This window comes from Phasianus colchicus, chromosome 1, assembly GCF_987193195.1.
Source record: "Phasianus colchicus chromosome 1, bPhaCol1.hap1.1, whole genome shotgun sequence".
NCBI classification, from domain to species: domain Eukaryota; kingdom Metazoa; phylum Chordata; class Aves; order Galliformes; family Phasianidae; genus Phasianus; species Phasianus colchicus.
This window is the reverse complement of record NC_143436.1, coordinates 78257089-78378984: the sequence shown is the minus strand read 5'-3', so window position 1 is coordinate 78378984 and position 121896 is coordinate 78257089. Positions and strand designations below refer to the sequence as shown.

At 42.6% G+C, this 121896-nt stretch overlaps 3 protein-coding genes and 1 long non-coding RNA gene across 5 annotated transcripts; 1 reads left to right on the top strand and 3 right to left on the bottom strand.

Moving 5' to 3' along the window:
* Nucleotides 1–3390: 3390 nt before the first annotated feature.
* On the bottom strand, nt 3391–32959 carry LOC116240945 (alpha-2-macroglobulin-like protein 1). Its single transcript, XM_031611520.2, has 37 exons — nt 32805–32959; nt 31986–32169; nt 30777–30821; nt 30320–30464; nt 29565–29617; nt 29254–29274; nt 28582–28741; nt 27919–28003; nt 27406–27520; nt 26023–26128; nt 25120–25229; nt 24194–24358; nt 22215–22445; nt 20336–20399; nt 19662–19807; nt 18956–19102; nt 17490–17663; nt 16288–16393; nt 15630–15738; nt 15315–15540; nt 14996–15122; nt 14736–14857; nt 14533–14584; nt 14144–14227; nt 13380–13556; nt 12461–12542; nt 12221–12377; nt 10823–10897; nt 10452–10605; nt 9157–9338; nt 8532–8747; nt 7991–8112; nt 7236–7326; nt 6484–6552; nt 6092–6194; nt 3864–3905; nt 3391–3593 (listed from the first exon to the last, which is right to left on the bottom strand). The coding sequence occupies exons 1-37, from the start codon at nt 32870–32872 to the stop codon at nt 3586–3588; spliced, it is 4323 nt and encodes a 1440-aa protein (XP_031467380.2). The 5' UTR covers nt 32873–32959; the 3' UTR covers nt 3391–3585.
* A 4830-nt stretch (nt 32960–37789) lies between these two features.
* On the top strand, nt 37790–41225 carry LOC149919760 (uncharacterized). Of its 2 annotated transcripts, XR_016470235.1 has the most exons (4): nt 37790–38002; nt 38475–38647; nt 38771–38821; nt 39974–41225. It is a non-coding gene; the product is annotated as an uncharacterized LOC149919760 (long non-coding RNA). The 2 variants fall into 2 exon arrangements; XR_016470234.1 differs by lacking the exon at nt 38475–38647 and having other exon boundaries at nt 38696–38821.
* Nucleotides 39921–66913, bottom strand: LOC116240956 (alpha-2-macroglobulin-like protein 1). The gene is made up of 36 exons (XM_090148578.1): nt 66840–66913; nt 65703–65886; nt 64837–64999; nt 64030–64082; nt 62342–62362; nt 61719–61878; nt 61179–61263; nt 58874–58985; nt 57752–57866; nt 57266–57375; nt 56626–56793; nt 56159–56389; nt 55473–55536; nt 55021–55166; nt 54763–54912; nt 54356–54508; nt 53307–53391; nt 50413–50527; nt 49527–49752; nt 49272–49398; nt 48592–48713; nt 48045–48099; nt 47351–47434; nt 46178–46354; nt 45966–46047; nt 45113–45269; nt 44637–44711; nt 44084–44246; nt 43521–43735; nt 43167–43382; nt 42946–43070; nt 42581–42671; nt 41783–41851; nt 41416–41518; nt 41234–41275; nt 39921–40035 (listed from the first exon to the last, which is right to left on the bottom strand). The coding sequence occupies exons 1-35, from the start codon at nt 66896–66898 to the stop codon at nt 41235–41237; spliced, it is 4302 nt and encodes a 1433-aa protein (XP_090004704.1). The 5' UTR covers nt 66899–66913; the 3' UTR covers nt 39921–40035; nt 41234.
* A 3245-nt stretch (nt 66914–70158) lies between these two features.
* On the bottom strand, nt 70159–108725 carry LOC116240955 (alpha-2-macroglobulin-like protein 1). The gene is made up of 36 exons (XM_090139616.1): nt 108484–108725; nt 96541–96724; nt 95272–95434; nt 94871–94923; nt 94016–94033; nt 93358–93517; nt 92428–92512; nt 91899–92013; nt 90892–91003; nt 90373–90482; nt 89786–89953; nt 89205–89435; nt 88744–88807; nt 87833–87978; nt 85770–85919; nt 85225–85341; nt 84488–84635; nt 83921–84035; nt 81190–81415; nt 80929–81055; nt 80527–80648; nt 80000–80054; nt 78262–78345; nt 77679–77855; nt 77408–77489; nt 76884–77040; nt 76621–76695; nt 74192–74354; nt 73396–73610; nt 72984–73199; nt 72405–72529; nt 71927–72017; nt 71424–71492; nt 71113–71215; nt 70979–71020; nt 70159–70292 (listed from the first exon to the last, which is right to left on the bottom strand). The coding sequence occupies exons 1-35, from the start codon at nt 108723–108725 to the stop codon at nt 70980–70982; spliced, it is 4509 nt and encodes a 1502-aa protein (XP_089995742.1). The 3' UTR covers nt 70159–70292; nt 70979.
* Between the last annotated feature and the right edge of the window lie 13171 nt (nt 108726–121896).

Sequence of the window (121896 nt, the reverse complement as noted above, 5' to 3'; positions counted from 1 at the left end):
GTGAGCATCAGGTCCAGCAAAGCTTCACCTCCGGTCAGTCTGTCCAACACCTGGACCAGAAAGTTATCAACACATTCTAGGAGCCTCCTGGACCTCTTGCAACTCGCCATGTGGTCTATCGAGGAGATATCCGGATGGTTGAAGTCCCCCATCAGGACAAGAGCCTGTGAGCACAAAGCCTCCTGCATCTGAAGCAAGAAAGCCTCGTCAACAGTCTCAGAGGTAGCATGGTTTCCCTGTGTAAGCAGGAAACTGTTAGCCTGCCAGACCTGATGCTGGAGGTACAGTCACAGTATCACCTCCACATCACTGCAGAGTACCAGCAAAGTTTCCTCCATTGCAGACTATCCTTCTTTGCCAGCCTTTTCCCGGATGGGCTTTCTAGAACAGTTGCTTATTGGTATCCCTTTTTGGATACCAATAGCTTCAGGTTGCTTCACCTGAAGGTTGAGACTGTGCACCATGACACTGCCAAGAGACCTGCTTTTTGTCCCCAGGAAAGGACATAGGTTGGATGTTCTGGGTAGGCAACTGCTGGACATCTTCTAAGGTCTTTTTCATTTTTGTGCTCTCTCAAGTGACACTGCAGTCTCTCTGAAACTGCCAAGCAGAGTAGAAATTTACCAATGTTGCTTTGAAAGTAATGCCTTCTATTTACTTCCATGGAAACTAAGCATTGTCACAGTTCCAGCCTGGTTTGGCCTAGTTTCATTATTAATGGGGTGGAGGGATCCACAGACCCATGCCCTGGGAAAGAGGAAAGGCGGGGAAGGGAAAAGGTAGTGAAATGGGTCTAAAAAAAAAAAAACAGCAGCAACAAGATAAAGGAGAAAACTAATTTACTAAATATGATAGCATAATGAGAAATAACACAGTATAATGCAATATAATTGGAATTGAAGCTAATAAATCAAATAAATGAGTGTCCAAAACTGAAGGCCTTACTCTAATGCTTTAGACAAGATGGCTAGGGAGTACACATTGCAGAGACAAGCAGAAAAAGAGAAGGCAGTCTTGCAACTCCCAGTTTTATCTCTCCCTGTTAATGGAAATATGGAATAATGGAGACTTCTGGGAGCTGTAGTTCTTCTTTTGTGAGGCAGGTACCCAAAACTATCAACAGTCCACGGAACTGCAGCAGTAACTCTTTAGCTCCCAGTGCTTTACATGATGTTATGATGTAGAATACTGGTAACAAAAAATCATAAAACCACAACAAACACATACAGAGAGCATAATAATACTATTTCATAAACTCAACTACAAAACACTATTTTTCAACAGTCACCACCATTAGCCAGTGACAAACAAGAGCCTGCATGCCTATGCAGTACATTGGCTTTCATATTCATTCTTTTTCAAGGTCTCATAGATAAATGCTCATGTCTCTTTGGGCATGCTCAGTGGTCAGTACCCACCTATTTCTTCCCCTTTTTTCACCATCAGCTTCATCACTGAAATCTTTGTCTCAGTTCCACCCGCTTTTCCCCTGTTTGGAAGATTTCCATTGCTTATCAGGCCACAGTGAGCCACTTTTTAAAAACAATGTATGTGGAACCCAAGGAAAATGTCCTGATATATTTTGAGACAAAATACAGAAGTATTCTGTTGTGACTCCAGCACTTCTCGTGAGGCAAAATCATTGAGGCAAAAGATAAAATATTCTATTATGTTCCCAGTGCAAAGTTACTGAGGAAAAACAAGGCTGTTCACTACTAAAGCTGAAATGGAAATTTTTAGAACTATCACTTATGGATTCCTTTTGCTAAGCTAAAACATTCGTTCTTAAACTAATGTACTAATCCCTATTGCTAAGCAAACCTACCTATATCAAAACCACAGGATGTCTATAGCCCAACCTCCTGCTCAAATTAGAATCAGGTGTGTGATCAGACCAGGTTGCTCAGGGTTTTATCCAGTCAGGTCACGAAAACCTACAAGGACAGAGACTGTACAAGCTCTCTGAACAATCGGTTCCATTTGTTTGCCTGTTCTCACTATATCCAGGCTGAATCTCTCATTTCATGTCTGCTGTCTCTCCTCCCATCACACACTACCATGAAGAACCAGTTTCTACCTACTTGGAAACCTCCTTGTAGGTACTGGAAGGCTGCTACTAGGTCCCCTACAAAGCCTTCTCTTTTCCAGACAACCTGTGCTTTAGCCCCTGACAACCTTTCTCAATAGTTCATCAATATCTTGTACTAGGAGAGTATCAGTACTGAACACAGTAGTCTAGATAAGGCCTAACAAACTGCACAAAGGAGGATAATAGCTTTCCCCAGCATTTGCCATAGAGCCTTAATTGTGACCCCTACTTCTATCCTGCAATACCACAGTCCTGGTACTACAGGCTGGTGACAGACAACAGTCTTTTACACAGTTGTTAGTGTACCCTCTAGCCATAGTATGATCTGATAGCTTTCTGAGGTTCTCTAAGCTAATATTAATATATTGCTGCAACACAGGTATATAGGGGAAGCTGTAAGGATACTCAGTACTCATTTTTCCATGTCATCAGGAAAGTGAAACAGCCATATCCTTGGGAAGATCACGGACAGTTCACTGCATAGTAACATCTATTAACGTAATCTGTTTGCATGAAATTTCTACAGCAGATCATCCTATGTTTATCACCACATCTTGCTCTACACTTTTTATGAAAGGAAACTACATCTCAAAAAGAACATTACTAATATTTACTTCCATAAAAAAGGATAAACCAGACATTAAAAGGAACTCCACAAACCTATCTATATTTAGCCCTTCTTTTGTATGGCTCAGCAGACTGTTTTTTAAGGCAGTTGGCTCTGAAAGAAAATCCTGGAGACTTTGGAATGGAACTGGCATCTGAAAGTGTGCTCTGAATGATCATGCCCTCAAAGAATTTCTAAAATACTCCTGCTTGACATAAGAAATAGTAACATGAGGCTACACAACATACAGAGAATTTGGAGAGGATTATTTTGACCTAATGGCCTCCCTTCATACATCACCATCATAAAGTTATTGGGAGAACTGGTAATGTAATTCTCCCTTGGCCTCCCTTTGCCTGCTCTTACTCTTCAGCTGTGACAGAAAGATGATTCAGAGCGCCATGATGAAGGTTAAAAATATTTGGGTTTTCGTTCTGTTTGTGTGTATGTGTGTATTTTTTCTTGGAGTTTGATTGCCAACAGTCTGTTGTGTTATCTCAACTGAGAAGGTAGTCCAGAGATGGTCGGAGGGAGGAGATGAATACTTAAGCCAATATAGGGACCAAATGAAAAATATGTATATCTGATCTAAGAAATGTTTCTCCTTTTTTTACTTTTTTTTCAGACGCTAAATTCTGTGCAGATTTAATAAACTATCAAGTCACTGCCTTCTTTTCAGGTTTTACATAGTTTATTTCACTTGAACTCAAACTACTGCATATCAAGTCAGGTTTCACATAGAAAATAAGGGTATCAAATAAAACAGGGTGCACCCAACAGAGCAAAAGTATGTACAGCAGGAAAGCCAGAGTAATGGTGTTTTCCTTATGAAAAAGGAAACTCAGATTACTGGTTCCAGAACCATGGTGTTCTTTTCAGAATCTTTGATCTAGACATCTGTAGAAAGAAAAAACATAAGGCATGATGAATATTTAGTAACAAATCCAAGGGTCAAGAAGTTGTAGAGAATGAGTTGTAACAGTCTTTTTTCATTGACAATAGGTACTTTCAGTTGCATTCAGATTTGGGATGCTGTGAGAACTGCAGTCCAATTGGTACATGATGGAATTAAAGACAGAGCAGAAGTGGCTGCTTTGCTTGCTTACGGCCAGTTCTCAGTTCCAGCTGTTTCAGCTGTTCCCATCTTGAAAGCCTATTAACACTAACCTGAACTGCAAGGGGAACTGTATTCTCTTGCTGTGCGGTCATCTGTAGGAGCAAAAAGAGAATGCATGGTGAGTCTCAGAACTACATAGTAAAATAATGCCAAGCTTCTTTCTCTTTAACGCAACCATCCCACTCTCCTTATTTTCCCCTCTTTAGGGTGTGAATATAGGAACAAAAAAATGTCTAGAATTTTCCTTTATTTGTCTCCACTCCAGCTATAAAAGATCCTATTATCCAGTGTGATAATCCAAAAGTAATGCCACTTATTTTATTATGTTGGCTCACAATGTCAGAGGCAGATGGTGGTGATACAGCAGTTGAGGTTGAACCTTGCTGCCAATATTCTGTTACATTTTGTTGCCACGTGACAGAGGGGCAATAGAGGGGCAGTCTGACAAATGGCATCTGACACTGAAGTGCGTATGGAGAAAAGGTGTGGAATTGATTTCTCCATTAAGAAAAAATTGCACTCATTGATATTTATTGACACTTGCTGAATGGTTATGGAGACCAAACAGCAGATGTTAGCGTGGTGAGGTAGTGGGAGATGCATTTTAACACTGGGGACAACGACAGTAGATCACCTCTGATGGTGCAGGTTTTTATGAGTGTAGCATGCAGACTCTTGTTCACCACTGGAAAAAATGCCCAGCCAATGGTGGAGACTGAAAAACGGTGCTTTGTAGCTAAGGATTTGCTCTTTCAAATAGTATTATTGTGCTCTTTGTATCTGTTTTAGTTTCCATGGATATAAATAGGAGGCATTACTTTCAGAGTGACTTACATAATAAAACATGTTTTTTAAAGAGAAAGCCTTTTGGTAGGTTTTCCCAATAGCCTTGTTTTTTATTGATAATCAGTATATTCCTGTCTTGTAACAAGCACAAAAATTTTGATGAAAGATGAGATAGCAAAGAGAGAGCATACTAGGTCACAGTACTTATTTCTGCGAAGACTGAATTAAGAATCCTCCTCTTCTTCTTGAAATGGTATGGGAAGGGAGAGCAAGAATGGAATTCAGTATTCAACATGTAGACATATGGTTCAGCTTTCTAAATCTCCAGTAGTACTTTTGCATATTTCTCTCAAATTCTTTTCAAATAATTCTTGTTATTGTGTGTGCTGTCTCATACTGAGTGTGGAGAGGTAGAGGCCAAGAATGAATTCAAGATCTCTGGGCTTAGTTCATTTAGAGCTTCAAGGAACTTATACAAGTTGTAGTGATATTGTTGAACTTGCTAATGCTCTTTGATGGATAGCCCAGTAGTTTGTTTAGATAGGGGGGAGAGTCTGTTCTTTGTACCAAGTAGATAAGGGAAGTTCTGCTTTGAATCAGATGATAGTTTTGTAAAACCATTGTGAAAGTATTGTGCAATCAAGGTAAGAAGCTAGCTGAGCAGCCATGAAGACCAGGTTCAACCAGAAGACGACTACTGATGATGACCAGAGACCCCAAAAGACTACCACCAGAGAAGTCTCATCATGTGCAAGGAGGCAGAATCCTATGTTAATGATTTTGGGAGAAGTATTGAATACGTATGTACTGCTTGGGAAAACATTTGCATATGTAACACAAGTAATGTATATAGGCTGAAGATACTTTGTACAAAACATGCATAGTAGGCAGAGATGATCCACCATGCATCCAGAGCCAAAAATAAATAATGCCTGCTTTTGAAAACTCCAACTTGAGTCTTAAGGTAACAGGCTAAGAAATTATTTTCCTATTATCCTCTAGAATATGACAGAACCTACTTGTGGGCTGGACTGTTATACTATACCTGAAAAGCATAGAACTTAATTCTGCCTTCTGATCAATTAAGGTGTAAGTCATGTGCATTCCAACTTCATTGATTTTAAATAAATGTCTAAATATTTTCAAGAGAGCTAAGGAGTGAAAGAAGACATGGTAAACTGACAGAGAAGCTTTCTTTCCACAGAGACATATCTTGAAGTTAGAACAATTTTTTTAAAAAGCAGTCATTTTGAATATCCACCCCAAAACATAACCTCAGTGTCCAGCAGTCTCACTTCAAGGAACAGGAACATAAAAGAAAGTGATTCTCAAACTTAAATGTAGAAGTTCTGTACAGAGGAAAACCAAGCTTGAAATTGAAGGAGGAAGTACACTGGACTAAGGGATGCAAGTGGAACAAATGACATAGACTGCACTGTGTTTGAGTGGGAGGTAAGATAGTGACTCTTCTCCAATACCTGTGAAATCTCACCTGGTTTATAGTAGTCATAGACATGCACTGTGGCTGGTTTCAGGTTCTGTATTTCATTATCTTGTTCCACTGATATGTTAAGATTCAGAGAAGTCTTGTCCAGCTAGAAAGAAGGACAGATACTGGCTATCTCAAAGTCATGTGCATTCCAACTTCATTCCCTCTGCATCAAAGATTTCCTTCTCCACTTCTCCAGATTCTTTCATCCTCTTTCTCTTTTGCCAATTTTGAGTTGTATGACTATCCTAGAGATTTGTATTTTCTGATCTCTAAAGTCCCAACACAAAATACTGCTGTTGTTATTATGAGATTCTCAAAACAAAGTATTTCTGCTGCACAGCAACTACTTTAGTACTACTTGACTGAGCAGATCTATGTGGTCTTCCTCTTACCTCTTCCAAGTAGATTGTGACTTTGTCTGGTTTTATCTCTGCCTTTTTCACCAAGAGTACATTCTCCAACTATGCAGGAAGACAAGAGAATTTGTTTTGTTAGCATCAGCTCATTAGCCTTGCCTGATGTCTCACATATAGCTTTGTCAGCACACCACTGCTGATTATGGCACTTAGCCTAGACACGGGAGAGCCCGCCTTCTCTAACTGTAAGGGCCTGTATTTGCTAGGAGCACACAAAAGACTTTCTTAGATTTGGAACAAATGTCCTTTACCTATGATCCTAATTGAAGCACTTGTAGCAAAGGTAAAGCCATTAAGTAGGAAAATATGATGGATCTTCTAGTAATCTCCTAGAACAATGAAACATGTCACTGAAAGATTCTATGGGATTCAACAGTGCTTTATGGAGTATTCCTCCAAATGACAATAGTGAGAAATTTCAGTGCACCCCAGTAGCTCTAATGAGGTGGTTTTCAGCTCCTTTCTAGCTTCTTACCTCATACGTGCTTCGTACTACTAAATATGACAAACTACACAATCAGTTTAGCAAGTAGAAAATTGTCTTGTGGAATAGCCTACTGTATCTGCACTTGCTTAGTTTATTTAACTAACTAACTAACCAAAGTAAGATAACTTCATAGTAACTATTATACTCCAGCAGTTCTTAGAGGTTTGGGTATTTCTGGCTGAGATACATCTGGAAAGTACATCTTCATATCTTCAGGGAAGGCCAGAAGAAAAAGTCTTACCTCTTTCACAGACTTTTTCATAGGAATGAATCCTGACAGCATATCCACCTCCACCAGGGCCATATTACTAGTTTCACGGTCCCCAGTGTAGCTGAAAAAAGGCAGGAGAGAAACGCATTAGATGGGAAACTCGTCACAACATTTACAGAATATCATGATAAACTTTAGTCCAAATTCTGTTCTGCTCTACAGTGATGTGAAAGCACAGCTGCTTACATAAAGGGGAAAAAAATCTCATTGCCCCAACTAGCTCAATATGGAGAAAGACTGTGCAGCAAATGTACACACTGCTCTGCAGTGAGATGGAACTTATCTTTGATATTATAGATTAAGAGTGAACGGGTCTCCCATTCTCTTGTCTTCTCACTCAATAAAAGGAAGATGTTGGCATTGTTCTCTTTCAGGACAGTAGGGCATGAAGAATACGAATCAAAACACACTGGTTCAGACCATGCCCCCAAATTCTCCCTGTACTGGGAACTCTGGTTCTTGAGAACACTGTTGTCTCATCTGCCAGTGCTCTAGGAACTGCTGTGCTGCACAGTGCTGAGATAGTTAGGCTATGGAAACCACTGCCAGTGTGTTCCTTTGCTTTCCCAGGCCTTAGCTCTCTCTTCATTATCTTCTTTGAATCTACAGAGAAGGCAGTCTGTCCCGGTGTTTGCCAAAAATAGGAGATATCTGGGGGGTTCTTGTCATACTGTGGAAGCTCTCACTGTTTTCTGGTTAAGGAAAAGCACCAGAGAATCCCATACCTAACAGATAAGTGGATGTCAAACTGTTTCCTGACACCATCACATTCTCGTGTTACTGTTTCCACATCCAGGAGGAAGACAACTTCAGCTTTTGGTGGCGGCGTGTTATAGTAGAGAGTGCTCTGGTGGAAAAGGAACAATGTCTGTCAAGTATTCCAGAACTTTTCTGCATGAACCAAAGGTCTATTTGTGCCTCCAGCTTTTAACAAACTGATAACCAGTAAGTAACACAGCTTGCTCCAGCTGTTCTTTCTGTCCAGACATGCTGTGTTGAGCCCATAGGTCTCATACAGCCTCCAAATGTAGCCCTAAGTTTGAAGGCTCAGATATCTGTAATCCAAGGTCTCATTCAGTCCAACATTGTCCTTATTGAAGAAAAAAAAAAAAGGCTTGAGAAAGCACGTTAGCTAAAACACTGCCCATGAAGAGAAAGAAGCAAAATCCTTTATAGAACGTGAGGCTATAGCATTTGCTTAGATCAAAAACTCACTTATAGAGTTAGCAGCAAAACTTAACAGCTCTGTTTCTTATATATACTCACCTGTATGTAGACACAGCCACTGCCAGTTGCCTGTACTGTGTACATCCCTGGGACTTCAAGGAGAGATGCTTGATGCAAGACTAGTTTATTATTTTGGTGAACATGAAACTCTAGTGGAGTAGTCTCTTTGCCTTTCACTGTCACCTTTACATCTCTGACCTCATGAGGAATCAGGGCTGCATACTGAGCCAGGGCCTGCAGGCTAATGACTGTATCCTGAAGGGAAAGAGAAACTCACTTTCCTATGCAGTAAAGCAGTACAAGATCCAGCAATCTAAATCAGGCACAACAGGTAAAAATACATATCTAATGGCCCTGAATCATGCTCTGATACAACTGGGGTATATACCAGTGAGTTCACAGGCTTCTGGATAACTTCTGTATGTTGGTGAGCGTGGCTTCTGAGCCCTGGGACTAGCAGTTCTAGTCCTTGGTGATTCCAATTACACCATGAAAAAACAAACAAACAAAAACCTTCCCCACAGAATTCTCCTTCCAAAGCAGGGCTCATGTATGCCTCTCTGCAAAGGATGGATCTGGAGAGACATGCACACACACAACACACACACATCACTCTATGTACAGTATCTCTCTTCTTCCCCCATAACTTTCTCCAGATTGTTACCTGTGTGGAAGCAAATCCCCCAAGAGCATTTCTTTGTTTACTGAGCCAGTGCACAAGCTTGCTGACTGCACTTTCATTGACAGCAAAATCTGGTTTGGAAACATGAGCCAGAAGAATGTAGGCTACTATCTCAATCATAGAGGAAGATTCTTCACCACTGGAATCTGATGTCAGACGCCCTGCTGATGCATAGAGAAAAAAAGTGTAGAAGAGAAGAACTTTAGACCCTTATGAACATCAGTTCATCCTGCCCTTCTGTATCTGGAGGAGTGGCAGTTTCCTTTACAACACCAGAAGTGGCTGCAATTTTCTGGAGAAACAGAAGCCAATCTTTCCAGTGGTTTTTGTTCTCTGAAAATATGTTAGACTCCAGTTCTTCCTCTGGAAGCACAGAGAGATCCAGGCTGCAGATGTGACCCCAAATTCTCATTCTTCTAAGAAACAGTTCTGCTAGAAACTGATTGATTCTGAACACAAGCTTTTTGTTAAAAGTGCAGTCCTGGTTTTATTTGGCTATGTGTATACTCAAAGCTATGTCCTGTGGCAGAGATGAACTAGTTTTCATACACCATATTCCAAGCTATGATGAGGAAGCCACTCTCATTATTACTATGTATCCAGGCACTGCTTCCTCAGTGATAAGCTGTGAGTATATCAGCTCTTGGATTGTAACTGTAGCTCACATTACGGTCATTAAGTGGAGAACGCGTAGGTTGACTTTAAGAGACCAGGGACCAATGTGTACAGCATGGGGAATAAATAGGAGGAACTAGACATCTGTGTGTTGTCACAGAGCCATATTCTCACTACGATCATGAAGACATGGTGTGACAGCTTGTATGACTAGAATGTTGTCATGGATGCCTATGTACCTTTTAGGAAAGATAAGTCAGCAAGGCAAGGTGATAGAGTTGTTCTTTATGTGAGAGAGCAACAGGAATGTACCTAGGGATGAATTGTGAATGAGTTGAGAACTTATGGATAGGAATTTAGGGGTAGACTATCATGGGAGACACTGGAAAACAGGAAATTCCATATTAACATGAGAAAAAAATTATTTACTTTGAGGCTGACAGAGCACTGAAACAAGGTAACCAGACAGGTTGCAGAGTCTCTTTCCCTGAAGATTTTCAAAACCCATTTAGACTCTTTGCTCTGCAGACTACTCAAGGAAATCTGCTTTAGTAGGGGGATTAGATTAGATGACCTCCAAAGGTCCCTTCCAACTCCTACAATTCCATGATTCTGTGAATCCAAAGAGAAGAAATCCAAATTTTTGAAAGGCAACAACTTACCAGTTTCTTTCTCTAATTTATCCAGAAGCTCCTGTCTCATCTCCACATCCTCAGTCAGTGTGAACACATAAGCCATCAAGGCCTTGACATAAAGGTTAGTCTCATCAAATTTAACATTTTTAAGACAACGTAAGGCATTATTCAGCATTGTATCCTGAGAAAGGGATTGAAAGAAAATTTCCAAATATATCAACAATCCTTAAGTATTACAACTATGTCTTCCCTGCAAGCCCTGCATCATTTTCAGTGACAACTGTTCCCCTACGATTAGTTGGGAATCACAGATACTCTGCTTGCTGCAAATCAGGTCAATGACAGTAAGAACACATTATCCATGTTAAAAGACCCAAAAGAGTTCAAATGTGGCTTACATTCTTCTCCACTTGGAGCTCCAGAAGGGCAGCAGCAATATAGGCTGTTAATGAGAGTGTATCATCCACACCACCCTGTAAATCACACAGACAGACAAAAATGAACATTGCTTGCCTCCAAACATTATGCGAACTGTGATTGTTTAACTACTGAAACTGCCTATGGATAACATAACTACCAGAGTATAGTAGCATGCCTGTGGGTATTCCTGATATGGTGGTAAGTAATTGATTTATTTTTTTAATATGTTACAAGTAAATACTAGAACAAAGGTTTTACGATACAGGATTTGTATACAAGATGTGAGTTTGTATACAAATCAGTTGATTGCAAGAAGCTATAGGTTAACAAGGGAAAACAGGAATCCAAGAGTCTCTTTTCCCATCAGAGGACAAGCATTCCCAGCAAAGTTCTGCCATCAGAGAGGAGACAAGACTGCATCATAAATGATGCTGTGAGGCATTATTCATACTGATAGCAAAAACTTCGAAGTGCAAAGAGAGGGAACTTTGTTGTGCCCCAAAAGATCTATTCAAACAGAAAGCTCATGTTGAGAAATGCATGGAAATCAGACAAGGATAAAGTCTATAAGGAAGGGAGGAAGGGAGGAAGGGGGGGAGGGACGGATGGAGGGAGGGAGGGAGGGAAGAAGAAAGGAAGGGAGGGAGGAAGGGAGGAAGAAAGGGAGGGAGGGAGGGAGGGAGGGAGGGAGGGAGGAAGGAAGGAAGGACGGACCTTTACTTTGCTAAAATGTCAGCCTGTTTTATTTCAAACTGTGCCTTGTGTTTATTAGGGTGACTTTGCAATCAGACTAGTCTTGATTATTTTTCCCTTTACAGAACATATGAACCCACGTACTGCTGCACTACGTCCAGTTGTTTGGTACTTGAGCATCAGGGCATGTTGTGCATTTTCAGCTACAGTGCAGGGATCAATCTGGGAGTGCCAGGCTCCAGGAAACTTGGTGGGCATACTTGGTGGGCAGTGAAGGGACAATTGTGTCTTCAGATCATTCCATGTTAATGCACAAAGTTAGGCTTATCTGAAGTCTTTATTGTGGATCATAATGAATGAGAAGAGGGACAATCCAGCCAGAGTTTTTTGTACAAGCACTATAGAATACAAATATTTCTCCCTGTACCCTAATGTGCCTTGGCACAATCAGTCATGGTGCCATTTATCTAGAGGAAAAAAAAAATGAGAATGCCCAGTAGAGATAAAAAACTCACGTAGAGGAAATGCATGTTGTTCTAGGCTATGCTTCTGCTCAGGGAAGATGTTCGACTGAGTTAAACCGCATGGTTTGTGCTACTGTGCACAGCAGAAGAGCCTGGGGAAGTGACCCTGTCTCCATATTGTGTTTCTCCCACTCCTACTTCCATCACCATTAGTCATACCTTCAAGTCATTATTGAAGAGCTTCCCCACACTCTGGAAGCAACCATTGGATAACTGATGCTTCTGCAGCCAGAGCACAGCATCCTGCACATGATCTTTGCTGATGTAAATGTAAGAGCTGGCCTGCCCAAAGGACCTGGCCACAAAAGCTGTCAGCCTGTGGGCAGATCACAGATGTCACAGCCAGGAAATAGAATGGATGCTAAGTTTGGGATGACAGCACCAACTCTGGCCACTCACCATGTGTTGCCCTGGGTGTCAGACTTCCCAAAGGCACTGTAGGAGCCATCATCATGTTTGTAGAGCAGCTGACGCTGATAACCTATGAAGACAGGGGCAGAAGCAACTCTTAGTGTGAAAACATGTACCATCTCAAACTGTGCTTTTAGTGTAGGAAGAAGGCTTTTACAGCAAGAGACTTCACCAGCTCCTACAGAGACATTGAGCCAAACCTACTACATCACAATGCCTTGAGCATCCCACAGTATCAGAGTGACAAGAAAAAGTTGCACAGCATCACTGAAGTGTGCCATGCAGCTGCTCTACATTACTAGCTGATTTTGCAGAGTAGGGACATGCTCAGCCATTTCATCTCCCCACACTCTCCAAGCAACACTAACTGACACCTATTGTGAATAGATCCATCCATACGAATGGCTAAGGAGGCTTTTCTCAGAAGGGACAAAGAGAAATCCTAATATGATGTGCTTCACAAAATAAGACACTAGCACTGTATTAAATTTGAATTATATTGGAAATAAGCAAACACTAAATTATTTCTCTGTTATGGCTAACATTTATTCCATTTAGTAGCAACTGTTGCCCTGTTTCCACAAGGAACTGTATCTGCATCAGACTGATAACAGAATGAAATACAGGCATCACAGTAAAATGGAAATAATTACCTACACCCTCCTGAGAAAAGTAGGCTTAGTTCTTCAATAATATCCGGAGACAGAAATAATGATTCTTCAAAAAGATGCTTTACCTTTCTTGAACTCACTTCCTTATACTCAGTGATATCTTTCTTTGGCACAGCTCTGGCATTGCTTCCACTCTTGTCTTGCACTCACACATTAAACAAATGCTCCACACTAGATTTACATTTACAGCACTTTTTTTTTTTTTCCCCCAGAATAGAAGGAAGGACAATGTTTACCAGTTCTCAGGTAATAGAGTGCTGCAACTTCAATATCTGGGTCCAATTGTTTAGTCTTCTTCAAGTACTGGAGTATGAAGATGTTTGGTGCAAACTGAACCATGTTCTGTTCACCACAGCCAAAAGGCATCTTAAGCAGCTGATCTAGATTTTGAAGTGCTGGGCCCATGATATCCCCTAAAATTTGAGTTGGAGGGTAAGGAGAAAGAAAGTATTCAGCGATATACAATTAAAGGACTCCTGCCTTCTCTAAGCTCTACTGGAATCTTGAAAAAGAGGTCCTCATGAAACTGATGTGTGTAATATCACAATTAGATTTCTTCCTGCCTCTCCTGAATAAGTCCAGAATAGCAAAGGAAGAACGTATCATTCTGGGAAGAGGCAAGGAATGCAAAACTTGAGGGGATCTGAGGAAGTGTTAAGAGAACTGTCATTCCTGAGGTATCAAGGAGGGAAAAGAATTATAGAGGCAAGCCAGATGATAAGCTGGAGGGATGTTTTTGGTTGCTTTAGGTGGATGATTGAGAGACATCAAGAGGAGATATCCTGTTTTGCTCCTTCTTCTCCAGACACCTGGGGATCACCTAAGATCCTTCCATATGAGAGGAATAACTGCTGAAAAAGATTACTTGATATACATTTCTAAGGCTGTCATCACACTCTTCAGTTTATCTTACGAGGAACTGGGTTGGTGCTACATTAAGGCCAAAGCATTGTGCAAGCTTTTTCCACTAGGACCCAAGAGTAAGGAAAGCTTTTATCACCAATCACAGAGAAAGTGGCTCGGCCAGATCCCTCCAGTGTTTCTGCAGGCAGGGTGAGGGAGAATTCTTCAGAGACTGTGTTATCTAAGGAAGGGAAAAGCCAGAAATTTACTCAATGGAAAAATTACCACACTCAATCAAGGCAACCCAAAGGGGACCCAATGAGACTGAGTGTGAAATTGAGTCACATAAGCTGAGATCTGAAAATATGTGCCTCATACAGGAAATGTTGCCAGGCAGAGGATAGATATGAAGAAACTACATATCTACAATCTCAGGCATGGATAGTGCCAGGTGATTGTTCTCGGGGAAATTCTCCCCACCTCTGGGTACCTGCAGTAGCTCCATCCCTTCCATCCTAATAGCAGTCAATGAATTATGTTCCATACCTGTAGCACAGAGAAAGGCGTTTTGGGTCTTCTCTTGTAGTATGCCTCCTGGCTGCAGGTGGAGAAAGAGTAGTTCAGAAGGTAGGAAAGGAAGTCTCCATGCCTCTGTAGGCCTGTCTGCTTCCAAGAAAGATCTAAACTTCCTCTTGCTAATAGCTTCATGGGACTGTCCCCAGGTATTCTCCATCATTGATCTGACTAACCTTCACAATCAAAGGTTTTATCACTGTGTCTGTCTTTCCTTGCAACGGTGTCACAGCAACCCTGTTATCACACAGATTATGTGAATCTTCTGCCACACTGCTCACAGTGACATTCACTTTGCCTGCAAGAAGCACAAGAATGCATCACTGAGCACTTGCAGCAGAGTTCTGTACGTACAGGTGATGGGATCAGACAAAGGGGCAGGCAAATTTCACACCTCCTCCCACTAGCTACCACACATCCCTCTGCTTAACCTCACCCAGTCTAGTGGCAGTCACATTCCACACAAAGATTTTTGCTTCGTTGGCACAGAGGCAGCTGGTGAATTGGCAGCCTGGACAGGCATCCACCTTTAGTTCTGGAGTCTCAATGAGGGTGGTGTGCACCTGAGTGTGTTGAGGTGTACAAACATACATTGGCACAGAATTAGTACCAGGCACTGATCAAAAGAACAAACATCACGAGTCACAAAAGATGAGACTGTGCTTTGTGTCCCAGATACCAGTATATAGCTAATAGCTTGCCTTTAGGCTCGTGCTCTTGCTCTAACAAAGGCTATGGGACTGGGAAATACTCACTTGGATACAGTCCTTGAGGTAGTTGAAGACGGTGGCTTTCAGGCTGAAAATCTCTCCTTGGATCACAGAGTATGGCAGAGACAGGTCTACAAAGAAAGGCTGGAAGACCCTAAGTGTAGCTAAATGAGAAAGCCCAAAGCCACTATCAGCAACACAGAAGATATTGGCATTCCATTCTGTAATAGTGTCAGGTACAGTAACTTGGAAAGATGCTTGACCTTCACCACTACAACAGGAAGAGAGAGAGAACTTGATTAGAAGTAGTCAGAAGTTTCCAAAGATCTCTGAAAAAGGCAGGCAGAGGCTATTACCAACCTGACTGGGACCAAATCCCATATCCAAGTTTCTGGGAAATATGTCCGTGGTTTGGGCTTCTTTGTGTCATCTGACTGAGGTACAAGATTGGCATGAACAACAGGACTGTCTGCAGAAAAGCAAGTAATACATCAGAAAATAGTGTAAGTCACAACAGGTGAAATTACTTCTTCATTCATAGGCAATCTAGCACAAACCATAAATAATCTGTGTATACAGGGTTAGCTTTTCAGTGAGAGTATGTCACAGGATCTGTATCTATAAGGAATACAGTTTTAGGGAGAGAGAGGTGAATGGACTTTGGTCTGAGGCTCAGACTGACAAATCCAGCAAGTTATGGTGTGGAATACGACGGAGACAGAATACTTAATTGGAGTCACACCATTTTAAGCAGTCTGTGAAAATACTTGTGGAGAGCAAGCTACATATTCTGTGAAGACTACAGAATCCAAGGACAGCTAATAAGGGACACAGATTTGAGCTTTTAACTATTACTGATTAACTGGGTTACCTAGACAGGACACAAGCATAATTTCTTTCATACACACAAAAAAGAGAAACACAGCAGCGTGGAATTCAGACGTCTCAGCAGCAGCCTGGCCAGGATTAGGACAGGAGAGTCCCCTCACTCAATGAGTTTGAAATTTTCATTCCTTACCCACAATACTGTCTTTATTAGACAACATCTTTCTCTCAAAGTTTTGTTGCATACAGGAAACTGGTTTCTTGATTTTAGTATTGGTTAATATTTTCATGCGCAATAGCTGGGAAAACAGTAAAGAGAGTAAATCAGTGGTAAATAACAGGCAATAAGGAATGTTGAAAATATCTTGAGATATTTTCATATTATAGCAAGTTTCATAACACGGTTGTTGGTAACTGAACAACTTGTAGCTGAAACACTTTAAAATTCTGCTTGTTTGTATACATATACATAGACATTGAGAGCAGCCTTGCAGACAAGGACTTGAGGGTTCTGGTTGATAAGAAATTGGACACGAGCCGGCAGTGTGTGCTTCCAGCCTGGAAGGCCAGCTGTATCTATCCTGGGCTGCACCAAAAGACGTATGGACAGCAGGGCAAGGGAGCTAATCATCCCCCTCTACTCTGCCCTTGTGAGGCCCTGTCTGGAGTACTGCATTCAGGTCTGGGGCCCTCAGCACAAGAAAGACAGGGAGGTGTTAGAGCAGGTCAAGAGTAAAGTCATAAAGATGATCAAAGGAAGAAACACTTCTCCCTTGAAGAAAGGCAGAGGGAGTTGGGATTATTCAGCCTGGAGAAGAGAAGGACCTGTGGAGACCACATTGTGGCCTCCCAGTAAGTGAGAGGAGCCTATAAGCAGGAAGCTGACCGATTTTTTATATGGTCTGATAGTAATAGGACAAACGGGAATGGCTTTAAACTAAAAGAGGGGATATGTAGTCTAGATGTTAGGAAGAAATTCTTTCCTCAGAGTGTGATGAGGCTCTAAAACAGATTGTCTAGAGTTGTGGATGCCCCATCTCTGAAGGTGTTCAAAGCCAAGTTGGATGGGGCCCTGGGCAGCCTGATGTAGTGGTTGGTAACCACGGCAGAGAGGAAAGAACTAGGTGATCTTTAAAGTTCCTTCCGTGCCATTCTATTATTCTAAGACTCTGGGCAGTGCATGAGGAATGCTCTGTGCTTACTCCTAAATTTTAACTTCCCCCATAATCCCCAAGTGAGTGTGGGTACACTGGATTAAAACATGACACAGATAACCTGCAGCAATGAATGACAGGGAAGCTGAAGTTTACTAAGACTAAATAGTTGTAGGCATTCAGGATGGCTTAGTGGCAATCACTAGTTCAGGAAAAGTTTGATACAAGTGCAGAGTCTCACCTTAAACAAATTAAAAACATCAGCAACACTTTGGTACCATGGTGCTCCCATCTGAGTCTTTTTAATGAGATTGGATTGCTGGGGCAGACAAGGGTATGCATCAAAGTCTTCCAGGTGATAAGGGAACCCTCGTCCTCCAATTGTAAAACTGTCATCAAAGACCTTCTTATATAACTGCAAAGAAAAAACAGAGGTCTTTATGAGGAACTGGCCAACAAGATTCTGTGAATGAGCCAAATATTTAAACTATAGCCCTATATTTTACATCATAAAGCTCCATAGTTGACTATGGAAGTTGGCACTGACTCATCTTATCTTAAGGACATAAGGCCCAAGGAGTGAATGTAGGCAAGAAGTCCTTAGTCTCAAGATCTTCACCTCTGGCAGTTCAAGCCTTTTAACTCCAAGGTGCAAAATCTGGATAGGATACATCTCAGTTTGAGTGCAAGGCATTGGCATATCTGACTTATAAATTTCATGGGTATTATTTAATATATCTGTTACAAGTAAGTGCTGTGCCTTAGAACAGTATTCCTGTAAAAGAGAACACCAGATCACACTGAGGTGCCTACCTACAGCTGCAGTAAGTCCTTCTGGATTTGGATGTGGCTTCTTTGTAACAGGCTGGCCTACTCTAACTTATCTTACAACTTTGTATGAGGCGTACCCATGTGTATCATCTCTGGTACACTTCTGAATTTTCAGTTCTTGCAATGTTTTTGTTCTAATAAGTCTTAAATTCATTCAACTGAACCACAGGATTGCTTTAAGGATAAGTTTCTTCAAATCTTCTCAGAATTATTCTCAAAATGCACATGGGTGCCAACAAAATCCTGACCACTTTTCACCAGTCACCTCATGGCCACTATGGGTTTTGTCCCCTGGCTACTGTTTTCTCAAGAACTGCTTGAGTGCTCAGCCTGAGCAGTCATAGTTATAATTCGGCAATATCTGGGACAGAAGCACAGGAAGGCCCCACCAGCACAAAATATACTTTTTAATCATAGACTATCGTGAGTTGGGAAGGGCCCACAAGGATCATCAAATCTAGCTCCTGACTTCACACAGGACTATCCAAAATTCAGAACATACTTAAGGTTAGTTTAGCCTCTCTGCCTGGTAGAAGAACAAAAAGGAAGGTTTATGTGAGGAAAGCGCTTTTCCTCTAAGCAGTAAGCACCTGCATCTCTTTGAAGCTGCTCTCCTGACCTACCCTGGCAGTGGTGTGCAGCTTCCATCACTCTCCAGGTAGAGATTCAAAGCACAAGGCAGATGCACTAGGAACATGAAGAACAAGTAACTACTCAGAAAAGGCCTAGGAGGGAGAATGCCAGAGCGGCCACATAAAAATGCATCTGGGTCCAGGAATGGCCTATGGGCTTTCTCCTTCCAGGAGCCTCCTGTGAAAGCATGGAGACAGAAGGCAGGCAGACATAAGGGTGCTAGTCATGGGAGGCTGTACTCACTGTGTCTGCTGTTAGGGTATTGTTCTCCATCAAGAGAACACTTTTGTCAACAGATTGGACAGAGCATAGGGATCCTGGAGCAGCTTTGAGATTCAGACTGACTTTTGACCCTGGGACTTCCTGCTTGCTTGAGAAGTCCAATTCCACCTGCAAAAGGAGATAGGATCAGACACTTATCATTAGAGAATGGTACACTGTGAATCTTAGGTGTATGGACAGCGGAGTGAAAGAGAATAAGGAAGGGATGAGATGCGGAGAGAGTTCATCCTGGAAAACCATTGGAAAGGTTGCTGGGGCTGCAGTGTACACATCCCAGTCATAATTCCCCTACCACTTTGTCCTGCTGATTCAAGACTGCCTAGGCATTCTTCAGTAGCTAGGCAGGCAGACTTCTCTTTGCATTAGGGAGAGCATAGAGGACACTGTATTTTCAGATCACTGGGGAATATAGGGAGAAAACAGTCAAGGGGGCATGATTTACTCCTTGGGAGGGGCTTGCCACTCAGTGTAGGGGAGGGCAAAACTAGGAATTTAGAGAAAAAGGAGGTTACTTATTTTGTTTCTCAGACAAAAAATACTGGACATCTGTTTTGGCAGGTATCCAATTTACACCTTTTGACTAAAGATAAAACAGAACCAGAAACAACAGGCCCGAGAATATCAATGATGTGATTGTCCTCTTCTTCCATTTTGCATTTCTGCTCACCTTGTGTCTAAAGCACTTGGCTACTGGAAACTCTTCCACATCAGCCACCACTTGTCCATCCAAGAAGAGTGTGTACACTAGAAGCTTGATGTCAGGCAGGAAGTCATTGCCAATAGTTAGAGTTAATGAAAAGGAGCCATGCAAATCTGTACAATGCAGGAAAGAAGAGAAAAGAAGAGGAAAAGCACTCACTTGAATCCATGCCATTCAGAATCAGCTGACTGGAGACAGGAATCAGAAGAGGGAATTCATTATTTTCTACCTGTAAACAGGAACACTTCATACAGTGCCACAGATTGCAAATTAAAAATAATTCTAGAATAGTAGCCAATCCTTTGACTCAAGATTGGCAAAAATATCTCTCTTCCCTCCTCCTGCACTTTGTGTGAGCAGATGAACTACACAAATTTTGTGTCTTCTCAAAGATATAAGCTAGCAGCAAAGTCACAAGGTCAGGAATTAGATCAATTAGGCAAGACTGGAGAAGGACACTCACCTGGAAGGCCACTGCACCAATGATAATGGTAACTATGTTGATCTAATAAGGTGGACCACAGTCTAACAGCTCTTCCAATAGCCCCTGCCTGTGGTTGATAGTAACATGTATAGTGTTTGGTACTGTCTGGCAGTCACACTTCCCTGAAATGTGCGCTTAACTTTCATGAGGTACTTACTCTCATGCTGCGGGATTGGCACCTGCTTCTTTCCACTGAAAAGGATCTTGCCTTTGGCTATCACCTGAAGAGCAAAGAGAAGAGCCATTGAAGGGCCTGAATTCTGCAAGCATGAGAATGTAAACAGAATGAAAGGAGAGAGAAGGAAATGTCTGACAGATACTGTCACAGAAGTTCTTCTGGTAGGACATGCCCTAAAAAGCTCTTCAGCAGAGATGTTGATAGCATCTCTAGGAAGGGAATTTAGAGGTGTTTGTTAGGCCATGAGAAGTGGCTACTCATGTAGCCAGAGGTACATCTCAGTCTAGCATGAGCAGCTGTTACTAAGAACCAGTGTCTGACCTTCATGTTACTAATATACAATTATTTTTTTTTAACCTTAAAAATGAGCCCAGTTCAGTAACTGATATTCATCAGTTCAGTAATGGATAATCATAACATCACAGCTAAGTTGTAGGCAGACTCTTGCTTTGGATTCACTTTTCTGTAAGTGGTTTTCATCAGCACATGTTTACGTACCTCTGCAGTACATCAGTATACTGTGTAATTTCAATTTCTGTCCTGTACAGATACAGACAAGGAGAGGTCAGCTACCTCACACAGTTGGAAGTCTAGGGCACTCTATTGGATAGAAACCAGTCCAATCTTTTAGTGCTACCCATGTGAAGATAATAAATACTAGACTAAATGGCAGTCATCTGCCAATAAAGTTTAGACCAAGACAGTCCTAACAAAGAAACTGGAGGCTAGAAGAAGGCACAGGATCTAGGAAACAGGAAAATCACAGAATCAAGGAATCGTAGATGGCCTGGGTTGAAAAGGACCTCAAAGATCACCTAGTTTCAGCCCCCTGGACATGGGCAGGTTTGCCAACCACCAGACCAGGCTGCCCAGAGCCACATCCAGCCTGGCCTTGAATGCCTCCAGGGATGGCACATCCACAACCTCTCTGCGCAACCTGTTCCAGTGTGTCACCGTCCTCTGAATAAAAAACTTCCTCTGAATATCTAACCTAAATCTCCCCTCTCTTAGCTTAAAACCATTCCCCCTTGTCCTGTCACTATCCTCCATATAAATTGTTGTTCTCCCTCCTGTTTATATGCTCCCTTCAAGAACTGGAAGACCACAGTGAGGTATCCCTCACTGGAGCCTTCTCTTCTCTAAGCTAAACAAGCTCAGTTCCCTCAACTTTTCTTCATAGGAGAGGTGCTCCAGCCCTCTGGTCACCTCAGTGGACCTCCTCTGGACCTGTTCCAGGAATTCCACTTTTTTCTTGTGCTGGGGGCCCCAGGCCTAGACACAGTACTGCAGATGGGGCCTCACAAGAGCCGAGTAGAGGGGGACAATCAGCTCCCTCTCCCTGCTGGCCACCCCTTTTTTAATGTAGCCCAGGATACAGTTGGCCTTCCAGGCTGCAAGCGCACACTGCTGGCTCATGTCCAGTTTTTTTTTTCATTCACCAGGACTCTCAAGTCCTTCTCCACAGGGCTGCCCTCAAGGGGCTCTTCCCCCATTCTGTATAAATACCTGGGACTATCCTGGCCCAAGTGCAGCACCTTGCACTTGGCCTTGTTGAATCTCATTAGGTTCACATCAGCCCACTTCTCCAGCCTGTCCAGGTACCTCTGGATGGCTTCCCTTCCCTCCAATGTATTGACTGCACTGCTTAGCTTGGTGTCATCTGCAAACTTGCTGAGGGTGCACTCAATTTCATTGTCTAAGTCATTGATAAAGATGTTGAAGAGCACTGGGCAAAACAAAACAGTTTTACTGGCCTCAAATAAGTTTACCATTTCCTAATAATATCTACATGTTATTGTGAAAAGGACGAAATAGCAGTATGGTCTTGCCATGAGATTCAGATGTCTTCTTTGCTTACTATATAGTAGAAATCAATGTGGTCTGTTCCAGAGCTGAGTTTATTCTGGTTAAGAATGTAGTCTACTTGCACTTTCTGCTCTTGATCACAGGGCATCACATCATTCCTGGCCTTGATCTCAAGGAAGCTGTTGCTCTCAGAGTAGAAAGGTTTCAGCCAGTGGAAGCTCTCCTGAATCCCTGAGTTCTGCCCAAAATTGTCCATGGTGTAATTTTCAAGGTAGTAGGTGCCCTTCAGAGTACAAAAACATGAATAAGCAATCAGTATGACATGACAAGAGCTTGAGACAGCTGAAAACACTAAGATTGTATTTGAGCTACATGGCAGATTACATATCTGGTATATTTTAAAAGTTCTTTTGTGTAAGGTTAATATTGAAGTCAATAACATTGTCTCTTATGAAGTTTTAGCAAAAATATAAGTTTAATATTTTGTCCCAATCTTTCTTTTCCTTCTATATCTTTGTAAGGACACACAACATCAACTTTTAACTATCTACCATGAATATAACACCCAAATTTTCTCTTACTATTGTTCATTAGATGCCTTGAAGTATAACAGGCAGCAAAAGAGCATGATGAAGCTCTATTCCCTGCAGAGAATCTAGGACTTTGTGAATAAAAGCTGTGAACATATGAACAAAACCTAAAGCCTGCTTGAAAAGATTACAGAGCCCGAACAAAATTAGGGAACTTCGCCATGGATAGACTGTTGCCTCAGGGGAAAACATAAAATCATAGAGTCATAGAATCATAGAATCCTTAGAGTTGGAATAGACCTCTGAAGGTCATCTAGTCCAATGCCCCTGCAATGAACAGGGACATGCACTGCAAATTTAGGCTGCCCAGGGCATGATCCAGCCTTGCCTTGAAATTCTCCAAGGATAGGACATCAACCACACCTCTGGACAACCTGTTTCAGTGCCTCACCACCCTCATTGTAAAAGACTTTTTCCATATATCCAACCTAAATCTACCCTCTCAGAGCTTGAAGACATTTCCCCTTGTTCTATCACCACAGACCCTGCTAAAGAGTCTCTCCCCTTCTTTCCTGTATCTCCCCTTAACTTTCCTGTAATTTCCCCTGGCCACTACCAGGTCACCTCAGAGCCTTCTCTTCTCCAGGCTGAACAGCCCCAGCTCTCTCAGCCTGTCGCAGGGGGAGGTGTTCCATTCCTTGGATCATTTTTGTGGCCCCCCTCTGGATGCACTCCAACAGATTCATGTCTCTCCTGTACTGAGGACTCCACATTTGGATGCAATACTCCAGGTGAGTTCTCACCAGTGCAGAGTAGAGGGGCAGAATCACCTCCCTTGACCTTCTGGCCATGCTTCTTTTGATACAGCCCAGGATATGGGTGGCTTTCTGGGCTGTTAGGGCACATTGCTGGCTCATGAATCCCATACCATCTGCAAGAATGCAGATAGTAGGAATACACATGTACTGCCAGGCTGGAAACAATGAATTCAGAAGTTGTGACAAGTGCTTCAAAATGTGGTTTTGAAAGGGAGGTCAAGAATAGCTACCTGCCAGGGTGAGCCTGAATAAGATATGTGCTGCTGCAGGGAGAGGGCAGCCACTTGAATTGGACTTCAGCAAAGACAGATGTCAACTGCCAGTTCTGCTGAGTCACCTCCAGCACATCCCAGAGAAAAAGGAGAGATTTCATGTGGTCAGACTAAAGAATGATTTTAGTGAAGTCACTCATTTTTAGAAAAGTGAAAGGGATACAAAAGATAGATTAGGATCATGCTCCAGCTCAGGGCAGCAGAGCACCTTCAATGAGTGTTTAGCTGAACTGTTTCAACAAAACCTCCTGTCTCTTGGGGAAGATAGAATCAGAGAGTAATTAAAGATGCTTCTACAGATATAGTCAGATGACATCAGGAGCCAGAAGCCTATGCCTCACACCTCAGATGTCTTCCACTTTCCATTCCTCCTTACTTCACTGATCCTTTTTTCCTGTGGCTGATGCTCACCTTCAGTGAAACCAGTGAGCTATTCCAGTTGGTGGTATTCAATGAGAAGTGGACTTTCCCTTCCTCATCTGTGAGGAATGACAGGTGTGTCTTCTCATCGTTTACATCAATTATTAGGTAGACTATTTCATTTTGGAGGGGAGAGTCATTACTGTGGCAGAACATCTGCAGACAAAGGTAGGAAGTTAGTATCCCCATTGTACTCCACTCCAAGGCTCTGTTAGTGCTTAATATTTTCTTTTTTTTCCTATCATTAGTCCTTCCAAAATTTTCTATCTTTCAGACAGATTGGAAGGATCCAAATAAAATCTGAATTTGTGTACAGCAACTCAGAACCAGAAATAAAGGGTAGTGTAGCCAAATAATACACATATATTGGGGGTGGAAAAGGAAATTTACTTGGATCCTAAGCTTTTTCCTGGACAATGCTCCAAAACCTTAGAAGACTAGAAACTGTCTTGTCTCCAGCAACTTAACTGTGCTGTTTCTTTTCTTCGTTCATGCTGGAGCTAGTACTGGCTCAGATAGAACTGTTTTTAGCCCCAGTGGAACAGCTGTCCTAGCATCACCCTGGGAACTTGAATCAGAAATGACTGTTAGTGAATAGATATGAATAGATATACAAAGCTTTAGTGATTTGCCAAGTTGCCATTACCACTTGGATGGCTACAGGGAGTAGTGTCTCCCTGCTTCCACCACACTCATTCCATATCCTTATACCACATAGACTAGTTTCAAGAGCCGCTCCTGAAGAGCCTTGCAGAGACTGCAGCTGGTCTTAAAATTCCTGTCCAGGGAAATTGCTAGGTTAAGGCGATGAGAAGAAATTGCTTTTATAGAGGGCTTCACTCATAGATTAAAGATTGCTTCCTTCTGCCAACAGAAAACAATGATGTATCCTCAGAGAAGGGACCCATGGATGTTACCTGCCCTGTGTATGGTAGTCCACGTTTGTAGAATGGTTGGAGATTGATAAACTCTACAGATTTCATTCTTGTCACAATGGAAAATCCAGAAAAATCCTTAGTCTGTGCTCCTGTTTAGAGAGAGAAGAAATCTATTCAACTCTAGCAGTGCTCTTAGAGAAGCAGAAGACAAGAGGATACTTCTAAGCCATATACGGCAATCAAATTTAGACGAGAAAATACGTTGTGCTAGTGCGTAATTCCTTCAGTCTTTTGGGGGACATCTGCATTATGAGAGGGTGCATATAAGCACCTATTTCTCTTTATTGCTGATTAAGGGAAATCAATTCATTGTTTAGCTACAGACAACTACTACCTATATTGCCTAAAAGTGGCCTGAAGAACCCCACTCACAGTGTGGCACTCCAAAAAATGGACACATCCAGTTGTCAGATCAATGGGACATTAACATTCATGCTGAGAACCTACCACTTTATAGTCAATATTGTGGCAGACCAAAAAGGAGCAGAATGAGATTCCCGACAGCAGAAGTGTACATAAGCAGACTTGCCTGAGGTTTAGGAAAAGAGAGGACAAGAGATTTTTTGTACAAACTGCTTGTCAGGATGGTGCACTACAATTAAAAAGAACTGTGAAGGTTTATTCCGTGACTTTTCCAGGGTTTTGCAACTAGCTGAGAAACACCTTGATGTTCAGGCAATCACTAAAATGACATCTACCTACTAGTGGAGATGAAAGGTAGAGAGGATTGGGAAATCTGGTAATAATAGATAGAAGTACTAGAATAAAGACCATCATCATGATGGAAGACAGCACTACTGCAGGGAGGTCAAAGCCAAAAAATTTTGAACAAAGAAAGAAGCCTGCTGCAAGTAATGAAACTCTTCACATATTCTCCAGTACCTGTTCCAATTTCCTCCATTTCTCCTACAATTACGTAGCTGTCAGATTCATTTAATTCCAGAGCCTTTGTCTTTACTGTAAATTTAGCACAGCCATTTTTGTCTGTCTGGAGAAACAGAAACAAACAGAGAAAGATGATCTGGAGGTAGAGGAGCTGTTTCATATATAGTGGGTAATCCTAAAGAAATATTTCTAAATACTTACAGAACAGATGGAAGCTCAAAACCTATAACTACACAAATCCATCATGGATAACAGCAAGGGAAGAAACTTGTACACTTGGATTAAAGTCACAAAAAAAGTAGCATTAAAAAAGTTCTTCAGGTAAATCATACAATAGTTAATTATGTCTAAAACTCAGAAGGAGACTGCACTAAGCCCAGATCCTGCACCTGAGTGACCATGTGTCCATCTGAATTAGAGGTAGCCTCCTCCCTAAAACCTTATAGCCCTTGTGAATAAAGGCTGACATGATGGCATTCCAATCACAACTGTCTCTCTAATGAGACAATTTTAAAAATGGGCATCCAGCCAGTTACAGATTTCAAGAGCTGTGCCAAGCATTAAACAGAGACTCGGTACAGACAGTCTGCCATGAGAGTTGGGGTGGACAAAGTGGTTTTAATTGTGCCCGTTGAGTTCTTTTGAGAACCTTGCAGGGCTTATTGCATGATGTGTGAGAGGAAGCTGGCACTAGTTTGGCGTTTTGCACAGCTAAGACTACAGCTTAGTTTCAGATGAAGATAATTTGCTACTGGATGAATTTATAAAAATGCAGCGATCCATCTGGATTTTTCTAGTCAGAATTGTTGCTGGCTGGCATGATATTTAAAAATGTTTTATTGTGACTTTCAGCCTCAAAAAGGTGCATCTAAAAGCTGTAGGAAAAACTAGGCTTGCAGCTTAACCACAAGCATATAATGAGCATAAATGTGCAAAAAAAGTGTAACTAACACTGGACATAATCTTTGACAGGACACTGGTAAGCTTAAGACGATCTATAAACTGTATGAACAGAGCAACACATAGTGCACTGAGTCTGTGACTTAATGCTCTGATACCACATGTATTGGTGGGAGCAGACACAGGGCTAAATAGACTAGTGATTTGATTCTACATAATATCATACAAACTCTTTGAAAGACCAAAGACACTATTACTTTTAAAGAATTTACACCTTCTCCTGAAACAGTGAGTCAGATATGGACAGCCAAAACAGTATTTAAAGAATAGAGTCACAGGATTATATCTAACAAGTAGGAAGAAACTACTTTAAACAGGTTTCTGTACTTTAGGGGTGCAATCAGGCAGACTAAGGGGACAGACAGACAAATAGACATTTTCATCAGGTGATGATTTCCTCTGTCTTATTTGTTCACCTACCCAGCTCTGTTGCTTCCTCATTTCAGAAGAATTTGAGAAATTCTGCATTTCATACTGTGACAATGTGATAAAAGTAATATCTATTTTCCCTTGAGCAGGCTTTCCATAGGTATACCTGTGTCAAAGGAGAAGAAAACACACCTGAAGATGAACTGCTTCAGCAGAAATTTTGAACCAGGTCCCCTGCCCTATCTAGGGGTAAGTGGAGCCCAGGAGAGTATTGTATCTTGCTTGCTCAGAAACATCATCCCTTAAAATCAGTTTGCATCCTACTGCTATACACTGGGAATGTGTTTCAAGCCACCATCTCAAGTGTGCCCTCTAACCAGCAACCTTAGTATCCTTCAGAGTCATAGTAAATGACTTATGTAAAAAAGAACTAGCTTGACAGAGTGATTTGTCTCCCTCAACAAAAAGTTAATGTAAAACCACTGAACTGATAGGCCACTTCTCTCCTTCTAACAATCTAGGGGGTGATTATGGAGCCAAAAGACAGATCACAATGGTATTTACTTGCCACATAACTTCAGCTGAAATTCCTCATCCTCTGTACTGATGAAGGGAGGGTGCTCAAACTTTAATTCAAACTTTGTCAGTTCTGCAAACAGATGCATGGAAGATGGAAAGATACAGATCAAGGAAAAAAAAGTGATACCAATTAGAAATTCTGCTGTAGCTACAGTCCAAACGAGGGGAAAGAATATAATATTCCTGCTTACTCATTCCTGTGCTGTGACAGAACTTACTCCTTTGTCTGTGCCTCCCTCTGCTGCTGCAGTTCCACAAAGAACTGCTTTCTACTCCAACCTAGTGAACCATAAGCACTGTAAACAGCATAGGGTTTTCTTCTTACACGTCACTGCAACTGAATGGGGTTAAGATGTGATGCTGCTCCTCTTATGGCAGCTGACTGAATTTTGCTTAGAAGAAGAAAACAATGAGCAGCAGCAAGAGCTCATTACAGGGCCCAGCTACAGCTAGAACAATATGATAGGCTACAACCTTTCCCTTGTACCCTACCTGGCTGCAGAACCTCTAGAGTTCCAAAGGTTCTGATCACGTCCCCTGTCTGCTCTTCTCCCAGAACAAAAAGTCTGATGAACACGGCCGTGTCACCCTCATCTTTCTCTAGATATTCACAATGCTTTTCCCTCACTTCTGATGTCTAAGTCTTACCATATTCATTAACACTGAATTTTTTTTGAGCCATGTCTTGTTGCACTGAGATGGTATATTCCCCAAGGGCTGCTTCAGAGGCCAGGGGGAAGGATAGATCCACAATCCCATGCCTTGACTTCACATTCAGCCATTCAGCAATGCGATTATTTTCAGGATCCTATTTGGGAAAGAGAATTCAGAGCCACCAAATCAAACTGACAGCATGGGTAGTCCAACTATACTCAGGCACAAGAAGGCACTACCAAGACTTACCCTTGCCTCAGGAAATAGTACCTCTTGCCACAGGTGAGATTTCTTCTCCCTCCAGTATCCTTTTACTAAACTCTTGAATTGCAAAAGCTGTCAGTAAATTTACTGGGAAGTGGTAACACCATAATACCTTAGGAAAGACAAGCAGCTGTGCTGCATCTATTAAACATTTTGCTTTGTGCTTTTTGCTCTATACAGACTAGTTTTTGAGCTTGGGGTTTTTGGGATTCACTACTGCTTCTAGCTCAGCTATGTGCATCATAGAGAGCTGGTTTGAAGGAAGAACCCAAGCTGACTAAGCAGAAAGGTCTCCAACTGACTTATTTATGGGGTTATATCTGTGGTGCAGACCAGTCTAGAAGTGAAAGGGCACAGTGGAAGAGACAGACATCTTCCTGTGGTCAGACATTCATCGCTTACCTGCAACCATATCTGGAGATACTGTAAAAAGAAGAGAGAAACAAGCTCAGTTTTGTATAGACCTAAACAGTACACCAGAAAAGTTCTGCTCCATCCAGATCCTATATTATATGTCTGAGGAGGACATAACTAGAACCTCCTGTTCCAGTCTGCACTGCAATCTTTCTCCAAGAGGCCAACAGATGAGTGGTTTCCTTTCAAAGATCATTTATCCTCATGATTTAACGAGCATGCAAGGAGCCTTACATGAGCATCTCAGTGTATATCATGCTTAGGCTCCTCCTTCTAGAAATGCACAGGGTTATACTCACCTCATTTTTAATGACCATAAGGTCATCATCAAGGTTCATGATTCGAAATTTCACTGAAAATATACAGAAAAGGAGAGTAAAGCATTCTGAGTGCAATATATCCTTGCACAAATACTCTTTCCTTTCCTCTGCTCCATTATTTGTGTCTCTCTTAGTTTACCTCAGCAGTATTCTGGTCTTCCCCCAAACAGCTCGTCTTATCACCTATCCTATAACATCTCCCCATCCCATCCCACCTAGAACTTTGTCTAGGAGATATACATACAGATGCATGCTGTAGAAAATAAATGTACCTGGAAAGATTGTAAATAAGTATAAAACAGTGGCATTTGTCTTTCTGCAGTCTGTTCATACTGTGAAAGCTCTGGAGCAAGTCTCCATATTTATAGAACTTGGAGGTGCACTAAGCACACAGCATCTATGCAGTGAATCTAAAGTCTACTTAAAGGTAAACAAGTATTCAAAAAATGACAGTATATTTTCCAGTGTTTTGGAGACTTCTGGCTTTCCTTTTAGGCATCACAAGACATATTTCCCCTGAATGACACACAGGAGCAGCAGGCTGACCATCTGATGCAGTATGGCTTGAAAGAGTGCATTCTGATTCACATTGTTCCTGGAAATCCTGAAAATAGAGATCTGCTTTCTTCTAGTTCCAACAAACTTAGCTTGATGTACTTGATGACGATATCCCACCAAATATGGCTGCTACTTTGAACATTCCTCCCCATTTCCACTTCACCTTCATTCCTCACCTGTTTCTCCAGGTTTGTAGAAGGCCTTGTCTGTCTCTATCAGAATTATGCTTTTCTGGGGCTTGACCAGAACCTTCTTGTAACCCTCAAAGAGCACATTGTCACTGCTGTGTATCAGGACATGAAGAAAAGTCACCTCTTCTGACTGTCAAATTGAAAAAAACAACTGTCTAAGACTTCAAGTAGCTTGAAGACAAAACAGAGGTCCCCTTCCTACTAAAATCTTCAACTTCCTTCTTTCCCTCCACTCTCCTTTTCTTAGTCATAGTCTATTCCATATTCCTCAGTTTCCTCATTTTTTCTCTGCCTTTTCCCTTATCATACTTGTGTCTTTCTATGTCTTTCCTCCCCTTATAATCTTTCCCACCCTGCATCTTCCCCCTTGAGTATGGCTCAAATGCAAGACAGATGGAATTCCTGTCTGTAAAAGGAGAGGCAGCCAAGAGAGGTGTCTTACTTGTGTAGCTGAAGCAACTGTTTCCAAGGAATTTAACTCTGGCACCTAGATTGATTGAAATAAGAAAACAGAAAAAAATCATCAGAGACTTTTCATCTTAACCCAGAAGTGAGACATTACCTCACTTAAAAAACTCCCAAATTCCAGAGTCCAAATTCCACTACACAAATCTGTCTTTAATGAACTTGATATTATGGGAGAAGGAGTCACCATCCTATTCATGAATGTTAGAGTGAACAATCTAACATGTCATTCTCACCATCCAGAGAAATGCAAGATTTTTGACAAATGAGGAAAAACCACAGGGAGGTCAGATGTGGAGCTGATCAAGGAAGTTATGGGAAACAAGACAGTGGTCAGGCAAAAACTTTGGATATCTCACTATCAGAAAGACTGAGCTTACCAGGATAAAGGCATTTGTTTTGTTTTGTTTTTTGTTTTGTTTCTAACTGTAAATGTCCCTGGCTTTCCATTACCAGGACTTGTTCTCTCCTATAGCCTGGCACCAAACACTTTGTTAGTAACAGTCTTATTGATGTAAGAACTAAAAGTGACTACAGCCCCTTCTAGACTTCTGCTGAATCCACGGGATAATCAGGGCATAGACACACTGATTTAGTATGGTGCTGAGGAAGACAGAAAGTTTGTAGTCTCAGCACCAGACAGACCTCCATGGCTCTCCTAAGATGTAACTGAAGTTCTGCAGTTATGGCACAGCCTTAGTGTGGCTAGTTTAGCTAACTACAGCAGCAAGGTTTCAGTGACAGGAAGTCAAGTCACCCACAAAATATCTGGACTACCAAGGTGAAATCCAGTTCATTGTGGGTTCAGTGCCACCAATTACAGGGAACAAAAAGCAAGCTCAATGTCTATGTAGACTGCAACTACAACACATCGTACAGATACAGTCTTGGACTAAAATCATTCTCTTGGAGCTGGAAGGACAGACTTCTGAGGAAGTGAGGTTGAAAAGAACGTATTTTCTGTGTTAACTTGCACTGTGATTTTTCAAGCATTAGTCTAAACAGTTAGTTTTCCAACAATCTGTTTTGCTGAGTTGTTGCATTTTGCATGGAATTGGTAGGGAAATACATCTCACCTGTGCAGCCCATGGCAAGGCAGAGAAGGACAGCATGACAAGAGAGCACTATTGTCTGAAGTGAGAATAAGAGCATCCACTGATAAGTCAGCAACCACAGCTACACTCACCTTGAAACTGATGCACTCAAAAGTGCCTGGCTTCTCCACATCCTTTTCCACCAGTGTTTGATTCTGGGTTTCCACCTCCAAGGTGACAGCCAGGTGGACATCCTCAGTGACAGAGCTGAGGTGAATACAGAGCTTCTCCTCTTGGAAACGGTGAATGACAGCAGGGAACACCACCATGTACTGACTAGAAGAGAGAAAAAAAGATGTTCAGAAACATCCAGAGGCAGAGACAGTCAGACTAGAATCCATCTCTGCTGCTTTCATGAACAGGTAGAAACCAGAGGTCAGAAATGTCTAAAGGCTGCAGAATTGTAATGCAGCTCCTTTTCCATACCCAAAAATGGCAACATGCCCAGTATGGAAACAGATCACTCCTCTTATATGTCTGTCATCATCTTTCCATTAGCCAGGACACAACTGCTCAATAGCAAGTATAGAGAAACAAAATGGTGGTGTGAGGAATTATACTGAAAATTCAGTGACCAAAGCTTCAGTTTCACTCAAAATTTCACCTCTGCCAGCACAGGATGAACAAAGGGAAGAACTGTGGCTTCCATAGGTTTTTGGTATGTGCAGTGCAGTGCAGTGCTACAATGCTAGTGCATCTTCTTCAGTAGCAAATAACAGGGTTTTCACCTACAGCGGTGTTTGAGACTCCAGTAGGAGTTGCTTCTGCTCAGTCTCCCTAATAACAAGATTCCCCCAATGGAGGAACTAAACAGTGATACTAAACAATGCAATATCTCAGCACTATATCTTTCAGTGCAGACCCATACACAAAGCCTCCCCCGCCCCAAAATCAAAACAAGATGATCTCACAGTTCCAGGCTTGCTTCATCTGCGACTAGGAACAGAGTCAAGGCTAAGAGGAGTGCTGATGCTCCCATTGCTTGGGCTGGGACAGACAGCTGCCAAGATCTTCACAGGACAGAGAACTGCCTGTACTGATGGGTAGGAGCAATCCTAAGTATACCCCTCAGGAGAAATCCTAAATATACCCCTCAAATGTTCCTAAGTCCACAGAAGGGAGGGAAGTTGTTATATCTACCAGGCTAATGACACTAGCTAATATTTACTTATTTCCACCAAGGGCAAAGTAAAGGCCACACAGTACATTCTCCACCCACATTTAAATTCAGATGGCATCCCACGTGGTGGGGTGCTAGAGTACTATGGGGGAGATGTGGTGTGGGTGAAATCTAACTCAGGCTGATGGGGACTTAGGAGAAAAGCTTATCTCGGTTGTGGCTGGCCTGGATTCTGTCTATACCACTGGGTGAGAGCCAAAGCAACTATTATCCATAGTTTGTGAAAAATCATAGAATCATACAATCACCAAGGTTGGAAAAAACCTTGAAGATCATTCAGTCCAACCATCCACCTACCAATATTTTCCACTAAACCATGTCCCCCAGTACAACATCTAAAAGCTTCCTGAACATCTCCAGGGACAGCGACTTCATCACCTCCCTGGGCAGCCTGTTCCAGCACCTGATCACTTTCTCAGAAAAGAAGCATTTCCTAACGTCTAACCTGAATCTGCCCTGCCACGACTTCAGGACATTCCCTCTAGTCCAGTTGCTAGTTATATGTGAGAAGAGGCCAACTCCCACCCCACCACAATCTCCCTTCAGGTAAAGAGCTATAAGGTCACCCCTGAATCTCCTCTTCTCTAGGCTGAAGAATCCCAGCTCCCTCAGCCACTCCTCATAAGGTTTGTCACACATCAGCTTGTCATAGCCCCTCATCAGCTTCATTGCCCTTTTCTGAACACATTCCAGAGCCTCAATGTCTTTCTCATAGTGAGAGGCCCAGAACAGAACACAGTACTCCAGGTGCAGCCTCACCAGTGTTGAGCACAGAGGTACAATTACTTCCCTGCTTCTGCTAGCAACACTGTTTCTGATACAAGCCAGCCTGACCAGATTGATCCCAATGGCCTTGTTACCCCCAGGCAGATCAACACTTCTGAACAACTTGGTGTCATCTGCAAACTTACTGACGGTACACTCAATAACCTCATCCAGGTCATCAATAAAGATATCAAACAGGACAAGTCTCAATACCGACCGCCAGGGAACACTACGCATAGTGGGTTGCCATCTGGATGTGACTCCATTTATTACCACTCCGGGCCTGGTCATCCAGACAGTTCTTTACCCAGCAAAATGATTCTCAGTACTCTTACTGTGCTTTGTTAGTGATCTTCCCCTTATCCAGTTTTTCATCTGTGCTTCGATTCAAAATCTTTCAATTCACCTACTTTCCCATTGTTACCACCTCTGTTCACTCATCCATCCAAGTCAAGTCTGATCTTCCTGGGCAGAAGACAGAAACCTTCTCTAGGGCTGCTCCTTTCTACCCACTGGAAGCTCCTGTTATAGCTTCACTGTAAGAACTTTCCAAAGAAAGCAATATATTTTAAGGCTCCACATATTTTACCAAATTTCCCCAAACCAGTTGTCCAGTCTGCTAGCTTCATCCAGCCATAAGGTATTTCTTATTTCCACCTATCTCCTCCAAAGTCCTACCAGGCACTGCAACATTTTTTTTCACTTTTCTTAGATGGGAGCAATGGCAGCTGAACTGAGCAGGACTTGAATCTATTTGCCTTCTAGATACAACCTTATTTGAAGGTGATTGTCTTTATCCTGCCCTGGCCCTAGCTGTATTTTTGCAGAACACAACCAAAGGTGCACAATATAGAATGAATTTTTTGCCTGCCCACTCTTTGATCCCAGTTTCCTGAATTTACTTTGGCATGGTCTCTACATGCGTGTTTGATATCCACTCTCTTAGATAACAAAGTAATGTAGCAAGAATGTATGCTTTTAACCTAGCACTGACATTCAGATAGTCAGTGCTGCAGGTTTAAAGCACTCTCTGTCACTGATCTGGGAACATATTTGATTCTCTGAAATCAACAGGGTTTTGAGTTCAAGCCAAAACTAGCAGGACAGAAAACAGGTCTAATTTCAGATGCATCCCCCATGGCTCTGTGTCTCCAAGATGGCTGCTGATGAAATTACATGGGAACAGAAAGAAAACTACAAGATAATAAAGTGCTAAAATTCTTCCCTTATTTCATAGAGAAGTGAGGGGCACTGGCAGGACTATGCATGGAGCCATGAGTTGATCTGGCCAGAAGCTTAAAGGCAGGAGTAAAGTTGCAGTAAAAGAGGAAGTTCTACAGAAGAAATTCAACCCCAAAGCAAAATCCACTGACATCACAAAGAATGAATTTGCCCATTAAGATGCTTTCAGTAAAAACCCAGTCAATATCTTTATAAAAATTGAGCCCCTGTATCAAAATAAGTAACTGAGAACTCTTGCTGCCATAAGCTATGCTGCATAAGATAGGGCAGTGGAAGATACCTCCCAGAAGAAATATCAATAAGTTTTACAAGACTTGGTGCCTGGGCAATAAACACTGTCTCCACTCCTCCTACCCACCCACATCCCAGCCCCAGCCATGCAGCGTGATTTACACCTTGGTTTCAAACCAAGAGAGATAGACACTCATTCTGTCAGGGCAAGAGTTGCAAGAGTTCAGCTCGGGACAAGGGGAAGAGGGAAGAAAGAAAGTAGCAGAAGCAGACGTGAAGGAGGAAGAGAGAAAAGGCTCACATGTCCATGGAGGGATTTGACCAGCAATCAGCTATGTGGAGAATCGCTCTTCTGTGGGGCAGCATATGCCCACTGGTCTTGGGTACATCCTTGGGAGTCGCAGGGCAACAGAAACAGGACAGAAGGAGTGTTTTACCAGAGGAACTTCATTTTTCATATGCCTGAGATTTCACTTGCTTTTCATGTGTCTTCCTCACCATGCTCTCCCTACTACCTAGCTCTCTTTAATGCCTTTTAGTATAGGCCGTATATTTGTGCAAGTACTCAGGTCAGATAACCCTGCCAGCTTTCTGCATGTGTTTATTTCTGACCTGCCAACATTTCATATGTTCTACTGTGCTCCAGAACATATTTCTTCAGGCCTTTGATTTTTTCTCCAGTAAGAAGCTGACATTAAAATCTTTAGTAGGTAAAGTTAGATGCCTTTACAAACCAGGCAAAAATGAGTCCAAGGTATCTACTGTAGGTGCTTTTTGTAAAGCGGTGTGTTATTTCTGGCTTAGCTGGCTATGTGCTCCCTACAGTAGAAGTTACAGTGGGAAACACATCAGTGGTTCTTATATGATTTTCCTCAAACCATATGTAGTATGGAATGCAAAAGCTTAGTTTAAAAAGCCTTTCCTAGTGGGAGTAAAGCCTTTTCTCCTTGGCTGACAGAGCTTTCATTCAAATAAGTCTTTTGGTGTTTATTTCCTACTGCTGCCTTTTGCATGAATCTCTGCTTGGTGGTGTAACTGCTTCAGTAGGCTGTCTGCTGTCCCACCACTTTGTCAGTGCTTTTGGTAGCTTCATCAGAAGGTAATCCAGCCTAGCTCTAGGAATCCTTGAACAACAGCCTCAGAGAGACTGTCTCATACTTTTGTAGCTCAGAAGGCAAGAACAGGAGATATATTAGCAAAGGGATGTAAAGAAATGTCCCAGAGTAGAGAGTGTGCCCAAGTAACGTTAGGAGCAAGTTTGGGAAGTTCAAGCAGCACGTCTTTATTGCACATCCTTGTCCTGTGTTGTTGGCACTTGCTATCAGCTCCTGATATTAGCAGCAGATGGACTACTCTAGGTAGCTTGACAGCACTCAAGTGTGAAAGCATTCAAGGCTCATGGCCAACAAGACTTCGGGGCTGCTTCTCTGATTTTTGGTTTAGAGTTTGGCCAAGCTAATCATCGGTTGACAGCTAGTCTCAGTCTTGGTTTTTGTGCTTACAAACAGTATCGAGCAATGTAGATTTTGCTCCTGATGTTGGGACACGGGCAGTCCTGGGGAACTGCTTAAGGAAGAGTCATCGATAGCTGGGACACAGATGGGCTGAGGGTGAAGAGGATCTGTAGCTTAACGGAAAGCATTCGACCAATAACTGTTATTTCCTTCCCACAGCACCACCTAGTGGAGCTAAGGGTAAAAAGCACCTACTTTACTGAAAGTCCTGGCTGTCCCTTGAGGAAGACAAATGTTTGGAGAAGATTGAAGGAAAAAAAATGGATGCAGAAAGCCAATTAGCTCAGAATGAATGGGAATTACCCTTGGTTTCTTCTTGTTGCTTTAGTGTCCGTACAAACTTAGCAGTGCAGTGTTGTGATAACAACCTCAGAGTGGCCTCTGCGGTAAATGATCAGTGCCAGTGAGAACAAGTCAGCCGCTCAGCCAACTTTTCTAGAGTGGTCAGAGTACTTTCAGTCCCTCTAGCCTGTGAATTAAAGTTATGAAAATCCTAATTTCTCCAAGGAGATTTCTAATATTTAACATACAGAAAATAAAAGTTTGATCAGTTAGTGCTGTAGTTACATGGCTACTTGAGAGAGCTGCTCTTCCTAAAACAGCTCTCAGGATATTGACCTTCAAATCTATTAGTTTTAATATGAAGGATAAAATATGGACCACAACCACCTGAGCTGAGGAAAGACACTGGAAAGAAGTATGTTTGTAACAACCCATACAGAGAGGTCTCACTGAGAGAACTGTCTGTCATGAACTGACTACGGCTGTCAATAAAGCCTCAAAAAGCCCTTATAACTCCATAGCCTCTGCTCACCTCTGAAGTTCTTAACATCCTCATTTCTATAAGATGCATCATGATCTCTTGCACAAAGTTCTGACCTAATTTCCCAAGACTTTTCCAGGGATTCAAGACATCATAATCCACAGTAACCACTCTCAAATAGATTGTGACTCAGGCAGCATGTGCTGTCAGCATTGCCCCGCTCCACAGTGACCTGAGGGCTGTGCCAGATCAGGTCACCACAGGGAGCTAGCAGTAGTACTGGTAGTGCCAACAGAGAGCAATAACAGGATAGACTGATTCTGTCAATGAGACAGGGAGAAAAGTCCTTCCCTCTTCAAGCTGGGACACACCTGAGCATTATAGCCGTGTCACAGATCTAGGTTCTCAGGATGAGTACGTGTGTTCAAACAATGCTGTGGCAAAGCAGATAATCCTGCAGAAGTATCTCTTTTTGTGCTTGGATATAACCACTTTCTATTACTATGTGCCAGGTGAACTCAGATGCTGTACTACAGAAATCACATAAAAATACACCAGAAAAAATTTTATGAAGTTATATTTCTGAATGTACACTTTCAAGTCTAAGATAATGGTAACCCTACAATGTTTATCTTACTGCCCCTTAGAAACTATCAGGTGATGGACTTACCCTCTCAGGCTTCAAAATGATGAATTTTTCTTTGTTGTAAAATTGGAGTTGTCACCTGGCTTCACTTAGAGTCTAACTCTTCTAACAAGAGGCAAGCAAGAATTTTGGAGTACTTCTTTTGTTCACTCATTTTTTGAGAAGCAACTAAGAAATAGGGACCATAGCAAGGGGGTGGCTTAAAGTAATGACAGTAATTATTTGTCCTCCATTCTCTAGGGTCTTTTTGAGGAGAAAATCTGGAAATATGTCTAGAATAATTATTACTTCACAAATTGAAAAATTCATAACCATACCAGAGCTATTTGGAACTTAATGGCTTCACCACATCACAAGTCCCATAACATGGGTGAATCCAGCTAGCTGCAGCACAGAATCTTTTTTACATAGAAGTAAGTCACTTCTATGTGTGAAGTAAGCTAAGATATCATTTCTCCTAGAAAAAGAGGAACAACTGTGGGCTGTATTTGTCATTTTTTGGAACCTTTATCTTGCTGGTACATATTCTCTTCCAGAAGAAACAAATCTGATCAGATACAGTGAACATGAATGACCTCTGCATGTAGGTGAGGGTCCAAAACCTGTTTTCTCTTCATAGGCAAAGTTCTGAATAGCATGAAGAAGGAGTGAAATGTGGGCAAGGAACATTTTAAAGAAACTTTCCACCCTTAGCCTTGCTAATTTTTTCCTACCCTCAACCTGCAGTGTGAATTTCTGCATTCCAATTGGTAAATGAGGAAAAGGAGAACTGAATGTGAAGTGGAAAGTTTGAGGCATCCCATTCATGACAGAGTTGAAGTGCATAGCAAAAAAATAGGCTGACTGTCCTGAGTCCTACCACCAGTACTGGCATTTTGTATTGAATATATTTTCCCTCAAGTCTACACAGTTCTTATTCCTATCATTTTTCTTCCAATTATGTAGACTTCCAGCCCTGTACATTCAACATGCTGTCTCCAGCTTCACTGCAGGGCTGGCCTTTTCAATGGCAAACTTTTTGCAGCCTTGAACTGGTTTCCAAGCCATGACAGGAAACAGTCACCTGTTGTAAAGGCAACAGGACCATCCTCAGATACGCACAATGAGAAGGTATTAAAAAAAAAAAAAAAAAGTTTCTCACCCATATTTGAAGATCTGGGCTCACAGGAAAACTCAAAGGGGGAACTCTAGCAAGAGAGCCTTCTCTAGTGGCAGTCAGCCCTTAAAATGAGGTCAAAAAGGGATGAAGACAGGCTCCACCCTATTGCCTTCACCTGTGCTTCCAGGGTTGACCAAATCTTCTCTCCAGGTGTTCAATCAGTGATTCAGACCATGACTCAGCAGTTCCTATATACCTGTCCTGTTTCCAGTCTGGGTAAAGGCAATGCTTAAACTGAGTGTTTAATTCTTTTCTAAGTCTTGCCACATCCCCCCATCTCTTTGCCTGCAGTCCAGTCCAGAAAATGGAGAAAAACACCTGCTTCATAAGTCACCTTGTGGGAGACAAACAGCCCTGCTTTGGGATGCCTGTCACAAGCCCCACACATCTTGGTGAAGATTCTGCTGTAGGCTTTGTGCAGGTAGCTGAAACATTCTCAGAGGACAGTCAGAGAGATCCCTGTCTTTGATGACTTGGCAGTCCTATTTGGTCACAAGGCACACAAAAAAACACACGGTTCCTATTGGTCAGTTTTAATATTTCAGGAAAATAGACTTTTTGTCCTTTGTTGTCTCCACAGGAACAGACAATCTCTGCAGCCACTGCGACCATCAGTCCTCTTGTCACTCCTGTTAATAGCTACTACATGGAGATGAGAAGCAAAGAGAAAATATTTGAAAATAACCTCCTGAACTATTAGCTTCTTAAATGCTAGAACTATGCATAGTCTCTTATTAAATGTCAGGAGACTAGAATGACCTGGTTGAGTGATTGTTCAATGTTTTTCAGCATTTTTCTCCCAAACCAGGAAAATCACATCTAGAAGTACCTGGGCAAAATAATTCTTTCAGCTCTGTTCTGTATTTGCATGAAGTGCAAAACTCTACCCTGCCAGTAGCAGACGTGCACAGGAAACACCCCTCAAGGCAGAGTTTGTACTTTGCAGCTGTGATCATCACACAAGCTTCAGCCAAAGGCAAGGAAGGACTGGGATAAGTTCAACACTTTGTCTGCTGTACAACACAATAGTTGCTTTCATAGAGCTTTACTAAAAACAATGGGAAGGGATGTACTGCTGAGAAGGGGTGAGGGGCTACAGTCTTAATTACACTGCATTACTATCTGGAGATTGGAGACTACTTCAAAGCAAGGCTGATGGCACGGGAGCTCACATAAAGGACACAAGCCATTAAAAAATGTACAGTTGCAACTTACAACCCAAAACTGCCTGGGCCATCCCCAGTGGAAAACTGGAAACTCCCACAGTGCTCTATGGGATGGTGTCAGGATGCAGCATGTTCTATGCCAAAATTCTGCTTTGTCCTTCCGGGAGGGATAGTTCCAGACCTGTCCTCACTTCAGGCTGCAACTGACAAGCCATTCCCTTTCCAACTGCCAGTTATGTCATCCCACAATGGAAAATATTACATTGTCCCAGCTTCAGCTTGTTCCTTTGGTTTCCTAAATCCCTGTTTCCTTCCCTGCAATGAGTGTAGCAGGGACTCAGGAGGGAATGGGGTCTCTTTGTTAGCTCTGCCTTCTCACTCCATGTGATGCAGTCACTATGCTTAGTCTTTCCTTCCTCATTCCCATTTTGAGGCTACCAGAGTCTTTCAGCTGTCTCTCTGGCTACAGAATTGTCCTTAGTCTAGTCCTAGATGCTCTGCTACAGACAACTGTTTAATCCTCATTTTTTCTGGATATATACTCTCCACTGATTACCATCCTTCCCTGTTCAGATTGCTTACATTCTTCCCAGACATTCTCTTCTCTCTCTCTCACTCAAAACCCATCATTTCATGATGACACTTTCTGAATCACACAGGGACTTGCTGCCTACCTCAGCTACAGACAGCACTGTACATAGCCAACGCTTGCTCCTCTGCAAAAGGAAATGAGGAAGACAATTACACAAATGTACATGTGCACAAGGAGTAGTGCTCAATGAATTTGCTTGGACACATCCAGAGAACTAGGAATTCAGCTTCCAACCACAGAGTAGGAAGGAAATCGGCAACCCACCTGGCTGGTAGTAATCATAGATTTTGATGACGGTTGGTTTCAGATTCTTCATCTTAATTATTTGTTCCAGTTGCAGAATTAAAGTCTGAGATTCATCACTAAGCTAGTGGAAGGAGGAAGGAAGAAGTCAGTGAATCTTCATCTTCCTAAGCTTGAATTCTTTCCTTTACAAAATCTCTCTCATCCATTCAAGATTCAGGATTTTGGAAATGGAATATGTGAGGAAAACCAAACAAAATAGGCAAGCTTCCTCTCACCACAGTTCTACCAATGTTCTCTACCACAGCCTTGGACTTCTCATACAGTTCCTTGTCCTCCAGCCTCCTGCTCTCATTATGCCAAAACTAATGCTGTCATTTTCGTTTACCTTGTCCAGATAAATGTAGATGACATCAGCTTTCACTTCTATTTTCTTAATGATGGTTTTGCGCTCCAGCTGGGACAGGAAACAACAAAGAAATTTGTGAGCATTTCCCTTATGGAGTCTTGATCTGAGAGACTGTTGTACTGATGGCATAATGTGGAACTGGACTCTGTGTGGGACTATGTCTTTTGCACACACAAGGGTTTTTTGGCTCTATCTTCAGTAGATCCTCCTGGGGAATCCCCTGCAAGCTTCATCTCAGGGATGAACTATGTTGTCCCCACTCAGAGGAACCTCTCACTCTGGGGACAAAAGGCAGTGCATTGTATATAGGGCTGATCATTAAACATGCACCAGTAAAGACTGTTGTTATCACTAACAAGTAGAATGCTCTTAAATACTGTCTGGGGGTTTGTGCAAATAATTCAGCATTCAATTTCATAGACCAATTGGAAAAAAAAACCCACCTTGTTGGCTAGAACTAAAGCCTCTCTAAGACACCTTTCCTCAAAGCTTCTCACAAACAAATGCTGGCATTTAGTACATCCAACAGCATATTCTTTTGGTCCAGAATAGTGTCAGTGGAAGAAGGTGAACCACCTCTTGTAGGAGAAGGTGAACATCTTGTAATAGACCCTTGCAGGACATGTATTGAAATTAAAGTCTTTGGTTCAATATCAGTAGCAAAGGGCCCCTGCTAATGTAGTTACCTCATAGCCTGAAATAAATAGTTCCCAATAGCAGCAAACATGTGGGACATGTTTACCAGAGGCACTCTTTTTCTTATTCCATACCCCTTACCAACATCCTGGATCCTGGAGCCAGGACAAATCCAGACAACAAGGAGACTTCCATGATCACCATGTTGGATGTGCCTCTGCTGCCAGTGTAGCTGAAGAACATCAAACAGTCAGAGGGTCTGATTAGGGAGAGCAGAGCCCTCCCAACTCCCTCTCTACCACCACATCTTGTATATAGGATCCTGAGCCAGAAAGCCTATCTGGAACTGAGACAAAGGCATTTATTTCTCTTCCCATCCCTTCCACCTGCCAGCTTCACCCTCTCTCCTGCCTGTGTCCAGTCCCTCCATTGCAGCTCTGAGGCTTCTCCAGCTGCAGACTGCAAGCATGTGTCTAGTTGGAGGAAGAAATAATTATTAGGGTTACCTGGCAAGAATGCGGACGGTGAGGACATGCATATTGGCCTGGCTACAGTTGGCCAGCACTGTGTTGACATGCAGATTAAAGGCTATGGAGGTCTGTGGAGTTGGCTCATGGTACCTTAGCACTGTCTGCGAGGTGGGGAAAAGACAGACCAGGCACAATCTCATGCAATGAGAAGAGACAGAATTCTCCACCTCTCTCCCACATTCACCTCACCTCCTTACCTGAGCAAACACACAACTTCTGCCTTGGACCTGCACCAAGAACTGCCCTGGGATCTCTGTCAGTTCTGCACGCTGCACAAGGAGACGTTTCTGGCGAGTGACTTGGAATGTCTTTCCAAAATCCCTCTGTGACTTCACCTTCACAAGGGCTTGGCCTGATGTGCTGAACATCCTTGCTGCATATTTTGCTAAAGCTTGCAGAGCAACAACTGTGTCCTAGAGAGGGAGAAACAGTCACCTCCCTGGAAGTATTTTCTCTAGTGAGGCCAGCTTGGAACAGGAAGACCTCAAGAAGACTTGCCCTGTCAACTTCAAGTGGACAAGTAGATGAATCCACATGGAGCTACTTGTTACCTGAGTGGAGGCAAAGCCTCCATAGGCATTCTGCTGCTGGGTCAGCCACACCACAATACCAGCTGCAGTTTTCATATCCCTTGCATGCAGTCGTGGCTTGGAGAGGTATGCCAGGAGTACGTAGGCTGTCAATTCTATGTCCACTGACTGAGTAGTATGCCAGAAGTCTGTGGAAGCTGGGGAGCTTGTTTTGGGACTCCAGTGTATTTGTCCTCCTACAGAAGGAAAAGGAGAGGCTGTCTGAAATGAAAGAAACAGAAGGTTCTAGAAACAGGAAATAAAACTCTAACCCATCTCCTCCCACAAGAGGATGTTTTAATTCTCCAGGCTGAGGAAAAAAATTCTGATATGTTACCCTTTATAGCTTCCTAAATAATATATTACATTTAATGTGATTCAGTTACAACACAAATGCAAGTGTAGCAGGTGTATTTTTTTTCCCTCATCAAGCCTTTTCCATAGGTTAGCATATTTGATCATAAACTCTAGGCAGGCAAAATGCACAGACACATTGCTCCAAATCCCAGCAACTGAACAAAAGGTACTGCCCCAACAGTCAGCACCTGACTTGATGGCCTGTTCCTCCAACTTGTACAGCAGCTCCTGGGTTATCTCATAGTCTCCAGCCAGGGCAAAAGCATAGGCCAGCACAGCTTCTGTGTATGTGTTGGTGATGTTGTGAACTGCATGCTGTAGGCAGCGGAAGATAGTCTGCATCAACTTGCCCTGCATTCATAGAAGAGAAAAATGCCAAACTCTGAGGTACAAAGAAGGTATCAGGCTCTTTCTGGTGGTTGTTCCAAGGAGCCAGACTTTATCTTTATAGTGTGGCTCCAGAGAAACCCATTAAACTACCACCCTCTCTTGAGAAAAAAAAGGCAGTTCAATCCCATTGTGCACTGGAAACCATAGCCACCAAATGTTATTGCTTTATGCTAGTGTTACAATGCTGTCTCTTAGAAGGAGTTAACAATTTCCCCAAACACTGGGACCCTCTTAGCAGCACCTGATCTGTTTATGGCCTGCAGAAGCCCAGGGTTTTGAGTTTTTTTTACCATTGCAGGGTGCAGGCATGGGAGAGTAAAGGACAACAGCGGGTAGCAGGGCTCTGCTCACCTTCAGCGGCTGACCCAGCTCCAGCAATGCTGCAGCAACATATGCTCCCAAGGAGATTTCATCATCCAGGCTGCCCTGTGGAGGGAATCCATCACCAGATATCAAGCACAGGGGACAAAGTGTGAGGAGTCATCAATTGCCAGAGATACTTTGCAGGTGAGAGATTCCATCTAGGCAGAGACACACCACTACACCTGGAGCTTCTCATTAAGCATGGATTCCACAGCTCTCATGTGTCCTCCCAGACTGTGCAAAGACCTGAAGCACCTTTCACTCTCTAAGTAGTGTTTGAAGAGCTCAGAAAGTGACTTCCAAAAAGAAGCATTTCTTATGCTTTCCCTGCCTCATACCCTGTTCTCTTTCAGGCTGGTTGCATGAGTTGTGGAAGTGACTTTCCAGGATCCCACAACCCTTTGCCACCACAATATTTGTTCCACCATTCCCCAGCTGTGCTTCCTGACTTGGCTCTCATTTACCTTCAGAGAGGAATGAAAGAGATTTCCTTTGGTAGCAAAGCAGCCACTGGGGAGCTGGTTTTGCTCCAGCCAGCGTAGGGCATCCTGGATATTCTTGTCATCTATATAGATATATTTCTTGGCTTGGCCAAAACTCTTGGCTACAAAAGCTGTCAGCCTAGGAAGAGGATGAGTTGTGAGAGAAATAGAAACACAAAAACACAAAAAGAAAGACTAATGCTTCTGGAGGCATTTGACTTTTCTGATACACTGTGGGTGCTTTAAAAATGTCTCTTTCCCAGGAAAAGCAAGCTGAAAGTGAAAAGTAACTCCTCTCCCTCACCCTTGGTCCACGCAGTCATGCATGTACTACTGCATAACTCAGTATTTCACAAATGAAAAATCTCTGGCCTACTTTTACCTCTTGCACCTCATCTCCCTTGAATACATAGAGACAATACTGAATTTCCATTCCTTTCACTTCTCTGAGCCCAGCCATCACAATGCCAATGGAATTCTTTGAAACTCTCATAAGCAATTCCCTCACTGGGAAAGCAATTTCTCATTGCCTTTCCCTGATGTTTCTCCAGTCAGAATGTACCCCTCTTGGCTGCTTGGGCATCACAGGAAGAACCTGGTGCTTTGTTTGGGTCCACAAAGAGAAAAAGGGATCTCCTGCCCCCTGGGATGATACCTTTGTGTTCCACTTTCCCAGCAGCTCTGCTGCCCTGCCTGACTCCTTTTTAAAGTGTCTCAAATCCCTCAATCTGTTTCCAAAACAGAGAACACACATCCTACCAGCCATTCACTGGCACATTAGCTGCCCTGGCCCAGACAGTACAAATTAAGAACAAGAATTACTCCCAGTGCTTACCAAGTGTTTCCTTCCCCATCCTGCTGCCCAAAGACACTGTAAGACCCATCTCTATGCCTATAAAGAAGCTGTGTCTGGTAGCCTGGGGAGATGGGAACAGGCATTAATAAAGCATAGTAATTCAGAAGGGCCAGCACTGACAGAATGACTGGGAGGGAGAAAGCTGTTAGTACATTGGACATGGGGGACATTGGTGAATCTGTTGTACTTGCCATTGCGCAAGAATCCGGTTGCTCTCTCCTTGATCACAGGGGTCAGTTGTCTTGTCTTCTCCAGGTACTGTAGCACATAGACAATGGGAGTAAACAGCACCATATTCTGCTCCCCACAGCCATGGGGCATCTGCACCAGGCGGTCCAGGTTCTGTAGTGGCAGCCCCATGAGGTCACCTGTGCAACAGTATAAGAAAGAAGGCAAATTTAAGTAAAATTTGAGATAATCCTCAACTAGGCATTTGATAATAGTGTGTAATCCCAGCAAAGAAGGAAAATACTAGAGAAGGGAAAGAAACAGTTGAATGCAGAATGAAGCAAGATGACTATTTTGCATCTGCTCTTTCTTGGGGGGATGTGATACAGGATGATTCCTCTATGGACTTCTCTCAGAACTTTTCAGTATGAAGGGCTCCAACCATAGCAAGTGCTGTTGTAAAATGCTATGAGCAGGGCTAAAATTGCTCAGGCAGTGTCATGCAGACATACAGGTATAAAAGCTCTTACACAACGTTTGAGATGCCTCAGGTTTTTAGGTAGGCCTATTCTACTTGGCCATATTTTGAACATCAAAATATCACTAAGCCAGTAGTGGTGCTAATCAGATGTCATGAAAGTGTCTGTGTGTTCCTCAACCAGTGAGAAAATTCCTTTATTTGAGAAATTATGCCAGGCCTAGCTTCATACCAGTTCTGTCATTGGTGGTGAAGGAGTCAAGTGCAAAGAAGCATAATGAATGGTAAGTATGTCTGGTCCCAGTAGTCTCCCCCAAAAATTCTTTTGCAGCTTAGCAATGCTTAGAAAGATTTCTCCTCTCTAGTAGCTTTTACTGTAGCAATGAAACTTAATGGAGAATAAGACAGTTCTTAATTTTAAGGACAGTATCTACAAAAACTAGCCAGGCTCCCAAAGTCCCAGAAAATTTGGCTTTCAGGCTCTGCTCCAAAGTCCTAGCCAGAAAAATGAGGATTATTCTTCTCTGCAAATTGGTTTTCCCATGAAAATCTAAGAGCTAATAAACATACAGAAAACCTGGTGTTGTCCGATCTTACAAAGCAGTGAAACTTAGTGTCCTCTCTTTTGAGCAGTGTCATTTCAAATGGATACCCTGACATCGTTACCAAGTTAGACCTTTCTCTTCTGTAGTAGCAGTCAGTAAGCTACTTGACTTACTTGAGATGGAAACTGATGCACTGGCAGATCCCTTTATTACATTATTAGGGAGGACAATCAGCCTAGGTTCTTCAGCCATGTTTCCTGATAACAATAGGGAAAAGGTTCAGTATGAAAAATCAAATCTAAAGTACCTAATCTGACAGGCAACACTGGAACAGATAAATGGAACACTGTCTATATCCTGTTCATGCAGAGTGCTCTCTATAGGCTGTCCCAGTCATCACTCCATTGCTTGGAAACATCTGATTAGAAATAACTTGAGAGGTGCTGGACAGGATGAGAGACAACCGAGCTTCACAACTCCATTTGCCATCCTTCACAAGTTCCACAAAGATCACAGCTGGTTATTATTAGTCAGGGACATCCTAGAGGGACTTGCAGCGCTGCAGGGACAGAGTGGTATGGCAGGAGCTCCTCATTTACTGATTATCATGCTCCAGGAACATCCAGGAGTTGCAGTGGAAAAGGAGGCAACACAGCACAAATTTGCCACCTAAACTCAGGGGCAAATTCAACAGGGAAGCAAGTGTGGAAGTAATATTTCCTGTCCTTTTCTGTCCTAATAAGAAATTAAATTTCCTATGTGAAAAATCATTTGAAAATATTCTTTCATCAGTTCTCCCACAGTTCAGTCCTACTCTCAAGTCAATTTCTTTTCAGTCTGCAGGACCCATTCAACCCGTCTACATACCTCCTCTTGGGCACAAAAGGGAGCCGTAAGACTTCTCCACTAGCACACCTTCTGGCTGCCAGGGCAGAAATAAAGGCATGAGATGTAAGGAACAAGATAATGCACAAAATTCCCAAGCAGCAGCAAAATTGGAGAGCAGTTTTAGGTCTGAAGTGAGGGGTTAGTCCACAAGCTGTCAAGGACTCCATCCTCCTCACCTTTGGCAGGGCTGCACTGAAACTGTCTGATTAAGAAATCAAAAGTACGCTTGTGAGACAGGACTCTCTTTTCAGTGAGCATATGCAAAAATTCATGAACAGCCGGTGATTGAGCAGGAAGGAAAGGGAAGGGAAGCAACACAGTTATGGCATACAAATGCAGCTCAAGAAAGAGTAATGCAAGGAGGGAATAGGCTTGACTAGGTCCTGGGGAAAACAAAGCAAACTAAGACCAGGCTGGGGAAGAAAAAAAAAAAAAAAAGCAGAGAGAAGCTGCTTAGCACAGCTCAATCTCCCTTCACTCATGCAAAGATAGTCTGGGAGAGAAATGAACCCACTCTCATACTGACCCGAACCAGCAAGTGTTTGATCAGAGCATGCCTCCGCCTCATGGTAGCTGGCAAGGGCTTCCTGCCCCCACAGTGTGGTGCTGTGTCCAGTAGTTCAGTCCTGATTGTGATATTCAGAGTCCCTAGCAAATAAATGGAACAGAGCTTGTTTCTTATGTCTGTAGGCAAACCTTAACTAAAACTGGTCTCACGTCCTGAAGGAAGCTTGTCCTCATAGATTTAGCAGCTTAACAGGCAAAGATGAGCCAGTCAGTGCTGACAGCTTGTTCAGACAGCTTAAGTATAAAGGTAATGCCTCACCAACAGTGACTATAATCCACTACATGTGACTGTAATGTAAGAAAGTTCAATTCCTTGGTCTCCAGTGATACCTTCCCATTTTCATATGAAGTATAGCACCATAGTGGGTTCCCCCACTCCAATCTGTGAAGCCTCTTTTTCCCCAGCTGCTCCTACATCTTTCTCCCCAGGAATTCTCCATGTCACCCTTTCAGTTCCTTCTAAGAGCCTGTCTAAGACGGGAAAAAGAAAGCAAGTACAGTGGTTTGCATTCTTGTACTACTAAAAACAAACTTTGGGTTGGACTGAAGACAAGGTTCTGCAAGCTTTTCTGGATCTCCCACTCCCTTTCACTTCAGTTTTAGGGTTCCCCACAACTGCTCCCATTTTTCCTTTCACACCCAGCTGGGTTGCTGTCACATTCCATGTGAAGGTCTTGGACTCTTCCGCACACAAGCACTCTCTATCCCTGCAGGTCTGGCAGTCCTCCACCTGGAAGCCCAGCAATTTATCTAGGGCCACATGTATCTGAAAGAGTGATGATACAGGAGAATGACTGAGCAGCTCTGGAAAGATGAGGTAGTACATGTTCTGTAAAAATGGAGGGCTTGATAGGCCTGTCCCATACAGTATTTCCTGTGGCTCAGGCACATTACCTGTAGGCACTGCTGTAGGTAGTTGAAGACAGTAGCCTTCAGCATGAAAGTCTCTCCTCGGATCACAGAATATGGCAATGTCACATCCACAAAGACAGGCTGCACTGTTCTGAGACTCGTGGTTGGAGCAAGGCCAAATGTCTTCCCAGACAAGCAGAACATCTTGACCTTCCACTTTGTGACAGCATCAGGTGTTGTGACTGGAACACTCCTGCTGCCATTGGAGCTGAGAAGAAGAGAGCACTTGCATAAATAAATTTGTCCCATCTCACTGTAATGGGGAGAACTCAAAAGTCTCAGATGAGGGATGCAGTACAGATACTCAGTCTCAGATCAACCTCTGCTCTGTCATAAATTACTTCCCCTCCAGTGTCTCAGAGCAATGCAGCTCCCTGAATCTATTCCCTAAAGTCATATTTCCTGCTTAAATGCTGTCAGCAATGATGTTATACTCTTTTCCCAAACAAGACACTGACCCAGCATTCCAGCTCTGTACACTCAAGCCAACAGAATGGTGCCTTGGAAAGCAGCAGCACCACGTTCCCCTGAATGCTGATTAGTCCTAATGCAAGCACTGTGGCAACAAAGGCTACACATTTAACTGGTGCACCCACCAAATTGTGAAGTCTAAGTAGAGTGTACACTAGTGTGTGAGAGGATACTCAGTATTTTGATCAAAAGAAGCACTGATCTTTTCTAAGAATGTATGGAGCTCTGCTCCTCAAAGACCACTAGTCCTTCATTCAGACGCACTATAAGTTTAGGAAAGAGCCATAAAATTCATACACAGACCTCTCTTCACACCTATGAGTGGTTTTTTGAATGGACACAAGTTAATAACAAGGGTTCATTCTTCTATCTGATTGTGAAGTCTGGCATCACTTACCCAACAAAGAAGAGATTCCAGATCCAAGTTTCAGGCAAAGAGTTGTGAAATCTTCCTTGGGTTGTAAACTGGGGTTGTTCCTTAGTAATTCTTTGATCTTCCATAGAAGGTACCCCTGAAAGAAAGACTAAAGTTTCGCGCTACAGCAGGAATCTAGGAATGAACGCTGTTAATGACAGACAGTCAAGCACTGGGGCAAGAGGCAAAGCAAGTGAAAAGAGTCAGGCAGAGACTGACACAAGAGACTGAGATGACCTGGTAGGAGAGGGAAAATAGGAAGAGGGGAAAAAATGGTAACGGAAGAATCAGTGGCAGTATCATAGCCAATGACGCATGAGTATTGCTCATTGAAACCAGCTGGCAGGTCTAGAAGTTTACAGAGATTTGGCTGGACAAAGCCCTTGCTGACATGATCAAAAGTTGCTGCTAAAAAATTAATGAATCTCTAGAGGGCTCTTTTAACCAATATTACCATAGAATCATAAAATCATAGAATAGCTGAGGTTGGAGGAGACCTTAAAGATCATCTAGTTCCAACCTCCCTGCCACGGACAAGTTGCCAGCCACTAGATCAGGCTACCCAGGATCCCACACAACCTGGCCTTGAATGCCTCTAGAGATGGGGCATTCACAACCTCTCTGGGAAACCTGTTCCAGTGCCTCATCACCCTCTGAGTATAAAAATTCTTCCTAAAATCTAACCTAAATCTTCCCTCTTTTAGTTTAAACCCATTCTCCCTTGTTCTACCACTATCAGACTATGCAAAATAGGTTCTTCTCTTGCTTATAAGCTCCTTTCAAGTACTGGAAGTCCACAATTAGGTCCTCCTGGAGCCTTCTCTTCTCCAAAACAAACAAGCTGAACTCCCTCAACCTTCCTTCATAAGTGATGCGTTCCATTTCTCTGATCATTTTCATTGTTCTCTTCTGGACTTTCAACAGCTCTGCATCCTTTGAAAACTGGGGTCCTTGGGCTTGGACGCAGTACTCCAGTTTCTAACTGGAGCCTCATGAGGGCAAAGTAGAAGGGAAGAATCACCTCCCTCTCCTAACTGGTCACTCCTCTTTTGATGCATCCCAGGATATAGTTAGCTTTCAGGGCTGCAGCTGCATGCTGCCAGCTCACGTCCAGCTTTTTGTTGACCAGGACCCCCAACCCCTTCTCCACAGAGCTGCTCTCAAAGAGTTCTCCCAATCTGTACTTTTATCTGGGATTACTTCAAGTCAAGTGCAACACCTTGCACTTGGCTTTATTAAACCTCATTAAATTCTCATGTGCCTTCTTCTTGAGCTTGTCCAAGTCCCTCTGGATAACATCCCTCCCGTCTTTTGTGTCAGCTACACCACTTACCCTAGTGTCATCTGCAAACTTGCTGAGGGTGCACTCAATCCTACTGACCATCATAAGGATGCTGAAGAGCACTGGACACAAGTCAAACACCTATGGAACATTACTTATCACTGGTTTCAACCTGGACATGGAGCCATTGACTATAACCCTCTGACTATGACCATCCAACCAATTATTTTTACACCTAATAGCCTTCAAATACTTATACCTCCTTAGAGATAAGGATGTGGTAGGTGACCTAATCAAAGGCTGCAAACCAGTCAAGGTAGATTACATCAGTTGCAACCTTCCTTTGTCCACTGGTGCCATCACTCCATCATAGAAGGCCACTGGATTGTTCTTGCCTGTTCTGATCTGCCCTTGGTGAAGTCATCCTGTCAGTCTTGGATCACTTCCTCATCTCACACATGCCTTAACATGTCTTCCAGGAGGATCTGCTCCATGATATTCTCAGGCACAGAGGTGAGGCTCACTGGCCTGCAGTTCCGAGTCTTCTTTTTTTCCCTTTCTTCAATATGGGAGAAATGTTCCCTTTTTCCAGCCAGTGGGGACTTCGCCTGACAGCCACGAATTTTAAAATATGATGGACAGTGGCTTGACAACCACACCAGCCAGTTCCTTTAGAACTCTGGGATGCATGTCATCTGGCCCCATAGACTTATACACATTCAGCCTCATGAGGTAGTCTCAGATTTGCTCCAGTCTTACAGTGGGAGGAATTTTGCTCCCTCCTCTCCTGTCTAGAAGTTCAGGCACACAAGAGGCATGGGAAGCCTGCCATGCAATGAAGACTGAGACAAGGAACTCATTAAGAACTTCAGTCCACTGCATCCTGATCACATCCCTGCATATCTGGACAACATCCCTATATCCTTCCCAGGCCACCCCTCCTTGCTTCCACTGCTTATACTTTTCCTTTTTTTGCTCTCAGCATGACCAGCAGGTCCTTGTGCAGTAATGCTGGTTTCCTGTCTCATCTGCTTTATTTCTTATTTTGGGGGACAGAGAACTCTTGTGCTCTCAGAAAGGTGAGTGTAAGTGTTTAATTCTGTGCACAACAATATTCCTGTTTGCTTGCTTGCAGAAAACTCACAGCCCTTTGCAAACAACTGTAGTTTAAATATCAACAGGCAGATGAGTTAGTTTGGGAATATTATTTTGTGCAAATTGAGAAACAGAAGAAGGAAACAACAGCCCTCATAGTCATGTTTGGAAACAAGCCAGGCCACAACACAGCCTGTAGTATAATCACTAGGAAACACTTCCAGATCTTGGTCTGTGCTCAGGTTTGTCTGTATCAGTAAATGGAACACCATCCTTCAACATCAGAGAACACACAAATAGCGACATACTTCAAAGTTTGTTTCTTTTTTTCTTTTTACAGTGACTTAGACATTCCTACTGAGGGTTGATAGACCTGGCAGTGAGGCTGTGACAGCATCATTCATACTCCTCACCACTGGCAAACTCCAGTGATGAGAAGGCTTATCTACCTATGTGACCTCAGACCTCAGCACAAAGGTAGGCAGAAAGTACAGCTCACCCATGGTCGGCTTCCTCTCTGCCTGCTGAGTGCACTGAGTTGGCTTCTTGATTATAAGGTTTGAGAAGACTTTCAGACCCATGTTCTGTTGGAAAAAGGAGGGCAAGGGAAATAGAAAAGCAGATGTGAGTGGGGAAGAGCAGCATTGCTCCTCAAAATGACCCTGAAAATCATCCCAGCTAGGAAAGCCAGTTGCCCAGGCAGCTAAAAGTCGCACTTTCCCAAACAGACACCATGCTGAGGAGGTAAGGTTCAGCCTCCCCAGTCCCTTCTTTTACTAAACAAGTACCTCTGTTCTGTGGGACAGACAGATATCTTGCTCCTCTCAACACATTTCCATTGCCAGTGCCCCGTTCCTTCCCCTCATGTGCACCAGAGGGAATAGGTGGAATTAAATATGCCATCTGAAACACAGACTGTGATGAAGAGCTTACTCCCTCATTCTTCCTCTAAAGCTGTGACATGTGCCTATCCACAAACACAGGAACCACTCCTGTGCTGTAAAAGAGCCTGCTAGGATGTGGCTAAATAAAAGAGAACAGGATCTGATCCCCATGCCCAAGGCCAAATGGCCTTGCTAGTCTTGTATTCACACAGCTTAAGTCCAATCATTTCTATTTGTAAAAAGGACGCCTACCTTGAAGAAGGCAGAAGATCTACCTTGGAAGAGTCCAAAACACTATTAGAGAGAAGGCTAATGATTTGGTCACATAAACAATTTGTAGTCTGTTGGTTGGGACCATTCCTTGTCTGTCTCTTCCCTATTAATGTAAACAAACATTACACATGCCCATGACTTCTTTCCTAAATCCATAAATCTGGTTTCTGCTGGATCAGGACCTTATCAACTTTCATTTTGCATCTGTGCAGGGGAATAAAGTTACGCAAACTAATAATGGTATCTCACATCTTGTGAGAAAGCACAGCTATGTCAGGACAGAATGCAGCAGTTTTCTGGAGAAGGCAAGGTTTTATCAGATTTCTTGGGAAGAAAAATATCTCAGATGTACATAATTTTGGTAGCCCTGGGAAAATACATAGTTGATTACCCAGAAGAGGTTGAAAATATCAGGCTGAAAAGGATGCTGTGATTTTCCTTGGAGCCAAGAGGACACGACCGGGGACTGAAAACAGTGGTCTGAATACTCTTCTACTTGGACAGGATATCCATGTCTGTAGATAGCAGGGAACAAGCCATATACCTAGGGAAACTCACAGGCAGGGAAGAATCAGGCAATGAGCTAATAGCTCCATCCTCCATCCTCCTGCTTCACTCCATCCTCCTCCCCAGCATACATCTTTCCATCTGTCAAGGCAGACCCTGCTTCCTACTCTAACTTCTCCACACAAAGACCCCCTCATTCATTAGCCTCCAGTTCCCTTTGCCACAGTTTCTGCCTATCTCTCCTAGCTCATACATCACTCCTGCTTTTATATTTTGGCTAGTTGCACTCACCTTTTGGCTTGTCAGCTCATTCTCCGGTCTCACGAGGAACACATTTTCATCCACTGCCTGTACTGCACACATGGAGCCAGGGGCTGCCTCAAGTTGGAGCTGCACTATTGACCCTGTGTGGTGTTCTTTAGCTGGGAAATCTACCTTGACCTTGAGCAACACACCAAGAAAAGAAGCATGAAAAAGAGAGAAAGAAAGGTGAGGAGGCTGACGGATACATAAGCACGGCTCTTCCTCAGCTTTAGGTGTGAGTCTCACCTGGTTTTGAAAGCACAAGGCAACATCAAAACGGATGCTATCAGCTGTCACTCCTCCATTGGGGAAGATCGTATACACCACTAAGCAAGGTGAAGGGGTGAAGTCAGCAGTGAAGGTCAGTGGGATAAAGAAAGAGCCTTTCAGCACTGAGGAAATAAAATGAAAATGTTGCTCTGTTTGCCCTCTCTCTCCACTATCTAACCCCATCTACTCCATCTCTTCACAGTTTTTCCCAGTCCCTCCTCCCTTCATTAATTCTTTTTTTTCTGCTGTTTCTCCTCTCCCAGATGGTACACTTTCTTCCTCCATCTCCCTCTGTCCTGTTTGCTGACAGCCCAGGAGCTGTAGTTTCAGGCAGTTCAGGAGAAACTCCAGCACCTTTCACCATCTGACCTAGAAACCCAATAGGCCAAACCGTTTCCTGTAGGTCAGCCAGGCCACTGCAGACTTACTGTTCAGCTTTCCAACCTGGACACTTCTCCAACCTCTGTTGACAATGCCAGCCTTTCCAGTGACCTGAAGGGTGAGAACACTGAATGAGGAGATTGCTGTTTGAAACCAGGACACACACTCAGTCTGTGTGCATTTTGCACTCTTAAGCAACCACAAGAATGAACTGTTGGTCCAATTCATCTTCATATTTCAGGCTTGGCAGATTTACAGATACCACAGTGGGAGAGAAGCAGCAGCTTCTATAGATGAGATTCTGGTGACCTGGACCTGTGACCTGTGGTCCAGGTAGTGGATTTACTGAATGAAAGAGAGTGAGAGCTAAGGTATTTCCCCTCTAGCAGGTGTGCTTCCAAACCAGAAGCCATTTCCACTGAACAGCTGCTTGATAACCAATGTGAAAAGCGATCCTTCCATCCAGTTCCCAAAGGGAGAAGAGTATGAGAGCAGATTCTGAGTAAAACATTTCCATCTCCCATTGCAAAATGGGCTGAAGATAAGGGTACAGTGAGTTGCAAAGGTGACCTGAGTGGGATGTCTGAGCTCCGCACATGTGTAGAATCCCCCATGAACAAGCCCATATTGTCATTACTTTAGGGATGTTCTAAATTATGCAGTAATACTTCACTACAGTCTGGTCTCATAAGTACTATCTTCCCCCATCTAGGTTCTTGTCTACCTTACTCACATAATATGCAAAATCAATGCGGTTGGTGTCTTCTCCCACATCAGCCCTACTGAGTGTGAAGGTCACCTGGACACTCTGCTTCAGCCCACAGGGCAGTTTCCCTGTGAGTGGGTGTATTTTCAGGAAGCTCTTGGTTGTGACATGGAAGGGCTGCAGGTGATGGTAGGCATTTATATAACTGATACTAGTTTTCCAAGGTTTTTGCGTTACATTCTCCAGTGTGAACCTTCCCTGGGACGGAAACAGAGACATACAGAAACAGAGACATAGGACACATACTTCAATGCTCTGTTAAGATGCCCTTCAATCAGTTTGGAAAAGGCTTGTCATTGTTTTCTTATAGCTCTGTACTGGCAGAGCTGTGTGGGGAACCCAGAATTGAACTGGCAGGGTACTGCAGGGCAGGAGTGGGAACACTAGCACAGCACAAGGTTTATCACTTTCCTGCATGCAGAGGTGGAATTTACCTCCAAAGACACTGAGGAGGTGTTCCAGGCAGTTGTGTCCAGGTTGAATGATGCTCTTCCACTGCTGTCTGTGACATATGTTTTAATAAGCTGACGCTTCATGAACTTTATAATGAGATTCACTTTTCTGTTTTTCATACTATTTCCATAGTGGTCCTGAAGCTTGATCTGGTGAGAATAGGGAAGACAGAAAAGCCAAGTTCAGACGTGTGTTTCAGTGTCATACCCAAAACCTTCCTCCCCATACACGTCTTCTTCCTGTTTTGGTGGCATTGGCTTCAATCTGACTCCAAGATAGAAAATCTGTAAAACCCCCATATCTCTGAAGATAAGCTGAGGGTGATTTAAAACTATCTTCTCCAAAAGGAGTGTGTGACTAGAGCATGAGGAATTCAGGCCCTAGCCAACAGCTGAGAAATACTTGCAAAAATCATTCACTGATCCTAGCAGAAGCCACAGATGTAATCACATGAGAGAATCTGAAATGCAGAAACTGGAGCTATACTGCACCATCAAGTAACATGACACACTGTAAGGGAAGCTACTCTAAGGAACAGAAATTGGTCTGGGTCAAAAAAATTTGCTTGACACTAAATTCATTGGTAAATAATGGGAAGGGAAGAAGCAAGGGAAAAGTCACCTTTCCCTTGAAGGGTACTCCAGGGATATAGTAAGCATTTGGTGTCTCAAACACTACACTTGCAGCTGTCCTGGAAATGACAATTTGGCTGGACGTGTTGATTTGGACTCCTGTTGGAAGGTAGAGAAGTAAGATCAGTATCAAAAATGACCACCTAGTTTAATCTTACTTTGTTATTCCCAGGGCTTCTGATTGGAATGTCTCAGATTCCCAAATTAGCACATTTCAAGGTGTGCAGGCTGTCCCTGTGGCAGTTTTGCGTGGGTATTCCTAAGTTATGAAAGACCACATGCCCACACCTCATCTGCCTGCTGCTGGACAGATCAAGATCTTCAAGCATGAGCACACTTTGAGTCTTCTAGTGGCCCCAGTACATGGCAGTACAGGAGGAGGTATGCCTGCTCTGATGCTAATCTCCAGGAAAGGACTCTCTCATCCTTACACAATCTCTGCTTCAAATGATTGTAAGCTTCTGGGTACAGGTACCTGTGCCTTCCTCCAGGAGAGAAGCTTCTGCATAGATTTTGCTGTCTTCCTCACTGGGAGCCAGATTAAATACTGTTGTGCTTACTGAAGATGTGAAGCACCCCTTCCTTGCTGTCTGCAATGGGAAAAGGTAGATATAATTAGAGGCTGGGGAGAAGGGAAGGAATTTAAAGTACACAACATTAGACATTCTGCCATAATTGTTGATTGCAACAAGTAATAATGTGGACTCATATATTGTTCCCATTTTAAATTTGGTATCTTTAATGCTATATGCATGAATATGTGCAATTCATATCATAGAAATATAAACAAATCACTTATCACAGCTACATTAAAGTTACAATGTTGGTAACTTTCCAGCTTTAGTAGGGAACTCAAGGCTGCACTAACTGGATCACAAAGCAAGTATACAAGTATTTTAAGAGACCTGACTGGGAGAACTGCAGAATTAAAATGAATCTGCAGAATAAAAGTAACTAATTGTTCTCAAACCTGGAAGATTACAAGTACCATACTATATCATAATGACAAATCATAAAGCATGAAAAGTACTAATCATTTATGCAGAAGGGAAGGATCTACGATGTACTTTTTTTAGGGATGGAAAAAATGAAAGAACATTTTAAAAAAAAAAAAAGGTAAAAAGAAGTGTCTGTGTGAATCAGCTGTTGAAATAACCTTGTCTACACCTGTACAGAGGCATTTTTGTGCAGCTCCAGGGAGGGTGCACCATAACACTGTATTTTTGTATCTGAGAAAGTTCTATTAATTGATGTTTCTTACACTGTGTCTACTCCTGGCTAGTTATGCTTCACTACAGAAAAGAACAAGTTTTTCTTCTTCTTTTCTTCAAGTTTTGTCTGTAAAATTCCTCTTTTCTGTTCCCTATCCCTATAACAAAAATAACAAAGAATTTCTAGTAGTAAAGGCATGTCTGTTGGCCTGGGTAACAGTAATTGCATTAATTAAATAAAAATGATTACTTATTAGCCTACAGATACATTACAGAGGTTGGCAAACCTCCCTTAAGTAGGGATTCATTCTGTTCTCACAGCCCTTGAAACGTGGTCCTATGTGGAAGTCCTCCACTACCCATATATCTTCCAGAATCTTACTCACCAGACCACTGTATTCTCTACAGATATCTTTGCTGGCATCTTGAGGACACCCCTTTGCCTTCTGGCACAAAGTAACCCACACAGTTCCTTTCACTGCTTTCCCATAATTATACCTGCAGGGGGAACACCACATGAGCTGCCATGCAGAGAATTGCTGTATGATTTGCTGAGCACATTACTCCACACAGGTGAACATCCTGACATAGATCTTAATGTAGTTTGTAAGCAAGCAAGAACAAGTGAAAATACAGCAGTTTGTATAATTGGGAAGTATAACATGGTCAGAAACAGAGCCTAGGCAGGAAAGCAATCACACTTTCCAATGCTCTCCCACTTCTGGGTGCTTAGCATCCTGGAATTGCAGGCAGAAGCAAAGAGCTGATCTAAGCTGATGTGTCCACACAGCAACCAGTAAATACAGAACAGATATAAAAGAAGCAGAAGCCTGTATCCCCATAAACATCAACCAGGTGGCATGACAGTGTATAGGAACTGTTGATTCACAGCTTGAACCACTGATTGAGCACCTGGGGAAAGGACTGAGTCAGCCCTGAGAGCATAGGTGAAGGCAATTCAGCTGTGTGACTGGAAGGGGTGGAGCCTGGCTGCACCTCTCTTAGACCTTATTTAAGGGCTGACTGTCACTAGAGAAAGATCTCTTTGTGGAAATTTCTCCATGGTGAAGCTTTCTCTTGCAAATGTTGAGTCTTCTGATGTGGGTGAGTGATCTTCTTTTCCTTTGTAGCACTTTTCTGTCATGCTGATTCTTCTGTCATCACATCTTTTTTGTAATATCTTTTCCATTGTATCGGTCCATCTATTGCTACAGACAGTGGTAGAATTTCACAGAATTTTCCTTCCTGGTATTGGCTATTAGCCTTATGAAGGCAGTTCAAGTGTCTCTACCCCCCCCACCCGGTGCACACATCCTATCCCATGCATCCATCAGAAGCATTTTTCATTGTCGTGCTGAATACTACATCACTGTAAATTAAGAGGTGATTAAATGGTTGGTAGAACAAATGTAAAGCTCATGCTCAGTGGCTTGAAAATCTATTGTTTGTTCAGCAAACTGGCTTTCTATGTGTCTGTTAACAGGTCTATTTAATTGCAGATGTGGAAGAATCTCTGCAGCAGTATCTGCCGGAGCCTTGCATGTACCAGTAAGCTTTCCTTACAATCTCTTTCCTTCGTTTCCAGGACTTTGGTTGAAAGCCAGCTCTGATATGCTGAAGCTTATAGTGATCTTATAGTAAAAGCTGTTAGAAGCTTCACTGGCACCCATCTACTTGGGATCTGTATTTAAGCTCCCGACTCTAAGCTACACTGTAGGCATGCCTATACCAGGCCATATGCTTCACTGTTCCTCAGCCTTACTCATTGACTTCACTTGCAGGATGGATTGACTTCAGACCTTTCTCCTCGCTATGGGCTTATTTCATAATCTCAACTCTTGTTTTCATTATCAGACCTGCTGTCGTTTTTGTAGCTCAGCTACAGCAGAACCTAGACCTCACCAGTGTAGACATTTGTGCTGCCTGCCCTGTTTCCCTTCCTTTCCTTGTCCCTATTCTGGTCTTTCTACAGCAGTGTTTCCTGACTGTAGCAGTGACAGGAAAATATTCAAGAACCACCCTGAGGATGCAGAACACTATACTGTTTTCTACTAGTTCTTCATATACTCTTATGTTAAATGGCCCAATTAATAAGAAATTATGCTAGTCCATTAACAAAGAGGCAGCAATAATTTCAAGACAACCCAGCTCCAATATGGTTCAGATCACCTCTTTTGTCTGTCCATGGAGTGTTTTCTAGAATATTCTTTCTTCCTTCATGCTCATATCTTCTGGGGTGTAAGCCTTCTGCTTTACATTCCTGTATGTTCAGTTTTTGCTAATGATTGCAGAATGAGAAAAATCTACCTGCTGCTCTGAAGGAGGAGATATTTCATGCTGCTGAACTTAACGTTATATTCTAAAGAAACATCAGCTCCTGATCCTGTACCTCAACAGATTGGTTCCATATCAAATACGTGTGTTTCCCCAGATCATATCTTTGATGGTCAGACACACGCAGCTTCCAGTACTGGTTATCTCTTGACTATAACAAGTCCCTCTATAGCTGGATGGTCTCTCCTGGGTGTGGATCACGAACATCTTTCCCAAATAAGAACTCTACAGTTTGACTCTAGCATTACTTATGATTTAAAAAAAAAAAAGTTTGTTTTGCTCTTCTTGAGCCACCTCTTTCTCGGATTCAAGAGAGGAAACAGTCATGATTTCCTTTCTCCAGAATTGTCTCCTCACCTGCCACACACACTCAGAAGGAAAGTTTTATCTGAAGCATAAATCCGAGCTGGTCCTTTGAAGAAAACATCAAACTTTTGCAACACTGGAACAAAATAACAGTTACTTCGTCAAAGGCAGCAGTCTACCTAGACGTGAGATTATTAATAGGAAGAGTCTATTATCGTAAGACTGCAGTCCTGTGAAGGAACATGCTTAGGAGATGAAAGCAAGGACTAACTCAAAACAGGAAAACTAAAGGAAGAATTCCCCCCCCCCCCCTTTGTTTTTTCTTCATAATATATTAAGAGTCACAGAGGTTTTAGACATACTTTCACTCTGTGCTATCCTACTTGTTACTAAATACCCTTTTCAGGAATCTGCAGTACAACATCCCTTGTACAACATTTCTGATACTGTCCACTGGAGAATTACTCTATAGATTTCTGTTGAATCTTAGTACTCAGATAGTAAAAGTTAGTTTACAATGTTTGTCTGTAATATTGTTATACAGACAGAAATAAGCATTTTTTCCATACAGTTCTTTGTACTCCATCTTACCATGTTCTTCTACCTTAAAAGTACTGGACGCTTTTGGGTTCGCTACGTTGATTGTGTAAGTCCCCAAAGAGACTTCAGAAGCTAACTGAAAAGAGAGATCTGCAAGGCCTTGTTTTGGTCTCACATCCAGCCATTGGCCAATGCGGTTTTGATGTGGGTCCTGCAATTGGAGGAAAGGAAATGAGGTAGTCTCTAATGTCTTCCTGTACCCAAAGCCTACTGGATTCAAAGTTTGAGAGATTTCAGAGTCTTTCACAGGCTCATGCTGGTTTTCTACAAAAGGTATAGAAGCAACCGAAACACCAGAACTCCAATAGCGGTGAGCCAAACACACCAAGGGTTACCTGCTCTGTACTGCCATTGAAAAAGAAAGTATAAAAGGTCCTGACAATTAGACTTTACAGTCTTATGTAAAGATAAACATTAAGAGTTAGCAACAGTCTATTCAGAGTTCTAAATGCAGGAAGGAATATAGGCTGAATTATTTAGCTCTTCAGTTCTTGCTACAAGTATGTGGACAGGATATGTATGTGCTCTGTCTTGCACATTAAGAAAATAGCCTAGATACCCATCCTGGAGTACCCTTCCTTCTTCGTAACATCTGGAGAGTTTGACATACCCACCTGGACTTCCACCTTGGAGTACTGCAAAGCAAACAGACATCAGTATCAGAAGCTGGTGTGATGTAAAAACCTGCATATAGACTTATCCACTTAGCCTATGTACTACTTCAAAACCACCATTCCCAAACAGTACAATGCAAGCAGTTTGATCCTACAAGGTTTTGAAATAAGGTTAAAATGTAACAGAAAAGTCTGTGCTATTGAGTTTTGCTTTCTTATTCCTGAATTTTTACTTTCTTATTCCTGAATTTTTAAGATGTGTTTTGATAGACGTATTCAAGTTTTATTCTGTGACTCTGGAAGCTGTAATTTACTATAAAGAAAGGACAAAAGTAGAGAGACTTACAAATACATTCACTCCAAGTTCATGAGTACTAAAAGGCATCCATTTTGTAATACAGTTTCTCACAAATAAAAAACTGCATTGTCTATAAAATGAATAAACTCCACATTTCCCTCTCAAGTCCATGGCCTAGCAGGTAAGGCTTGGAGATATGTCCTGCTGCTGACTCTAGCTGGCAGTAATAGGCAGGCACAAAGAAAGGCATTCTATGTCTGTTAATGTTAACTCTGTTCTTATACAAAAACTATCAGCCAGGAAGCAGACAGAAGGGAGAGTGAAACATATGTGGACTGGAAAAAGGAATTTGTCTGTGAAGAGAAGGCCATGTTTGATTCAGGTTATTCATCATTCTAAGCTTTCATGCAAGTTACGATAGGCAGCTTTGTTTTCTCCAGAAGAAAAAAAAATGCAGGTTAACTATTTACATAACTTGAATATAATGTCAGTGCTAAAATAAGACGTGAGTCAACAGCACCTCTGTTATCACCAACCCATCTTATTCTTAAGAATCTCTCTTTTTATTTCAGACTAGAGATTTGATTTAACTCTGCACATTTGTGTCCCTCAATATTTATCTGTCATGGCATGAATTCTTGTTGGCTCTCCTTAAATTGCTTCAGGACAGGTTAACGTGAAATATTTATAGCTTCTGGCAGAAGGTATAATTGCTTACCGTAGGAAGCTGCTAGTCTTGCAGTTTCCTGGCTAGCACCTATTCAAGTCTTTGGCAATTTCTCACTCCCTTGATTTAGGGAGAATGTGCTGCTGCCAGAATCGAGTAAGTAAAATTTGGTTATAGAGTCTTCTCTCTTTTTTCTCTTTTTAATAATCAGTTCATATACATCCTTTCCCATATCAATTTTTTCTTAAAATTTTGCAAATGCACCTTGTCTTGCTGTAGATCCTCCTGCTGCCTGTAGGTATAACACACACCACAAAGCTGCAGGAGAGGAAGTCTGGGTCTGGCTGAGCCTAGGCATAACTTGTCTGGTAATTATGCTTGCAACCAGCAGCCTGCAGTTCCCCCCCCCCCAGAATCCCATGTTTTTCTGTCATGGGTCAAATGCATGAAATTTCTCCACTGCCCTTTACTAACTCAACTAGCAGAGCATACTTCTATGCTTCTCAAATATCAGCAGCCATTCTAGAGCTCACACCAAACAGCAGCTGAGACTACCAACTCAGCCATGAGATTGTAAGTTGCAATGTTTTTAACAGGTCATTGTCTGCTTTTCTGGGTACTGCAGACATGCAGACCAACTGGCAATCACATTGTGGGTTTGGCAGAGGCAACAGACTTGGCAGAGGAAGTCTATAGGCTTCCTGGCATGCACTTAGGCTTTACCTTGTTGTTAACGGGAACAAAGTCTTCAGTCAGTGTCACTATCCAAAACTTCACTGAGGGGAAAAAGGGAGAAGAGCATGTTGCAGACACATGGGACATACGGGCAGACACTTGCTTTGCACATGTGTCTCTCCAAAATCACAGCTTGCTGGCACCCCCAGGCTTGCCAGCTGTCTCCTCTTAGCACTTGCTCATCCAGGCTCACCGTCTCTCCCCTCCATACACTGTCCTGCTCCTGCTGCGCTTTCTGGCACTCTCCCACCCTCTGGCTCCACTCAACCACAGTACAAGTAAGTGCTTGGAGTCACAGGCTGATGAGGAGATAGAAAAGTCTTGCTTTGTCTTCAGCCTGGAAACATGGGCAAGGTGCTGCCAGGAGAAAGAAGGGTGCGTTTCCAGCAGCTGGTCTCTAACAACAACTCTAACAAGTTAGAGTCTTTTGCAAAAGCTGTGCTCTGAGCTCCTCTTTTAATTCTTTGTGTGCATGATGTGCAGATGTGTGAAGATCAGTCCTGCCAGGCCCTCAATGGAACCCCATGATCTGGGGAAAGCAGTATTTATGACTGCTCGCTCACCCAAACCAGCTCTGTTCTTATAGCCTGTGAAACCAAAGCCCCTTCCCTAAAACACAGTGCACTAGTACATCACCCCAGGGGCAGTAGAAGCCTCAGTTGCAGGCAGCTTGCCCCTTGGTCCCCACAAAGGCTGCATGGCACAAAACATTGAACATGCACCTCAGGCAAAAAGAGGAACAAAGTCCAGACAGATCAAGGAAACCTGTCAGGGTGCTTCATGCAGAGTGCTCACCTGTCTGTCCTGGCTTATAGACAGGTTTTTCCATCTGGATGAAGGTGCCAGTGCCAGCCTTGCGGATCAGGACTTGCTTTTCTTCCCTTGCACTGACATACTGGCCATTGGAGATGCGCAGCTGGACAGTGACCACCTCTTCACTACCTGCAGGTTTGGGGACCTAGGAAAGGGTCCCCCCACCAGGTTAGGGAACAGTCAAGGAGGACAAGATGGCATCACAGCAGGTGCTCTTGTTCCATCTCCCGAATTTTGATCCTCCTCTCCACCCTACTCTGGAGGCCAGCACGGCGTGTTCTTTTAGCGGCATGTTAGGTTTTATTTGCCAGTTCACACAAAGAAAATAAGGCTCATGAGTTTGGCAGTGCAGAAAGCCTTGTGCTAAGCCACATGTTTCTATGCTCTTCCTAGTCCTCAAGCACATTTTACAGTGCTTCAAGAAGTGTGGTGGGACACTATCTGAGATGAAATGTATGGTTCTTACTGTATCACAGCTCACAGATGTCACCCTGTGACAATGCTTCTTTCTCAGTGGGGAGAATGAGACACACAGCTGTCACTTGAGTGTTTCTATGTTCCTATGTCTGTTTTGGGCCCTTGGTGAATATCCAGGCAGCCCTTCTCTTGATGAACTGAGCCACTAAGGTGGATTGTGAGTTATCCAACAAGAAAAATATCATGCAGCGGCAAGAAGGAAAAACACTAAGCTTCTGTTTACACTCCACTCCAATTTTTCTTTAACTCCTTCCCATGCCCTCTCTCTTTCCATCGTCCTCTTTCTTCATTTCTCTGGCAAGAGTAGTCATGAGCCAAAACAGCACTCTGGGAGGTGTCAGCTACAAGCCCCTGCTAAGAACAGTCCTTACCTGAAATCTGGAGCACTCAAAGATCCAATTGTTCCGGACAACCTTGCTGTAGAGGCTGAGGTTGCCAGATCCATGCACAAGCGTTAAGACCACATGAATACTCTTCTCCACACCACGGAGGTCCAAGCACACTCTCTGGGAAGAGGGGAAGGACAGTTCAGCTGGAAGGGTGATCAGGTACATCCTGCAATGGGAAAATAAGATATCTAGCTAGTCTCACTCTGTCTTGATATTAATAATCCATGACCAGAGGAAGCAGCAGGGTTTACCTCTTTTCTAGGAGCAGCTGCTGTGCTGGGGGGAGAGGGAGAAATGATTGGCAGTGAGAGTACATAATACTCATAGAAGTGATGGAACAGCTACAGTACATTTCAGGTAAATACAAATGAGGAATTTTTTAGGTGACTTCATGTTACAGAAGTGTGTATGGAATTTTGGAGTATGCTACAATAACACAGGGAAACAAATATACTTGAGTCTGTCTCTACCTCTGCAAAGGGAACTCTTTTTAGGGGTTCCCAGTACACATGGGAATTATGCTTGCAACATAAGAAACGGGAACAGTGCTATGGGACTGAGAGATGGAACAAGCTGCAAAATTCAGATTGGGATCCAAAACCAAACCTGCTGTGTTTATTCAGAAGGCTGCAGCTGTCTAATTCTGATCTCAAATTTCTGTATGACTCTGGGTCTGTTTTGACATCAGAAGTGCAAGATTCTCTACAGCTATACTCCAGATCCTCAATAGGAAAGGATCCACCTTTCTTGCTTCAATATGGTTCCTCAATTACTTTGGCAGCAGTGTGGTTCCTGCTTAATCATCCCAAGCCCTGCAATTCTAGATCTTTGTGCTACTCTTTATCCTACACCTTTCCCTTCAGTTTTCTTCAGACAGAAGTTATTGCTCTTCTTGCTCCCACTAACACTCCTTACACAGTTCTTGCAGCAATATCCAAAAGAAAGGCTGTCATTTTCAGGAGCATTCTGTTCATAACAGGGCTTGTGGCATGCCGCATACCACCCCATATCTGTCTCTCCTAGGAGATGCCTCATAGTGTCCCATGCTCTCTCCCTGCTATCCTGGCCCCTCCCTCAGAATCTGAACTATCAATCTCTAGATCTTGAAATGGCACTTACGGTTGTGCCATTATCCCCAAGGTGTAGCCCAGGCAGCTGAGGAGGAAGGGTGTCCACATTTTCTTGGGAGACTTCCAGGGAGGTAGATCTGTTTGGAGGGCAGGTCAGGAGAGAAGATGATGTGCAGCTTCTCTCCTTCCAAGGATTCCACCTGCTGCTGTTGCCGTTTCTCCCAGGAAGCAGACAAAAGCCCCAAAGTTTCATTCCTTCTGCCTCATTCCTGTGTTTATAGTGTTCCAGGCACAGGGTTGTACCATTCTGAATGTTCCCCAGCCAATCCAAGTCTTTCTGGCATCCAAACTCTCTGCTTTCCTACTCCCCCGTGGATGCACTAGCATCACTCAGAGAAGTTTGCTTTTAATTTTGCTAAGCAATAGTTCTGTTTCCTGTTCACTGCTCTGACCCTGCTCCTTGTTCCTGCTGCAGCCTCTGTTCCATTGTTCTGCCATGAGACAGATTGTTGCACGACTCCTTGGCAATGTGCCCTCAGTAGGAGCTCATGTTGTACTCCTGTGGTCATGCTGTCCCCAAACTTTTTAAGTTTGCGTATCCTGAGGCAAGACTCAGTCTTGGAGAGGACAGTGGGCTTTGAACACAAAAAATATGTATGCATAGTGCTCTTCTCCTTTGAGGAGTACTCCTATACCGAGCAGAAAGAACTGGAATTCTTATCTCTGCCCTACAGATATTTCAGTTTGAAAGGAAATCTAACAACTACAGTTTACTCCAGCTATATCACACATCTCTGCATGTCTCAGTTCAAGACTAATTTATGCATGCACTCACCTGTGGAAATGGCAGTTGAACCTCAAGCAGGCAGCACAGCTTGAGTCCTACAGGGTTTATTTCAGCTGCTAATGCAGTATGGCTCTGGCCCTACATGATGGCAATACACAGAATCGTAGAATTATAGAATTATAGAATGGTATGTGTTGGAAGTGACCTTCAAGATCATCTGGTTTCTAGAATATGAAACCACCATTCAAAATAGATTCTGTTTCTTGAAACACTTCCTAAATTAAAGAATTTCTTCCTTTTATTATCAAAATACATCACTGATTTGTTCTCAGCTGTCACACTAAGCTCTTAAATACTTAGGTTCTAGGAATATTGTCTTTTTTATTTTGGAAAGACTGGTGCATTAAAAGGGGGAAAAAAAGATGTTTATTTTCTTCACAGAGTGGGCAGAAATAAAACTTATCTTGTTTATTAATATATTTATTTTCTTTTGAGAACTTTTTTCAGCTAAGTGATTCTGGTGCCAATGGTTGAGAAAAAAAAAAGGTGAAAGTGCACCTGAATAAACAAATCAACAGGAACCAGAGCAAGAAAGTGAATCACTCTTGACACTAGGCTGCCCTTAATTTCTTTCCATGGTTCTTAAAAAGTACAGACAGTGCCTGCTGAACAATCTCAGATGACATTTGTTCACAGTAGACTCACAATTGTTTCAGGGTACAGCCAGATCCCTTTCAACAGCATACGGCTTCACTATGTCAAAGCCAGGAGTCCTGGTTCCTACTCTTTTATGTGAGTGGAGTTCAAATATTTTTGAAGTTCTGGACTTATTACTGATTGGAAACTCATATACTGAACAAAGAACCCAATCTAACTCACAGACAATGAAAGTAACATGAAACAAGTGCTGGAGCAGCAAAAACAAAGTCACAGTCTTATTCTGCACAGTTCATGCAACTCAGCCCCAACTCCATCTCCCATTACCAATACTATCACCAGCTACTCCTGGCCAGGAGACACCCAGGAAGCAAGTGCTTCTGAAATGTTTCCTTATATCTAGTCTGACCCTCCCCTCGTGCAGCTCTGTGTCTTTCCTGGCCTGTAGTCGGTTCTCAGGAGCAGAGCCCAGCACCTTGCTCTGCTTCCCCTCCTCAAGATGCTGCAGAGAGCAGTAAGGTCATCTCTCAGCTTTCTCCAGACTGGGCATCTCAAGTGTCCTCAGCTTCTCCTCACAGGATATGCCTTCCAGCCCTGCTACCATCTTGGTTATTCTCCTCTGGACAAGGCTTGGATCTGTGTCTCTGGGGGTAGTCACAAAGCAGGTGGAAGCATGCACTAAGTCTCCAGGGTGAATCACTTAAATCTCTCAATTTTGTGAAGGATAAACAAATGAGTGCAGTGTTTGACATCTGCAGCTCTAAGCAGGGAAAGTAAAGGTTAGGCCATAGAGAAATTAGTGTATTTTTATCAATGGTTTTTTTTTCTCTGTATTTACTTTTTCTTGCTGAACACAGCCACCTCCCTCTAAATGTTCCATAGAAGCGAGACACTACAGGTTTAAGTTTACAGTTTAAGTCTGAAAAGAACATTCTGAAGGAAGTGGAAGAGTTCTTAATAAAGTGGGCATAGAAATCACAATAGATAGCAAGTCAAAAATGTCACTACCTGCAGTTTTTACATTCTAGATGTGTTTGTTTGTTTGGTGAACTCCTCCTATTCAATCATGAACTACCTCCTAAGCTTAAGAAGGAGTAGGTATAATATATACATATGTATGACCACTACAGTAGTTGCTTTGCCAGTAAGACTCTATTCCATATTACAAGGACTTTTATCACATCTGTTGCCTGTGCTCTGCTAAATACTACAAAACACATAATTAGAACATTGTGACATTGGCAGTGCTGAGTCTTTCCCTCTCCACAAGAGCCAAAGCTGTAGCTAGTGGTGCTCTTTACATACTAATACAAGGTATATACATACTATACAAGGTATAGTATGCATGTGGCAGGGGTATTAGTATGCATGTGGCAGAGGGGTTGAAGATTCATGATCCTTGAGGTCCCTTCCAACCCTGGCAATTCTGTGATTCTGTGAAGGTATAGACTTCATGAACTGCAGTTCTTGCTTTTTATCAGCAAGACCTTACTACTGAGCTACATCTGTGTGTAGTACACGATATTTAGTGGGATCACTCTTCAAGGAGGGCTAGAGTCCTGAACCCATATTGGTATCTGCATGATGTTGCTGGGGCCCAAACAATGCTGGAAGAAATAAATGCCAAATACACATTTCACCTACTCTGTCTCTGCATAAGTTTGCTTCTGCACTCTCCTCCAAAGTATAGCTTATATATGCTCTGTTATAAAATACTAATACACACCACAATACCCAGATTTATGATTTATATTTTATTTTCCTTTTTTTTACAAGCAAGAAAATCCCTGGATTAAAGCAATCAGAATTAATCAGACATCCAAAAGAATACACCCAAAAATGGCTGTCAAGATGAGCAGCATGGCATGGGCTGGGTTTCATCCCGAAATCCAATTTGAGATCTTCTTCAGCAGCAATATCAAAGGCCACTGAGATGTGACTTTCCAGGTGACGCATGCCCCAGCATACCAGTAACTGTGATTTCCATCCTAGGGCATGTCCCACTAGTAGAACTCCTGTGGGCTGAAACAGTGGACAGTAAGAGAGCAGGCCATGTCCCTGGAGAAATGAGAGTAAAAAGAGGGATCATATCAGAGAGAAAATAGCATAACTAAAGATATTATTTCTGGGATACTAGCAGCTATGGAGACCAGATCCTCAATAAGGACTCTCAAGGACAGTGTTTCTCTAGTTTAATTCAGTGCCCTTGTCTTAATTCAGCCTTTTCCCAGAAAAAAAGGTGGGACATTCAGTGTCAGGAGTTGGACTTGATGACAGTCATGGTCCCTTCCAACCTGGAATATTCCGTGATTCTATTCTAGACCCTAATAGTGTAAACTAAAACTAATACCTTGAATTCTGCTTGGAATTTCTTCTGTCACAGTGCAAACTGTCTGCAAGCACTGTCACTTAGCTGGCCCATGCATTATACCAGCCCAGATATCCTTTGGAGAATCCTTAAAATGCACGACTAGTCCTTCATACCAAGAGCATGTGTTAATCATTTCATGTCCCACCTACAGAGCAATACAGCAATGACAAAATCCAGAAAGCAGAGGACAGATAATAAAATCCCTGGAGGCTCAGGAAATTCCAGATGAAGTTCTAAATAAAGGAAACATGCTGAATCAGTTGTTTGCAAGGCTCTTCTCAGGCAGGAAGAGAAGAAACATAATGAAGCTACTAGATCTGTATAGTGGTTGAGGAAGAGAATAGTATAAAATCTTTGTGGGGTACACACCTACCTCAGATGCAGAAAACATTATAATCAGTAAGGGCCTGCTCCTCTGCAACAGGACAGGAAAGACAGAATTTATCTTCGTACAAAGCCAAGCACAAATACCCAGAGAGCCCTAGCAGCCCATAGTACCACACTCACCTGGATGGTAGTAGTCATAGACCCTGACATATCCTGGCTTCAGGTTGGTCACTCGAATTTCCCTTTCCAGATGCAGGACATATGTCTCAGACATGTGGCTCAGCTGAGGGAGAAAGGCAAATGACAGTTCACTTCTGAGCTGCTCTTTTGATTTTTCACCTAAATTTGATTCTGAAAATAGGCAATAAACTCTGTGGAGTCAAATGCAAGACTTCAAGATGAATACTGGTCTGCCACCCCAGGCCATGATTCCCCACACAGCTCTTCCAGTGTCCTCCACTCCTGCAACTTCCCTAGTAGCACACACATACCTTGTCCAAGTAGATGGCAACACCTGCTTGGGTTTTCTCTGTTCTTCTCACAGGATACCAATGATGTGGCTAGAATAGGAAAGTAGGTGGGGCAATTTAGTTGGTCCTTTTGGAAAAGGAAGTGTGAGAAATCCCAACAGGGTTTATCTAAGCCTGTGTAAGCAGATTCTTATTCACATACTTGTGAATTTATTTGGAGCTTTTACCCCTTCGGGCTGATCTATCTGCTGGGCCCCTTACCTCCTGCAAAACCCAAGGACATAAGTCTAGGCTATGTGGCTGTCAAGGATATACTGAGACAATTGAGCCAGAAGGATCACCATCCTCAAGGATCAATGTAAGAAACAACAGTAAGTATTCATATTTCTGTGTGACAGAAGGGAAGAGATGGTGAAATTGCTCAAGATAGAGACAAGCAACACATTCCTATGCAATCTCCCCTCCCCTTGGGTGTGGATGGTCCAACTGACACAACATCATCATCCTGATTCCAGGCTTCTTACAGACATCCCAGATCTTGCAGCCAGGACAAATCCAGACAGTAGGGACACTTCCACAATCACCATGTTGGAAATGGCTCTCTTCCCAGTGTACCTGGGGGAGAAGATGAAATGAAGGGTCTCATCCAGTTCTCCCTTCCCTCCATCATACTACCCTGCATGCAGGACCCTGAATCAGGCAGCACAGCCAGAACTGTGGCCAGGCAGTCGCTCATATGGGGTAGACAATGGCTGCACTGCTCTGAGCACCCCTAATCTGAGGTGACTACTTCGTTCCTCTCCCTGGCAAGAAAAAGACTTTGGAACTTTTCCCCATTTCCCTTTCCTCAGAGACACCTTATCTTTCTTTCCCACACCTTCCATCTGCCATATGGCCCTTCTGCTGCAACTGTTGGGTTCCTCCATTGCAGCCAAGTACCACTCTGCTCTCCAGCCATACCTAGCCCCAAGTGTGGCTATGAGCCTGTGTCTTCAAAGTCACCTGACATTGACATAGAGAGTAACAGAGTATGCATCATTCTCGGTGCAACTGTCTGGCTTGGTTTTCACTTGTAAGGCAAAGGATTTGGAAACCTGTGGGGAGGGAATGTTGTATCTCAGCACCGTCTGCAGAGAGAGACAAAAAGACAGAATAAGACATGGATAATAAGTTTCATATCATCTGTCATACCTTTTCAGTGACTATAGTAATCCTCAAGGTATGGACCACACTAACTGGATAAAATAGATGCAGTGAGCACACTCATCCCAGTACCAGAAATAAAGGTCATTCAGGATTGAAAAATTCCATGGTCCTTCCAACTGAGACTACTTGTCCTCTCCCTTCCCCTTGAGACCAGCATACAGCAGGGAACCACTATGCAAGGTTTCTATCCTCCAATACTCCAAGAGTCACAGAAGCAACACTTCTTGACACATTATGTCTCAGTCTCACAGGTTTGCTGCATTGGCAATCACAGTTAAAGCTCATTTCCTTGTATAGAGCTGCAACTGAGACTATTAATTTTGATGATGAGCAGAGGGCTGACACAGAAAGGTCCATGAGAAGTGGATAACTTACCCGGGTAAAGACACAACAGCTGCCATGGGCTTGCACTGAGAACTTTCCTGGGATTTCTGTCAGTGCCATCTCTTGCACCAAAAGCCGATTCTGGTAGGAAACTTGGAACTTCCTCACAGAGCCTCTCTGGGACCTCACCCTCACTTCTGCAACCCCTTTTGTATTGTGTGTCAGTGCTGCATACTTAGCCAAGGCCTGCAGGGCAACTACTGTATCCTGAAAAGGAAGAAACAAATGTACACATTTGCTTCACAGCTCTGAAGACCAAAGACACTTGAATTCACCACCCTGAGAATGTTTGTATACAAGGGTTCTTCTCCTCAAAGTGTTCACTCTGTTTTTTTTTTCACATTTGCATGGATTCGGCAGAGATCTTTCTCAGGCACTGTTACTTTCCCCAGCCCTGAGTTACCTGTGTTGAGGCAAATCCTCCATAAGCATTTTGCTGTCTGGTGAGCCAGACCACAATGCCAGAGGCTGTGGTGAGGTCAGCCTCTGTGACATTTGGCTTGGAGAGCAGGGCCAGAAGGACATAAGCTGTTAACTCCACATCCACAGATAGTGGTTGTGACCAAAGGCTAGTGCTGTGCGTCTTGGATGGGGTCTGACTCCAATGGATCTGCCCACCTGGGAAAAAGAAGGAGGTAGATGACATTGAGGGGTACCAGCGAAGAAATCTGGAAGCATAGAAGGCACAGCGGTGTGTGTGCAAGGACCATACCCAATACTATGTATTACACATTGAAGACCCATTTATAAAAGTGATAGCAAAAAAGTAACTTGCCAATAATCAGCATATCTCCCAGGCATCTGATTTTTTCATTTTCCTGTTTGCCAGGTACACTAGCTGACTGATACTAGCTAGCTACCCACTAGCAGGTCCTGACAGGGAATTACAAGAAGTCAGGCAGTTTACCACTTTGCAGTGGTTAAGAAAGTCAACTTCTTTCATAGCACAACCTTCACTCTGGGTGCCAGAAAAGGTCAAAAGCTTTGAAAGAAATCAGCACCCACAGCACAATATTGCCAAAACATATCTTAGGCTAGCAGACTGTCTGTCTAAAAAACTACCTTTGACGAAGGACAGAAATTAAGACCAAAAGGATAGAAAGTAAGGGTACAGTCTTTTCAGGCTGCGTGTAACCAAGGGGCTCAGAAAGATCACCTATTCTTTTTCTGATGTTTGTCCGGCACTATGGCTCCCATACCTGCTCTGATTGCCTTTTGATCAAGTATGTCAAGAAGCTCTTGTGTGCGTTGAGGGTCCTTAGCCAGGGCGAAGGTGTAGGCCAGCAGGGCCTGTGTGTAAGTGCTGGCAGCTTTGGGAAGGGAAGGAATAATACACCCCAGAGCCTTGCGCACCACTGTACTCTACAGAGAAGAGTTAGATTGATATTGGTCACATGCAAACACATGAGGCATGCAAACACTGAGTTACACAAGCAGAAGAATGCATTAGTATGCACTAGCATAGAAAGCAACCCATATATTCACCCTTATTTCACTGTGCTTGAGTCTGCACTTTCTCTTTGTATCACTTCAGCACTCCCAAGCAGTGTTTCCAGCCCTTGGTGCAAGGCTCCTGACAGAGGTTTCCCCCACGGAATCATGGATTTCTCTCAGTGAAATGAATTCCCTTACTACTAGAATAGCACTACCACATCTTACTTTGAACAAAAGAGCAACAACACACAAATGCAAATGCTTGCAAGATTACTGAGTTCAATTCAGCTCTTCAGTTTCTCTAGGTCCGTGGGACTTAAAGCTTCCCTGTACTGTTGGCAGGACACAGAATTCATTCCAGCATTCATTCACCATTCCACACAAGCCAAACACTTGGAGTGGTTGCCTGTTTAATATTTGTGTATCTACAGCACGTAGAGATTTCCCCTCTTCAGTTTTCTACTAGGATGAAGGTCCTTGTATTTGTATTTCATTCTGCTACATTTGACAGTACATTTTAAATACTTGTGATCCAGTTTCATGAAAAGTCATCTCTATACAAGTCAGCCAAACTCAGACACTTCATGGAATTACCAAATGACAGATAATTCAAATTATGAGGGATATTAGAAGGTCTGCAAACCAACATCTATTCAAAGCAAGGTTAGCTGTGAGATGAGACAAGGTTGTTCAGAGGTTTATCCAGTCAGGTCTTCAAAATCTCCAATGATGTAGACAACTAACCACTCTAATCAACCTCTACCAATCCTTGAGTGCCTTTAAGTGAAAAAGGTGGCCTGAGAGACCACCTGAGAGAGAAAGACAATTAATTTCCAGCTGTCTTTCACTTATTTCCAGAGAACTTTGCTTCTCCAAGTCTATAGCAATGCTATAATCAATTTGATTATGTATTTTAACTGCCAGTACCACTGCCTAGTAATTAGTTATGATCTTGCAAGAGTTCCCCCTTATTAACTAGATGTACAATTCCAACTGTCCTACTTTACAGCATATGTCTCTCTAGCACTCCTTTCCCAGATTTCCAGTTTCTGGGAAGATGAAACACATTACAAATGCCATGTTTATTCACTTGGCTGTGGCAGTCATACCTCCCTCTCTCTCCTCTCTAACACCTCATTCCTAGCTTTCAGCAGGAACAGTGCAGTCAGTAGCAAGAGATTGTGAGGTTGTTGAGGGGAGCAAGACTGAGCAGCACAAGTCTGGGAAATAGGCATGGTATCTAGACATGAGCACCAGTAGCTCCCAGTAGAATCATAGAATCATTTGAGTTGGAAGGGACCCTTAAAGGTCATCTAGTCCAATTCTCCTGCAATGAACAGAGGCATCCACAGCTAGATCAAGTAGCTCAGAGCCTACCCCACCCTAATCTTGAATGTCTCCAAGGACAGAATATCCACTACATCTCTGGGCAACCTGTTCCACTGCCTCACCATTCCTATTGCAAAAAAATTCTTCCTTATATCCAGTCTAACTCTTCCCTTCTTTAATTTGAAACCATTTCCACTTGTCATATCATAGCAGACCCTGCTAAAGAGTCTGTCTCCTTCTTTTCTGTAACTCCCCTTTACATACTGAAAGGCTGCTATCAGGTCTCTGCAGAGTCTTCTCTTCTTCAAGTTGAACAGCCCCAGCTCTCAGCCTGTCCTTGTGCAGGAGGTGTTTCATTCCTTGGATCATTTTTGTTGCCCTCTTCTGAATGCGCTCCAACAGATCTATGTCTCTTCTGTACTGAGGCCTCCACATCTGTATACAGTACTCTAGGTGAGCTCTCACCAGCGCAGAATAGAGAGGCATGAGCCATTGACCACCCCTCTCTGGGTATGATCTTGTAACCAGTTCCTCATCTGTCAGACATCCACTCATCAAATCCATATTTTTCCAATATGGAGAGAAGGATGTACTCTGAGAGACTGTGTCAAAGGCTTACTGAAGTTCAGATAGGTGATAACAGTGGCTCTTCCCTTGTAGCAGTCTAACCTCATATTCTCCCCTGCCAACGGAGTCCTCCTTGAGGGGTAGTTGAGGCTTCTTCCTGAGAAGTGGTAAGTTCATAATCTCCTGGCCGATTACTTTGCTCACAGACCTCTCCAAGGTGCTCTATTTCCTGCTTCAATAACTCCACTAAGCTCTTCAGAATTCAAGCAAAAGCATAGCAAAGAATCCTTGTATTTACCTCTGGTGTATCTCCTCTCTCCATGTATGCAGCAGAGATGTAGGCAGCCAAGAGAACTTCCCCATCCATACCTCCCTGCAGAAAGCATAAATATCCAAAAGATGGGAAAAGTGATACACAAATACCTGAAACTATTCAAGAAACATCACACCTACCCCTGGTTTTCTCCCATGCAGGAAAGCAGAACAAAACAGAAAAGTGAGATAAAACAATTACCAGCAAAAACTGCTTTGAATATTCTTTCAAAATTCTCTGGGTCCTACCTTCATGGCTGTGTGGAAAAGTTGGCCCACATCTCTGAAACAGCCATTTGGAAGCTGGTGGAACTCCAGCCAATTGAAAGCAGCTTGGATGCTCCTGTTGTCCAGGAAAATGTATGGCTTGGCTTGGGCAAAGCATTTGACCACAAATGCAGTCAGCCTGATTGGGGAGAGAGCAGAAAAAAGGCATGAGAGAGGGAAAAGAGGAACAGAAAGAGATTGAGTGAGTGAGCAAGAGGGAAGAATAAGTGAAAGGAAAAAAAAAAAAAAGAAAGAAAATAAGCAGTAAATGAGGAAAACAAATAAAAGTGGGAGCTTGAAATTTTCAGGTCCCTCCTCACCTACTGTTGGGCTATCCTTAATTTATCAGTTCAGTGTCATCCTTCATCTCAAAATAAGTAAGATATTGATGAGTTGCACAAGAAACATTTGGAAGACTTTGTGTCCAATAGGACAAAAAGGGATTCCATGCTGCAAGTAGAAAGCTCTCAGATAGCAGAAGGACAGAAAGAGAATCCAGGGCTTACCAAGTATTACCGTACTCATCCCTGGTACCAAATTCACTGAAAGAACCATCAGGATGTTGATACTGCAGCTGTATCTGATACCCTGAGAAGTAGATTAGGATGACAGTGTTCAGACTGGTATTTTCAATGAGATCATTGCTCAGGGAAAAGGAGTGGGGTTAACATTAAAAGTCATGGAGTACTCAAGGAATAAGGGGTGTAGGCACTAGGGACTGTTACTAGGTTGAGTACAGGGAAAGGCAGAAGAGTAAGGTGGATCTGCTGTACTTGCCATTGCGCAAGAATCCGGTTGCCCTCTCCTTAATCTCAGGAGTCAGCTGCCTTGTCTTCTCCAGGTACTGCAGCACATAGACAATGGGGGCAAACAGTATCATGTTCTGCTCCCCACAGCCATGGGGCATCTGAACCAGGTGGTCCAAGTTTTGCAGTGCTGTCCCCATGAGGTCACCTGGGACAGAACATAGACACTCTGACCACTCATAGGTGTCTGGTGGGGCTCGATATTCATATCTTCCAACCTGTGACCAGTTCCTGGTACTGCACTAAATAGCCCCAGAACAACAGTGTGCAGGCAGCTATTGTCAGTCAGCTTATCAGTTTCACTGCACCCTCTTTATGGCCTGTACGCACTCCCATCCTGCCAGAGGAAGCCCATAAATAGAAAACCTTTCCCCTTCTTCGTGTTTTTGGTTATGTGGAACCAGGAATCTCAGCTACATACATGGAAAGATCAAGGCAGTTGGAGCCTCGGAAACCTCAGAAAAAGTATTGAGTGTTCTGGACTTGGGCTTTCTTAGGGATATTCTCAGAGAAATAGTTGTTGAAAAAGTATTTATCATAACTAAATTCCTTACCAGTGATCGAGACAGTAGCTCTCACTGAACCTTCAACCACATTTAGAGGTAACATTAAGGACACAGACTCCTCTGCCGGACTCCCTGATACCAGGTGGTGTAAGGTATGACAAAAAGGACAAAAAAAAGAGATTCTTACAAAAATAGCTTTAAAAATCTGCAGAATTTGTTCAAGATGTTGCTAACATCCCATTTTCTTGCCACAGAGGTTGCAGATCACTTCACAAACCCTATCCCATTCAATCCTCAGCTCTGTCCATCTAACTCCATTGTGACTGTGCTATCCTAACAGCCTTATGAAGAGGGTGAGGGCATCTTCAAGGAATTCTCTGTGATCAAAGCCACCTACCTGCTTTCCTCTATGTAAATTACCCCAACTTGACTCAAAGGAAAAGCTAAGGGGAAAAGCTAGGAGAAAAGCTAGTGAAGCTTGTTGGGAGGGCTTTAAACTAGGTGTGAAGGGGGGCCAGGGAGGATAGTGAGCCTTTCCATGATAAGGTGTGGAAAGGCATAACTATAATAGAGGGACAGGGTGCTGGCAAGGGCCTTGAGGGACCTGCTGCATTGAGAGGTGCTAGCAGCAACGCAGTGCAAACGGAAATCAATGATGGTGAGACAACATGGTGATGGTGAGTGCAACACTCATTACCAATACAAATTGGGAGATGAAAGGATTGAGCATAGCCCTGCCAAAAAAACCTAGGGCTACTGGTAGATGTCAAGCCGGACATGTGCCAACAGTGTAGCCTTGCAGCCCAGAAAGCCAACTTTATCTTGGGCTGCATTAAAAGAAGCATGGCCAGCAGGTCGAGGGAGGTGATTCTGCCCCTCTACTCTGCGCTGGTGAGGCCTCACCTGGAGTGATGTGTCCAGATGTGGTGTCCTCAGTACAGGAGAAACATAGACTTGTTGGAGTGGGTCCAGAGAAGGGCCACAAAAATGATCCACAGACAGAACACCTCTCATATAGGACAGGCTGACAGAGCTGGGGCTCTTCAGCCTGGAGAAGAGACAGCTGCGAGATGACTTAATAGCAGCCTTTCAGAATCTAAAGGGGAGCTACAGGAAAGAACGGGACAGACTCTTTACAGGGTCTGTGGTGACAGAACACGGGAAAATGTCTTCAAGCTCCAAGAGGGTAGATTTAGGTTAGATATAAGGGAAAAATATTTTACAGTGAGAGTGGTGAGGCACTGAACACGTTACCTAGTGATTTGGTTAATGCCCTGTCCCTGGAGACCTTCAAGGCGAGGCTGGATCATGCCCTGGGTATCCTGATCTAGCTGTGGTGTCCCTGTTCATTGCAGGGGCATTGGACTAGATGACCTTCAGAGGTCTAATGATTCTATGATTCTAAATATCAGTTGCCAGTATGTCTTAGTGCACCTAGTGGTAACAAAAAAAGCTGCAAATAGACCCACAATACACCATAAAATTCAAAAACAGGAGCAGCAAACCAAAGTCACACCTTCCAGCCTCACCCTGTTCTGTAACATGGTTATTAATACAGGCAAAATGTCCTCAGGCTGTCATATTACTATCAGGAATGTAGATGCTAAAAGCTTTGACATCTCTTCTCACTCCTATCCAGGAAGCTCCTGATGGCAACGTAATTAGAGTATGCTTTTGTACCTTGATCATGTTTGACAAAGAAAAACACTTCAACAACTGCAAAAACCCAGGAGATTGCCAGGAATGGTGAGATTAGCAGAGTAAAGAAAGAAAACAGTCTCTTTACCTTTTTTGGGACACAGGATGGAGCTGTGAGCCTTTTCTACTAGCACTCCCTCTGGCTGTTGAGCATTTAGTAATAGCAGTAATGAGCACATAGGAGAAAAAAAGTGGATTAGAAATAGATACAGACAAAATTTTGGTCCAAGCTAGAGATTCTGCTTTTTATCATCAATAATAATAAAAAAAAAATTATAGTCAATCATTTCATTTTCAGATAAGAAATTTTCAAAATATTTTAACTTATGAATGCCTGTTGTTGTAAGATTCAGCAGAGAGTTAAGTAGGAAGAACATAAAAGGGTATAAATACTTAAGATTTTGTATTTAGAGGCCTGACCACAAAGAGAAGAACATTTGGCATGAAATGGAGGAGACCCATATAGTTCCTAAATTTCAAGGCCCTAGCTCAGGCAATTAGATTCTAATTTTACACCTTGAATAGCAAGGGACAACTCCTAGAATTACTCTGCACCAAACTAGGAATTGCACAAAGTCCACTTTAAGGTCTAAGTAACAGAAGAGGTTGTCTGACCCGGACTAAAAGGAGTTTGGTGATTGTATCTTTCTGTCCTTGGTTTGGGACAAACGGTATCTCTTTGCCACAGAGCTCTTTGGTGGCAATGGCCTCTGTGCTGAGAGTGATGTTCATGAGCCCTGAAAATAAGATACATTTAGTGCAGAAAACATTGTTTCCCATTAATATAACAGAAGTCACTTGTTTGCAGCAAAAAATTTCGATTAGAGCCCTACTTACAGGAGGTTCTGTACCTCCTAGCACTAAACTATGAGTATCATGACTTTAGCGGATATGCACATGAGTAGCCTAGGTTGACAGGGCACACAACCCAACCTCCTCACTCAGTCCTTATAAAGCATCCTCACCTTGGCCCCATTCCATCCCAACTCCTCAGCCCCACCTCCTTTTTCTCCTCACCCAGTCGCTCAGCTGTGACATTCCAAAGAAAAGTCTTTAGTTCTCCAGCACATAAGCAGCTGCTGTAGACACAACCCTCACATGACTTCAGCTGGAAATGTGGGAACTCCTCCATAGTCATTTGGATCTAACGGAGCAGCAGGGATGACAGAAGGTAACAAGACAAATGTCACACATTTTCTAAAATAAGGCACGGGCTTCATCCATTTCTTATCTAACTATACCCCATTTTTCTTGCAAAGACTGTCAGGGCTCACCAACCTTCATACATTGCTGTAGGTAGTTGAATACTGTGGCCTTCAAGATGAAGGTCTCACCCTGGATCACAGAAGATGGAAGTGTGAGCTCCACAGAAAAGGGCTTGAAAACAAGCAGACTGGAGGCTGAAGCTAGTCCGAAGCCATTACGTCCTGTGCAGAACATCCCAGCTTTCCATCTTGTGATGGTGTTAGGCACAGTGACAGTGACAGTCTGGTTTCCACTAGGACTGAAGAGAAGTAGATAGCAATAGAAGCATTTAATAGAATCTTGTTGTATGGAGCAACAAATGACCTAATCTATGCCCTTGTCCCCAGTACACTCCATTCCCTGACCTCAGTCTAACAGCAAACGTCTGCTGAATTTGTAGCCTTTGGAATACACGCAAAGAGCCATGGGACACATCATTCAGATGAAACAGACATGCCAATACGAGGAGGGCTGTTGTGACAGTAATGCCTCCTACTTTATTATGGTGGCCCACAATGTCAGAGGCAGATGTTGGTGGTATGGCAGTAGAGGCTGAACTTTCCCATCAATATTCCATTATATTTTGCTGCCATAGATGGCAAGCAGGGGGGCAGTCTGGCAAAATGATATCTGACACTGAAGTGCATATGAAGCAAAGGCATATCACAAAGCTCCTCTATGAAGAAAAAAAATGCACCTACTGACATTCAGTGATACTTGCTGCGCATTTATGGAGACCAAAGAGTGGATGCGAGCACAGTGAGGAGGTAGGTGGTTTGTTTCATCAGCGGCAATAGTAGCAATAGGTCAGTATTACGGTGCAGATTTTTATGGGTGGCATGCAGGCTCTTGTTCACTGCTGGCAAAAATGCAGAGCTAATGGTGGTGACTATGTTGGAAAATAGCATTTTGTAACAGAGAATTTGATCTATCAAATGCTGTCACGGTGCTCTTTGTATCTGTTTCAACTTCCATGGAAATAAACAGGAGGCAGGAGGCATTACTTTCAGAGCAAAATATGTACATCATGAGCAGCTGAGGGAAGAGGTATTAAAAATATCTATTTCAGGTGTTCGATTTTGGCAGCTTTGTCCCCCATGCAGCCCCTTGAGAGAGGTAAGCTCCCCTTGGCATTTCACTCTTTCATCCTCACTGATATAACTTCACAATGCCTTCAACAATAGCTTCTGAATTAATACCCAGTGCATTACTGCCTTGATACCACCTTCCATCCATTAGCAGATTCTCCCTGCAGACCAATATGAAGTCCCCAAACTAGCCTGGAATATCTTGCTATAGGCATTCACTGTTTCTGATGGAAATATTGCCTTTCTTTAGGCTTTTCTCTATTTCATGTGGACCTTACCTAGAAGAGGCAGAGACTGCTGCCTCAGATGCTTATATCAACAGAACACTTTTGACAGTAGGTTATATGGCTGGAAGATACCATTATCATACTCAGCACTTTTCTAAGTTATCACTTGCCCTTTGCACATGTGAAAATGCTTTATGGCTGTCAGCAGTTTTGTTCTTCTTGGCCTAGGGATGAAGATTCGGGAACCAGAAGAGCAATAGGAGTGGTCCAAGACAAACAGAACTTATCAAAAGAAACTTATTTTGTCATTCACCTTTCCATGAAAAACTGACATCTTGAAGTCTAATAGGAAGACATGGCAGAGACTTGGCCTGTGCTCACATCACAACTTCTAAGAGCATCAGAGTACTCCGTGGCTGCTCCCACCCATTAAAAAAACATCCCTCATTAAAGCTTATGATATTATTTCACTCCAACAATTGAAAACATTTGCTTTCCTCTAAAGAATTCACTTTTGCCAGGCATAGACAAATATGAGAGAACTTTGGTTGCTCAGATCAGTCTAGTGGGCAAATCACATAGGAAATATCTGCTGATAGTGAGTGAAAAGATGAATATAGCTGGAAGGAGATGGCAGGTGAGAGAGGGCAGAGGCAGGGGGGAGGGATCTGGCCTAAGCAGATGCCAGTATCCAGACATCAAACAATAAATTGTGAAGTCCAGAGAAGAAAAGTCTCCAAAAGCTTATCCTGTCCTTCTTCTGAAGCTCAGCAGAAAATGGCTTCCCACACCATCATTCTGCTCCCTCTTCCTGTCCGGAAAACACTAATTTGTTTCCTGGTCCATGGGGAGTCCTGGAAGCATCATGAAGGAAGGACAATACAGATGCTGAGTATAAACTTCTTCACCAGAGCACCTGGAATTCATATAGTGTTTGCCTGTTTAGTCCCTCATCTCACGCTCAATCCAGACCCAAACACTTTCTCTCCCTCAGTTGTGTTGGTGAGGCTACCTGCATACTCACTGAACCTTCAGCCTTTCTCACAGGACACAATCCCAAGTCCTGTGGAGAGTTTCTGTGGAGATCAGCTTCTCCTTAATCCCACGATACATCGCATGAGCCTACTTTGTGAACTGCTGATTCACAGAGCCAGCAGAGGCAGACTGCTGGAAGTAAAACAAGCTGCTTTATCACATCATGCCTACTTTGTTCTATTTTCATGCCAGCCTCCTCCCTTGGATGGATACTTTCTCTGCATGGTCATCTAGTGCAGGAAAATATATTTGATGCAGACATTAGTTTCAACAATCTGGAAACAATCTGGTAGGTATGAAACCCATAATATATGTCTTTTGGTGTCTTCCTTGGTAGCTTATGATTTAAATCTGGTTGTATCTGCTGCCATTCCAGGTCACCCAAACTAGACTCCCACTACTGAGTCTACTCACCCAACAGAATACAAATCCCATAGCCAGGTTTTTGTGAAATACTTGTGCACTTTCTCTTCAGCTGAAGAAATAGGTGAAAACATAGCGGGCTGATAGGTAGATGTCATCAGATGTCCTGCTGGAAGAAACAAACACCCAGCTACCACAAAGTCCTCAGGCCCTGATTTAGAGTAGAGGGCCTCCATACTAGCTCAGGCTGCGAGTCATCCAGTCAGGTCATGGGAAGCACTGCACTTGAACTAAAGATGCTAGCCCAAATTTTACAACTTCTTGTCTTATTTGATACAACAGAGCCTCTCTGTGCCTTAATTGTGTTCATAGGCACCACAGGAGGGGCAAATATTCCCTCACCTCAGAAGTTAGACCTGAGATCCGCCCATCTCATTTACATTTCAGAATCAAAAGCCGTAAGTCCCAGACAGCCTAATAAACATAACACGTTTAAAGTCAGAGAAGTGTCTCTCCTCCATGTGCAAGTACAGGAAGTACTGCCTTTTAGCTCAAACTCAGGACTGCTTTCACCTTTTCTACATCCCATGTAAGAAGAAATAGCTGTAAGGTGCTTACTGTTAGATTCCTTATGGGGCCGAGCAAACATCAACATGGGACTGGAAGTGAACATCCCTCTTTCCTTCATCATAGCTGTTGACTGATTAGTTAAACACAGTCTTGGTTTCCTGATATTGATGTTGGACATAATTTTCAATCCCATTTCCTGTAGGAAAAAAGAAAAAGAAAGAACTGAAGCACTGGATTCTTCTCCTATCTTCTCTGCCCTTTATCCTGTGCCTTATTTTTCCCTTATACATAGGAACTCCGCTATCCTTGGCTTGGTAAATTATTCTCTTGCTTCAATTTAGGATAGAGTCATTCAGATCCTCCGCAAAGAGCAAACAAGGTCTTCTGTGTTAATTCATCAGGCCAAGATAGAAAAGTTTCTTCTTTTTCAAATGCACGGTTATTTAGGCACTGTGCCTTGTCAGCTTACAAAGTGAAATTCCTACCAGATTAATCTTCGGCAACCCAAGTTGCTCATGATATGGAGATGACACATACTATGTGAAATCCAATCAAAGTAACCAATAATACTTTGCATCCTAAATCATGCAATAAAAATGCAGTAACCACACAACAATTTCCCCTTGGTCAATGATTTCAAGTAGTTTATTCAAAGAACAAATGGATTATAAGTGCCTAAATGGACCTTGTTTCCTCTACTATCTGTGATGACGTTTCTACATTACTGATAAAGTCAGAGGGCCATAATTCCCTCTATTCGTGAATTACAAATCAACTATTTTTACCCTGAATGCTGTAAACACATCAGGCTGATCAGAATTTTGGAATCTGCATGAATTGTCATCTTCAGACACTTGATGAGGATACCCAGAGTTATAAATAGATGGAAAGAGCCCATGGATCTGAGAAAGCAACAAAAGAAAAAGAAAAAAGTCAGCACAAATAATACTTGGCATTCACTTTGTGTAGTACATCCAAGGCGGGTTTGCTCCTGGCTATCATGCATGAATGTATGTCAGAAAGAACGGGCTCAAAGTTATCCTTCTCTGGCTCTTCTCCAATAGAGCCAGCACAATCTGCTAAAATGAATATGAGACAGAGCAAACAAAGCTGGGTCTGGATTTACTACTGGTGTACTGAGTGGCATTCAATCTCCTTAACTGATGCCTCCTAATCCTTACCTGTGCCACATTAAGAAAACCTTGATCCTTCTACTTGGTGCTTTGAGTTCCCTCAGAGACAATCTCTGAAAAGATGCAACAGCCAGTCTCTCTTTCTCCCACCCCTCTTTTTGTCAGTGCAAAGGAAGAAGAAGTTAGAGCAGACTCACCATAGAGTGGCTGAGTTCTTTTTCTGGCTTCAGCAAAAAGACAGTCTGATCCACAGCCCAGACAGCACATGTAGACCCAGGTTGTGCCTGCAGGCGGAGATTAACTTCTGAACCAGGAAGAGTCTTGGGCACTGAGAAGCTCAGCTCTGCCTGGATGTGAAGAACATGCAAACATAGGTAAAACAGATGCAACATTTCTGCTGCTGGCCTCTCTACCTCTCCTTGAGCAGAGAAGGTCCCTACATGAAGAGAATTTTCAAGGACATGATTTGAATGAAAAACCAAGGAATTTCATAAGGACTCCTAAAAGGTATTTAAGAAAACATCATGTTGGGATTCTAAGAGGAAAGATGACAGATTACATGAAAGACAGGGAGAACCATCTTTTCTATGATCACAAGTACAGGTGAACAGGTGACAGCACTGGAGACATTACACAGCACTCCTTGCTCAACCAACACACCTCACACAGCTTGCTTTCTGCTTGTTTTGGAGCTCCACATTAAAAATAAGCTTAGTATTTATCTCTAGGCTTTTTGTGGAGTTGGTCTCAGTTTCCTGCAGCAGTTTGTATCCTAGCTTGAATCTGACTGTCCTTGGAAGATAAGAAGCTGTGGAGGAGAAGCAATCCAGCCCTCAGAAGTTAGCCTTTGGAGTGCAAAACACAGCCAAGAAAGCATTTTCTTTTCCTATGAATAACACAATGACCACCAAAGTATTGTGAATGGCCAGTAAAACTCGTTTCTTCCATCAACCATTGTCAGCTCCTTTTTCAGTATCATATATCAACAAAATTAATTGTCTTCAGTAGCAGAGCAACCGTGAGCTCTCATGGGAGTAACAATAATAACCTCTGCTGAACTTTCCCCTGCTGGGTTGCACTTGCTATAAAAACCCACAGAGATAGATACAGATATTCTCTGCCAATACAACATTGCAATAGAGAATCACAGAACAACCAGAAGGTTAAAGATGGAAGGGTCCTGTAGAGGTCATTTGATCCAAAAACCCTGCTCAACTGGATCCACCAAGAATAGTTTGCCTAGAATATATCCAGATGGCTTTTGACAGTCTCCAACAAGGAAACTCTACAATTTCTCTGGCAACATGTGCCAGTGCTGCATCACCTGCACAGTAAATATATGCTTCCTGATATTTAGATGGAACTTCTTGTGTTATAGTTGGTGCCATTTGGCAATTGTCCCGGCACTGGGCACCACTGACAAGAGCCCATCTCTGTCCTCTTTGCATCCTCCCTTCAGAAGAAGTATTAGCTCTCTTGACCTGCCTAATGTATATATACATTTATATATATATACTATAATTTGCCTAATGTAGCCAAAAGTACTGATTAGATTTTGCATCACTGACCACTATCCAGCGATCTTGCCAATCAGGCAGTTTTCAATTCACCTCACTGTCTACTTATCCAGCTCGTACTTTAACAGTTTCTCTATGAGGATCTTATGGGAGGCAGTGTCAAAGGCCTTACTGAGGTCCAAGAAGACAATGTTCACTGCTCTACTCCCAAACATCAGGCTGGTGCTTTCACTGTAGAAGCTGCTAATGATGGTCAGGAATGACTTCTCCTTGCTGAATCCATGCCATCTACTCCTGACAATTTTCTTCTCCTTCATGTGTCCAGAAATGGTTTCCTAGCATAGCTGTTCAACCACCTTACCAGGGATTAAAATGAATAGTTTTGTGGGTTCTCCTTTCTTTTCTGAAAATAATACTAACATTTGCTTTCCTCTAGTCTTTGGACCATTTTTCCAGTTGCCCTAACCAAGTAAGATTATGGTGAGTAGTTTCACAATCACATCTGTTAGCTCCCTCAGCACTTGTCTTGCATCCCACAGCAGCTCCCACAGTGCTCAGCATATACTTGCTCTGTACATTACAACTCCCTTCACTGTACACGTACTGGAGTTAACAAGACATGGCATCCCATACAGTCAGCCACACAGAGCTATACAAGTTATGTATTCTTCAGTCTCTTCTTTGGTTGCAGCAGCCACACTTACTCTCTCATATTTAGTCATAGCCTCCGACAAGAATCCTACCTTATTTCTGAAACACGTGGAGACACTGAAGACGGCAGAATCAGCGATGATTTTTCCATTAGGGAAGATAACATAAACAATAAGTGCTGGAGCTGGAGCATAGACTGAGCTGAAGGTAACAGGGATGGAGAAGAAGCCTTTCAGCACTAGATGGAGGAGAGAGGGAATAAGAGAAATAAGTAAATTTGGTAATGGAAAGGGACTCTGATCAGCTTTTGTCCTTCTGTACATGTCTGTTTAATTCCTTTCCTCAGCTATTTCAGGACTACAGCGATTTCTGAAGACCACTGAACCCAATCAGTACATCTCTAGACCTAGTATTCAAGACCCGCAAAAGATGGTTCTGTTTATTGCCTTGACGAGACGAAAGAATTATCTGGAGTTGAAGATTAGCTATACAAAGAATGAGAGTCTCAGGTATCTTTCAAAGCCTTCCATCTTATCATCAAAGAGGTTGTATTTGCCTCAAAGTACATATAATTTAGATTATAATTATGTTAAAGATAAAATACAACAGTCAATCAACAGTCTGCAACCATCAAAATGATAAGATGTGGCATCCTTCCTACTCAAAGGTTATTTGTAGGCACAATTGCAAATCAAAGCAATAAGAGTTTTGATAGAGGGAAAAGTTATGTTTTCATGCCCTTTGGAAGGGTTGCAAAGGGAGATTTATTTGAAAATGAAGGCAACAGCATATGAGCCTGCAGGTCAAGTAACGTTGAGGACTGTTTTCTTTGCACCAAACAAAAGGGAAATGTGAAAGCCAGAAATACAAGCTGTGTGGAAATGATAAAAGAAGGATGATCAAGTTCTAAATTGCAGAGAGGCTTATACCACATGTCCAGACAGAAAGGGATACCACAAAACACTGAATGTTTTCTAGACATAAAACAGGGGAGTGCACTTACTTCTTGGCAGCCCAACCCAAACAGTCTTCTGACCTGCCTGAACTATTCCACTTTTCCCCGTGACCTAAGAAAGAATAAAAAAGGGAAGGGAACGCCAGTCACATAGTCTTTGAGACCACTATGCAGACCAGTGTATTCCTGAGATTGGACGTTAAATGGGATACGTGAGGGGAATAGGAGCATTACTCACACTCAGGCAACGTGAAAAGTTCGAGAGACTTGCTGGAGGATAGATAAGGTCAATACCTGTCCTGCATCTGTGCAGAGTTCAAAAGAAAGGTGCTGCCTTTCATGCTCCTACTGCAGTCCCAGAATTAAAACCAGGATCCAGCCCCATGATGGCTGGATGAGCTAACTGTCAAACTGCCAAGCCAAAGCTATCCAGTATCAGGTTTGAACCTGTGGAGGATTCTGATATCGTGTCTTGAGACATCACTACTAGCATTTCTTCAAAAACTCACAAGGTAGGAGAAAATTACACGCTTGGGTCCATGTTCCAGGTCTTCCTGGTAAATTCTGAAGTCCACCTGGATAGTCTGCTTTTTACCACAGGGCATCATATCTGGCACACGGACAATACTGAGAAAACTCCTGCTGGTGCTGTAGAATGGACGTATGAAATGAAAGGCTCTCTGGTAATTCAAATCAACTGTCTCAGGCTCTCCATCCAAATCTTGATGCAGGACACTTGCCTGGTGAGAGAGAAAAAGAAAAAAAAGAAAAAAAAAACCCACAAAACACAAACAACAGATTATTTCTTTAGTTAAGCAAGTCAGTTGCAAATCAATCCAGCTGTTGCATGTTAGAAAGCTCAGGCCACTTCTTAACAACACTGTCACACATATTTCTGTGTGAAGAGTTCATGAGGAAAGCTGTTGGGATTCAAAGAATAAGCATCAAGACCCACAGCACGCTGAGGTGTTTTGAGTTGGAATTTTAGTCCCTCAGAAAGGAACAGGGACAGTCTTTGGGGCAGTACACACTGAGAAGCATGCTTACCCCTTACTTTCATAGGCAGTGATACAGAATTTTCTTCACTTACCTCCAGGGAGGCTGAGGTGCTGTTCCAAGTAGTTGTGTTTAGGCTAAATGAAGCTGTTCCAGTGTCTCCAGTGATGTACTTTTGCTGAAACTGCTGCTCACCAAAACTCACTACAAGGAGGACTTTTTTGTACTTCAGCGTCTCGCCTTTGTAGTCAATGACTTTGATCTGAGAATACCATGGTGATTGATAGAAGCATAGAAGACTGTTTAGTGGACATAATCTCCTCCAACCCAGTAGCAGAATTTCTGCAGTATTTTAGGAGGAAGGTCACCCTTCCAATCCCTAACAACTCTGCTACCAGTAACCTCCCATTATCACATTTAGGCACAGACAAAATCCCAATACTCTTTACCCCTTCATTGCAAAAGGCCTTCTGGCTGCTGAAATTCCCAGTGCTTGGGTTTACATCCCCCAGTGCATGCCCAGAGCTATTATTACTCAAAGTTTATTTGGCAAATGAAGGTCTTGGATGTTTTTCTCACTTTTGAATATTCCAGCCCTTGCTAGAGATGGGGTTGGAAAAGCAGACTCTGTGAAGGCATTTCTCATGCTGTCTTCTCCAAAAGACCATAACTGGGAATTACCTTCCCTCTGTACATCTCTCCAGTGTGATAGTAAGAATTCACATCATCAAACAAGGCCATCCCGCCAATCTTGGAGATGAGTAATTTGTGGGAAGCATTGACCTGAATCTCTGAATGAAAGCAGTAGACAGAAACATAAGGGAGGAAATCAGGGAAACCAAGAACCTGTCAGCAATTTGCCTGTAGAATAACATCATCAGTAATACTGATGTACATGTGCATATATATTTCATACTAAGGAGATGACTTGTCCAAGGCTCTGGATATCTGGTCTCCTTCACATTATCTTCTATCCCTTAGAAAGGTCCCTAAGCTTTACGATGTGAGATTAGACCACAGACATTCTGAGTGTGTCATGCCTTCAGGAATCTCTGGCTCTGACAATATCCATGAGGTTAGACGGCAGGCCTCAATGGGCTCAAAAACCTCAGAGCTCTTGCTAGTCTGAAAGTCTGTGGCATTCTTGCTACGATTAGTGTATCTTCCCATGCATCTTCCCAGAGATATTTCCAGAATTACCTGTGCCATCCTCCAACAGTGAGGCCTCTGCAACTATGCTGTCCCGATAGTACCTCAAGTCTCGGCTGAAGGATAGGGTCACATTTGTGAAGAAGCAACCCATCTTGTCTGTCTGAAATCCCAGAGAGAGGAAAACTGGTCTGATCAAGGCAGTTATGTCAGATATTACCCAAATGGGGCAGGAACAGCAATGCAGGGCTCAAATAAGAAAATAAGCACCAGATCAAAGACATGTAGGTCCAGGGACAGCAATGCAGGGCTCAAATAAGAAAATAAGCACCAGATCAAAGACATGTAGGTCCAGGGAAGGTATAAAACGTAACAGAGAAATTAAGTCCTGAGGCAGGAAACAGAAAATGAGAAAGGGAAAGGATGATGCCTGAAGGCTAAAGGAATATACAAATGTGTTACATTAATAGTCTTGAGATCTTGTTATTATGGGGCTTAACTGCTGCCTGTGGCTGCAGAACTTGATCCTTTTTTTCTTTCTTTCTTTCTTTCTTTTTTTTCTGAAAATCAACTAGCAAGAGAGAAGGTCCAAGCAGGCTGCACAAAGTCTGTGACATCCATGGCTTTCAACACGGCAAAGTCTCAGCTCCTGCAGTTTCGTGAGTGTTTGCGAGATAGGGGCTTCCCACCAGTTGTGTCTGACAAAGGAATCAGCATCACCAGCATGTTGCCCATGTAAAAGGAAGTCTTCAGAGGAGTGCCCTCTATTCTATGGATTTGGTCTTCTAGATGCTATTATATATATAACTGAAGAAGACCCATTCAATAGGAAAACAAGGCTGGGTACAGGTAGCAGTCAAGAATGTGGAGCAGGCACTTGATACACACAATGTCATAGCAGATACAGCTACTAAGAGGCAGCACCAGCAGACTTGTGTTCAAGTAATAAAAACCAAGTTGTGACACCACTACAGTTTCAGCTAACACTCCAGCAGCCTTGTGTTAGCCTGGGGCTCACCACAACTTTCACTGTTTTCAGCTCCTGCTAAACAACTCACCTGGTTGTTGAATTCCTGACAGAGATCAGGTTTAGAAGCACTGGGCAAGAACTGGGATGTCTTCTGACAAAGGCTCACATAAACCATCCCCTGGACAGCTTTCCCATAGCTGTATCTGTTTAGGAGAGCAAGGAAAAGAAGGGATATTCAAACAAAGCGTGAAAACACTAGTGCTTGCTTTGTGTGCCTAGGTATTCATGGCTATTCACAATATTTCACAAATATGGCAGATGTACAGGCCTAAGAGACCTGATGCATTTAATAAGGTCAAGCTAGAACACTACAATGATATAAGATCAAGAGCTTTGTGATAAAATTAGTATCAGACTATTCTGGGAAAACAAATTACAAGAAAGATAATTTTAGGAATGTTTTGCATTAAGGTTCAAAGACATACCATGGAATATTCTGACCTGCTGTAACTGAAGTGCAGTAAATTTCCTCTGAGTCTCATGATACCTGAACGGAAATGTACTTGCCTCTGGTCAGAATTTAGCACAGGACCCACTTCTCCAAGTAGAGCCCTTACCTGCCACATACCCGAAGTGGAAAAGTTTTATCTAGTACATAAATCACCACTGGTGTCTCAAAGATCACTTCAAATTTTGGCAGCACTGTAAGGAAAAAGAAAAAAACAGACAACTGTAGGAAACACTGGCCAAGGACAGCCTTTCCAGGGAATCAACATGAATACAGACTGTGCTGGAATAAGAGACAGGAATAGGAGATAGGAAACTGAGAAGAAAGGAAGTTAAAACATGAAAGGGAATATTTCCATTATTTCTTTAACAAATTTGAATCTAGTCCCTGACTCCTTTCCAAATTAAAATTCAAACATGTTAGGGGATTTTCAGGTTGGGTGTTACGAAAAACTTCTCCAAAATAGTGGTTGAGCACTGGAACAGACTGTTCAGGGAGGTGGAGGAGTCACTGTTCCTGAAGGTGTTCAAGAAAAGTGTGGGTGTGGACTGAAGGGCATTGGTTAGTGGTAAATCTTGGTGGTAGGTGGGTAGCTGGACTGGAAAATCTTAAAGGTCTTTTCCAACCTTAATGATTCTATAATTCTATAATAATTCTACAATTCTATGTCCATATACCTCAACTTCAGACAGCTATTTGCAGTAACTTCCCAGCAGAGTTAATTAGGGAATGATAAAATAAGTGGCACTGGACTTCATATTCTTTTGAAAAGCCCATCCCAGTGACCTTATTTTGTCTGATACAACCATCTTCAGGAATCAGCTGTGTCAAAAGTCTAGGGCCTTGCACAGAGTTGCTTCTACATGATGACCGAAGGTCTCAAAAGCAATCTCTCTCCTAAGCATCAGCTCAGACTCTTTTCTATGATGTTATTACTTTCTTCATTTGCTCATGGTTATCGTGAAATAAAAACTCAGATTTCTAGGATAGAGAGTGAAGTCATCTCTGCACTTCATACACATCCCTCATGCACTCATACCATACTCCTCAACGGTGAAGCTGCCATATGTTTTCCTGTTGGTTACATTGATGACATATGTCCCCAGAAGAGGTTCATCACTTAGTTGGAAAGACAGATCTGCAATGCCTTCCTGGGGCACCACATTCAGCCACTGCTCTATCTGGTTGTTCTTGGGGTCCTACACCCATAAGAGAGAAAGAAGCAATCGTTCTAGCATCTCAGTTATCCACAGTCTATAGAAAACCATCTTCAAGATTTCAGTGCTAGTTAGAAAGATAGCTAAGGGACAAGGTTTGGCACAGTACAGTCAAGAAATTTTGAAGATAATATGCTACATTCTGCTGTCAGCATCTGAATCCCCTTCTACACTTCTCTAAATGCTGATCTCAAGGAAAGATCCTTTATAGTTCTAACCTGTTAACATAAAGGTCTAAAACGATCTGTCTATAGTTTTGTACTTCAGAAGCAAATCAGATTTCCATTCCATTAACTAAGAGCATAACATCAAGTGCAAAAACAGGCACAGAGATTGTATGTAGTACATTAGATTAAATAATCTTGATGTTCTACCATTCTACTTACAGATCCATAAAATCTACCATGAACTGTAAATGAATAGCCCAGTCAAATGGCTGCCATCAACATTAATGTAACATCAGATTTCAGCATCACTCACCTGGAGAAACAGGGAAATCTGGGAGGGAAAGAAAAGTGAAAACATTAAAAGAGAGAAATAAGTGCCAGCAACACATACAAGGTACTTCAGATGGAGAGACTTCTCTGAAGGGTGTGAAAATAGCGACTTGGAAATTCAGAGCACTGACAAACAACATAAAGAACACAGATGTCACCAAAAAGGAGAAATACAGTGTGGATTCATTACAGTAATGTCTGGAAAGAGAGAAAGGAAAAATCAATCTGAAGGTCGCCTAGCACATGCTAATTACATCCTGACAGAGTTATCTATCAGGAAAACTGCTGAATTGCTAAAACCAATATAGATTTGGCTCATTTGCAGTATCTCAAAGGAGTCACAGAGGTACATGATCTTGTAGCTTGGGAGGAACCTCTGGAGGTCATCTAGTCCAATGCCCTGGGTAAGGTTTATCTTATTAGAACAGGTTGCTGTCAGCCTTCTCTTGTTAAGTGTTGAACATCTCCAAGGAAAAAAAATGCCTTCTCTGAGAATCTGTTTCGATATCTGATAATCTTCAAAATGAAAGAGTTTTTTCTTAATGTCTAATCAGACATTCCAACTTCCAAACTACTCACTCCTCATATGACAGCATCACCATGTAAATCAGTATGTGCCATGCTTGTGCTTGAAGGACTATTTTACTAACAGGAGCAAGAACTTCTTTCCCATCTTACCTCCCCAGCTACCTGAGCTACTATTCTCCTATGGACATTCATCAGAATAAATGCAGGGGACAAGGAGCAGTTAGAAGTTTAGCAGATATGCAGAGAAGAAAGGAAGTAGGATTAATGCATAGAACAGGGAGCCTCTTCACAGACTGCAGGGCTGACTTACCGAATCATTAAATACAATGAAGTCCTCATCCAGAGTCACAATACGAAATTTCACTGAAGGCAAGGAAATCAGGGAATATATTTGTCACATCTCAATCCTTCCCTGCAGACCCCTATTCTTTCTGTCTCCTCAGGTCCTGCCTCCACTGTACACATCTGATAAAATTTACATGGACATTCTCCCAAGAAAGATTGCATGGGTAATGACCTACTGTCTCCTACAGCTACACAGTCACCACAGGATGGACAACACAGGCACTGAAAATATAATTTCAATAAGAGATGTCTTCTCAAAAACTTCTGCTGGAGCCTTCCATGATTTTCAAGCAATTGCAGTCTTTTCATATGATTTTACTAGCAAAAAGTCTAGGACCTATGCTTGCTCTCATATGCAGCTCTCACCTGTTTGCCCTGGCTTATAGACGGGCTTGTCCATTTGAATGAAGGTGCCACTGCTTGCCTTGCGGATCAGGACCTTCTTCTTCTCCTCAATATTGACCCCTTGACCTGTAATAATCAGTCTGACAGTGGCAATCTCCTCTGTGCCATCAGCTGGAGGTGCAACCTGTACAAAGAGAGAAAAGAATGCAACAACCAAGTAATATTACTTCTGGGGGCCCTTGGCAGAATTGACAGTGAAATGGAAATGAAAAAAACTAACCAGTCACTCTCCACCTGTGCCAGGGCATCCCTTTCAATACCTGAATTTAGAGGGTATAGTAATCTCACTCAGTTCTACACTCAACCAAGAGGCTTTGCATATCATGAAATCCATCATTTTTTCCCAATGCCTTCATCTCTGGAGACAGGAAGGGGAGTGTCAGGAAAATAAGAAAATCCAGAAATGTGGGAGATGGCAGCACAGAATCAAAGGACAGACACTGAGGTATTTGACATAGCTTCAAATGCTAGACTTTCAAGACTGTGTAACATGTATAAGTAAGAAAGCCAGATCAGAATGCCAGAGCTAACCACAGGGTCTTCCTGGCTCGTGCAACAAAATACTACAGCAGCCACAGAATAGAATACAGTATATAATAGAAAGAATATTACTTAGGTGTGATCGTCCTATCATAGACCTTAGCCAAATTCTCACTAACAATGAATGAGCTGTAAGATGCTGTTTAGAAATAACAAGCATATCCACTTCCATCCAACTGCTGGTCAGTAGCTCCTGAGAGCCGAGCTGCTTCCTGACTGCAGGTCCTACAGAAACTGTAGACTATGTTGTGCAAACCTTCATTTCCTCAAGCTTTACCCCTGGAGCTGCACGAGTATTTCAGAGAATCATGGATTGGAAGAGACCTTAATGAACATCTAGTTCCAATCCCCCTCCCATGGGAAGGGTTGCCACCCACTAGATCAGATTGCCAAGGGATCTATCAAGCCTGGAAGAAGGGCTAACGCTGCTCTAGTCTGGAATAGCGGAGAAGGAAACAAGTAGTGTGGTAGTTTTTAACAAATGTGACTTCAAATGAAAAGTTAGATTCAGAAGGGCAATTCAGTGCTGACCAAGTGCTGGCCTGTGCTTCACATCTGTAGGAACAATCTATTCTCATTCCTAGCAGGCTCGCTCCAAGGCAAAGTAGAGCCTCTCCTTAACAGCACTGGCTTTTACAATTCCTGGTTTTACAGTTCCAGAAGAGATGGCATTTGCCTAGGGTAGCTCACCCAGAACTTAGTGCACATGAAAGTTTTCTCCATTTGGATGTTTTTTTGCACTAAAAGATCATGTCCTGCAAAGCGCTCCAGGACCAGCTTTACTTGAATCTTTGCTTCATAACAGGTGATATGGAGGCAGGCAACTTGAATGGATGGGTAGCGGAGATCTGCAGGGATAACCACCAGGTAATGTCTGGGACAGAGGAAAGAAGACATCAGAGGTTACATCAGATTGAAGGCTCAGAGAGAAAACACACATGGGCATAATGTCTCTTCCTGGTAGACCCCCCAAAAAGATTATTCATATTTTAACTCACAGACATGAGAGACAACACGAATGACTGCTGCCTTTTGGAGTGATTTGGAATAGCAGGAAGAATAGCTGATGGTGTGGAATTCAGCGAGTCTACCTAGAGTGCTAGAGACTGAAGGAAACTGAAACATAAATTCAGCATCACTCACAGTTGGTGAAAAGAAGTTGCAATGTGGAACAAAAGGCTCAGGAAGATGGATGTCAGCATCTTGAGAGCTCTGCCTGTCCAGTCTCCAGACAATCTTTCTCTGAAATCACCAAGTTTCTTTTCAGCGTCTAACTTCTTTCTAGAACAGCCTGAATGGAGATTTGGATTTGGGGAGGAGCTAGCTTCTCACCACCTCTTTCTCTCTCCAGAAATTATATACATTCAGCAGTAGAAATGGGCGTACTCTACCAAGTGTCCCTTAGCCAATAACAGAAGCTTTGGCTGTCTTCCACCAGTTTGGAACATTCCCCCCAACCCTGCAAGGCCACCTTGGAGATATTTGACCAAATGGGCATTTCATATAAATAAATAAATAAATAAATAAATAAATGAGCCACAGAACTTCACTGATCAGTGACCCAGGACAGGTCCTGATCACCTGTGACTTACGTCCCTTTGTTTCTGCTGGAAATTGATTGCTGCTGTGCAGCCAACAGCAAGAGCTCACCCCTGCACACCCTAGGCAGTGTTGTTATTTAGGATAGGGACTCAGTAACTCTGAATCAATTTATGGGCATGTGCATCTCCACAGGCTGTTTAGCTTGAGAACATGGAGCAACTCCTTGCATGTACGTGAAGAAGCACTGTATCAACACCACCATCAGCCATCAACCACTAATTAGCTTAGCGACTTTGCCTTTTCTCTCTCTGCACATAAGTAAAATGAAAACATTCACTGAAACAGAGATCTCCACTAGCTTTTCTGCAACATCCATTTGCAGTAGCACTAACCGCAAGGAGGGTGTCTCAGGAAATAGTACAAGTTCTTTAGTGTTCATAATTAGTATTGAAGGGCTAAAGTGTCTCTATGTCATCTGGTTTTGCTCTGTTTCTGAATACGTGAATCACTTTAGAACTCATGGATTAAACAAGGGGGCTGTTTTCTAGCACTGATGACAAACTCTACAGAAGAGTAGACAATTGTGCTGCTTAACCATCCTGGCTTCCAGGAGAGTACTGTCACAATGTAAAGTGTCTGTTGTGGCTCGTACACTGATTGCATTAACTCATGAACTACATCTCTGGCTTGTTTGAGACAACATTAAATAGGTTGAACTGAAATCGAACAGAAACGATCCTTCCTTATAGTCAGACAGCTGTGGTTCTGTGCCTGGAAATATTTCCCAGCAATGTTAAATAATGCTGATGCAGCATAATCTTTACATATGTAGGTTCTAACATGACATTACATAAGCAGGCAGTTGGGATCTTTTTGTCTGGCAAAATCAGGCTTTCCAGATTTCCAGTTTATCTGGGATACCTGTTCCCAAGCCTCTCAATACTCTTTTTCCAGCTGAGGTTTGGAGAACTGATCTCCATTTGACTGATCTCCATTTTATTCTGTCTCCTGAGAGCAACTATGCATCAAGTGGGCTATCTGTTATGCAGAGAAGCAGTTGGTGCTAGCACTATCTTAGTCTCAGGTGCATTTCATGGCTCATCTGGACTCTTGCCAGTTAGCTTAATCAGTTCTCTCAACAGATTTCAGAAATCAGCTTTCAGACAGCCTAGAAGAGTGCTAGGCTCCTAGGCAAGGAAGACTTTCATCTTTTCTGTTTCAATGAACTCATTCTCTCCATCCTTGTGAAGGAAGGTTATTCCACTGAGAACAGCAAATAAACTTTTACATCACCCTTTGGCAAAAATCTGGCATTTTAATAAACACCAGTCATGTCTGACACAAAACAACAAATCATAGCCAGAGAGGGTTACATGTTGGCAGACTTCTGACAGGAGCTGTCCAAAAGCCAGCACTGGGGAGAGCTTTCTGACCCTGTCCCATCGTGTTCCTCCTACAGTGTTTGCCCAGGTGCATTCTCTGTTCCTTTCTTGACTTAGGCAAATCTGGCTCTTGGTCACAGCAACGTACATTTGAAAGACATGTATTGAAGGAAGTGACTGACATCTGCACAGGTGTCACAGACCTGACCAAAGTCTCTGAAATGCAGAGAGTACAGCAAGCTTGTGCACAGTTTCTACTTCTGGAAAGGATCTATCCTTCATGAAAATACACTATATTCATCTGGAGCAAAGGATATATACATAGAGGCAATGCTAACCCGGACACCTGCCCGCCATAGATTACTAGAATAAAAAATGGAAAGGAAAAGCAGAAAGTTAGTAAAGGCCATGCATATGATCAAGGAAGAAAACTCACAGTTCACTATAAGAACTAGGTGCGATGGTACCTTGGAAATCACTCTAATGTATTAATCTAATTAATTTAACATAATATTAGCATTAATAATAATTAACATGATTAATTTAAGAAATTACAGAGGCATTAAAATTAATGATCTCTATGAGAAGAGCACTAGGAAAGCACTGATGTCTGCATATCTCTTTGACAGGAGACTGAGCAGAGAAGAGAAACTTATCATTGACCTATTCCTGGGAGGATTCAAGGCTAGGTATTATGGGACTTGGAGCAACTATGAAAGATGATCCTGCCCATGGCAAGAGGATTTGGAACTAGATAGCCTTTAAGGTCCCTTCCAACTCAAATCATTCTATGAATTTGATTCTATCATTTTCTTTAAAGAACTATATCTGTTACAGGGTCAGTACTGCAGAATCAGCTATCAAAAAAACTGAATCACTCTTCAGTTTCCTCTGTACTCATCATCATCTTCAAACAGGCCTGGGGCCTCTTCCATTGTTGCATCCTTTCATTTGCAACCACAAACATAATGATCCAGATCACTGACATTCCAAGTTCACTTCTTACACACACATCATCTATACTTACAGTGTAGCATCTTCTTTGAAGACAAAGGAATTTGATAGCATTGTATTCTAACAGTGAAATATACTTCTGCATTAAGAATTTTTCACAGGTTTGTAAAACCTGGTTTCAGGTTTGTAAAACCTGTGAGGCCAGAGGCCAAGTTTATGCAACCTGACTAGGGAGTCCTCAGAAGAATTTGTGTCTAAAACCAAGGTGGAACACTTTCTGCTGCTTTGACAGTAGAATTTGTCCACTACATTAAGGCCAGGCATGGAACTGAGAGCACACCTGGACAAACACATCAAAAGGAGCAGAAACTGGCAGGGTCAGAAAGCCTGAAGGTAATACACAGTAAATTGTTCTATGCTCCTCTCAGTGCTTGACTTCTACATTGAGACCATCCAAAGAACTGCAATTTGAAGACAAATGCAGAAGCCTTTTTTGCTACTTAATAGGAGCTCAAAACAAAACGGAGAGCAACCTTTTACATGGGCAGTCACTCCTCCTGTGGGAGACATCCCAAAATCATCACTGTCTGAAATTTGCGATGCTGACTTTTAATTCTCAAACAGCATCAGAGACACTGACTTGAACCTGCTTCTCTCTTGAGACCCTGAAAAGAAAGCAGATCCTAGCATAGAAGATGGGGGGTGACCATTAAAAAAAAAAAAAAATAATAATAATAATAATAATAATGGGGAAGAAAAAAAAATACCTGAGGAGAGATACTAATATTTAGATTAACTGATTAACTGTAGAACTTACATCTGTGTTTTTTTAAGATTTACAATGCCAAAGAGAAGACAGATGAACTACATAGACTTTGAAGAAACAGAGGCATTGTGATGGTTTCACATTGGCAGGTAGCTAAGCTCCACCATGGCACATTCTGACTCTCATTCTCACTCCCTCTCCTCAAAAAGACGGGGAAAAATACAATGGAAAAAAAGGTCATATGTTGAGGTAAGAAGAGGAAGATCACTCACCAGTTACCGTCATGGACAAAACAGACTCAAGCATAAGTGAGATTAATGTAATGCCTGTTGCTAATAATAGACTAGAGCAGTGAGAACTAAAAGCAAGCTAGTAATATTCCCTCCCCCCCCCCCCCCCCCCATCCATCCCTTTCCACATCTTCCTCCTGAGCAGCACAGAGGAATGGGAAATGAAGGTGCAGTCAGCTCTGGCCAGCAAGAGCTGGCTCTCATCTGATGTGGGGCAGCTAATGGGCTTTGCTCACAGGGGCCACCCCTGCAGCTCCCCGCTCTACCAAAACCATTCCACATAAGGACAATACAGGCACAAACAACAAAAATCAAAGATCTTCCTCAGAGCTGCACAGTGACTCAGAACAGGGTCCAAGCAGACAACTCCATTGCTCAAGGCCAAACAGACATTTTCTCCAGAAAGATTTACCTCTCACAGACTGGAGTACTGGGTCCCAAGAAGGAATCCCCAAATCACACACAGCAAATTAAATTGGACTTACTCACTCTGGAATAGGTCTTATATTCAGGACTTTTGGAGCAAGCTGAGGGGGGTGTGACTTGCTTTATGAGTGGATTTCCTGGGGAGAGAAAAACATGTGGTTGATCCTGAAATTGAATAGAGGGATGATCTCATGGTCAGATTCACAAAGGCAGCCTAGCACTTAAAACAAATGCACAGAGGGAAAAGAAGAGGTCATGGCAGTCCAGCTTATTTGTCAGATGTAGATATCAGGAGGATTACAACTGTTAAGAGAAGTTTTGGTCAACTTCTTCCAAGCTCAAGATTGGTGCATCCTAAGAGTAAAAAATCAAGCAAAAATGGCAGGAGAACTGCACACATGAACAAGGAGCTCGTGGATAAACTCAAAGAGAAGAAAGTTTACAAAATGTGGAAAAAAGGCCTGGTCACTAGGGGGGAATATAGCAATACTGTCAAAGTCTGCAGGGACACAACAAGGAAAGCTAAGGCACATTTGAAATTAAACTGGTCTCACACCAGTCAAGAACAACAAGTAAAGCTTTTTTTAAGTATGTCAACAGAAAAAGGAGGACTAGGAAAAATATTGTTTTGCTGTTTAATGAGGTGGGTGTCCTGGTAACAGGGGATGCTGAGAAGATGTAGATGATGAATACTTTCTCTGCTTCAGTCTTTACTGATAAGGCTGAGAAATCACAGGAACCCCCATACCCTGGAGGTAAGAGAGTCTGGAGAAAATATGGCTTACCCTTGGTTGAGGAGGAGCTGATCAGAGGTCATCTAAGCAAAACGGATACAAAATCCTTGGGTCCTGACAGGATGCACCCATGAATGCTGAGGAAGCTGGCAGAAATGATTGCCAAATTGCTCTCTATCATCTTTGAAAGGTCTTGGAGAATGTCCAGTCCTGAAGACTGAATGTCAATGTCACTCCAGTCTTCATAAAGGGCAAGAAGGAGGATAGTCTTCATAAAGGGCAAGAAGGAGGATCTGGGCAACAGCAGTCAGCCTCACCTCCGTCCCTGGAAAGGTGATGGAACAGCTTATCCCAAATGTCATCCCCAAGCAATTGGAAGAAAAGATGATCAGTAGTAATTAACATTTATCTAGGGGAAATCATGGTCAGGCAATACAGTGGCCTTCTATGATGTCATTGCTGGCCGGGTAGATGAGGGAAGAGCAGTGGGTGTTGCGTACCTTGATTTCAGGAAGGCTTCTGACACTGTCTCCCAGAACATCCTTGTAATGAAACTTAGTAAGCGTGGGATAGATGAGAGGATAGTGAGATAAAGTGAGAACTGGCTGAGTGGTAGAGCTCAGAGGGTTGCGCAGAGTCTGTTGAAGGCCTGTAACTAGCAGTGTTCCCCAGGGGTCATACAGGGCCCAGTCTTACTCAACATCTTTATCAGTAATCTGGATGAAGGGATAGAGTCCACCTTCAGCAAAAACTGCAACACAGGAAAAAATTCTTTACTGCAAGGGTGCCAGAGCACTGGAACAGGCTGCCCAAAAAGGTACTGGGGTTTCTCTAGAAATATTCAGGAACCATCTGGATGCTTTCCTGTGCAACCTACCATAAGGAATCTGTTTTAACTGTGGGAGAGGAAGGGAGGGAGAGGGGCATTATTTTTTAATAATTAAATAGGCATTATTTAATCTCCAGAGGTCCGTTCCAACCCCTACAATTCCATGATTCTCTAAGCAAACAAAAAATCCACTGGCTTCTTTATCTTGCCATTAGACAGAATTTCAGTCCCATGTTTTCCCTGCATTAGAGATTTTAAAACCAAAACAAATAAAACATATTAGAAAAGACTGCATTTTCTTATACTGTCTCTTCTTAGTGTGTCGCTACAGCCATTCCCTCAATTTTTCTTTCTCACCCTCTATCTTTTCTTCATTTCTTCCTCCAGTCTTTCCTGAGGTCTTCTCATATGAGTTGAGGAAGCTCATGACTCCACATGGTGGCCTTCTGTTCCGTTTGTTTCTGGACGTGAAGCTCACCAGTGCAGAGACGATCATTAAAGAGGTTAAGATTGGAAGCTAATTAAGCTATAGCAAACATGCCCTGGTTGAGTTTGTGACCTTGAGGAATACAAGCCTGGCAAAAGGTAGGCTTAGGACCCTGAACTTCAGGAGAGTTAACTTCTGGCTGTTTACTGAACTATTGGATGAGATCCTCTGAGTAACTGTCCTTAGGTACAGAGGAATAGAAGAGAGCTGGCAGCTCATTAAGAACAACTTTCTGAGAGCACAATAGCTCTCCAGTCCCAGCATAAGAAATCAGGCAGACAAGGCAGAAACCAACATGGCTGAGCAAGGATCAGGCTGATAGGAAAAAACGAGAAGTATAAGCAGCAAAGAGGGGATGTGTGATCTGGGAATAACACGAGAGTTGGTGAGGGATGTAAAAAATAATAAGAAGAGGAATCTACAGGTGCATTCATCAGAGGAGACAAGCAAAGTGCATCCTCTCTGATAAATCATGAAAAGGGAGAACTGCCTTCAAGAGACATGGAGAAGTCTGATGTACTCAACAAGTTACTTGTCTCACTCAGAATTGTCACTCAAGCTTCCCACACCTTTCACATCCCTGAACTTCTAGGCAGGGAGAGGTGGAGGGAGGAAGATCCCTCCCACTGCAAGAGCAGAGCAAATCAGAGACTTCCACATGAGACTGAATTGCATATGGGACCAAGCAACATGCATCCCAGGGTTCTGAAGGAACTGGCTGATGTGGTTGCCAAGCAACTTTCCATCACATTTGAAAAATTGTGGCTGTCAGGCAAAGTGACTGGAAAAAGCAAACATCACTCCCACTTTGAAGAAAGGGAGAAATGTAGACCTTGGGAATTACAGGCCAGTGAGCCTTGTGTCTGTGCCTGTGAAGGTCATGGAACAGGTCCTCCTGGAAGAGATGTTAAGGCACATGTGAGATGAGGAGGTGATCTGAGACAGACAGCACAGCTTCATCAAGAGCAAATCATGCCTGGCTAGATTGGTGGCACTGGTAGACAAAGAGCAATCAATATTGTCTACCTGAACCTTTTCACAGCTTTTGATAAGGTCCCACACCATATCCTTATCTCTAAATTGGAGATATATGGGCTATTCAGTGGATTAAGAATTGGTTGGATGGTCACATCCAGAGGATTGTGGACAATGGCTCTATGTCCAGGTTGAGGCTGGACACAATTGGTGTCCCTCAGAGGTCAGACCTTGGATAGTGCTCTTTATCTGTGATACACACAGTGGGATTGAGTACACACTCAGCAAGCTTGCTGATGAATCTAAGATGAATGCTGCAGTTGATACAGTAGAAGGAATGTCATTCAGAGGGACTTGAGCAGTCTTGAAAAGTGGGTCCATGTGAACCTAATGAGGTTCAATAAGTCCAAGTGCAAGGTGTTGCACTTGGGTTGGGGCAATCCCAGGTATGCATACAGACTGTGAGAAGAACTTATTCCAAGCAGCAATGTGGAGAAAGACTTGGGGGTCCTGATGGCTGAAATGCTCAACATAAGCCAGCAGTGCACACCTGCAACTCAGAAGACCAACTGTATCCTGGGATGCATCAAAAGTGGTGGCCGCAGGGGTGACTGTCCCCTTCCCCTTGCTCATATGAGGCCCCAGCAGGGGTGACTGTCCCCTTCCCTTTGCCCATATGAGGCCCCAGATGGACTAATGTGTCCAGGTTTGGGGCTCCCAACACAAAAATGACATAGAGCTTTTGGAGTGCAGTCAGAGGAGGGCCACAAAGATTACTGTGGACTGGAGCACCTCTCTTATGAAGAAGGGTTGAGGGAACTAGGTTTATTTAGCTTGGAGAAGGCTCCAGGGAGATGTAATTGTAGCCTTCCAGTACTTGAGGAGAGCTTATAAACAGAAGAGAGACTGACTTTTACATGGTCTGATTGTGAAAAAACAAAGGGAAATTACTTTAAACTAAAGATTTTAGGAAATTAGATGTTAGGAAAAAAATTCTTTACTCAGAGGGTGGTACTAGAACAGGTTGCCCAGATAAGCTGTGCATGCCTCTTCCATGGAGGCGTTCAAGGCCAGGTTGGATGGGCAGCTGATCTAGTGCTTGGCAACTCTGCCTACATCAGGGATGTTGGAGTTGGATGGACTTTTAGGTCCCTTCTAGCCTAAGCCATTCTATAATTCTATAGTTCCCAGATCCTTTTGCAACTTCAGAACTCAAAGTCTGCAAACTTATAGGCTCAAATTCAAACCTAAGGACCATTCTGCTATATTCAGTGATTTATTTTGGAGGTTAATTTCAGATATCTGGGGCAAAATGTATCTGATAGCTTGTATTGCTGGTACCTGAACATGGCCACACTTGGTTCCATTTTGATTTGTCTATACTGGATATGAAATGACCAGAAACAATATTAACAGAGATCGTTTGAAAAACAGCTTCTTTACCAGTCTCATGATTTTTGCAGGTATGGAGTTAATTTTCTTCATAGAGGCCCATATGATGCTGTGTTTTGGATTTTTGATGAAAATGCTGGTGAGCAGTGCTCAACAAGGACTTTTTTGTTTTTCACACTGCCCTGTCAGCAAGGTGGCTAGCAGTACGCAGGACACCTGACCTAAGCTGACCAAAGGGATATCTTATACTATACAATGTATAGTGTATGCATGGGAGGTAGGAGAGTGACAAAGAGTTCGCCAATGCATGGTTGATTCTTCCCCCCATTCCAATGTCATGCTCAGTAATAAAAGCTGGGGTAGAGAACAAGGAAGGGGTATGTTTTGAATGATTATGTTTATCTGCCCAAGAAACCATTACACGAGATGAGCCCTGCTTTCCTGGAAGTCATTGAACAGCTGCCTGCTGATGAGAAATAGCAAATGAATTCCTTCTTTTGGCTTGCTTACATACATAGTTTTGCATTACCTATCAAACTGTCTTTATCTCAACCCACAAGTTCTCACACGTATACCTTTTTGATTCTCTGCACATCTCAGCTAGCTGTAAGGATTAAACCACAGCAAGAATTAACAGCCTATCTCTCTCTTGTGGGTTTCTTCTCCTCGCTGAAGGTGTTGAGAAATGCTCTTCTCAGCTGAGGAAGTTTGTAGGAACCTACCTGTAGAAAAGTGAGGAAATCAAGTTGGTTGATTAAACCACAAAAAGGTGTGTTTTAGGGTCAGAAGAACAATGACAAGTTTCAAAAATGATCTTACCCCAGTACAGAGCAGTCAATATACTTATTGATTTCACAGAGATAACCTCCATTTTGGAAGGAGAACATACTATACATACACATGCATAATCATGCAGGAAGGCCGAGAAAAAAGGAACAAAAGATTCACATTGCAGACAAGACATGATAGATCATTGTGATAGATCATCATCTCACAGAATTCCTCCTCCATTCTTAAGCTTAAAATACCAGCAAGCCATCATGTAGTATATCCTCCAAGAACCATTTAATCATGATAATCAGTTTTTAAAAGGTAGAATTATAGTGTCATCTAATAATTTCAGCAGACTTCACAAAGTTTTCAAAATCTGTGAAAAGTTAGAGTGATTACATCTTTTCCCTGACAAAGTTTGTTTGTTTGTTTAACTATTGACTCATTAGGTCTCTAAGATAATGATACACCTCTGACTGTATAAAGTTTGATTAAGAAGTTAACACTTATTAAGTAGAGAGACCAGATCTCACACCTTCCACTGAGGAATATGCTGTTTAAGGTCAGCAATGATCTGTACTGCACAGCGCTTGCATGGCCAGCTGGACAATGGATGAGCCTGGGGGAACAATGACAGGGTTTGGAGTAAGGCAACTGACTCAGCTGAAGTGCATCTACATCAATGCAGCATGGGCAACAAACAGGAGGAGCTGGAAGTCATCATGTAACACGCAAACTGTGACTTAGTTGCCATTACTTAAACACAATGGGATTGCTCCCCTGACTGGACTGCTACAGTAGATGGCTATAAGTTCTTCAGAAGGGATAGGCAATGAAGGAGGGGTGGTGGCATGGCACTCTATGTTAGAGAGTATTTCAATGCTGTTGAGCTTGGGGCTGGGAATGATAAGGTTGTGTCTCTATGAGTAAGGAGAAGGGGCAGGGCCAACAGGGATGACATCCTGGTGGGGGCCTGTTAAAGACAACCTAACTAGGATGAAGAGATGGATGAGGCATTCTACGAGCAGCTGGCAGAAGCTGCATGATCACCAGCCCTTGGGGGACTTCAGCTTCCCTGATATATACTGGAAATATAATACAGCACAGAAAAAGCAGTCTAGGAGGTTTGTGTGGAAGATAACTTCCTGACACAGCTGGTAAGAAAGCCTACCAGGGGAGGTGCCCCACTAGACCTGTTGTTCACAGAGAAGTGCTGGGAGATATGGAGGCTGGGATTTGTCTTTGACAGAGTGACCATAAAATGGCTGAGTTCTCTATTCTTGGTATCAGCAAAACTGCTGCTGTGGAGTTCTGGAGGGCGAACTTTGAACTGTTCCGGACATTGGTAGGGAGGGTCACTTAAGATTCAGTCTCAAGAAGGCACAGGAGCAGGCTCTCCCTCTGTACCATAAGATGAGCCAGCGAGGAAGAAGGCTGGAGTAGACAAACAGAGAACTTTTTCTGAAGATCCGGGAGAAGAGGCACTTCCTGTAGAAGAAGGGATGAGCAACTCAGGGAAAGTACAAAGCAGTTGTTAGGATATGCGGGGAGAAAATTAGAAAGACAAAAGCCAAGCATGTATTCAACCTGGCCACTGTAGTAAAAGAGAACAAAAAGCTTTTTACAAATATACTAACAGTAAGAGGAGGGCTAACAAGAAACTCCATCCTTTACTGGATGCAGTGAGGAATGAGATCACGAGATATAGAAAAGACTGGGATTCTCAATGCTTTCTTTACATGTGTCTTTAAAAATCAGATCAATTACCTCGAGGTACTCTACTCCCTGATCTGGAAGTCTAGGATGGGAAGAAGGATAAACCCCCCACGATTCAGGTGGAAACAGTTAGAGACCTGCTTTCTTACTTCTGTGCCAGGAAAGATCATGCAGCAGATCCTCCTGGAAGCTATGCTAAGGCATATGGAAGACAGGGAGGTGATATGAGAGAACCAGCATGACTTCAACAAGTGCAAGCCTGCTTGACCAATCTAGTGGTCTTCTGTGATGGCATGACTGCATCAGTGAACAAGGGAAGAGCCACTGTTGTCACCTATCTGAACTATAATAAGCCCTTTAACACAATACCTCACAGTATCATTCACTCTCCAAATTGGAAAGATGTGAATTTGATGGGTAGACTGTTCAATGGATGAAGAACTGGCTGCAGGGCTGAACCCCAAGCGACTGGTAGTATCCCACAGGATTAATTGCTGGCTCTGATACTCTTTAACATCTTCATTAATGAAATTGACAGTGAGGTTGAGTGCACCCTCAGCAAGTTTGCTGACGACATCAAGCTGTAGGGAGCTAAGGGGTGCAGTCAACATGCTCGAGGGATGGGATGCCGTCCAGAGAGACCTAGACAGGCTTGAGTAGTGGGCGCAGGTGAAGCTCATGAGGTTCAACAAAGCTAAGTGCAAGGTCTTAGCCTGGATTGCGGCAACCCCCACTACCCACATAAGCTAGGTGATGAAAAGATTGAATGCAGCCCTCACAAAAAGGCCTTGGGGGTACTGGTGGATGACAAGCTGGACATGAGCCAACAATGTGCCCTTGCAGCCCAAAAAGCCAACTGTATCCTGGGCTGTATTCAAAGAAGTGTGGCCAGCAGGTTGAGGGAGGTGATCCTGCCCATCTACTCTATAGTGGTAAGGCCTCATCTGGAGCACAGCATCCTGATGTGGAGGTCCCAGTACAGGAAAGAAAGACATAGAATCATAGAATTGCTCAGGTTGGAAAAGACCTTAAGGATCATCAAGGTGAGACTGATAGTTCTGTAGCTACTAGGATCATCTTTCCAGCCCTTTTTGAAGATGGGTATCACATTCGCCAGTCTCCAATCTGCAGGGACATTTCAGGTTAGCCAGGACTGCTGAAGAATGATGGACAGTGACTTGGCAATCTCATCCACCAACTCCCTCAGTACTCCAGAGTACAATCCATCTGGTCCCATGGACTTGTGAGCATCTAGCTTTCGGAGCAGGTCCAAAACCATCTCATCATGGATTATGCAGGGCCTATTTGTTCCCCATCCCTATCTACCTGCACAAGAGGCTGTGTTCCCAGTGAGTAACAAGTCTTACTATTAAAGACTGAAGCAAAGAAGGCATTAAGTACCTCAGAGTTATCCTGATCCTTGATCACTATGTTGCCCTCAGCGTCCAACAAGGGAATGGAGATTCTTCTTGCTCTTGATGTATTTATAGAAATATTTATTGTTGTGTGTTATCTTAGTGGCCAAGTTCAGTTCTACTTAGTGGCCAAATTCAGTTCTAGAACATAGACCTGTTGCAGTGTGTACAGAGGAGAACAACAAAAATGATCCAAGGGATGAAACACCTCCTGTACAAGGATAGGCTGAGAGAGCTGGGTCTGTTCATCTTGGAGAAGAGAAAGCTCTGGAGAGATCTGATAGCAGCCTTTCAGTAGCTAAAGGAGAGCTACAGAAAAGAAGGGGACAGACTCTTTAGCAGGATCTGCTATGACAGGACAAGTAGAAATGGTTTCAAACTAACGAAGAGGAGATTTATATTGGATATAAGGAAGAAGTCTTTTACAATAAGAGTGGTGAGGGACTGGAACAGATTGCCCTATCTTTCCTTCTTCTCCTTCTGCCTTGGTGCCTATCACAGCAAACTACTCATGCTTTTGATGCAAAATTGATCATCTGGCCCCAGGAACTGCACACACAACATGCCTAGCATGCAGCCAGTATAATCCATGGGACTCATAGCAGCAGGCTCCAAAAGAGAGAAGGTGGCCCTGTGGTCAAACACGGACAATGACAGAACACATCAGAAAGAGAAAACAGCTAGAGGACAGGATCCGACTGTAGTTCTTCCAGTGCTTCAACAAAGCTGTCTGTGCAATGCAAGTGATATAACTCCTGCCTTATATTTTCACCTCCCTTCTGCACATCTCTCTCTTACTACCCCACCGCCCCACCCGTGAGTCTGTTTCAGTGTAAGTGCCACTTGAATACTGAAGTACGAGGTAATTCTGCTGTTATCAGCATTGCCTTCACCACACGAGGTGTAAGCCTTATGAGGGACTGGGAGCAGATTAAGACAGGTAGAGAGAGAGTCTTTTGGATGTAAGGAAAGAAAGAAGAGAGTGAGAGCCTATCAGCCTAATCAAACACTATTCTCTCACAGAGATACAGAGTCCTTCCTCAACCCATCAAAACACAATGACACAAATTGTAGAGATATTGTAAAACTTGCTAATGATCATTGTTGGATAGCCCTGTAGTTTGTTTAGAAAACAAGAAGAACCTCTGTCCTTGTAACAAATATATAACAATGATATACTGAACTCCTTGTACCAAACAGAAGAGGGAAGTTCTGCTTTGAATCAGCTAATTTTGTGAAAGTAAGTATTGTGCAATCGAGGCTAACTGAGCATGCATGAAGACCAGGTTCTATCAGTGAAGACAGTGAGGAAGAGTACTGACTTCATCCAGAGACCCTGGAACTACCAGACAACGAAAAGACTGAGGATGTGCAAGGAGATGGAACCCTATGTTAATTATTTTGGGGAGAAGTTTTGAATAGGTACACACTGCTCAGGAAAACCTTTGCATATGTAGCACAAGTAGTGTATATACGCTGAAGATCTTTTGTGCGAGGTATGTATGATAGGCAGAGCTTATCCCCCATGCATCCAGTGCTGAAAATAAAGAATGCCTGCTTTCTAGAACTCCAACTTGAGTCTAAGAGTTTCATAATCAATCGATTTATGCTATCAACACCTTCCTCAGTTACCTCCTCTGATTTTGAGAGGTCTCCTGCATTCAACAGGTCACAATCTTTCTTTGCTTTAAAAACTACTTTCTGGAGTTCACAACATCCTGTTCGATGTCAGTGAGTTTCTGACCATCCACAGGAACTGCCCTTATTTACAAATTAGGAAAGAAGCACAGCACATGTTCAACTGAAAACTCCTCTCTCTGAAACTCATCCATACCTTGTTAGTGCCAGGAAAGACACAGTGAGGACAGACAGCAAAAAGGGAAGAAGCAGGGAAATGCAACTGAAATTATTTTAAAAATAAGTTCAAAGGTCCTTATCAGTATTCCATACCATGACATCATGTGACAGAATGTTGGGTGCAGAAGCACAGTGCACTGCAGAGCTGTACTTCCTAGGTCTGTGCTCTCTAGCAGTCTCATGTAAGTTCCAATTCTCCAAGAGGAAGATGCACTGAGATTGAATTGACTACTGTTCTCAGGAGACTTCAGTGTCCTCTTCGTGATCTCCATTTCTGGGTGAGAGGGGTGAAGCGCTTTCCAGTTTCTGGCAGCACAGTGAGCAGCACTGTCAGAATTTTTCTCTATCTCCCATTTGTTTGATTCATTAACTGTAAGTCTCTTCTATGTATTATCTTCTCTCATCTTAATTGGGTGAAGTTCTTTTCCTTCTCTCCAAAAAGGGAACAGGAGGGTGGAAGGGGCCTTTCTCCCCTCTTTTCCCCTGTCACACATGAAACCGCAACAGACAAAATAATTTAATATGCCATGGAAAAAGCAAAAACAAAACAAAACAAAAACCAACCAAAAAAAAAAAAAAAAAACAACAGTGGGAGGGCATGGGAGATGCTGTGAAACATGGGAACAGGTTCTAGGATCATCTTCAGATCTGTTTGGGCTAAGCACAGATTAAGGAACTTACAGTTGAGACAGTTTGCCATTATGAATTTCTTGACTTCAGCCACAACCATCTCACTGCAGCACATACCTCTTTCAACTACTACGACCACAGGATGCTCAAAAAAGAGGATATCTTGTGCTATTAGTCTCCTCTTTTATGGTCATCACTTTATTCTTCAGAGTTGTTCTGCCTCAGACTGTAGATCTAATCTACAGAATGAAGACTATGTACAAGTTCAGCAAAAGAGAATTATTTTCAAGAACTTGAGAAATAACAGCCATCCTCAGAGCTGGGCAATTTATCTTTACTCATCTCCAGGTTCAGGTCTGGGGCCCCCAATACAAGGAAGACAGGGACCTGTTGGAGAGGGTCCAGAGGAGGGCCACAAAGATGATCAGCGGGCTGAAGCACCTCCCCTAGAAAGACAGGCTGAGAGAACTAGGCTTGTTCAGCCTGGAGAAGAGAAGGCTGCAGGATGACCTCATTGCAGCATTCCAGTACTTAAAGGGAGCCTACCAACAGGAGGGGAGTCAACTCTTCACAAGGGTAGATAACAGCAGGACAAGGGGAAACGATTTTAAGTTGAAGGAGGGAAGATTTAGGTTGGATGTCAGGGGAAAGTTCTTTACAGAGAGAGTGGTGAGGAGCTGGAACAGGCTGCCCAGAGAGGTTGTGGATGCCCCTTCCTTGGAAGTGTTCAAGGCCAGATGCGGCCCTGGGCAGCCTGGTCTAGTATTAGATATGGAGGTCAGTGGCCCTGCCTGTGACAGAGGGTTTGAAGCTTGATCATCCTTGGGGTCCCTTCCAACCCAAGCCATTCTATGATTCTATGATTCTATGATCTCCAGTGACTCGAAGGAGACTTTTCAAGTTTATTGTAATCCTTTCCTTTTTTTTTTTTTTTTTTTTTTTTTTTCCTTTTCCATTGATAAAAGCAATAGCAAGAGTTCCAAGCTTCAGAATATAGCAGAGCTCCTGGAAACTGTGCTTACCTTCCTGCTGTACAGATCCCTGGACACTAGTAATATTAAACTTGTTCGCTCAGACATAAAGGCAACACAGGTAATACTTATTTCTGTATCTTCATAAAAGTGACAAGCTGCACAGTGAAACAGTGAAACAACAGAAGAACACAATGTGTCCTGATCCCATTACATCATCTTACTTGTCAGAAATAAGGAGATGCACATGATTCCTTGTTACATGCACATAACCACTACTTCAAGAGGTTTGAAGAGAGGGTTAGGACAGTATTTGAAGGGCCCTCCCTAAGAAGAGTAATAAATCTGCACTGGTTTGTGTCAAGAAAACTTACGAATAAAATAACATCCAGAAAAATCACCTAGAGTTCCCACAGAGCATCTCCTGCTTATGCCACTGCGTACAACTCTTTAGTGACTGAAATTTGTGCACTTTGTTATCATTTCCACCTGCTGGCACCACAAGTTTCCTTTTAGAGAAGAGAGCAGCAGCTGTGACCCTTCATTTCCACACACATGTTCAGCACAGCACAGGCCTGAGGACTTGCCTGTGCCAGCTTCCACCAGGGCAGCTACCACATCTAGGCTACAGTGATTGTGATAGCTAATGAGATTGAAGAGCAAAGTACTTGTAAAAGCTGAGAAATAACCAGTCTTATCAGACTGGAAAGAAGGCAATGGGAACTCATCAGCTTGTTTGACAGATGAACTCTCATCTACCTATCAGCACAAAATGTGACAACTGTGCTATGGTCCACTTAGAGCACAGCACAGTCAGCACTGCAGGAAGGGTAGACCACATCTCAACAGGACCTACTTTCCCTTCTTGGACCTCAGGACAGAGCTGCATACCAGGGCTTTTCTGGATGTGCCAGTCTCTGTTGCAGTCATTTTCACCACACTGTCCTCTGTTTCATTTCCCTCCTTGTTTCCCCCATCCTTGGCCTGTCTATTTCTGGCAGATGTCTGTGCTACATTATTATATTCATGTACCAAATATCATATAAATTTTCCAACACATGAAGACCTGAATTGTTCCCTGGATAGGTGTTCCATATACATATCTTTTAGAGAACAATAATAAAGAATAATATATAATAATTATATATAATAAATAATTACATAAATAAAAATATAAATAATATAATAAAATATAATATATAATATAAATATATAATATAAATAAATATAAAAATATAAATAATAATAATGCATTGTAGAAAACAATAATAAAAACACATGGGAAAACAAGGCAACACCCTATAGGCACTGTGGACCAAGTGCCTTGGAAACAAGCTGATTTTTCATTTTCACAGCTCACAGCTTCCCTGATAGAGTGGACTCCCTGCATAATTAATTACCTCACAACCAATCCATCTTTTTTTCTGCATACCCCAAACTAGAGAAGTAATTCCCATTGTTAGGAAAATGCACAACAGACTGGTGTCCACAAGGAGTCAAGTGCCACAAAATGCTGTCAGTCTCTCAAAGCCTCTACAGTAATTCAGACTCCCACAAACCACAGTCTAAACTGTCTCCTCTGCAAGAAGGGAAGCTTTTGCTGATGAACTCTTCCTTTCCTATCACACCTCAGCCACAGTCCACACGCTTCAAAACATACCTGCCACAGATCCCCAGTGAAAAAGTTGGATCAAGTATGAAGATCTGACAGGACTCAGTCACAGTCACATCAAATGCAGGTCACAATGGAAGCATGATTGGCAAGTGGTACACAGAGGCAGTTTGGTGACTCTCACCCAGGTAAGTCTGTATGTGGGAAAAGGACACAGCAAAGGATGAAGTCATCTCCTGATGCTGACAGGATCTACATTAGCAAGGAAAAAACACTTTCAGTCCAGGATTTCTGTAGGATGGCCAGAAAGGTTTCCTCTGTTTCCAGCATATCACTCAGCCACAATGAAGATGCTGTAGGCCTCACTGCTGGCCATGCTGGTGGAATATTTTCCCAGGGTTAGTTCAGTTGCTGACTAGAAGGGCAGCTGGGCAATGCCTTGCTCCAATTTCATTCTTATACACTGGCCAACCTGGTTACTATCAGGATCCTGCTTCCAGACAGACTAATCTGATACATGGAAAATAATTTCTTCTACATGGCTCATTCTATCAGCAGGAGGACAAGAAAAGTTTGTATGACCCTCCAGTAGGTTATTAATTATTTCATTCTTCAAAAAACCCTAGCTTCTGCAAGACACCTTAGCAGACTGGCTAATCTCATAGTTACACACTTTCAGCTCCACCAGTAAGCACTAGAAGAAAAAGAAAAAAAAAAAAAGATTTCTCCTTGAAACTTTGAGATTAAAAACATTCCTTCATAAAATTTCTTGCCATTGTTCTTTACATTTCATCAGTATGCAGATTTGACATACATATCTGGAAAGTCAGTTTAAACTGCTTTCTTTTATGTTGCCAGCAGGGACTCCAGGTCGCAGTAGTGTCGGGTTTTTTTGTCAAGGTCTCAAATTATTTCCTAGGGACTCACTTCATTCCCTGAAGTGATCCTTAGGGTCAAAAAAAGGAGAGTTGAACTAGAGTACAGTAGCATATGGCCAGAGGCACACAGTTCTTCAAAGCCAGTCATTTCTGGATTAGAAATGGGTCTCAGCTTAGTTATCTCCAGGACTAAATGAAGAAGGGATCTGAGACTTCAACTGGGCTTGAAGTGCATTTTGTCCCTAAGGCATGAAAGGGCCAAGAGTATGGATGTTTTCTGGAAGCATCTAAATGATCCTCTAATTCAGGCTATCTTTCAAAGCCATTGCAATGATTTAACAAATAATAGTTTTGTCTTACAAAATGCACCAAATAAAACCCCATAAGGTCATGCAAAAAGACGCTAAACGATTTTTTTTTCAATAATAGAATTTTTCCACCTTCAATAGAAAGAATGTGAGAGTGTTGTTTCCCAATAACTAAAATGAGATTACATGTCTTCATTGTAGCTGACGTATCCTTTAGGCAAAGGTTATTTGAGCATCTTGGATACAACTAGAAAGATTAAAATGATGGTCATCTGATAAGTGAAAAATATTTCCAAATGAGTTTCTATGATTTCTAAAGCAGATTTATAATCCAGGGCAATGAAGGTGGCATGTTCAGAAATACTCTTGACTAGTCCTTGCTGGACTTCATAAGGAGAAATCCAGGATGGAGTTTCCTGGAGGTGACTTAAAACCAATGATTATAGACCTGACAAGTCTGCATCAAGGCAGCTGTAGAGATGGTTGGTACCATTTTATTTTATTTTATTTTATTTTATTTCAGGAACAAGCCTGAACTAATGGTAGGAATATGAACTATTAATCAAGTGCAATTTCTTTTCTAAAATCCTGGACCAAAGTAATTACTATACCTGCTGAGAAATCTACATCAAAGACTATATTATCTTAGTGAGGACATACAATGATCTGCACACTGCAAGGAACATCTCCACAAATGCTGCCACAACTTACTTATATGTGTACTCAGACTTACCTTCTTGTCCTGGCATATAAATGGGCTTGTCAGTTTGCACAAAAATGCTGCTGTCAATGTTCTAAACAAAGATATTCTCGGTTATTTATTTTGTTAATCTTGGTCCATCAGATCCTTGGGAGGCAATCTCACTGTTCCTTATAATGTTTCCTCTTATTTCTGTATCCTTCAAAATATCATCTCTTTATTTCTGAATCCACCAAAATAAAGCATTAAGGGAGGGTTCCTAGTTTGTGCAGGGATATGTGACCCAGTGACAGATCTCTCATCTTGCATGTTCAGTCCCAAGTTCTCCAGGTGGTCTTTGCTCTGAATCTCTGCTCATAGCCATTGTAATTGCTGTAAGAGGGAATTGAAGACATTTGCCACTTAAGAAGAGGCTACTTGTTTTTGATACCTAATCTCCACAAATTGAGACACTCAAAGACGAGAGGAAAAGGGACACGTGGACCATTCTTAAAGATCATTTATATACACATATACGTCAACAACTATAACTAAATGATAGAGTATCATTAATAATCTTTTCTAACTGGTATCTCTTGTGATGATGAATATTCCTAAGGACCAGTAATTTTAAGAGCAGCCACTGCCCAAAGTCTTGCATGATGGAATTGAATGCCTGCACCCTAAGAAAAATGTCTTTAAATACTCCCTGCTCTCATTTGCTCCTTTGTCTCTGAAGGCAGTTTCCCAAGGGATCTCATGCACTAGGACTCTTCAACAGTCAAAAATGTACCTTTCTGATGTTTAGGGACTCAACTCTTAATTTTACCCTTTCAATTTACCCCCCCAGTTTACCTCTCAAGATTGAGAATTCTACCAGGACATGATCACAGTACCTCAGGCTCCCTCTAATCTTGACCTCTCTACGACGCTTTTCTGCATTAGTGAGCAATAGGTTCAGCAATGCATCTTGTACAGTTGGGCCCTTTATCACCTGTAGTAGGAAATTAGCACACTCCAGTAGTCTCCTGGATTGCTTGCAGTTTGATGTGTTGCTTCTCCAACACATGTCCAGGTGGCTGAAGTCACCTAGCAGGATCAAGGCATCCAAGCATTATATTTCCTATATATCCTGAAGAAAGAACTTTTCCATCCTCTCCTTTATTGGGTTGCTCATAGTAGACATTGACCACAAAGTTTCCCTTGTTTGTTTGTTCAGTAATTTGTACCCATAAACTCAACCTGTGCATTGCTGTTCTTCAAAGACAGTTATCAAACATTTTAATTTTTTGTAGATTGCAACACCCACACCTTTCTTTCCTTATATGTTCTTCCTGACTGGCCATTGACTGCAGCAGTCCAATTGTGTGATTCAACCCATCACATTTCTGTGATAACAGAAACTACTTCTGACAATGTGGTCTTTTAGTATTGTGTGCGCTCTGGACTCCACTATACAAAAAAGATGTTAAAGTCTTTGAAAGCATCCGGAGAAGGGCAGCAAAGCTGATAAGAGGGTTGGAAGGCATGTCTTGTGAGGAGACATCCTGGATACTGAGGATGCCCAAAACCCTTGCTCTCAGCAACTACTTGAGGAGGGGAATCAGAGAGAGGTGCTGGGCTATCTGCTCCTGAGAACTGATGGCAGGACAGGAATGGCACAGAGTTGCACATGGGGAGGGTCAGACTGGATGCATGGAAACATTTCTTTATCATGATGGTGTTCAAACACTCCAACAGGCTTCCTAGTGAAGTGGTTTGTGTCCTATGCCTGTCAGGGTTCAAGAGGAACCACTGGATAGTTTATTCCTTAAGAAACCTCCATTTTTTGGACTAGAAAAATATGACTAATAAAGTTGTTTCTACATGCAAATATGCCCCCTTTACACATTGAGGGCCCAGCAGTTATTGCTACTGAAGAGATTACCTAGTGAGATCCAATAATTCCAATAATGGTTGGAATTTTGGGTTCTGAGAAAGCCCAAGGTTTAGTCTGCACATATAGTAACCACACATGGTTTGCATATATGCACACCATGTAAAATAGGTTTCTTAGTTAGGATATCTGGTAACTTTAAGCAAAATTATAGTACCTCTTGTTAAACTCAGTTCTCTCCTTTATAGCAAGCTGTTTTCCATTTGTTTTGTTTTCTTTTCTTTTGGCCAGATTTCAACAGTCCTGTGTGATATTTTAAGGGGGATGTGTCTTCCTCACACCAAATTTATTGGAAGTTTCTGCTGAAATATTCCCAAAAATGATGATAAGGAACGCTGCATTGAATTTTAATTCCTGGCAATCACTCACGTTAAAATTTCTGGCAGTCACTTAAAACTGAATGAGAACCTAACGAGGTTCAGCAAGAACAAGGGCAAGGTGTTGCACTTGGGTCACAGCAATCCTAAATAAGAGTACATACTAGGAAAATTCATTGAGACTAGCAGAGAAGGACTTGTGGACCCTGGTGGGCCAAAACTTAGACATGAGCCAGCAGTGTGCGCTTGCAGGCCAGGCCAATGACATCTTGGGCTGCATCAAAAGAGGGTGGTCGGCAGGGAGAGGAAGGTGACTGTCTCCTTCTACTTGGCTGAGCATGATTAAGAACGAGGAAAAAAAAATCACTAAAAATCAAAGGCGTTTTTAAGTCTTCATCATGAAAATCTGGCACCAATTTTTTTTTTTTTTTTATTATTATTTTTACTTTTTTTTTTAATAAATATGGGACAATATTTCATTGATTTGAAGACAATACTTTGACTGGAAAGACTGACAAATAGTTTGTAAGTTGAAATAATGCCAATAAAAAGTGTCCTTCATAGTTAAATAACAAACTGAAGAAACAAATAAAGGTTTAAACAATCATTGTGTCAATTGTAGAAAGACCTGAAGACCTAGATATGGAACATAGGCAACAAAGGCTTGGTCTGAGAAATTGTAATAATATTGTACTGGTACGTGACATGCAGATAGTGTTGTCAAGTGCACCTCTGTTCTATTTCAAAATACATTCAGCTGTTCTGACAATGGCAAACACTCCAGAGTTACTGAAAATGAAGATTGTTTAAGACACTTGCTTTTTGGTTCTGATAACTATTTCCACTTAACAGTGTTTAAGTTCTGGCAACAAAAAAATTGGCAAGAAGCTTTCTCAAGGGACCTACAAAACAAGCAGTTTCAGAAGATGTTGTTGAGATACACTCTACACCATGAGCTGTGGACTATTCACCTTGATGGAACAGTAATTCCAAATTCTGCAACATACCATTATTTGGGGTAGTAATACTGGTGTCTGTGTGAACAGAATACTTTAAAAAAAGAACTACTGAAGTTAAGTGGAAAGTAATGCTATTAGCTGAGCACTGTTTTGTATACTTTTTCACAGGATTCCATGCTGTCATGAATGGTTACAGGCTTTTCAGAAGAGACAGTCAGAGCAGGAGAGGTGGGGCATGGTGCTGTATATGTAACGGAGGGGTTGGACTGCATGGAGCTGTCAGCTGTTACAACATAGTTGAGAGCCTCTGGGTAAAGACAAAGGACAAGTAAATAAGGCAGATGTTGCTGTGGGAGCAGACCACTCATCCAGGATGATGATACCAATGAATTACTCTTAAATGAACTAAGAGAGAACTCTAGATCAACTGCCCTTGTCTTTAATTTGCCAGACATTAAGTAGGAATACCACAGCTGATAGAAACAGGCCCAGGAGACTCTTGATGTTGATGACAACTTCCTGGTCTAAGGGAAACAAGGAGGAATGGTGCTCTCCTAGACCTGTTGCTTGTGAACAGAGAAAACCTTGTTGCTGAGGTGGCGATTGGTGTTTGTCTTGGCCATACTGATCATGATATGGTTGAATTAAAAATCTTTGATGATAGGAAGAAAAGTGCCACCAAAACCTGAACCCTGGATACAGGGAGTGCAGGTTTTCAGCTATTCGTGAAACTAGTTAGCAAGGTCCCCTGGGAAACTATTTTTGAAGGCAATGGAGTCTAACAGTGCTGGTTACTTTGTAAGCATCACTTCCAGAGAGGACTGGAACAGGCAATTCCGAAACATCAGAAGCCAAGCAGGCAGAGCAGAAAGATGGCTCAGATGAACAAGGATTTTCTTCTAGAGCTCAGGCAGAGAAAGAAAGTGTATGGCCTCTGGAAACAAGATCAGGCAACATGGGAAGACTACAGAAATGCTGTTTGCCTTTGCACTGTGAAAAATTGTGCGGCCAAAGCTCAGTTAGAGCTGAAGCTGGACAATGCTGTGGGGGACAATAAAAAGGTGTTGTTGTTTGTTTTTTTTTTTTTTTAATATGTTAACAACAAAAGTAGGATCAGAGAGAACATCTGTTCATTACTTGGTGAGAATCATCACTTTACAAACAGGGACACAGACAAAGCAGACACATTTAATGCCTTCTTGGTCTCCATCTTCAGCACTGATGATGGGCTCTGGCACCCCAGGTGTCCCAAGTTGGAAGATTGTGACTGCAGGAACAATCAGCTCCTGGCCAACCTCAAACTTGTGCAGGATTTGCTGCTATTCCTTGATGCATATAAATCAATGGGACCAATGAGATTCATCCCAGATTAATTAAAGAGTCTCCCAATGACATTGCGAGCCTTTCAATTATTTTTCAGTGGTCTTGGGAATCTTGAGAGATCCCATTTGACTGAAAGCTGGCAAAAATTCCAATTTTCAAGAAGGGCAAGAAAGAAGACCCTGTTAATTATAGACCTGTCAGTTTCATTTCAGTCCCCAGTAAAATTATGGAGAAAATTATGGTGAGAGTTATTGAAAAACACCTGAAGAACCATGTGGTCATTGGTCACAGCCAACACAGTTTCATGAGGAGAAAGCCCTGCCTAATTAAGTTAATTTCATTTTATGACAAAGTTGCCCATCTAGTTGACCAGGGGAAGCCAACTGATGCAATCTTTTTGGATTTCAGTAAACCGTTTGATACTGTTTCTCACAATATCCTTTTGGACAAAATGTCCAGCATATAGCTAGATAAAAACATAATGTGATGGGTGAGCAACTGACTGATGCATCGGGCTAAAAGGGTTATAGTAAATGGAGTTATGTCAGGCTGGCAGCCAGTCACAAGCAGGGCTTCTTTGGGCTTTGTTTTAGGGCCAGTTCACCTTAATGTTTTCATAAATGACTTAGATGTAGGACTAGAAGCTGTTTAGGGCACGTTTGCTGATTATAATAAATTTGGAGAAGCTGCTGACTCCCTTGATGGTGGAGAAGCCTTGCAGACAGATCTAGACAAATTAGAGAACTGGGCAATCACCAACTGCATGAAGTTAAACAAGAGTGTGTGCTCTCTGCTCTTGTCTTTGGTTGCAAGGAGGTTCACTTCAGACACAGATTTTCTATGGAGTATTTGTGGTAGTAAGGATCCACTTAAAAACCATTTTAATTGTATTTCAGG

What these genes read in the sequence shown, in the direction of transcription:
- LOC116240945 (XM_031611520.2), bottom strand. Translation starts at nt 32,872, where the DNA reads ATGGGAGCATCAGCACTCCTCTTAGCCTTGACTCTGTTCCTAGTCGCA. An exon ending in ATCTCCAGATATGGTTGCAG is followed by an intron (nt 28,742 to 29,253) that starts GTAAGCGATGAA and finishes TTTCCCAAATAG; the next exon opens with GATCCTGAAAATAATCGCAT. An exon ending in TGAGGAAGCAACAGAGCTGG is followed by an intron (nt 26,129 to 27,405) that starts GTAGGTGAACAA and finishes CTGTTTCTCCAG; the next exon opens with ACAGACAAAAATGGCTGTGC.
- LOC116240956 (XM_090148578.1), bottom strand. Translation starts at nt 66,898, where the DNA reads ATGTGGACACCCTTCCTCCTCAGCTGCCTGGGCTACACCTTGGGGATA. An exon ending in ATATTTTCAACCTCTTCTGG is followed by an intron (nt 53,392 to 54,355) that starts GTAATCAACTAT and finishes TTTTTCCAACAG; the next exon opens with AACATGGGTCTGAAAGTCTT. An exon ending in TGGAATCTCTTCTTTGTTGG is followed by an intron (nt 49,753 to 50,412) that starts GTAAGTGATGCC and finishes TCTTCTTCTCAG; the next exon opens with CTCCAATGGCAGCAGGAGTG.
- LOC116240955 (XM_090139616.1), bottom strand. Translation starts at nt 108,725, where the DNA reads ATGTTGACTGCACCCCTTAGCTCCCTACAGCTTGATGTCGTCAGCAAA. An exon ending in CTTCACCGTTGAGGAGTATG is followed by an intron (nt 92,513 to 93,357) that starts GTATGAGTGCAT and finishes TTTTCCTTACAG; the next exon opens with TGCTGCCAAAATTTGAAGTG. An exon ending in AGCTACTGTCTCGATCACTG is followed by an intron (nt 77,856 to 78,261) that starts GTAAGGAATTTA and finishes GTTCTGTCCCAG; the next exon opens with GTGACCTCATGGGGACAGCA.